The sequence below is a fragment of the Arachis stenosperma genome, chromosome 7 (genome assembly GCF_014773155.1).
Source record: "Arachis stenosperma cultivar V10309 chromosome 7, arast.V10309.gnm1.PFL2, whole genome shotgun sequence".
NCBI classification, from domain to species: Eukaryota; Viridiplantae; Streptophyta; class Magnoliopsida; order Fabales; family Fabaceae; genus Arachis; species Arachis stenosperma.
The window spans coordinates 3,173,370-3,298,957 of record NC_080383.1 but is presented as its reverse complement, the minus strand read 5'-3'; the positions used below and the strand labels follow the sequence as shown (position 1 = coordinate 3,298,957).

Here is a 125,588-nt window from a genome sequence, read left to right as displayed (position 1 = left end):
TAAGATGGTAAGTATATATAGAGTAGCTATTTGGTGAAATAAATAAAAAAGGATAGCAACTACGGATGGAAACTCACCTACAGTAGATTTACATAAAGTTATTTTTGAATGGGTAACACATATTGTCATTTGGTTTAAAAAAATTGGTTTATTTTATTCAAATAATTTAATTAAAAAACCAATTGATATAGCTATGATGTTAGATTTTTTATCGTATTTTATTTTAAAAATAAATTGACTAATTTAAACTGAGAAATTGTAGTTAATTGTTTATTATATAATTTTTTTAACCAAAATTATAATTAAAAATCATTAAAAAATAAAATTATCTAGTATATTGGACCAGCTCAATGTTAATCAGATTTTTTATTTTTATTATAAAATATATAAAAATTAATTCTAAAAAAATTATGTTATGTTTTAGGATTTAATTTTTTATTGTGTTTTCATAAAGTTTGCACAAAATTCATCTATCACATTGATTAAACTTATTTATTTACGTAAAGTTTGTTCATAGACTCAGCAAACTTGTTTACGTTTTAATAGGATTTGAATTGTATTAGTATATTTTTTTAAAAAATAACTGTTGTTAATTTTTAACTAACAAATAAATATACTTATATTTTTTTTAAATAAATATACTCTTATTATTTTAATTTTTTAATTTAAATAAACATATTTATATTATTTTAAATAAAATTTAAAATTAATATAAGTAAGTTTATTTAAAATTTAAAATTTTAATATTTTAAATAAACATACTTTATTATTTTTAAAATTTTTTAAATTTGAATAAGCGTACTCATATTATTTTAAATAAGTATATTCTTTTAATTTAAAAATAATATGAATGTATTTAAATAAAAAAATTAACAACCGTTATTTTTTTTAAATCGAATAAATATAATTAATCATACGAGTACAATAATATGAATACATACAATTTTATAAATAATTAATTTAAATTATATCTATTTAAATTTTAAATTACAAATTAATACAAATTTTATAATTTAAAATTCTAATTTTTTAAATAAAATAAATTGATTAAAAAATAAAAATATATTAATACAATTTAAATCGTATTAAAATGTAAATAAGTTTTCTGAGTCTATAAACAAATTTACATACATAAATAAGTTTAGTTAACGTGATATGTGAATTTTATGTAAACTTTATGAAAATACAATAAAAAAATTAAATTTAAAAAAATAACATAATTTTTTTTTGAGAATTAAATTTTTTATATTTTATAATAGAAAAAAATCTGATTAATATTGAATTGGTTCAATATATCAGATAATTTTATTTTTTTGATAATTTTTAATTATAATTTTGGTTAAAAAATTATATAATAAACAATTAATTATAATTTTTCAATTTAAATTAGTCAATTTGTTTTTTATAAGAAATCTAATATCATAGTTGTATCAATTAGCTTTTTAATTAAATCATTTGTATAAAATAAATTATTTTTTTAAATCAAATGATAATATGTATTATCCATTAAAAAATAACTTGATATGAAATTGAATGCAGGTGAATTTCTACCTTATTAACCATCGATAACTCATGCAATTTCTCTGTAATATCAATAATTTATATAGCTTAATAAGTAGTATTGAACCTATGAATCTATGATTGATAGTAACAAACATAATATTAATCGCTATGTATATAAGGGATCATGTAAAATTCGAAAATGCTTAGTCACTTAATTAGTTTGTCCAGTGTAGAATGTCAAGAGTCGAGTCCAGTATATAGAGTAATATTATTATATTATTTATTTATCGAGTGACTAATTTTAAGCATACAAATGTGTCTTTTTATCTTATTTTGTTTAGTATAAAAATGCCAACTGCAAGATAAATTTTAATTAAATACAGAAAGAAAAAAAAAAATTAAGAATGAATAAACAGTAACGCTCGTCTATGATTGAAAATCGCATGTTGTACTTGCAGTATTGCACCTTACAGTATAACTGTTAAATTTCTTGCTCCCAAGCAGAAGCAGAACTAAATAAATTTAATTAAGACAACAAATTAAAAAAAAGGGATAAAATTATAATCAGAATGAGTAAACACTAAACAGTAACCCAAGGCGGTTGAATATGATTCTCCGTAATAACTGCAAAATTAAGTTGGTAGGGGCAGTATCGTCACATTTGTTCTTAAAATTTCTTGCTCCCCAAGCTGAAGCACAACTATATATACTTCCCTTCGTTTCATTCCTATTTCCTACACCAATATCCATCTTTTTCTTCTCTCTTCTATCAAATCCTTTTCGCATTTCTTGCTAATAGGCATGGCCACTCTCCTGGGCCCACCTGAACTCTCAAAACCAAAACCAACCGCCGTCACCGCGGCCGCCGCCACCACCACCGCAGCCTCAGAACCCTTCATTGACCTAATGGTCTCGAAATTTAACAATTCCAAACCCCCAATGGGCTTGACAGAGAACCAGTCCGCTACATTCTTGTCAACCGGCAACCCATGCCTTGACTTCTTCTTCCACGTCGTTCCCGACACTCCCTCCGACTCCCTCCGAGAGAGGCTCGACGTGGCATGGGCCCACAACCCCCTCACCACACTCAAACTCGTCTGTAACCTCCGAGGCGTCCGCGGAACCGGCAAGTCCGATCGCGAAGGCTTCTACACTGCTGCCATGTGGCTCTTCTCTAACCACCCCAAGACACTCGCAGCCAACGTCCCTTCCTTCGCCGAATTCGGTTACTTCAAGGACCTTCCGGAAGTTCTCTACAGGATTCTAGAAGGTTCCGATGTGCGAAAGAATCAGAAGGAGCAGTGGCTCAGCGTAAAAGGCTCCAGAAAGAGGAACAGGTTCAAGAAGATGAGGGGAAGAGGAACAAACGCGTTCTACCTGGGGAGGGGAAGAGGAAGGGGAGCGTTCCAGCGGAGGAGGGGAAGGGGAACCAGAAGCAATTTGAGGAATGCCAGAAACAACGGGAGCATGAAGAAGCCCTTTGAGAATATGGCGAACGAGATGATGAAGAAGGAGAAGGAAACTGCACGTTCTCTCAGGGAACAAAAGAAGGTTTCCATGGCCAAGAAGCTCCTTGACCGTTACAACGAAGATGCAAATTTTCAGCTCCTCCACGATAGCATCTCCGATCATTTTGCCAACTGTTTGAAGAACGATCTGGAGTTGTTAAATTCCGACAAATCAACGGCTATCAGTCTGGCTGCGAAGTGGTGTCCCTCTCTTGACTCTTCCTTTGACCGATCCACGCTTCTATGTGAATCCATTGCGAGGAGGATGTTCCCTCGCACCGAGTATGAAGGAATCGAGGAGGCGCATTATGCTTACAGGATCCGTGATCGGTTACGAAAGGAGGTTCTTGTCCCTCTTCGGAAGATTCTAGAACTTCCAGAGGTTTACATGAGTGAGAAACGCTGGGATTCGATCCCATACAACAGAGTGGCCTCTGTGGCTATGAAGCTCTATAAGGAGAAGTTCTTGAAGCATGATAAAGAGAGGTTCATGCAGTACCTTGTGGACGTGAAGTCAGGGAAGACTACCATTGCCGCTGGCGCATTGCTTCCTCATGAGATCATACAGTCTTTGCAATATCGATGTCCATATCGATATGAAGTTTCAGATGAAGATGAAGATGAAGATGAATATGCAGATGAATATGAAGCTGGTGATGAGGTGGCAGAGCTTCAGTGGAGCAGAATGGTGAGTGACATGCTTAAGACGGGTAAACTGAAGAACTGTTTGGCTGTGTGTGATGTTTCTGGAAGCATGCATGGGACTCCCATGGATGTTTGTGTTGCATTGGGGTTGTTGGTGTCTGAATTGAACGAGGAACCATGGAAGGGGAAGGTTATCACATTCAGTGCAGATCCTGAGCTTCATTTGATTGAAGGCAATAGTCTTTATTCCAAGACCAGCTTTATTAGGGAGATGAAGTGGGGGATGAACACGGATTTCCAAAGAGTATTTGATCGAATTTTGGAGGTGGCTGTGGATGGAAAATTGAAAGAAGATCAGATGATTAAGAGGGTGTTTGTGTTCAGTGACATGGAGTTCGATCAAGCATCCGCCACGCCTTGGGAGACCGATTACCAAGCAATTACAAGGAAGTATAGTGAGAAAGGTTATGGCTCTGCTGTTCCTCAGATTGTGTTCTGGAATCTGAGGGACTCGAGGGCCACTCCGGTGGCGGCCACCCAGCAAGGAGTGGCCCTCGTGAGTGGATTCTCTAAGAATCTGATGAAGTTGTTCATGGACAATGACGGTGAACTCACCCCCGAAAGTTCAATGGAAGCTGCAATTTCCGGCCCCAAATATCAGAAATTAATCGTGCTAGATTAACCATTTTTTTTTATTACCTTCGAGTTTTCTTAATCTGTGTAAATAAGCAGTTATTCAGTAATAAATATTTGGATTAATTATGCCTATCAATCACTATTTTGATTTCCTCTACTCTCTTCTGTTTTTCTAAGCTGCTGAAGAAAACAATAAATATTTGTTCTTGGCATTTTAATTTTTAATTATACCTATCAAGAGGCTTTACCTATGCATACTGTTTTGATAGAACTCCTCGATGAAGATTCAACAAATCCAGCAAAGGAACTTGGCCTTTTGGTTAGTGAACTGAAACTTATAAAATTGAATTTATTAATGATTATAGTAGTTTTCTGATGAGCAAATTGTTGGTAGGAGGAAAACCCGGAGACAAGTATGTTCTTGATCCAGTTACCAGCAGCTTTGCCAGCGATTAAAGGATCAGCTTCTTCTGGAGGCCAAGATGACAGTGAGAGCTCTTCTAAAGGGATCCATGAAAAAAGTGAAGCCCTGTCAGTTGAATGAAACTACCACCTGGCTTCATGGGCAAAATGCTTGTATACAAGAGTGGTGCTATCAAGCCGAAGCTTGGCGATACTCTTTTATGATGTAAGTATTGCATTCCCTATATAAATTGCACGATATAATCTTGGTGTTAGTTTTTCAATTCTTTTTCTTAATTTTCAAGTATTGAATGGACTTTGATAAGGGGTTGGAAAAACTAATTTGTAAAGATAACAAAGTCGAAGCATGGTCGAATTCCAAAGTCATGTGATATAGATGCTCAGTGACACAATGTTACTGAATTGATTCCAAAATGGTTGCAAGTTTCCCCCGGTTCAAATTGTACATTTGCTCAAGATGTTGCTGTTATGAATACTGCTCAAAAACATTGTTGCGCAATTGGGGAGATCAGAAGGCGTGTCATTGTGACTCCAGATATAGATGACATGGTAGAAAATCTCACATTCATTCGACTATCCGAAAGTGATCTTCAATCTCTCTGACGTCTCCCCCTTTGTATTTGCGCAGATTAGTGTGACTCTTTGGGTGAAGCCTCCTATTGGTAAGCTGAATTGGTGTTTAGCTTTCTTTCTATCTTTTCTTTTCTTTTCTGTTTTTGACACAATACAGAATGTAGATGTTGTCTATTTATAGTTTTGTTAATAGTTTAAGCGAGTGGTGAAGCATTTATTAGTTGAACAGACTATGGCTTTGTTAATTGTTAATTGTTTTGCAAAATGCTTGTATACAAGAGGATGATGAAGTTGGTATTTAAGAAGTTGATTAAACTGTGATTAATTTAAGTGACAGAGGATTGTTTACAGTTGGTGTAAAAGAAAAACTCAATTGTAGAAGATAAATTTTACAAATGAAATGGTGATGAGAAAATAAAAGAAAATCCATTCCAGTATTGTTGCATTAGACAAGTTTTTGCTATATTGTATTCATATTTATTATGAACTAAATTTTGTAAATTGGTAATGTTAGGAAGTTAAAAAAATAGTCCAAACTTTCTTATTTAGTATTTATTAATTCTAGCAACAATTAATAAAGGTTAAATAAGACAAGTTTTGACTATTTTTTTTTTTTTGTTACTAAGGGTTGGTAAACACTAAGGACCTGGGTCAATTCATGAAGTCAAGTCACTCTATTTAGTTTATTACAAAGGAATAAAGGATGCTACCTCTTCAATAATTAAAGGAGCTTTTTGCTTTTGATCTTACTTTTATGAACCAAAAGAGCGTAGTGATTGATTCGTTTACTTCCAAGTTTCCAGGGTCTACCTTCCACCCAATTTGCATGGCTTTGGTTTAATCACTAAGCAAATTCATCCACACTATCTTTCACTTTCTGGTGACCAAAATTATTGAGGAATAATCACACTTTGAGCCTGCAACATCTTAATTAGCGTGAGTTTAAATTCCACATATCTCTTTCTTACTAAGCTCTATATTCTTCATGTCTAATATTTGTTATTCTTTTTGTTGAAGCAATGATTATGCTGTGAACTCTACTCTCTTAGCATTTTATTATTATTATTTTTTAATTCGACATAGTTACCATCTCAATAGTAATGGAAAAGTAAGATCTATGGTGATGAAGTTGGTAGTTAAGAATTTGATTAAGATGGAATTTGATAAATTTTAAAGATGAGGAAATCGTTGGTGGAAATAGCTTTCATAATACCATATTAACAATAAATATTTTCTTGTGAGATTTTTTCCACTTTTTGCCTTCTGGTTTTCATAACAGAATTTTCTTTGCTTTGATGCTATTGACATGTGGTTTTCTTGGCAGGTTACCTTTGTTTAAATGGCTGAAATTTTCATCTCCATAGCTGCCAAGATCTCAGAATATGCGGTGGATTTAGCGATACGGCAAGGACAGTATCTGTTTCGTGCTGGAAGATTCATTAAGAATCTTGAAAAAGAAAAGCAGAAGCTGATTTCAACTCTAGGTAGTGTGCAGAAAAGAGTTGAAGCAACTGATAAAACAGAACAAGTCAAAGATTCTGTTCTGAAGCGGATCAATGAAGCCGAAAAGCTTGTAGACGAGGTAGAGAATCTGGAAACAGAAATAGAGACCAATGGAAGTTGTTTCAAGGGACAATGTTCTATTGGGAAGAGATATAATCTGTGCAAGAAAATACAACAGAAAATAGAGTCTAATAAATCTGAACAAAAATGGTCAATTTGATACTATTTCCTTCCCTGCTCCAATTCGAGACAGTGAGTATTTATATCCTGGAAACATTGTTTACTTCAAGTCCACAAAAAAAAGCTTCGGATCAAATTTTGGAGGCGTTGCAAGATGATAGTATCAATTTGATTGGACTCTATGGAATGGGAGGTTCTGGTAAGACAATACTGGTGAAAGCAGTTGGTAACAAAGCCAAGACTATGAATCTTTTCGACCGAGTTGTGCTTGCCACTGATCAAAGAGATTCAGAAGGAAATTGCTGAATTGATGGGGGATGAAATTTTCTGAAGAAAATTAAGCATCAAGAGCAATAAGAATATCTTTGGGTCTGCAAAGTAAAGAGAGAATTCTTGTGATCTTGGATGATGTTTGGGCTATAAGCTTAAGCTTGAAGATATTGGAATTCCTTGTGAAGAGGGTAACCAAAGCAGCTGCAAGGTCCTTTTGACTACGCGTCTGCATGGAGTTTGCACCTTGATGAACTGTCAAAGAGAAATTCCTTTACATCTCTTGCCAGAAGAGGAAGCTTGGATGTTTTTCAAAGAGTATTCAGGAATAGGTGACAATTCGCCATCCGAGGTATTAAAGGTGGCCTCAAATGTTGCTATGGAATGTAAAGGGTTACCAATCGCAATCGAAGCAGTGGGATATTCCTTGAAAAAGAAGCCTATTAAGGAAAATTTTGACTTCAGGCCAGGAATGATTGCCATCAATCTTGACCTCATGAGAGGAGGCAACTTCAGGTACCAACTTCAGGTACCAGAAGACTGCTGCTTACGGACATTTCGGACGTGACGATCCTGATTTCACTTGGGAGACGGTGAAGATGCTCAAGCCCAAGGCTTGATGAGATAGCCAGATTACAGGTGGTTGTCATCGCAGCCATCTTTCAAACTTTGGGTAAACAAGAAAATAAAAGGAGCTTCAATGCGTACCTCTTATTGAAGATTACGTTTCACAGTTTGATGAGGAACGAGGGTTAGATATGCTTCTTAGGCGGATACGTTAGTAAAATAGGAGTTTGCAGCATTAGCTGCCTCTTTTTTTTTTTCGGTTTTACCACTTCAAATTTCTTAAACCGTTGCCGATTCTTTTCTCATTTCTGCTGTTGATTGTTTTGCAGCCAATCTCGTGTAGTTGGTGTAAACTTAAAATGCTATCTACGTGATATTTTTTTTTTATCAATTTATGAAGCTGTTTACCTCATAAAAGGACGGTTTATATGGTTGTAGTTTCAAATGGAAACATTGGATACTGGGTTTGCCTGAATATTCACTGAATTGTTCATGATTCACAATGTTACATCTACTGGAAAATTGCAAGCATGTCACCTAACTCTGACAATAAAAATGACATTGTATAGTGTACTCAAGAGTGCAACCAGACGCGATCACGCAGCCTCTCTTCTCCAGCACCATACATTTCATCTACCTTTTCACCATCTCGAAAAAATTGAAAAGTAGGGGTGTATCGAATGTGTTGAGTTGTTTCTGGGCATTCATCAATATCTGCATAGACGAAGGAGAGCTTTGGAAAATTATTGCTCAATCTATGGAATGCAGGGAGGATTTCACTGCACACACGGCACCTGAAAAACCAGGAAACTAGATCATTCATAATCTCCTGTTCTATATTTCAATTTCACACAACCACCTTACAAGTTACAACAATCAAGTAAGCCTAAATGGTAAAAGATGCTACCTGCTTTTGTGTTCACTTAACATCAGTTTCCATTATTATATCGATTCTTAATAACTTGTATAGTAATATAAATCAAACATATTCAGAGAAGAGATAAACATACCAAGAGGCGCCATAATTGATAACAGCCTGCAAAAAAAAAATAATCAAACATATGTCATATTAGAAATTGCAGAAAGATGAAGGGAAGAGATTGTTGGGAAATGGAAAGGGGTGGTTACGGAAGTTTTGGAGGATTTGATGTTGAAGAGGATGTGAGCGAGGTCATCGTCGGTGGAAGCAGTTTTGAAGTTGGAATGAGGGGTGAGAGGTAACCCTTCCTTGCTGCTGCTCGTGGTGATGCTACTTAAGCCCTTCTCCATTCTATGCCTACCGGTAATCAATCCCAATACAATCCTAGGGATGTATAAGTCAATTCAGTAACAGAATTCCAAGAAAGTATGAGTGATATCAAACCTAGTTGTCAGAACCAAACCAATAATCAAACCGGTTAGACTACTAGATCACTAGGTTATTAGTTCAACTAGTGGATCACAAGTTGAACCGGTCTCAAATAAAAATATAAAATCATCAAAATTAAAATTTAAAATACACGTCTTCGTTAACACTTTAACAACAATCAAGTCTCAATTTCTAAAAATAACTAATAAAATAACTAATAGAAAAATAAACATCAAATTAGTTAGTACTACAATAGGCGAATAACTAATTCGCCGCGGATTTGTGCTCCGTTTAAGGGTTTGCCGCGCCAATGAGTTCCTGCATGTACAAGACGATATTCGAATCGATACTTGCTTAAGCGAATTAGTGAGTTAACCGATAGACTAATCCAAGTTGATTTGCTTAATAGGATCTTAATTTGACACAATAAAAGTGCAAACATAACAATCCATAAATTATGTCCAAGGAGTTTGTGAGAAGCATCTTAAAACACTGTTTAAAAAAAAAAAATCAATCAATCACAGCACCTATTATCTAATAACAGTATCTCTGACAAATTCTTCCCATTCCAATCTCTTGATTCACAGAACCTATGAGCATCAATATTACCTATAAAATTACAAAGACAATTCATCTAAACCTATTACAAATTAAATCAATCAGTTGTACATACAAATCAAGGTTCTGAGAACCGGACCGGTCATCAAACCGCTCTCAGATCCTTGCTACTATCAAAAGAAACATTAACAAACAAGTTTTCAACTAATCAAAGACACAACTCATCACAAATCAGAATCATCATCAAGTGTTCCAATATCTCCATCATAAATAGGTAATCCAAAATAGATGTAATTTATTGACAATAACAATAACAATAAAAATCAATAGAAAAGCTTGCTTAACCCAACAAGAAAGGAAAAGAAAATGCTGCAGCATAAACTCTACTATGTTAATGGTTTGGATTTTGGAACCTTTAATATTATTTTCGTATTGACTTTATGCAGATGACTTTTAGAAAAGAAAGACATATTTATTTAATTAGAAAAACTTTCCTCTCACAAATATTTGTTTCTAAAAAATAGGCCTAGTCATCGATGCAAAAATATGACTTGCTTTTGGATTTTATGAAACTACAATCGATAAAGGTGCAAAATAGAACTAATCATAGGAGCATTCAATCATTAGAACAACCTAATCATGTTATAACAAGAAGATTAAGAAGATATTTTCAGTCACTTCGAACATATAGTAACAAAACATGAAATAAGAAGGTACAATTAGCAACTCAATTTCAAAACATTAATATATCAAAATTCAGCAGAATCATCAATAATACATCATATGCATGTTCAGAATAAATTTCAAATTTCAGAGTTATAGAGTCAGGGAGATAGAGTCAGGGAGAATTAGAGACTGAGACTTGAGACCTGAGAGGGTTGAAGGCTTGCAGCAGAGAAGAAGAGACTTGAGACCTGAGAGGGTTGTAGCAGAGACTAGAAACTCCACGGGAAGAGAAGCAACGCCGGCGAGACACGATGTGGGGCAGAGAAGCAGAAACGACGCCGGCGAGGGGGGGAGAAGCAGAAACGAAGAGGAGGGGAGAAGCAGAAACGACGCACGGGGAGGAGGGGAGAAGCGGCAAGGAACCCACGGCGAGGAGCAGAGAAGCGGCAACGAACCCACGGCGAGGAGCAGCGACAGAGAGAGCTCGGAGAGAGATGGCGACAGAGAGAGAGAAGGGAGAGAAGGGTTTGGCGGTGAGTTTTAGCTCTGAAGTGGAATGGTGGGAAGTGGCTATCCTTCAAGGAGAAGAGAGGATTATGGGCGGTGGCTGTAGGAGGTGTTATGCGCTGGGTTTTCTCCTTTTTTTTTTTTTTTTTTTTTTGTGATAAACGGCGTCACCTGGAGGAGTGAACCGATCTTATAATTCCTTGCTCCATATTTTATGTGGGAGTATCATTAACCCACTTCAAAATAATTATAAATTGAACCCCGTTTTTTTTTTTGAAAAAACTAAAAATTAGAAATTGACCTCTGTATTTATTAAGTTTTACACTCTTCCCTTTTTAATTTTGATCACAAATTCAACGTTGTAAACCATTTGCTCTGATAGGGTTTTGCCCTCTTTCAATAGTGATTGACATGGTCTCTTCCTCTTCCTCTGCCGTCTCTCTCATCCGCTCATCTTCGCCATGTAACCCGCTTCTGCAGCTGCCTCGCAACTTGCTTCCGCTTCTACTGCGCCGCGCAACCCACTTCCCCGCCGTCGCGCAACCCGCTTCCCCGCCGCCGCACAACCCGCTTCCCCAGCTTTCTATCAGGTAACATTTTCACCCTATCTCTTGTATATATATTTTCTTACTTCTTTCCAAACTCAGATTCTATTTAGTTTATTTTGTTTTATTGCTTTTTCTATGGTAAGTTTTTGGTAAATTTGAATGAAGTTTAATTTCAATTTGTGTTTGATATATGTTAAAGGAAACTTTGTTTCAATTGTTTATCAGTGATTCTATTTTTCTGGTTCATATGTGTTGTTTCTTCTTATTTATTGGTAACAACCTTAATTTGATTGATTCTGTATGTGCATATTAAATTTGATTTCTTACTAGCTAGCTAGCTTGCTATAGTGATATGACATTATTATTATGCACAGCTTCGTATTTAGGGCTTAAAGAGTTTTTACCACCATATTTGGATCCAAATCTCACAAATCAAGAACTCATCACAGGAGTCAACTTTGTCTCTGATGGTTCTGGTTATGACACACTTACACCAACTCCTCAGTGTATCTATAACACTACTCTCTTTCTTTATCTACATCTTATTTATCACATGCATGAAATGGTTATAATTTCTTTTTTTTTCCTCAAATATATGTTTCATGCCTAGCTTTAATTTGTCAATTTGGTTAAAAATATTTTTGTACAAAATTACTTACCTAAATCCTCTTTATGTATAGATATAGATGGATAGAAGTATTAAGTATACATAGATTGGTTAATTTTTCTGAATTTGCATTGGTCTCTCTATTAATTGCAGAATGTAATTTCAATTCGAAAACAGTTGGAACATTTAAAAGAATACAAAAATAGGTTGGAGAGGATTCTTGGTAAACAGAAGATCATATGAAGAACGCTATATTTTTCAGAAGTGCAGGGACAAATGACTTTGTTATTAATTATTTTACATTGCCAATACGAAGAAAGAAAGAGGATAAGTTATTGTTTGGAACGGTGTAGAATTGAAGGAAGTAATTGGTATCCAGAGGAAGAGAAAGAAGAGGACAGAGGGTAAGTTATTGTTTTGCAGCATGAAGCAGCAGCTACCTGGCGTTGATGCTAAATTGCAGAAGATTGCAGATTCTACGAAGTTAGTTATTGTCATCAGATGATTGATGGTTATCTGATATGCAATGTAACAGTCATACGAGGTGAATTCAAGGGGCATTGAAATATTCTGTAAGAGTTGGCTTCCTGAGGCATCCAAGCCAAAAGCAACAGTGTTTTTCTGTGATGGATATGGAGACATCTGCACTTTTTTCTTTGAAGGCATGTTCCTGGTATTAGTAACATGTATCTGCAATTAACTAGAGAAGTAATGTTGTGAATTAGCAACTCAAACGTGTCATGGGATTATTTTCAGGCATAGCTAGGAAGATAGCATTAGCTGGATACGGGGTCTTTGCTATGGATTATCCTGGATTTGGCCTTTCACAAGGCCTCCATGGCTATATCCCTAGTTTTGATGGTCTTGTTGATGATGTCATTGAACATTACTCAAAAATCAAAGGTAATTAAATTCTCACCATCTGCTCTGTCTCGAATTTCAGTCTGTGTTAATTTTGCTGTCATAATAAATCTGTTGAGATGGCATTAGTTTCTTCTCAGAAAGTAGATCAAATATGATATCATTGTCTCCTGGTTGGTGGTTTTTGTACTTTAGATAGAGTAAAGTGATTAGAATGGCATAATGCTTACTTCTGTTCTATTATTATAAATTAGTCTGTATGAAGTAATGCTTAATAGTAGAAAGTTCAAAGATGATATCAAAAGGAATGAGTGTCAACTAATGGTTCATTTCATGCAGCTGTCTTAGGCAATTGCATAACTAGAATTAAAGCATCAAACGTATGATGTGCATTAGGAAACTATGATGTGCAGCAACCCCAAGGGTAACATTAACATTGCAGAGTTGAGAAAGGCCGCAGAAACTCACAAGGACAACTTATCAGCACTTATGATAAAATTTGCTTCCTATATATTGATACTTGTATATTCCAGTTATATAAGCAAATTGACATTATTGTCAAACTTTGAGCCTTTTTTATACTAAGTTTGGTTATGATTTGATTGTAGGCAACATATCCCTCAACCTATGAATGTACCTACGGGCTTAGATTATTCCTGCGAGGCTGCGACCACTTTGAATCTTTTCTTACTTTTCATGAGATATACTTTTCTTCAAGTCTTTTCTATTATTCTTACTTTTCATGAGATATACTTCAGTTCTATGAATGTACCTACGGGCTAGATTATACTTCAGTTCTATTTTCTTTTAAAGGAAAATGGATGATTGTAGGCTCAATGTCAACAATGATGAATTCTGTCTTAAATATTACAACCAGAGTGCATATAAGCTGTTATCCAAAGACTTTGCGAATCCTTGCAGCATAGACCAATATGCTATGATATGTGCACGACAGTGATGCAATATTAGAATATTTCTAAAAAAGTCTTGCCTCTTCCTCCTCCCTGCAGTGAATAATAATTGTGTTACTTTATTTTATGATTGATGTTGTATTCTGTAGTTTTATATGATTATTTGTATGAAGTATATTGTATTATATAACTTAAGATAGATCAATTATTTGTATGATTATTTTTTATCTCTCTCATTGTGTATCACTTTTACATTATCCTATTAAAAACTTACTTATAATTCTGGACAAAACTAAAAATCATACAGTTTTATTTACCTTATTTTTTTAAATTTTTTTTATAATGAACTCATCTATTTTAAAGTAAAAAAATAAACTGTATAATATATATTTTAGGGTAAAAAACCATATTAAGCCAAATGAGTGAAAAAATAACGTAAATACGCCAAAGTGAAAATCGTTTCAACAATAAGCCAAATCATATTTTTATATAATTCGAACCATGCTGGTTCGAATTTCATTTCTACATAATTCGAACCAGCTTGGTTCGAATTATACACAAACACATGCACACACGTAATTCGAACCAGCTTGGTTCGAATTACACACAAACACACGCACACACATCATTCGAACCAGCTTGGTTCGAATTACACATTAATAATTTATTTAAAAAAATTTATTAAAAAAATTAATAATTTAAAAATTAAAAAAAATATATATTTTTATTTCATACGTTAAAAAAAGCTAACAAAATATTTAATTACGAGACTTCTTTAAAATATTAATGAGCTATCAATTCGAATTTCATACAATATTTTTCTGTCCATTTTTAATAGTTCATGAATATTTTTTAATAAATTTTTTTAAATTATAGTACAAAAAATATTTTATCCTATGCAAAAAAATTAAAAAAAAAATTGCTTAAAAAATGTTAGGAGTACTATAAAAATTTGTAATGTTATAATAACTTAGGTAAATACATGCATGTACTCAAATTTTAAATAAAATACTCTACATAGTCAGTAATAATTTAGAAATGAAAGAAAATATTTTATTCCATACAAAATAATTAAAAAATATATTTTATTCTATACAAAATAATTTTAAAAAATGGCTTAAAAGATGTTATGAGTACTATAAAAGTTTGTAATATTCTAGTGATTTAGGTAAATACATGATAAAAATATTTTTTCTTTAATTTCTAAATTATTAGTGACTATGTGGAGTATTTCTTTAATGTCCTAAGTCATTAGGACATTACAAATTTTTATAGTATTTCTAACATCTTTTAAGCCATTTTTTAAATTATTTTGCATAGAATAAAATATTTTTTTGTTGTATAATTTAAATAAATTTATTAAAAAATATTCATGAGCTATCAAGAATGGGCAGAAGAGTATTGTATAGAATTCGAATTGCTCACCATATCATTTGAATCAGAGTAATTCGAACTTCCCTATGCGTAATTCGAATAATGTAATATCTCAGCATATAATTTAAATAATTTTATTAAAAATTATCATGAATATTTTTTAATAAATTTATTTAAATTATATCATAAAAAAATATTTTATTCTATGCAAAATAATTTAAAAAATGGCTTAAAAGATGTTAGAAGTACTATAAAAATTTGTAATGTCCTAGTGACTTAAGACATTAAAGAAATACTCCACATAGTCACTAATAATTTAGAAATTAAAGAAAAAATATTTTTATCATGTATTTACCTAAATCACTAGAATATTACAAACTTTTATAGTACTCATAACATCTTTTAAGCCATTTTTTAAAATTATTTTGTATAGAATAAATATATTTTTTAATTATTTTGTATGGAATAAAATATTTTCTTTCATTTCTAAATTATTACTGACTATGTAGAGTATTTTATTTAAAATTTGAGTACATGCATGTATTTACCTAAGTTATTATAACATTACAAATTTTTATAGTACTCCTAACATTTTTTAAGCAATCTTTTTTTATTTTTTTGCATAGGATAAAATATTTTTTGTACTATAATTTAAAAAAATTTATTAAAAAATATTCATGAACTATTAAAAATGGACAGAAAAGTATTGTATGGAATTCGAATTGATAGCTCATTAATATTTTAAAGAAGTCTCGTAATTAAATATTTTGTTAGCTTTTTTTAACGTATGAAATAAAAATATATATTTTTTAATTTTTAAATTATTAATTTTTTTAATAAATTTTTTTAAATAAATTATTAATGTGTAATTCGAACCAAGCTGGTTCGAATTATGTGTGTGCGTGTGTTTGTGTGTAATTCGAACCAAGCTGGTTCGAATTACGTGTGTGCATGTGTTTGTGTATAATTCGAACCAAGCTGGTTCGAATTATGTAGAAATGAAATTCGAACCAGCATGATTCGAATTATATAAAAATATGATTTGGCTTATTGCTGAAACGATTTTCACTTTGGCGTATTTACGTTATTTTTTCACTCATTTGGCTTAATATGGTTTTTTACCCTATATTTTACAACTATAAGTACAAAATTATTTGAAATTTAGATAATAATGATCTATTCACTAATTACACTATGTCCCGTAAATGGTTAAAGACCGAAGTAAAATTTTACTCTTAAAATTTTAAATTTATCTTCTTCATTTTTAAATAAAATTTTAAATTTTAATATCTTTAAAACTAATATATTTACATTTTTGCAATCGAGAAACAATCTTTCTTGATAGGCACCGAATCAAAGAGAGAAGCAAAAATTATTGAAAACCAAAAAAGAGAGATGAGCTCGTGTTTAGCTCTTATCACGGCAGTAAAATGGCTCTTGCTATACATATTTGGATTAGAAAAAGTTAAAAGAAAAGAAGCAAAAGAAAGAATATAAAAAATGCTTCCATGTCACTTCCACGTCGGATCCTCCTCCCTCCATACAAAAATGGGATATTATAAAGGAAAAATAATTAAATGATAGACAGAAGAGTGCGATTCACGGGAGCATTATCAACCTTTATAAGAAACAAAAGTGTGATTCAAACTAACACTATAAAATAAAACCAATATTTTTTATAGTTTGCTCTTAAACAGAATTCTTGTGCGGTGTCCCTCAATAGAACCAGCACCTTCTGTCCTATGCGGTGCCCCTGCTTGGTTGGAAGACTTGACTGCACTACTATGAACATTGTACCTTTTGTATACCTTATCCCGGTTCTCTGACCATCAAGTCTCTGCTTGACGCAGTCCGAATCTTTCCTTGCTGAAAGTCAATTTAATTCACCACCACATCGATTACATATAGAATATGATGAATTAAAACAGCACTGATAATAATCAGGGAGATGCAAACACCACTCAATACTAGAAACTGATAAGCACTCCATGTCTAGGATCTGTATTATATTTATTTTAGTGTTCTAAAAGTAACAATAGTACTCACCTAAAAAATATTTTTTAGAAATTCCATACAAAAAAAAGTTAGGAAAGAGACGTTGAAAATGTGAGTGTAGATGGTTTCAGAAGGAATGCCGGTTTCCTTTTTTAATGGTAAAAAGTAAAAACCAACTCCAAATGACATGAACATGAAAGATGAATGTTAGTAAGGGCAACTGGGAGAATTAAAAATGTTGGTAAGAGTAGTTTTCTTGACCAAATACTTCATATAGGACCAAAGATATTAGCCTAGTTTAAGATAAATCCAACAAGACACACCGAAGGATATAGCATTAAAAGCAATTGCCCTAAAGATCATGGTTCAATCCATTCTGCGTTATTGCTGTTAGTAGACAGTCCTGCATTCCTTGATCTTAAAGCCATCTGAAAACTTAGAATCTGAAAACTCAGAATCCAATTTCACAACACAAACTCATCTTAGATTCATAAAAATTAACCAGAAAGAAAGATGAAAGTGAAAAGGCAGTGGCTTATACATATTTGGAATGTAGTGATATCCTGTTGTTGCAAGGCTATTGCTAATTTCAGATCAGAACTGTCACACAATTACAGGTAAGATCAAAATTAACCATATCATATTGAATAATTTTAATTGAAATTACAACAGGATTTAAAAAGGAAGGGGGAAGGGAGAAAATGTTTACAATGAATTCTATGGGAGTCAATTTTTGGAACCTAATGTATGGTCTAATGCTCAAGTTAAATCTCGCATTTCACATGGCCTTTGTAAATAAATCTACATGAAATATTCCTAACTAGCATCTTAAACCAGAAATAAAGGATTCCACAACCTTAAACCAAAATACTATACCATATTACACCACTTCATTGCTACTGTACGAAGCATTCTCATCATATACCTACAATATAAGCAATATAATATCAATAGTACTAGCTAATATGCAGCAATTAAGACTTTGTCTTAACTCATTGGTAAAAATACTTACTAGTGAGTCATCTTCAATGTTTATGTGATCATCCAAGTCATTATCAAATGACATTCATATCATATCATATGGTTATGGACTTGCAATAAAGGCAAGAAAAAAGGAATAGCAAAGTGCAAAAAGCCAAGAAGGGGGTTAAAATGGACATGAGGCCATAATTATACAAAGAAAAATTATTATTTTGTATGGAATCACATTCACACATCTGCACAAGAATTTAATTATAACTTTACTGGAAACAAATTTATATAGACATGAAATCATTATTGTTATAAAGGTAAAATTCTTTGATTCAGTCCTCTACTTTGCTAGTTGAGGTTTTGACGTTGAAAAGGGAATGGTTCAACAAGGATTTGATCCCCTTATGCTCAAAGTTCAGATTTGATTGGCCTTTACACTCAATTTTGTTTCATTTTCATGGCAATAACATTCCTCCTAACTACTGAGTAGCACAGCAATATCATCACTATTATCACCCAAAAAAGAAAAAAACATACGAAATGATGAATTGAAAAGGCATAATGATTAACTAACCTCCAAGCGTTGAGGCAGCGTCTTGCGCGGCGGCGGTGGAAGCAGGTTGCGGCGTCGTCTGAAGCGTGATGTGGCGGCGAGGATTGGCGAACAAGAGATACAGTAGAGGAAGAGGATGAGAGAATGGCGCTAAATGAAATTGAATGAAAAACCCTAGCAGAAATGCTTCTCTTCTCTTCTCTTCTCTTATCTTCTCTGTAATCTTCTGCAATTTAGCATCAACGCCAGGTAGCTGCTGCTTCATGCTGCAAAACAATAACTTATCCTATGTCCTCTTCTTTCTCTTCCTCTGGATACCAATTACTTCCTTCAATTCTACACCGTTCCAAACAATAACTTATCCTCTGTCTTTCTTCGTATTGGCAATGTAAAATAATTAATAACAAAGTCATTTGTCCCTGCACTTCTGAAAAATATAGCGTTCTTCATATGATCTTCTGTTTACCAAGAATCCTCTCCAACCTATTTTTGTATTCTTTTAAATGTTCCAACTGTTTTCAAATTGAAATTACATTCTGCAATTAATAGAGAGACCAATGCAAATTCAGAAAAATTAACCAATCTATGTATACTTAATACTTCTATCCATCTATATCTATACATAAAGAGGATTTAGGTAAGTAATTTTGTACAAAAATATTTTTAACCAAATTGACAAATTAAAGCTAGGCATGAAACATATATTTGAGGAAAAAAAAAGAAATTATAACCATTTCATGCATGTGATAAATAAGATGTAGATAAAGAAAGAGAGTAGTGTTATAGATACACTGAGGAGTTGGTGTAAGTGTGTCATAACCAGAACCATCAGAGACAAAGTTGACTCCTGTGATGAGTTCTTGATTTGTGAGATTTGGATCCAAATATGGTGGTAAAAACTCTTTAAGCCCTAAATACGAAGCTGTGCATAATAATAATGTCATATCACTATAGCAAGCTAGCTAGCTAGTAAGAAATCAAATTTAATATGCACATACAGAATCAATCAAATTAAGGTTGTTACCAATAAATAAGAAGAAACAACACATATGAACCAGAAAAATAGAATCACTGATAAACAATTGAAACAAAGTTTCCTTTAACATATATCAAACACAAATTGAAATTAAACTTCATTCAAATTTACCAAAAACTTACCATAGAAAAAGCAATAAAACAAAATAAACTAAATAGAATCTGAGTTTGGAAAGAAGTAAGAAAATATATATATACAAGAGATAGGGTGAAAATGTTACCTGATAGAAAGCTGGGGAAGCGGGTTGTGCGGCGGCGGGGAAGCGGGTTGCGCGACGGCGGGGAAGTGGGTTGCGCGGCGCAGTAGAAGCGGAAGCAAGTTGCGAGGCAGCTGCAGAAGCGGGTTACATGGCGAAGATGAGCGGATGAGAGAGACGGCAGAGGAAGAGGAAGAGACCATGTCAATCACTATTGAAAGAGGGCAAAACCCTATCAGAGCAAATGGTTTACAACGTTGAATTTGTGATCAAAATTAAAAAGGGAAGAGTGTAAAACTTAATAAATACAGAGGTCAATTTCTAATTTTTAGTTTTTTCAAAAAAAAAACGGAGTTCAATTTATAATTATTTTGAAGTGGGTTAATGATACTCCCACATAAAATATGGAGCAAGAAATCCGTTGCCATAATAATAATAATAATAATAAAACCTTATAAAAATTGATTGTTTTTTTTAGTATTTTTATATATTGACTTAAGAAGTATTTTTCACTCTTAAAACAAAAAAAATAATATGTCATAATAAATTTTATAGTATAATAAAATCTAATTTTGTTATATATATATATATATATATATATATATATATATATATATATATATATATAAGTAATTGTTTAAATAGAATTTTGTGATGAAGTATAAGAAAAAAGAGCTAATATATGTATTCTTTCTTTCCTCTTCAATCGGTCTTTGTTTATTTTTATATTCACATATGGAAAATAACTTAACGTATGTCTTGGTGAATATTTATGTCTTTATCTTTATAACTAATTCTATATCAGTTAATGTTAGCAGAAAGGTCAAAAAGAAAATTTTGGAAGATGATACAATAAGACACACTCACCTTTCAGCCTTTGTGTATTTGGAAAATGAAACGAGATGAGAGTGTCGCCTACTCGCCTTTGACTTAGTAGTGAAGTACCCTATACAACACAAGTTTTGGAAGTATCACAAGTGATTATATGGCATGGTGAATATGACACACAAGCTTATAGAAAACATGAGATAGATATATAGCTGAGATTGGGAAAAGAAGCTGATCTTAGCTGCAAAACATATTTTTTTCTTGGATGCTCAAAGGCAAGTATCACTGAGATTATGAAATAAGAAACATATTTGTTCAAGGCTTAGCCTTAAAGTATACTACAGTATGACTAGTGATTGACACATTAGTAAATAGTAAATACAAATTTACTACTTCTAGCTTTTCCTTTTGACATTACAAGAGTGTGGGTTGAGATTTAATGAGTAAAATCTAAATTTTAATACAAACAAAATGAGTTTGTGTATTATTAACTTTGATGCTTTACTTGGCTCACCATTGTTTAGTGAAAAAGAATAGCAAGCAAGTAATGCAGAAGAAAATTGTGTAGTTTTAGTTCATTTCACAAAGTATTCAAATACACAATAGAAAGATACTAGAGGATGTGTATATATTCACGTGTAATCCAATTAGATTTAGCTATATTCCAGCCATCAAGTTAGTTAGAATAAAACCAGATTTGGTAGTTTTTGTTAGACCATTCAGCTAAGACCAACTACATAAAGCTGATAACCAAGATCAAGATTATTAGTTTAAGCTTTTCATTCCTCTGTTCATTACTTGTAACACAAGAATAGAATGTGAACCCTTGCGCATCACTTTGATTGGTTTCGTCATTGAAGGTGGTTACTTGTATAAGAAGCTTCCAAATCAAGGCTGCTGAAACAGCAGCATCATCATTCTCTTCTTCCTTCTTCCTTCTTCCATTCTTGATTCACATATTCTCATCTTTTCTTCTTTTTTCTCAAGCTCGCGCAATAGAGTTTGATGATACTACCTGTGGGATACCCACTGCTCTATCATGATGTTTTTAAAGCTAACTTTTTTTATATTATGGAAAGTAGTATCATGTTAACTGCTAATAAAACAAAATTATGCAAGTGCCTCAAAGTGGCTACTTTTCTGTATATAATTATCTTCTCTTAAAATTATTGGTATCTCTTCCAGATATGCTAATCTATTACTCTGTTTCATGTCATGTTGGTTAGCATTTCTTTTTAATCACTTTTGCTAGTTTGTATCATTTCTAGCTTTTGATTAGTACAATTTGTCGGATGATGATGATCTTTATTGATTAGCCAACAATGTTAGTCTAGAAAAAATGCATGTTGATCTTTATCTTACAGTTGAAATTGAAAAGCCCTCGCTCTTTTTAAGATAGAACATGATTTTTGAATACTAATTTCCAAGGTTCAGAAAACCGGACCGGTCATCAAACAGCTTTAGTCACTGGTTCACTGGTTTATTGGTCTAACCGGTCCAACCGGTGGTTCAACCGGATAAACCGTTTTAGAATAGAAATAAATAAATTATAAGGTGCTTTATACAGGTAAGCTTATTAGAAATATGCAAAACTCTAAAAACATGAGAAAGTACCAGTTGAAAGCTTCCAATTACAATTGTTACTAAATATATATGTCCTTTATGTAAGGTTAAATTTGAATGAAAAAGCATCTTATGTGCAATACATCATAGAGATCACATTCAATAATTTTATTGACTTGAAGCTCATTAAAAAAAAAACAAATAAAAATTAAAACTCCTTGATTCTTTGGCAACCAAATGATTGAAAAGATAAGTGAACATAGACCAAATATGCAGGGGTTGAGCACTAACATTTCAGAAATTAGCAATACTCAACATCTAAAACAGAGAGAACAATTGTACAAAAATAGATATTAACAGTTTATAATTTGTAGGAATTAACTTAATATTCTATAGTTTCTTTCTTCTCCTTTTAGTTTCTTTTTTTCAATGGAAACAAGATTTAACAACAAAAATTCAATAATAAAAATTCCATCATTCATTTTAATCAATTCAAAACAAGATACAACTTAGTTAAATTTAAATAAAAAATTTTATAAATAAATTCAGTTCAATACAACAGAGAAGACTTAATCATTCAGATAAAAGCTCATGCTTTAGTATCATTTTAACAAAGTATTACATTGAACAAATAAAAGCTCACACCTCACCATAATTTTAACAAAGATTAGTAACATTTTCAGCAAACAGCAGATTGATCAAAATTTTAACATAAATTAACAAAGAATTATCAAAGTTTAAGCATAATTTTTTTCAACACAGCATAAAAAAACAAAAAAAAATCAAACAGAGTACAGCCCAGCAGTAGCAGCAGAGTTAATCATTCAACAATAGCATTAACCATGTTCTTAACCTAAAGCAGGAGCCAAACACAATGAAAATTACCAGCGTGTTCTTAACCACAACACAAGACCATATCTGCCTACAGCATTCATCCATTCAACACAACACAATTCTGCCTAGTGCCTACACAAAAACATTAATTGGCTGAAAAACACCAAAATAGCAAGACACATTAGGCGTTCTAAAGCAGCAAAACACCAAAACATCAAAGCAGCAAAACACTAAAACAAGACAACATCAACATTAGGCATTCTGGAATCAGAACCATACATTCTAACATACAAGATAAAAGTATGAAACAGAGAAGATGAAACAGAGGAGTCACTCACCTGGGTGCTGACGAAGCAAAGACCAGCGAAGACGAAGCGAGAGGCCAGCGAAGACGAAGCGGCGGTGCTGAGGACCAGGCGACGGCGGTGGCGCTGACGACCAGAGGACCACGGGGACAACGGACGGCTACTGGGCTACGAAGCTAGGGTTCAGTGGTTCACCGTTCACGTGTGGAGTGAGACTGAGATGAATGACTGTGGGAAGACTCCAGGCGACGGCAGTGACGATGACAATCTGAGGACCCCGGCGACGGCGGTGTCTACTGGGCTGAGATTTGGGAGGGCTAGGGTTCTCGAGTGAGACTGAGAAGTGAGATGAGTGAATGGGGGAAGAAAGGAAGGGTTCTCGAATGGTAAGCGGGTCGGGTATTTTTTTTTTCTTTTTAACAAGTAAAAACGGCGTTTCACTGTTTTAGAAAACCGGCCGGTCATCGGTCCGACCCAACCGACCGGTTTTTATCCGGTTTTTCCCACAGCGGTTATTAGACAAGGATCGGACCGTTTGCATTGTTGGTTCGCGGTTAAACCGGTCGAACCGGCTGGTCCGGTCCGGTTTTCAGAACCTTGCTAATTTCAGAATAAAGATGTGTAAATAATGTATAGAAACCAGAAAGCAATAACAAAAAAATATCACATTCAAACTTGATACACAATTACAGAGAAGGGAGTTGCCTTATGCAGTGGTTAATTTTCATAACTCACAAAATGATTCAACGTGGATACACCCTTACATTCTCCTTTTAGAGCATAAATAAACTAAAGTAGATAACCAATTCAGAATACTGGTAAGAAGAACTTACCATGCTGCTCCCCCTTGGGGACCGGCACCTCATGAGTTTCAAGTAATAAATTAACTGTTTGAATTTGTATAGTCATTCCATCTGAAATCTGATGGAAGTCCACAATCAGTGGCAATGAGGAACATTCAAATTGAACATGCACATCAGACAAATGATTTCTATTTGCAACAAACTATCAATCCATATCCTAAATTAGTATCTCTTCATAGATCTTTACTTTTTATGCTGCATAAGGATCTCTCAACAATCAATAGCAACAACGTTAAAGTTGAAAGGATGGAGAAAGATAAAAAAATGTGGAGTCCAGCTAAGGCATGAAGTGAATCAATTCAAATCTCCCAACTCTGTTAAATAATAGTTTTCTGTCTTCATTTCCATTTTCAATTGTGTACATCCACCGTAAAGTTTAACGACTACAAGCACACGGACACGGGACACGACACGACACTGGACACGCCGACACACAAATTTTAAAATCTTACATGACACGAGGACATGCATATATATAAAATATAAAGTATTTTTTAGATAAACGGTAATGATCAAGGTTGTCAAACTCGCGAGTCTAGATAAACTCGTGGAGCTGACCTAGACTCGACTCGTAGACTCGTACGAGTTTACCTGTTATACATTTTTTATAAAAAAAATATATATCATGTATAATATATATATATTTACTCAGATATAGACATTCAAACTTAACAATTTCAACATCAAAACACATAATAAATTAACATAATACTACAATTACAAATTTACAAGTTACAACAAGTGCTCTAGATCACACATTTAAATCCTTCACAAGTATGTATCTAGTTCAACATAAAACACACAATCACACAATCAAAACTTCATAAGAGTTAAGACACAACCAAAAAACAAAAGAAAACAACAAAATAAAGTCGAAAACTCAAATACTCCAATTTCTTCATCTTCTATGGCATCAATATCATCATCTTCACCATCTTCACCATCTTCATCAGAAACATTCTCAGACATTTTGTATTCTTATCCCTAAAAATCAACAACCCAAATAACAAATTCAGTTTCAGATTATCCACTAACTAAATTCAGATTTCAAATTCAGATTCAGTTGATAAATAACATTCAGATTTCAGCCTTCAATTGCCAAGTGATCCACTATCAAAGTTGAATTATTCATAATTAATACTAACTAAACTAACACTAACATTTCAGAGTTTCAGTCAGATATTCAGATTCATTAACAAAAAAATCACTAACTAAGTAACTAACAGTTTAACATTAACGTCTAACAACTGACAAGTCCACTAATCCAGAACCAATCAACCTAGTATTATCTATTGATATCACATATCAGTAGTTTAGAAAAAAAAATTTTAAACCAGACAACCAATAAAGTAGTAAACCACACATTTTAGTTCTTTTGATACATTACTAACTTATTAAAGCATGAAGCAACATTAGTTTAATTTTTTTTCCATCATATCAAATCTCATTAACCAATTCTGTGTATGATTTAAACTAAACTAATATCAGAAGTTCGGAACCAAAATTACAGAATTCATACCACAACTAAATTCAACAACCCAGATAACAAATTCAGATTATTAAAGCATGAAGCAGCATCAGTTTAATTTTTTTCCATCATATCAAATCTCATTAACCAATTCTGTGTATGATTTAAACTAAACTAAAAAAATTTTAAAAAGTTAATATCAGAAGTTCAGAACCAAAATTGCAAAATTCAGACCAAATTTGTTAATATTTGAATTCGTTTAAAAAAATTACCTTTGAGAACAGGGACAGAATTGAAGTAGATCGGCAGTGCAGAACAGGGGCGACGAACAGGGGAGGTCGGGAGGCAAACGCAGTGAAGCAGAAGTAAAATTGGAAGTAGATCGCAGAACAAGGGCGACGGCCGACGAACGCAGAACAGGGGCGGTGATGAACAGCGTGTTGTGAATCATCGAGTTCTCCGACGTGGGTGGTGGGCTGGTGTCGGCGATGTAGGCTGTGGCACGAAGAACCTTCACCAGTTCAGGACATTAGGACATGAACGATGGGGGTGGTGGGCTGGTGGGCGGTGTTGGCGATATACCACGACTCCACGAGGAAAACTGGTAGTGGTTAGGCGAGGCGACAGGCGAGGGATGAGGGATCCGTCCGCCCTCTGCGTGGCGGCGCAGACAACGGTGTCGGTGGATGGTGGCGGCCTCAGCAAACGTCGGAGAAGAAGAAGAGAGTGAGGGCTTGGTGGTGGTGGAGAGTGAGGGCGCCGTTTTCGAATTAGGGTTACTGGGTTAGTGGTTTGGTTAGCTATAGTTGTTTTTGTTTTTTTTTTTGGGCCCAAAACGACGCCGTTTTGGCGAAAATGGGTACCCAATTCAAACTCACTGACTCGCTAGTAAACTCGCGAGTTTGAGCGATTCTGTCCGAGTCTAGCCGAGTCTACCCGAGTCTACCCAGAAACGAGTTTGTGTCCGAGTCAACTCGATTCCACTACCTAACTCGCGAGTTTGATAACCATGGTAATGATATTTTAATAGTTTATTGATATTAAAATATAAATTAATTTTTTAAATTGTTTTTAATGTCTTATTTTAATTATATCAATTATTTAAAATATTTTTTGTTTTAATAAATAATAATATATACTATATCTAATTTTTTTATTTTTTATTGAGATACGGTTTGGACACAGCAAACACGCATGTCGGACAAGTGTCGTGTCCGAAATGTGTCCGACACGCAGATATGACAACTCAGCAAAATGTCTATACTTCATAGAGCATCACACAACTAGTAAAATATTTTTGTCTTTTGAGTTTCTGGATCTCATTTAGTGAAATAAAATAGACCCTTATTTTAAATTATATTTATTAATTGGTATATATTAAAAAATTAATCTTTTTCTTTATTTCACAATTTAGATAGTAGCGTCAAAGTTATACACTTTAAAAATTAGGAGAAGCCATGCATAAATCTCTTGCAATAAAATTAAATTTAAAAAATAGAATAATAATCACTCAAATATTTTCACACAATTATTTTTAATAATAGAATAAATCAAATAATTATATTTGTGTTAAATTAAATAAGAACAAATCAAGTATAGTAACTATAAAATCTAAAAGATTCAATTTATAATTAATAAATATGAATATTTATTGTTGTCATTATTCACATTAAATAATATAAGATGTATGTTCAATATTATTCATTCATTAAATTCATATTAAATCCTATATCTTCGTTGCGAATGTTTGATTTCTCAATTAAGTATATGTGTTTATAATTAAGATTGGGCGTACAAGAGGTTAGGGTTTAATTATTAAGTGACGTGTTGCAGATTTATTTTATATTTTTTTTTTCAAAGTAAAAGTATATATATTCCCCCTATAAATCATACGTATCTTTGACAAAGGTAAACACTAGTAAAGACTAAAGACCAAAACACACCCTTCAATCTATCTTCACATTTGGTTGTCTTTGAATTGATTATCAAATTTTAGTTTTCAACAACGAGTAGAAGGCAGCACCTAAACAATAACGTCCACACCTGCATGAAAAGTTCTTTGCTTCCTCTCCCGGTTCACCTGCATGAAAAGTTCTTTGCTTCCTCTCCCGGTTCCAGTTTGAAGCACAAACAGAAAACAGCTATATCAAAGTTTCATTCTTTTTTCATCAAACACAACATTGTTGAAAATCATCTCATTCCTACCCTTCCATACAAACCACATCACCCCAAGAAACTCCTTTTCCTACTAATAACCCTATCTACCCAAGCCTCAAAGCATTCCTTAGACGAACCCGCCCAAAGAAAAAGTACTTTCCAGTCACCCATACACAGTACACAATTTACATTCCTTTGTTCTATCTTTTTTTTCGGTTTCTAATAATTATTTAACAGAGTTGCTTTCCAGGAAGAGCATGACGACCATATATACAGCAATGACGAGGTGGATGATGAACGAGAACGACTTCAACAACCACCGAGAGTTTTTCTGATGCCACTGCCCATGGTTGTTGGTTTTCCGCCTTCTTATTGTGCTGCTCAGCCAAGGTTTGTGGAGCGACTGCCGCTTCTAGAGCCTAGTCCCAATAGTTCGGTTGTGATAAGGCAAGTATGGGCTGCCAACGCTGATTCCGAGTTCCAAATCATAGGCAGCCTGATTGACAAATATCGATTTGTCTCCATTGACACTGAATTCCCCGGAGTAGTCATCCTGCCCCTCAACAAGAACTACCGGAGTCTTGTTCCAGAGGAAACTTACCAAGTCATGAAGGCCAATGTTGACGCCCTTAAAATCATCCAGCTTGGACTCACTCTCTCCGATGAACACGGCAACCTCCCTGACCTGGGAACCAACAACAGAACTCACTACATCTGGCAGTTCAATTTCCGAGACTTCAACCTCATGCGTGACATCTACGCAAAGGACTCTGTGGCACTCCTACGCAGCCAGGGCATCGACTTTGCACGCAATGCAGCGGCTGGAGTTTCTTCGGTGCATTTTGCGAAGTTGGCAGCAGCATCTGGGCTGCTGTTCAACAAAGCACTGACATGGGTCACATTCCATGGTGCTTATGATATTGGATATTTGGTGAAGATTCTGACTTGGGGTGTTCTTCCGAAAAGCTTGGAGGAGTTCTTGGTGCTTGTAAAAGAGCTGTTTGGGGGAAATGCTTATGATGTGAAGCATGTGATGAGGTTCTGCAATGGCCTCTATGGCGGTTTAGAGAAGGTGGCTGACACACTTCTCGTAGACCGAGTTGCTGGGAAGTGCCATCAGGCCGGGTCTGATAGCTTGCTCACCTGCCACACCTTTCACAAGATTAGAGAAACTTATTTTTTGGCTAATGATGATGGGTTTAGGAAATACGTTAATGTATTTTTTGGGTTGGAAATTGCAAAAGCTTAATACTCTTAAGTTGAAAGAAATTATCATACATTAGATTTTTCATGTAACAACATTTTGTCTGTGAATTACAAAGTAGTATCAACTGGTTATTTTTTGGATATGACAATTGTTTTATAACACTTCAATTACAAAGTGGCCTTTTTTTCAGATATCAGTAACATATATTTGAATATACAGCACTGGTTTTTAGCAGTACCATGTGGGACATTCATGATTTGCTTTATTTTAATGTAGCGACTATGCTGATGCTTTTTACAAGAGATCCTTCTTCATTTGATTTGGGATTGTGTGCCATGCATTGTGAAATGGAAATACTAAATATAAGTTCTAGTTTAGAATCAGTTGAATATTTGTTTTATGGCTAATTCTATATATATAAGTGAGATCTCTGGAGCAGTTCTTGTTGACTTAGGTAAGTAGGTTTTGGGAGGAGGAAGGAAGCCAAATCTTTGCAGTAGTGTGCTATCTGTGCCACTAATTGATGTATTTGGTTGGGCCATAACTATATTAGATAGCAAACACGTGGACAAGAAATCTTTAGCACTCATGATTTTTTTATAGAATCTGAAAACTCCACTTCATTAACAACCTGTTCTTTTCTCTGCTCTTGTTGTCTGTCTTAAAGATGTTCTGCTAATACATGTAATGCATAAAACAAATCTTTTGATATCTTCTTTTGTCCAAATCTCTTTGATCTGGTTGAAGCTTAATATTTGGGTCTACAAGAGTGTCACCCACCATTCCCAATTTTATCCAAAATATATATCAAGAAACATATTTCTTCGAGAGATGACAACTTTGGTTTTTCTGCTCTATAATTTCCTGCATTTTCAGTATAATTCTATAACTGGGGAAGGTGTGATTTCACACAAATTCATTCCTACCCCAGCTCTTCTAATTCTATTGTTTACTTTCTATCTCTTTTGGCCTTTACAATCATTACATGTAATGGCAATACTATGAATCCATGTAGGCAACTAGATTGATGGATTGGCCAAAGGAAGCATGTTTTTAGAGCACCAACTCCAAGCATTAGAAAGGCACACCATTTCTAATAGGCATTTCAAGTATTTGGATTCAGAATCTCAATTCCAATTATGAGTTAAATTCTAAACACCAAATAGGGTTTGAGCCAAAATAAATTAAGACATTAGAAATCTGTTGAGTTCTGGCTCTATACTTTTGTTTATCTAGGGAGTTGTGTTTTGCTCTACAAAGTTGTTCTTAATGGTGGTCTTTTATAAGTAGTTAGAGTTATTCATTTTTTATGTAATGCAGCTTTTGATGAAGATGATATTTCAGGCTTCATTGCTGATTATGCTGTGTGAGGAACTTCTCATGAATGCTTCTGGTAATGTCCTTGATGCTGTGTGATGTCAGCAGGCTCGTCAGCATATCTATATTTTGCTTCCAAAAGCAAAGAAAAAGAAAGAATTATCTATAAAGCATAGTTTTCCAATCTTTCAACATGTCTGAAACGGAAGTCCTTGACCTATGTTTTCACTTTTACGTTTTCAAGATAATTGAGACTTGAGTCACTGATTTTGTTAATTGTAATGACCGAGTCCTTTAACTTAGTTACTTAGACCATTATATTTTTCTTATCTCAGTTGTTCATTTTCAATCTAAAGTTAATGCCTTAAATGTTATGTATAACACTTGAAAAAGTGATGGCTATATGCATAGAATCAGTTTTTGATGTTCTCTCACATTTAAGGATGAAAAATTAACACTCACTTGTGAGTTACTTGACTCTATCATAATTGATATTGATGACTTTTTCTATTTGGTTGAAAGTTCTGTACAAGGACATTTTATTTTGACAAGCCTAACAAAATTAAATTTTTTAAAATATCTATATATTTATGATAATGTAACAATTATGTAATGAACATAAAAAATAGAATTACTTTAAGCAACATAATTTATGTTTGTAATTATTTTGTTTTCTATTAAGTGATATTAATACTAATTGTGTTTAATATTATTATCAATCGATATTATGCAAGGAAAAAATTTTATCAAGGTTGCATTTACAATGCATTTCACTTTGACATTATTAGATTTAAATATTAAAGATTTTTTTAACTTATTTATTGAAATAGAGTATATGATTCCGTGCAAATGCACACTATAAATTATGAGTATTCTAAAATGATTATTGTATTTGTATCAGATATTTATCCAAAATCTTACAATTATATTACGTGTAAATAAAAAGTTAATCACTAAATTAGTTATTTCTATAAAATATATATTAAAATATAAAATATACAAAATAAATTAAATAATACATATATAAATCAAACAATACATAAAAAAAAATTTTTTATCTTATTATGTTTAGTAAAAGGGCCAACTGCAAAATCAATTTTAATTAAAGCCACAAATAAAAGAAAATTAAGAATGAGTAAACAATAACGTATCGTTCAGTATAACTGTAAACCAATTAATCTGAGACAGCATCGTCACATTAATATCTTAAACTTGCTTGCTCCTCAAGTTAAAGCAGAACTAATTAGTTTGCTAAAACTATGACATGGTTTATTACAACAAATTAGAAATAAAAAGCAATATTCAGTTAAGTGGTTTAACATATTGTCATTTTATTCAAAAGGCAATCATCATCAGATGTTCTTGGACAAAATGTTGGATTAAACTTATTATTTTATATAATTAAGAATTTGTCTATTAATTTTTTTTTCAAAGATAAGGGGTTCGAATCCGCGATCTCTAAATAAGTACGAAGAAATTATGTTATTTAAGTTATAACTTATTGATAATTTGTCTATTATTGTTGGACAGAATAGTTTTATCACTGATATAAATTAAATTCATTTTTTTGCAGCAAATAACAATTTATCAAAGAAATATAAATTTGTATTCATGTCACTTTTGTTGCTTTGCCCGACATTGCATTTCGAATTATGCCGAGACAGTGTTACGGGATAATTATACAGAATTAGAATTAAGAACACGTGTTAATATCATAAATTAAAAAATTTATTAAAAAAATAAAAAAAAATAATTTTTTAATACATTTGTTATATATTTATTTGTTTTGCTCTCCAAGCTGAAGCAGAACAAAATTTACGGTAGCTGAAGTGAACGATTGAATATCGCAGATTCTACGTAATAAGTGCAAAATAAATTTGATAGGGGCAGTATCGTCACATTGGTCTCTTAAAATTGCTTGCACCCCAAACTGAAGCAAAGGTATATATGCTCCCCTACAATTCATTCTCACACCAATCCATCTTTTTTATCGCATTTTTTTGCTTATGGGCATGGCCACTCTCCTGGGCCCACCTGAACTCTCGAACTACAACCGCAAATCCAAAGCCCAACCACATCCAACACCCGCCACCGCCACCGCCACCGCCACCAAACCCCGAATGGGCTTGACAGAGAACAACTCAGCAACATTCTTGTCAAGCGGCAATCCATGCCTTGACTTCTTCTTCCACGTCGTTCCCGACACTCCCTACGACTCCCTCCGAAAGAGGCTCTACGTGGCATGGGCCCACAACCCCCTCACCACACTCAAACTCATCTGTAACCTCCGAGGCGTTCGCGGAACCGGCAAGACCGATCGCGAGGGCTTCTACACTGCTGCCACGTGGCTCTTCTCTAACCATCCGAAGACACTCGCAGCTAACGTCCCTTCCTTCGCCGAATTCGGTTACTTCAAAGACCTTCCAGAAATTCTCTACAGAGTTCTAAAAGGTTCTGGTGTGCGAAAGAATCAGAAGGAGCAGTGGCGAAATGTAAAAGGCTCCACAAACAGGAACAGGCTAAAGGAGATGATGGAAACAGACACGTTCCACCTGAGGAGGAGAACCAGGAATTTGAGGATTGCCAGTAACAAGGAGAGCAGGAAGAAGAAGTCGTTTCATCATTTCTTAGTTGAATTAAAGCTCGTCGACTTTGAGAATTTGACGAACGATGTGATGAAGAAGGAGAAGAAATCTGCGGTTTCTCTCAGGAAACGAAAGAAAGTTTCCATGGCTAAGCAGCTTCTTCGCCGTTACAACAACGACGCAAATTTTCGGCTTCTCCACGATAGCGTCTCCGATCACTTCGCCAATTGTTTGAAGAACGATCTGGAGTTGTTAAATTCAGGCAAATCAAAGGATATCAGTCTTGCTGCGAAGTGGTGTCCCTCTCTTGACTCTTCCTTTGACCGGTCCACGCTTCTCTGTGAAACCATTGCTAGGAGGATGTTCCCTCGCACCGAGTATGAAGGAATCGAGGAGGCGCATTATGCTTACAGGATCCGTGATCGGTTGAGAAAGGAGGTTCTTGTCCCTCTTCGGAAGATTCTAGAACTTCCAGAGGTTTACATGAGTGAGAAACGCTGGGATTCGATCCCATACAACAGAGTGGCCTCTGTGGCTATGAAGCTCTCTATAAGCAGAAGTTCTTGAAGCATGATAGAGAGAGGTTCAAGAAGTACCTTGTGGACGTGAAGTCAGGGAAGACTACAATCGCCGCCGGCGCATTGCTTCCTCATGAGATCATACAGTCTTTGGGATATCGATATCGATATGGAGATGAAGATGAAGATGAAGATGGTGATGAGGTGGCAGAGCTTCAGTGGAACAGAATGGTGAGTGACATGCTTAAGAATGGTAAGATGAAGAACTGTTTGGCTGTGTGTGATGTTTCTGGAAGCATGATTGGGGTTCCCATGGATGTTTGTGTTGCATTGGGGTTGTTGGTGTCTGAATTGAATGAGGAACCATGGAAGGGAAAGGTTATCACATTCAGTGCAAATCCTAAGCTTCATTTGATTGAAGGCAATAGTCTCTCTTCCAAGATCAACTTTATTAGGGAGATGGAGTGGGGGATGAACACGAATTTCCAAAGAGTGTTTGATCGAATTTTGGAGGTGGCTGTGGATGGAAAATTGAAAGAAGATCAGATGATTAAGCGGGTGTTTGTGTTCAGTGACATGGAGTTCGATCAAGCATCGGCGACGCCTTGGGAGACCGATTACCAAGCAATTACAAGGAAGTATAGTGAGAAAGGTTATGGCTCTGCTGTTCCTCAGATTGTGTTCTGGAATCTGAGGGACTCGAGGGCCACTCCGGTGGCGGCCACCCAGCAAGGAGTGGCCCTCGTGAGTGGATTCTCTAAGAATCTGATGACCTTGTTCATGGACAATGACGGTGAAATCTCTCCCGAAAGTTCAATGGAAGCTGCGATTTCCGGCCCGGAATATCAGAAATTAGTCGTGCTAGATTAACCATTTTTTTTATAACCTTCGAGTTTTCTTAATCTGTGTAAATAAGCACTTATTCAATAATAAATATTTGGATTAATTATGCCTATCAATCACTATTTTGATTTCCTCTACACTCTTCTGTTTTTCTAAGCTGCTGAAGAAAATAATAAATATTTGTTCTTGGCATTTTAATTTTTAATTATGCCTATCAAGAGACTTTACCTATGCATATTGTTTTGATAGAACTCCTTGATGAAGAGGAATTTGGGGAGGCTGCAGAATCCAGGACCTTCGATGAAGATTCAACAAATCCAGCAAAGGAACTTGGCCTTTTGGTTAGTGAACTGAAACTTATAAAATTGAATTTATTAATGATTATAGTAGATTTCTGATGAGCAAATTGTTGGTAGGAGGAAAACCCGGAGACAAGTATGTTCTTGATCCATTTACCAGCAGCTTTGCCAGCGATTAAAGGATCAGCTTCTTCTGGAGGCCAAGCTGACAGTGAGAGCTCTTCTAAACCTCAAGGATCCATGAAAAAAGTGAATCCCTGTAAGTTCAATGAACTACCACCTGGCTTCATGGGCAAAATGCTTGTATACAAGAGTGGTGCTATCAAGCTGAAGCTTGGCGATACTCTTTATGATGTAAGTATTGCATTCCCTATATAAATTGCACGATATATAATCTTGGTGTTAGTTTTTCAATTCTTTTTCTTAATTTTCAAGTATTGAATGTACTTTGATAAGGCGTCGGAAAAACTAATTTGTAAAGAAAACAAAGTCGAAGCATGGTCGAATTCCAAAGTCATGTGATATAGATGCTCAGTGACACAATGTTGCTGAATTGATTCCAAAATGGTTGCAGGTTTCCCCCGGTTCAAATTGTACATTTGCTCAAGATGTTGCTGTTATGAATACTGCTGAAAAACATTGTTGCGCAATTGGGGAGATCAGCAGGCGTGTCATTGTAACTCCAGATATAGATGACATGGTAGAAAATCTCACATTCATTAGACTATCCGAAAGTGATCTTCAATCTCTGATGTCTCCCCCTTTGTATTTGCGCAGATTATGTGGCTCTTTGGGTGAAGCCTCCTATTGGTAAGGTGAAGCTGAATTGTAATACAAATCTATCCCTGGGTGCCTTGATTATATAAACACCACCAAGCATGATCCGGTTGATACTCCAATAACCTCACACCTTCTAACAGCTGTTGCAATTGATGTGATGAATCATCGCTTTATTCATATGCTAAACCTTAAGACACTTTATGATGGCCATTACCAATTCCTAAGCTTCAGACTTTTCTCCATGCTTAACACTCCAACAATAGGTATTTTGATCTCACAAAAAATGTATGTTTTGATTCTTGAGAAGGAAAACCCTTCAATTTTAAGAGCAATGTTAGTATGATTTTACAAGATTATCTATCTCTTTCAATAGTTAATTATCTTGTTTATGTATGTTTCAATACTTATCTTGGATTTGAAAGATCTTAGCTGGAGGCTGACTTGGGTTTTGTCCATTGCATGACACACAGCTTAATTTGATGAAGTATGCAGATTTATTTTGCCAGCATTTGCTTTGACAAAAAGAAATCGCTTGTTTCAATAATTAGAAGTTGGAAATGGGATTACTCCTGTTTGAATTAGATATAATAATTGAGGACTTTTTGTTTCAGATCTTATTTGTTCTTGTGAAAATGTTTGATTTTAAGGTTTTTGACAAAGGTCAAAATGGTTTTATATAAGCCTATGAGGTGTATATTAATTTTTCTATCATAACATATCATGTATTAATATTTAAGACTTCCACTTTCTGACAAATTTGACAAATTCAGAGTTTTTATCGAACATAAACAAAGCAAGTAGCGCCAATATGTTGCAAAACATGACTACAATATGCTGCATGTTACAAGATCATAGCATGTCAGAATATACTGCTATATTTTAACTTATTAAACCAAAAATGAAAATAAAAATAAATAAAAATGAAAAAACAAAAAGAAGGAAATTTGTTAATTTCAAGCTTCTTATTCTGTTTTCATTGATACGCTTGTCATACTATGCTTTATATATTATATTACATATGGCAATCTCTTAATTTTTCAAGTTATACATATTTAGAGTCCATTAAGTGATCCTCATTTCACTCAGATATTACATGAATTTGACAGTCCAGTTCTTCTATCCATGAATTTTATAATATCCCAAGTTAAATCCACATAGAAATTTCTGTTTAAATTTTATTTCTTTCAAGAAGCCTTTAATCTTTCTCTTAATGAGCCATCGAATGAAACAAGAAAATCTGCTAACCATATTGTTTACATATTGTGTCATTTTCAACGTTGTTTAGTGCTCGAAAATCTGCTTTGGCTTGCTCTTGAATATTGGAAAGTCACATTTTGATTTAAGCTATGATTTCTAGAATGTTAACTCAGCTTTCTTATAATTGTGATCAATAGGTTCCAGATGTGTCCTACTTATCGATGGAAAGAAAGTACTTTTAACATTTTCAATTAAAAGATAAAAGAACTTTTCAATTTAGGGGGGATTCTTGTTGTGTGACAGAGATTCTCCTAGAGTTTAGGAGTGAATTTCGCAAATGGATAATTTGAATAATTTGTGAATTGTAATCTTGCAACTGTTTGGGATTCTGATCGCTTATTTGTTTGTGTATCTCTATTTGTAATTGCATGTTCACATAATTGTGTATTTGATATTAAAGCGATCCTCCTTTTCATTGTGTTTAACCCCCTTTTATCACATGAACATTGCAGATATTACCTGTTGATCATGGGCTTCAATTCAATATATAGGAGTTTGCAAGATATATTCTCACATGTATAGCTCTTTAGATTTATGGAAAAAATGAAAGTGTAATTGAATTATAATAATCACTACCCTGTGATCTGGTGTTATTTTATGACGTAATCTAGCTACGAATTTGAATTGTGGGATTGAATCGACACTTAAATATGTAATTAATTAAAAAAATATTATTAAGTATTGGAGATTCTAGCTGCTTACTAAACATATAATAGCTGCATGTTTTTGGATGAATGATTTGCTTTATATGTTGTGATTCTCAGTTGAAAATTCTTACTGCACAATTTTTTTGTTCTTATTTGTTTAACACTGTGATTGGTAAATAAGTACTTTTCCTTACAAATTTTCAGAAACCAACACTGGTAGTTTCCATTTATTTGAGAATAAGCTGGAAAGCATTTTTTGTGTGCATTATTCTATGCATGCGATCAACATGTAAGCATCAGTCTTTCTTGATGTTTTGCTCTTCTTGGACTATGTTTTGTTAGCATTATTGTGATTATTTCAGTTGAAGCTTGATATGTTTTGTTGTTATGTTCTTGGTGGGTTAAGCAGGAGATTATAAAGAAAGACATTATATTGGAGTTGAAGTAGCTAAAGATGACCCAAAATCACAGAAATTTTTTTCTATGAACCTAATAGATGACCTTCATCAGATAAAAATCAATAGCTAAAGATGTTATTATGCTAAGAAAAAAAAATTCGTAGATGAATAGAGGCTTTGGAAAAATACTATCAACAAACATTACAACTTTCTATTAAACCTATACCACTTATAATATGATATAATTATACCACTTTTTTTAAACAAAAATTACTTCTTCCTTTTGAATATTTGCCATCGTATTTTTCTTTGCCATGGGCTAGATGCAAATTATACCCCTTTTATTGCTCTCTTTATACATATCTAAAAAATAGGTGATCATTTTTAGTTGCATTGCTATATAGAAATTTAATCAGCCAATAATGCTATAAGTTTAAAGAAGGCAATCTTAACTTCGCATTGGAGTAAAATATGTTTGTAGAATATGTGTTTGATTTTAGAAAAAACAGGTTGAAGGCAATTTTTTTTATTGGGGTTATCTCTATGGTTCCTTTGAAAGAAAAGATTAGCTTACTAATTTTATCCATTAATAATAATTTAGTGCAATATAAGATAAGGTTATAAAAGATTTGAGTTATTCTCAAAGGTCATCATTTTCAATTTTACCTCAATTTCTTAGATTTGATTTCACTTACAAAACAAAAATGTTTTAGCTATGACGATATGGAAACAAGCCAAGATTTATTTGTTGATCAAATTATCTCATCATAATTTAAATATTTGATGCATTGCGTGAACGTGGATTAAAGGTATGAAAATTGAATACTAATCCATCATTTTTGTAAACATAAAAATTAAAAACCAAATTATTTTTATTTAAATTCCAATGATAAATCTTATTTAATTATATATGTAAATTATGACCATTCTTCCATGCTATATATGGCTATGAGTTATGAGTTATAACCATTTTTATTTAATTATATATGTAAATTATGACTATTCTTTCGTATATGAATTTGAAAGACAAATATATAGACTATCAAATAAGATTGCAGTTTGATTTGATACATTCAAAATTTTAAATTTGAAGATTATTATATAAAAGGATCTTGCATCTTATTTCTTCAAAAAAGAAATTAATTTATTTACCTGTTTTCTTTTCTTAATGAGTCATCCTTAATTTAATTTTAATTGACCTCTTAGATATATCGAATTGTAAGGTTCTTTTTTTTTCCAATTATGCGTTTAAACTTTTATTATCAACTATATATACTAAAAAAAAGCGTAATTTAGAATGATTAGAAAACTATTTTTCCTAATCCTTTTACTTTTATTTGCCACCATAATAGATGAATAATGTTTGATTTTTTTTTATTAAAGAATACATGTGGATTTTGAGTCAAAGTGTGAAAAAATTGTGATCGCAATATAAGAGGAACTAAAAGGACAAAGATAAATGATAAACATGTCATGACATATAGGAATACGTTTTATATAATTCAGTTTGTGATAGCATTATGACAGTCTTCTACAACTGTATTTCTTTTATAATCTCAATACTATAATTTATGACTTCAGGTTGTGGTTGTTTTAAATGTGGTTCAGCAAATTATATTATCAAGAAGAATAGTAGTAGGGATTTAATAAAATAATTTACTAAAATTTCTCTCGAAAGATAATAATAATATATATAACAAAATGCAAATAACACTAAATCTGTATATATGATTTATATTCCTATCTAATATTTTGGTTCTGTAATTATGTTTATGCAAATAAGTGACAAATTTCAATGTGTAGATTATGTGATGGTTTTTGATGAAAAAATAAATTCTCAATATTAAATCTTTTTAATTGTTATTATTTTTGCTCCTAAAGCTATATTTTATTAGAGTAGTTATTTTAAACTTTGTTGAATGCATTTTTTATTAGGGCCAATGAAAATGATTCACGAACAAATTTTTGTTAAAAAAACACTTAAAAGATGATTGATATATATAGATTAAAAAATTATTTAGAGATTAAATACACAATTCATGCTTAGTCATAGGCTTGGGTTAAATATACATATAATTTTGTAAACAAATTATAATAAATATAATAAAGTAGATTAAATATATGATTTGTGCTTAACTATATATTAGTGATCTAATAATTATAACTAAATATCATTTAGTTAATATTCGTTCTTTGTGTAACAATATTTAAATATACATACATAATAACTTTTATATTTAAGTAGAATCTATTTATATAGACAAGATTATTTGGCTTTTAAAAAGTAGATAATATAACTGTTCATACCCTGACCCAATAATAAAAGGCCCAAGATCAAGCAAAGGACCTAATCCAAAGGGTTGGGCCTCACCAGTACCAATCTTCATCCTATGAAGTCGGTACTCACCACGATCCGTTCTAAAGAAGTCGGGCACGAGATTAGCTGGCGGATAAACACTCATTTAAATGAGTAACTACCCCTAAAATCTCTCTAACCACTTCATCGAGCCATATCTTAACCTCCCTAAGATAATGGGACGGTTAACACCCTAAAAACATGGCACTACTCCAACGGTGGTTATTGGTTCACCACTATAAATGCACTGACACCCCTCAGGTATCTCTAAGTTCCAATACTCTCTAGACCTGCTTACACTCTTGCTAACTTAGGCATCGGAGTGTCTTTGCAGGTACCACCCCCATCTCCTCACAGAAACAAGTCGGACGGAGGCCCCCGAGTTGCATATCCATTCGGAATCCTCCTCCTTCACGCATTTGGGCCAACCAACGTCATTTAGCCCATCAATCTCCGGTTACCCACCGTAACAATAACAATCTTATATATTGTACAATAAATTTTTATACACAAATAAAATTTTTTAAATTAAAAATAATAACTATTAATATTAATAAATAAATATTAATAAATATTTTGAATGGATTAATATTTACTTCGGATGAAACCTGGGTTTTACACTAACTAGATATAATAATTGATGACTTTTTGTTTCAGAACTTATTTGTTCTTGTGAAAATGTTTGGTTTCGATGCCTATGCTAGATTTTATTTGAAGTTACTTGAAGCTGTTCTCAGAATTGGAAACCAAATGAATGTGGCAATTGGCATCAATCTATAGCGGTAATGGATGATTTTGGATTTTAAGTGATATTTTTTTTTCTCTTTGTTGAAAATTACATGTGATGATTATTAATAACTAAAAAATTAATAATACTACGTTCTAAAATATATCATGTGATACAGTTACATGTAGCATAATATTTAAATATTAAAGGCCTTATCATATTTGACCTATTGGATATACTAAACAAGCACAAATAATTATGAGTATTATCAAATGATTATTTTATTTGTATTTGTATCAGGTACTAATCCAAAGACTTAGAATTCTTATCATGACCAAGCACACTTTTTAAAATTCACATCATATATAAACTTGCAAATTGCATTGCATATTGTCCCGTAATTATATATTTTTATCTTTGTATATAATGCCTCGTAACGCTTCCATCTTCATTCTTCAGTATCGCTCTCTGCCTCTACAATTTTATTTTTCATCGTAATTAGAATAATCAAATTCAAATACGATATAATTATGAGAATTTTATAACAGCAAAAAATGAAAGCAATAATTATTTTAAAATAGATACAGTAATTCGATAAACGTAAAGAAAACATTTATAAATTTTAGTCATTTAAACATAAAACAAATTTAGTCATTCTTGAGAGAATTAAGTAATTTAAACAGAACATATACAGTTGTCATTAAATAAAAAAAATAAAGGGACAGAATATTTTCTATTGTGTTTAATTGATCCAGGCTGTGAATAATTTCAAAACTATTTTTAAACCGGGGTAGAAATCTTTTATCTAATAGTATTTTTAAACTAAAAAAAAACTAAAAAAACATGTTAAAATCATAAAGAACTGCATAGTATAATTGAAACTGAAATATTAATGTGTCTCACGTTAGTAGCTAACAAGTTGAGCATAGTGATTCATTTTATTAGTTGGTAGAGGATAGAGTGTTCATGGTCCGGCTCGGCTTGAAAATTCGGTCCGGTTCTGAACTTTTTAGAAACTAATTTGGTGTGATTTTATCGGGTCTAAGGTCGGATAAGGGTTTTAAAAATAGACCCGGTCATTATTCTGGGTCGGGTCGGACCAAAGTTTGGGTCACCCGAATTCGATCCAGTGGTTCGGTTATCATACACAATTAATATTTTGTGTTATTAATTATGGATGATGGTTATTCTTATGTGAAATTTAAGAATTGTAAATCTTAATATTTTGTGTTATTAGTTATTATAAGACTATAAGTTAATGTTTTATATTAAAAATGCATAAGACTTTAAACTAATGCATAATATTGTGTTATTTGTATTTATTTAAATATTTGGTGTTATTAGACAATATTAGTATTGATTATGGTTATGCTTTAATTTTAGGAAATGGTTGGTTCTAGTTATATTTTTCTAAGTGAATTTTACCATGTCAAATAATGGTTGGAGTTTTAGATATTTAGATATTTTTACATGCTAACTTACAAAAAGGTAATGTTAACGGCCCAGTTTTCATTCAGTTTTTACCCGATATAATCGTGGCCCGAAAGTGTGTAGGTTTTATCGGGTCTAAAGTCATGTTCGAGTCTAATAAATAGGTCCGGTATATATTTCGAACCGGATTTGGATCACATCAAATTCGATTTTACCCGGCCCATAAACACCCCTAGTAGAGGAGGCCGCCGTGGAGCAGTGGCATTATTTTTATTCTTCTTGAGCCGTGGTTAAAGAGCCGGCCAATTCGAAGAATGACCGGGCCAAAATATTAAGTAACAAGTGTGAAGAGTGTAATAAATTAGTCCCACATAGATAAAAATAAAAAAAACGTGAAAACTTTATAAGATAAAAAAATTATTATGTTAACAATTTAAAATTTTGAATTAAATGTAGTTAATCTCATCTTGTGTCCTCTGTATGTTTCTTTGGTGCATAGTCCAACAAAAGAATAAATTGAAAATATATAAGTTTTAAATTAAGTTAATTATTTTATAGGTATAATTTTATCAAATTAGTAATTAAATCTCTATGTCTAGTTTAAATTAAAAAATTCTAATTAAGTTATTACATAAAATAAAAATTTTCAATAATAAAAATTTTCAATCAAACTGTATCATCTCACCTGATATAAAACCATCATTATTGTAATGAAATCCAAGTGAGTGAGTATACTAATCCATTTTAGTTGGTGGTGGAGAAGAGGCGGCGTTGTGTTTATTCTTCTTTAGCCGTGGATGAAGCGGCGGCGAGCTAAAAGAACGATCAGGCCAAGGATTAGAACGTTGCGACCAAGGAGGAGAAGGAGGAACTCGACCCGTACGTGGTCGTAGCACCTTATATCTCCGGACAGAAGGATCATACCAATCAATATTCATCATCATAGGGTTTTCTGAAATCATCATCTCTAACAATACGCACAAAAATTGCATAAAATCAAGTTGGATATATTGTGTTCAAATGAAAATATACAACCTAATGTAAATGCATTTTGTTACATGATTATCCAATACATAATTATCTATATAAAACTTTTAATTTATAATAAGATTAAAAAATAAAGTTCACTCTAAGAGAAGAAGGCCTAAAACGACAAATTTTTCCTATTAGATAATCAATAATAGTGGGTAAGTTAATAAAAGATCAATTTTAAGATAATGAGTTATATAATTTACGGGATATGAGATAACAAAAATATTATTTATATATTAAAATTAGTTACTAAAATTAGTCATTATGTATTTTATTATTTTTATATAAATATAATTTAATTTATTTTTAATGTGTATTTTTATATTTTAATACATATTTTATATTAATAACTGATTTTAGTAACCAATTTTAATATATATATATACCTAACATGGTTGATGAAATAATTAGCTTATAGCATATAATATTTGCTAATTAAAATTATCATGGCTTACAAATAATCAAATTTTACTTATAATTATTAGTATTTTAAATGTTGCTCCTATATGAACTATAATTTGCGGGGAGGGGGAGGTGACAATAATAAAAAAAGATAAAAATATATAAGATGGAAACCATACATAATAAAAAATATGGAAACATAAATCTCACCTTTAAATAGTTCATGAGTCAAAACGTGTGAAGATAAGAGAAAAATAGAAGAAAGAAGAAAAGAAATATAGGCCATGGGATTAGCCATATTAAAAACCAATTAGGATAACAAATACAATCACAAATTAAAGTGCAAACTAAGCTAAGGGTTTAATACTGAAATAAAATTTCATTTCATTTTTAATTCGAAAATAGATTGTCACTTGGCCGTTATAGAGAGCCAATACTCAAGAGTCGATTAATCTTACACACAAATAAAATTTTATTTTATTTCATGAGAAGTGAACCAAACGGTACTTAATTTCAAATCGAGATTACGTAAAAATAAACACAAGAGTTCATTAATATTATTAAATTATTGTCACTAACACATGAATTTTACAACAATTAAAAGCTCATTTCACCCAAAAGCCAAAAGAGACTATAGATTTTTTTTCTTTTTTTTTAATCATAGAAAGGGTGACCAATAAATTATAGTTTAAATGACATAATTTTTTTATATTTACTTAAAAATTTTACTTGTAATTAAAAAAAAAAACAAAAAAGGGAGTTGCAAAATTATAGAATTAATAATTAAAATAGTCTTCGAAAAATTAAATTTGTATTTATTTTTTTCCAATAAGTTAAATAGTGATACTTGACATCTATGATGCACGACACGGACACATGATATGACATGACACGGAACATGTCGATACACGAATTTTAAAATCTTATAAGACACGAGAACACGTATACGTATAAAATATAAAGTATTTTTTAGATAAATCGTAATGATATTTTGATATTTTATTTATATTAAAATATAAATTATTTCTTTCAATTATTTTTAATATTTTATTTTAATTATATCAAATATTTAAAATAATTTTTTATTTTAATAAATAATAATATATACTATATCTAAATTTATTTTAAGAATATATATTAAGAATAAGATTGGACACGCTAACACGTGATGGTGTTTAGGTGTGTCCAAGTATGTCCGAAATTTTTTTTTTTTATTAAAACACGGTTGAATACGGTGTACACATATCAAATAAGTATCAATAAATATCGTGTATAAAATATATCTAACACGTAAATACAACAATTTAGCAAAGTGTTTGTACTTCATAGCTTGACATAATTATTTTTCAATATGCACGTCAAGAATTGGATATCGAAGGTTGTAGTTATACGTTACGCCGGTATTATAATCAATTAGCTATCTTTAATAAAAATAAATTTTAATTAAAATATTTATAAGATTTAGTGGTTTGAAATTCATAACTTAGCAGTATTAAAAATTACATATGATAACTAAAAATTAAAAATACTATGATCTAAAATACAATATATTATACAATTATATTGGACATAATATTTAAATTTTACCAGGCCTTATTATATATTTTTGTTTGACCTATCGGATATACCAAAAGACCATAAATTATGAATATTTTAAAATGATTATTATATATATTTCTTTCGGGCATTTATCCAAAATTTTATAATTATTTCACATGTAAATAAAAAATTAGTCATTAAATTAATTATTTATATAAAATATATATAAAAATAAATTAAACAACACATATATAAATATACAATAATTAATTTTTAATGTATTCAAAACATTTTTTAAAGTCTTATATATATTACTCAGAATTCTGATTATGAGCAAGCACAGTACTTTTCAAAATTCAAATCATATAAATTTGCAAATTGCATATTGTCTCCATAAGTTATTCTATCTTCATGTCCATTTGGTTCGAAAATTAAGCATGAAAATTAAGAGAACATCTATAATTAATTTTTTAATTTTGAAGGCTTCATCATTTTGCGATGCCTCGTAACACTTGCATCTTCAATATAGCTTTCTGTCTCTATAATTTTATTTATCATCGTAATTAGAATAATCAAATTCAAATGCCTAAATATGAGAATTTTATAACCGAAAAAAAATGAAATCAACAATTATTTTAAAATAGATACAGTAGTTTAATAAACGTAAAAAATAACTATGAATTTTAATCGTTTAAATTTCTACTTGTCTATCACTTAAAAGTTAAAAGAAAACGTAAGACAAATTTGGCCACTCTTAAGAATCAAGTAATTTAAACAAAACATAAACAGTTGTCATTAAATAAAAGAAAATGACAGGGGTAGAATATTTTCTATTGTATTTAATTTATGCATGCTACGAATATTTTTAAAAGGGTAAATTATATTTTTTATTTTAATATTTATAATTTTTTTTTAAATATTCTTATCATTTTATTTCATTCAATTTTGTTTTTAATATCTTTAATTTGTGTCAAAACTATCGCCGAAAATTTTTAATTTTGTCCCTAATATTTTACATAAAGTTATCATCCAGATCAGAGATATAATTTTAGCATAAATAAAAAATATTATAGATAAAATTAAATACAACTAAATATTAAAAATAATTAAAAAAAACTACAAACATTAGAAATAAAAAAGTATATTTTACTATTAAAAAAATTTATATTCTTTTATAATAGCAACAATTAAACTGGGGTAAAAATCTTTTATTTAGTACTTATTTTTAAATAAAACATGATAAAATCATAAAGAACTACATAGTAATTAAAACTTTGAAATATTAATGTCTCACATTTGTAGCTAACAAGTTGGGTATAGTGATTTATTGTAGTAGACTAACAAAAAAAAAGTTAAAATTTATTTTATTTAATATTCATCTATTCATTAATTGTTATAATAATTAATGAATATTAAATAAAATAAATTTTAACTATCTTTTACTAATATTTTTTATTATCAAATATTTTCGTTCATTTTATTAATTAGTTGATGGAGGAGGCCGCGGAGGAGCAGCGGCTTTGTTTTTATTCTTCTTGAATCGCGGCTGAAGAGCTGGCTTTTTTGAAGCATGACCGGGCCAAGGATTGGATTGCTCTGCCCAAGGACGACGACGACGAAACGGATCCGTACCCTTTCGACCCACGTGACCTGTCCTACCCGTGGAAGGATTATACCAATTTATATTTATCATAGTATTTTCTGAAAGGAAAAGTATAGGTAGACAATGAAAATATTAAATAATGTGAACACTGGATATATCGAATGTTTAATTCACTAGGTGTGCGGATGGTTATTCTAATATTAAGATTTAGGTGAGTAATTTGGAGTGTAGTGTGTTTTACTTGAATTGGACCAATTTTAAAACTCGTTGTTCATGTTATTCAAGAGAGCCTTTGATTACCTAATATAACTCTTTTGAAATCATATCTTCTAATGAATTTACATACAAAAATTGCATAAAAATAGTTAATTTAGGACCATGAAAATACATTCTAAAATTTGTTAAGTGAGTATGAAAAAACTATGATATTTAAGCTATAGTTTAACATCAAATAACTAATTTATATCTAATATACATAGTATTTGATATATTTATCTTAATTTGTTAATTAAAACTATCATGAGTTATAAATTTTTAAACTTTACTACTCATAATTAGTATTTCAAATTTTGCTCCTATACATATGCAATGAACCATAATTTAGAAGAATATACAAAGATATAAAGATGGAAATTGTATATAGTTTGGGTGACATTGAAGAAGGAAAGAGAAATCTCACCTTTAAATAGTTCATGCGTTAAAACGTGGGAAAATAAGAGAAGGATAGAAAAACGAAAAAGAAAAACAAAAGAAATATAGGCCATGGAGTTAGCCATGTTATTAGAATAACTTAGTATATATAGTATATCTAAAGATGAATGAGTATAGTGATTATTTGTAAAATAACTTTAATGAAAAATAAATTTTAATTAAAATATTTACAAGATTTAGTAGTTTGAAATTCAAAACTTAGCAGTATTAAAAATTACATATGATAACTAAAAATTAAAAATACTATGATCTAAAATACAATATATTATACATTTATATTGGACATAATATTTAAATTTTACTAGGCCTTATTATGTTTGTTTGACCTATCGGATACACCAAACGACCATAAATTATGAATATTTTAAAATGATTATTATTGTATTTGTTTCGATCATTTATCCAAAATCTTATAATCATTTCGCATGTAAATAAAAAGTAGCCATTAAATTAATTATTTATATAAAATATATACAAAAATAAATTAAACAACAGGTATAAATATATAATAATTAATTTTTAATGTATTCAAAACATTTTTTAAAGTCTTATATATATTACTCAGAATTCTTATTATGAGCAAGCACAGTACTTTTCAAAATTCAAATCATATAAATTTGCAAATTGCATATTGTCTCCATAAGTTATTCTATCTTCATGTCCATTTGGCTCGAAAATTAAAGCATGAAAATTAAGAGAACACCTATAATTAATTTTTAATTTTGAAGGCTTCATCATTTTGCGATGCCTCGTAACACTTGCATCTTCAATATAACTTTCTGCCTCTACAATTTTATTTATCATTGTAATTAGAATAATCAAATTCAAATGCCTAAATATGAGAATTTTATAACCGAAAAAAAAAATAAAAACAACAATTATTTGAAAATAGATACAGTAGTTCAATAAACGTAAAAAAATAACTAAATTTTAATCGTTTAAATTTCTACTTGTCTATCACTTAAATGTTAAAAGTTAAAAGAAAACGTAAGATAAATTTGGCCACTCTTGAGAATCAAGTATTTTAAACAAAACATATTCGGTTGTCATTAAATAAAAGAAAATGAAAGGGGTAGAATATTTTCTATTGTAATTTAAATGATGCAAGTTACGAATATTTTTAAAAGGGTAAATTATATTTTTTATTTTAATATTTGTAATTTTTTTTAAAAGTATCCTTAACATTTTATTTCATTTAATTTTGTTTATAATGTTTTTAATTTATGTCAAAACTATCGCCAAAAATTTTTAATTTCGTCCCTAATATTTTACATAAAATTATCATCCAGAAATAATTTTAGCATAAATAAAAAATATTATAGATAAGATTAAATACAACTAAATATTAAGAATAATTAAAAAAATTACAAGCATTAGAAATAAAATGTATACTACTTTACCATTCAAAAAAAAGTTATATTCTTTTATAATAGCAACAATTAAACTGGGGTAAAAAAATTTTATTTAATACTTATTTTTAAACTATGAAAACCTAATAAAACATGATAAAATCATAAAGAAATACATAGCAATTAAAACTTTGAAATATTAATGTCTCACATTGGTAGCCAACAAATTGGGCATAGTGATTCATTGTACTAGCCTAACAAAAAAAAAATAGTTAGAATTTATTTTATTTAGTATTCATTAATTGTTATAATAATTAATGAATATTAAATAATATAGGATAAATTTTAACTATTTTTTACTTATATTTTTTTATTACTAAATATTTTCGTTCATTTTATTAAGGTAGAAATTCATGTGCAGTTGACTTCACGTAAAGTTGATAACTAAGAGTCGTTAGATAATATGACAGATTTGACTAAACTTTCATCTAACGGCTCTCATCTATCGACTTGCACTTGAACTTTCACCTTTTATTAATTAGTTGGAGAAGGAGGCCTCTGTGGAGCAGCGGCATTGATTTTATCTTTCTTGAGTCGCGGCTGAAGAGACGGCTTTTTCGAAGCATGACCGGGCCAAGGCTCGGAATGCTCCGCCCAAGGACGACGAAGCTGAAACGGATCCTTACGCTTTCGAGACACGTGACTTCTCTTACCCGCCGAAGGATTATACCAATCTACATTTATCATAGTGTTTTCTGAAATCATATATTCCAATGAATTTACATACAAAAATTGCATAAAAATAGTTAATTTAGGTCCATAAAATTACATTATAAAATTTTTTAAGTGAATATAAAAAGATTATGTTAGTTGAGATTTAGTTCGTTAACATCAAATAACTAAATTATGTCTAACATACATAGTATTTGATATATTTATCTTAATTTGCTAATTAAAACTATCATGAGTTATAAATTATTAAATTTTACTAATTATTAGTATTTCAAATTTTGCTCCTATACATACGCAATGAACCATAATTTAGAAGAATATACAAAGATATAAAGATGGAAATTGTATATAGTTTGGGTGACATTAAAGAAAGAAAGAGAAATCTCACCTTTAAATAGTTCATGCGTTAGAACGTGGGAAAAATAAGAGAAGAATAGAAAAACGGAAAAGAAAAAGAAAAGAAATATAGGCCATGGAGTTAGCCATTTTATTAGAATAACTTAGTATATATAAAGATGAATGAGTATAGTGATTATTTGTAAAATAACTTAGTATATATAGTATATCTAAATCCACTAAGCTTTGATGGTATATAGGCCCGTTTGGATAGGTTGAAAAGTAGCTTTTTTATTTTTAATTTATAAAAAATTATAGTATTAATATTTGGTATAAATTTTAAAATTAAATTGTAGCTTTTTTTAAATTATTTAAGTAGTTATGAAGAAGTTTAAAAAATAATTTTTTTATAATAAAATATTTATTTTTTTTAATAAATATTTTTTAAACTAAAAAATTAAATACAAAATAATTTATTTATAAATTATTTTTAATATATAAGTATTTATTGTTTAAGTTTTTTTTTTTTTAAAATTAATTAAATTATTTACTCAAATTAGACCATAATAGTGTACGCTTAGATTGGTGTGGTAAAACATGTAATTACAAGAGGTTAATATATAGTACCACCATAGTTGTGTTTTCTTGTAATAATCTGATCTCTTTAGTCTTTATGTTTCTTTGTTGCACAATTAAAAAAAAAAAGAGTAAATTGAAAATATAGAATTTAAGTTTTAAATTAGGTTAATTATTATTCTATAGGTGTAATTTTACTTAATTATTAATTAGATCTCTGTATCTAGCTAGTTTAAATTAAAAAAATTTAGTTAAATTCTTATATAAAATAAAAATTTTCAATTGCGATGGAATGCAAATGAATGAGAATAGTGATCCATTTTAATTGGTGGAGGATGTGGTGGAGAAGAGGCGGAGTTGTGTTTATTTTTCTTCGGTTGTCCATGAAACGGCGGTAAACCAAAAGAACGATCAGACCAACGATTAACTCGCTCCGACCACAAACGAGAATAATGAGAAGAAGGAGGAGGAAGCGGACCCGGACGTGGTGGTAGCCTCTTAAATCTCATCCCAGAAGGATCATACCAATCAACGTTTATCATAGAATTTTCTGAAATCATTTCCTCTAATGGATTTACAAATAAAAATTGCAAAAAATTAAAATGTATATATTGTATGTGTTCAAATGAAAATATATTACTCAATGTAAATGCATTTTGTTATATGATTATCCAATATATAATTATATGATCTATATAAAACTTTTAATTTATAATAAGATAAAAAAAAAAAGAATTCACTCTAAGATAAGAAGGCCTAAAATGACAATTTTTTTTTCACATGATAATCAGCAACAGTGGGAAATTAAAAAAAATCAATTTTAAGATAAAGAATTATAATTTACGGGATATGAAATAAATGGCTTATAGCATATAGCGTTTGATAGTTATCTTAATTTGCTGATTAAAACTATCATGATTCATGACCTACAAGTTTACAAATAATTAAATTTTACTTATAATTAGTATTATAATTTTGCTCCTATATGAATTATAATTTAACAATAATAATGAAGATAAAAAGATGTAAGATGAAAATAAACTATACATAGTTTGGGTAAAATTAAAGATATGGAAACATAAATCTCACCTTTAAATGGTTCATGTGTCAAAACGTGTGAAGATAAGAGAAAAACAGAAAAAAGAAGAAAAGAAATATAATAAACCATAGAATTAGCCATAATACAAACCAATTAGAATAACAAATACAATCACAATGTACAAGCTAAGATAAGAGTTTAATACTGAAACAAAATTTCATTTCATTTTTAATTCGAAATTGTCACTTGGCCGGTATATAGAGACAATACTCAAGGGTCAATTAATCTTACACACAAATAAAATTTTATTTTATATCATGAGAACTGAGAAGCGAACCAAACCGTACAGGAAATCACTTCGATAAAGATACTAAAAATATTTTTTTAAAATATTTACATGTGTTATAATATTATTGAACATCTTTAATAAAATAGTTAATAATTTATTTTTTAATAAATTAGAATAAAATCGGTTTATATTAAAGCAACAATAATAAACCCAATTATCTGTATTATAATTATTAGACCCGATTTGATCCGATCGATTTACGCAATCTAAACTGAATCATGTTTAAATTTTTGATAAAAAGACAAATATATCCCTGATTTTTGTTTAAAAAAAAACTATAATCCAGTGGGTTATGTAAATTGGTCGGTTCAATCGAATCTGATAACAATTGAGTTTATTGTTATAGTTATAAAAAAACCAGTTTTACTCTAATTTGTTAAGAAATTTAAAAATAACTGATTGATTAATACATCCAATAATAATGCGACATATACGTGTCTTTATAAAATGACGTTTTACGCGCCTTCATAGAAGCATCCACGTATTAGAAATCGAGATTACCTAAAATACACAATAGAAAAGTCTATGGGGCAACAACTTTATTAAATTCTGGTCAGCATGTAACCAGCATAAAAAAGTGAGTCATTAGATAAAATCTCACACCAATCTCATACCATTAGATCATCATTGATAATTATGTGATGACTATAAATCACAAAAGTTACTGGCCTCCTAGCATTCCTCGTATACAATTACAAGAGTTAATATTAAATTATTGTCACCAACATACACGTATCTCATTAGTAGAAGGATTAATCTAGTTCACTATATCTATTATAGATAGAATTGACGAAATATATTAAATCAGGGTGATTATTAATTAATTAAGCACTAATGTTTATTTTACTTAAAAATGTTAAACTCTTCAATCAAATAAAACTTCAAGGAGGTACTTTTTTATTTTCTTTAAACAAACTAAAAAATGCAATATAGAAGGTTTGATGTAGTCATTTTATCCAAAAGCAGACAATCAATCAAATTTCTTTGGACAAAATGTTTAATTAAATTTATTATCTTATAGATAAATATATATTTTACTTTTAGTCATTAACTAATTAGAACCCCTATCCAAGCCGCCAAAATTTTGCGGCGGATAATGTTGGATATCGAATTTATAGATTTCTTATTCTATAACCTTTTTAATTTATTTTTTATTTTTTTAATATGAGACTAATCTCATATATTTTTCGTGCTTATAACATTAACATTACATGTCTCAAAAAAATTACGGTTAAGTGCTCTTTCTATTGTGATATACGAAGCTTTATTATTAGAACGTAGTTAAATACTTATTAGATATTTATATATTATTGAATATATTATTGAATTCTTGAGTTTATAGTGGTTAATCACAATTTTATTGAATTGCTAGTTTGCTACTCATCAACTATTTTGAGACAAAAATTGTAGAAATAATTTATTTCAATAAATATCACAAGATCGGCATAAATTAAGGATAAACAAAATGACTTAAATAACTCATTATTTAGTCAAGTAAACTCAAATAATTTATTTTGATTTTACATATAGAAGAGAATTATATATTTCATAAATAGAGATAAATAAAATATCATTAAGATATCTCTCATTAAAAAAAATAAACGTACATTTGATTTGTATTTGTATTTTTTATTTCTATTTTCATTGTCTTTTATTTGTTAAATTTTATAAAAAAAAGTGAAAACAAAAGATAAAAATAAATAAAAAAAATTTACTATTTTCACTTTTTTATTATAAAATCTAAAAATAAAAAATAATAAAAATAAAAATAAAAAATAAAAACGCAAATCAAACCCATTTAAACATTTTTTTCATTATTACTTTTTCAAACTACGAACTAATAAGTGGAATAACAGTAAATGATCAAGAATATAAAAACTATATATGTTGAGGTTGTGGATGAACAGGAGACTGAGGACGAGGATGAGGATGAAGATGCCGGAAACTATGGCAAGATGACTTCTTGGTTGGTCGAGGAGGAGGAGGAAGATGACGAAAATTGGCCCACGGATCATATATATAAGTCGGCGGCGGATCGTTATAATTAGCGGCGGGATAATAACCTATTGAACGAGTATCATAAAAAAAGCCTCTTTCAATTTCATGTAACATAGAATATTAGAATATAATGATGAGTTATCCATTCTAAATTTTAGAGATATTAATAAACTGAATCATTTGTTAAATCTTTCAACCCATCATCATCCTAAGCCTTCAACATGAAATGGATTTAGGGAAAAAAATATTTATACAAATGGAATGCAAATTCAATTTGTTGGATGATTGCAGCTGTTTTTAAAAATTTTTAATTAAAGATTAAAAATGTATATTTTATCACTTTAAAATGGCAATTTTTTGCACTAATATATAATTAACAATTAATGGGTATGGAAATCAATTTTATGCTTAATAATAATAATAATAATAATAATAATAATAATAATAATAATAATGTAGAAAGATAATAATATGGAAAGTGGAAAGCATATACTTTGGGTTATTGGTGATGAAATAAGGAAAGGGAAGACTCACCCTTGATCAATTCATGTGTGAAGACATGTGAAGGTAAGAGAAGAACAAAAAGAACAACAAAGAAAACAAAAACCTTTGAGCTATCCATGTGATCACACTCAGATATATGCATATATATATATATATATATATATATGGCCATTATTGAAGGCCAAGAGTAAAGAATACTATTAACTTTTGTTATAATTGGAATCAATATTTCTTTTTAAAAAATTAAAGAATAATATTATTTTTTTAATTTTTCTTTTTTTATTTTTTTTATTTTTTTATTTATTCTATCTCTCTAATATATTATTATCAATGATTAATTATAAACTTAACAATTAAAATGTGCAATATGATATTATCTAATTGTAATTAAAATTAAATTAAAATTAAAATTAAAATATAATTATATTATATTATATTACTAATTTAACAATCAAAATGTGTCACATCACACTCTCTCATTATAATTAAGAAAAAATATTTTTTTCAAAAATTAATAAATTTTCTTCCTACATCCTCTTATCTTCCTCTCTTCCCTTATCTTTTTCTCTTTTTTCTCTTTCAATTTCTATTTCTCTCAATCTTTTTGTTCTAAAAAAAAATAAAAAATAAAATAATCTAATTTAAATAAATTCATAAAATTATAAAGAATGTATTCAATTTATGATTAATTATTTTGTAATATTATTCACATAAAAAATATTATTATTATATGTATATTTTTTAGTTTTTTTATTGAGTTTTAAGTTTTCACCATTTATTTTTCTAATCTATATTTTTAGTTCTTTTTCTTTAAATATTTAATTCATATAATTTGGAGAGAATATTAACGTCGTGATTAATAATTAAAATCAATATAAATTTTTTTATACTAATATATAATTATATTTTTATATAGACAAAGAGAAAAAATATTATTTTTAAATAAAAAAATATGAAAATTAATTATTTTTATTTGTGTAATAAATTTAACACCTAATCAAATATAAAAATATACACATTAAACTCTTTTAAGTTTTAATTAATGAATGTTAAAATTAATTATTAATAAAAAATTAAACTCTTTCACATAAAAATAAAAACTAAAAACTTTATTATTTATTTTTTTTTATCTTAAAAATTTTGATCTTATTAGTAAACAGAAATTTTTGTCCCTTATGACCTTTTTATAAAAATAGTTTAACTCTATAAAATATTTTTGTATCATAACTTATAATGTCAGAACAAAGTCGATGTGTTATTATAGATAAAATACTAATTTATTATTAATTTTACATCAACAATCAATTATATATTATTATATTAACAAAAGTAACTCATCTTTAAATTTACTATTCAAAAACTCATATAAATACATAAATTTAATTGCATGACTATTAAAGTTAAGCTCTATTATTAGAGGGACAAAGCTAGAATAATTTAATAAAATTAGAAGGAACTAATATAAAAATTAAAAGATTATATACATAAAAAATTTTTGATAGGGGTCGTCATTGCCCCTTAAAATATATGAGAGTCCGTTCTCTGACACTGACGATGACGATAACGATGACGATAATAAAGACGATGATGATAATTGTCGTCCTTGGTCGAATGAAAAATTAAAAGTTTTATTTAGGTCGTTAAATATATCCAAAAGCTGCTCGTTCAAAACTAAATAATTATTTTAAAAACAAGTTTGAATTACATCATAAGATCAAAGCACTCCATTCTAGACTATACAGTATATGAAGTTGTAGAACAAGTTTTCAACTCAACATTTAACAAGTTTGCGTTTACATATGACATAGTAGTAGCCGCAGAAGTTAAATGCCAGTGCTTATTATTCGAGTCAAGAGATATATTGTGCCGTCACGCTCGCTCTAATCATGTTAAGCTTTGAACGAGTAAACAAAGTGTCACCGAGATACATATTGGAATGATGGAGCAAGAACGTAATAAAGAGGAGACATACACATCAAGAGCAGTCACGACGAGTCTCTGTTGGAGGCAAGAAGCAAGAAATTAATTTGACGAATTGGTGTTTCGTTCGTAGAATATATATGTGAATTTGCATCATAATCCAAGAAACAAACTTACTCGTAAATTTCTTGCTAATCAATCGCTTTTCTCAAGTTCGGATATTTTGTAATCGCTCATTAATTTTGTCGTTAGTGCGTCACTAATAATTTTTCATAAGTTAATGACAAAAAATATTTTTTGTATAAATTCGTTGCTAATTTATCAACAATTATACCAGGATAAAAATCTTCTATTTAATACTATTTTTAAACTATAAAAATCTAATAAAACAAAATAAAATCATAAAGAACTCCATAGTAATTAAAACTTTGAAATATTAGTGTCTTACATTGGTAGCCAACAAGTTGGGCATAGTGATTCATTTTACGGTAATGTTATGTTAACAAAAAAAAAAATAGTCAAAATTTATCTTATTTAATATTCATTAATTGTTATAATAATTAATGAATATTGAATAAGACAAATTTTAATTATTTTTTACTAATACTTTTTTTTTACTAAATAATTCCATTTATTTTATTAATTAGTTGGCGGAGGAGGCCGCCGCTTATTCTTCTTGGGTCCTGGTTGAAGAGCCAGCTTTTTCGAAGCATGACTAGGCCAAGGATTGGAATGGTCCGCCCAAGGACGAGGATGATGAAACCGACCCGTACGATTTCGAATCACGTGACTTTTCTTACCTACGGAAAGATTATACCAATCTACATTATTTATCATTGTGTTTTCTGAAATCATATATATCTTCTAGTGAATTTACATACAAAAATTGCATAAAATTAATTAATTTAGGACCATGAATTACATTGTAAGATTTTTTCTGACTTTTTTCTTACGAAAAAATAGTTATAATAGTATGGGATACCAAATAACTAACTTATATTTTTAGCATATATAGTGTTTGATATATTTATCTTAATTTGCTAATTAAAACTATATATCATGAGTTATAAATTATTAAATTTTACTAATAATTAGTATTTCAAATTTTGCTCCTATACATATGCAATGAACCATAATTTAGAAAGGGTAATCTCTTTATAGTATCACCAGTCCACCATATAGTAATTACAAGAGGTTAATATATAGTATCACTATAGGTGTGTTTTTTTCTAATCTCTTTATGTTTCTTTCTTGCACAATAAAAATAAATAAATTAAAAATATAGAATTTAAATTTTAAATTAGGTTAATTATTAATTAAATCTCTATGTCTAGTCTAAATTAAAAAATTTTAGTCAAGTTGTTATATAAAATAAAAATTTTCAAAATTGTATTGTCTTACCTGATATAAAACCGTCATTGTAATGGAATGCAAGTGAGTGAGTATAGTGATCCATGTTAGTTGGTGGAGGGTATGGTGGAGAAGAGGCGGAGTTGTGCTTATTTTTTGGCGAGCCAAAAAAACGATCAGGCCAAATATTAACTCGTTCCGACCACGAACGAAAATAATGAGAATTAGGAGGAAGAGACCTACGCAGACCAAGTGTTGGTCGCATCTTAAATCTAGTCCCGGAAAGATCATACCAATCAACATTTATCATAGGATTTTCTGAAATAATTTCCTCCAATGGATTTAGAAACAAAAATTACATAAAATCAAAATGCATATATTGTATGTGTTCAGATGAAAATATATTACCCAAAACTATCTTAATTAGTGTTTGATATTTATCTTAATTTGCTGATTAAAACTATCAAGACTTACAAGTTCACAAATAATTAAATTTTACATATAATTAGTATTATAAATTTTGCTCCTATATGACAATAAAAAAGAAGATAAAAAGATGTAAGATGAAAACTATACATAGTTTGGGTAAAATTAAAGATATGGAAATATAAATCTCACCTTTAAATTGTTCATGTGTCAAAACGTGTGAAGATAAGAGAAAAACAGAAGAAAGAAGAAAAGAAATATAAACCATAGAATTAGCCATAATAAAACCCAATTAGAATAACAAATACAATCACAATGTACAAGCTAAGCTAAGAGTTTAATACTGAAACAAAATTTCATTTCATTTTTAATTCCAAAATGGATTGTCACTTGGCCGGTATACAGAAACAATACTCAAGGGTCAAATAATTTAAACAAAACATATACAGTTGTCATTAAATAAAAGAAATTGAAAGGGGTAGAATATTTTCTATTGTATTTAATTGATGCATGCTACGAATATTTTCAAAAGGGTAAATTATATTTTTTATTTTAATATTTGTAATTTTTTTAAAAAATATTCTTAACATATTTCATTCAATTTTGTTTCTAATATTTTTAATTTGTGTGAAAATTATTGCCGAAAGTTTTTAATTTCGTCCCTAATATTTTACATAAAGTTATCATCCAGATCAGAGATATAATTTTAGCATAAATAAAAAATATTATAGATAAAATTAAATACAACTAAATATTAAGAATAATTAAAAAAAACTACAAACATTAGAAATAAAAAAGTATATTTTACTGTTCAAAAAAAAGTTATATTCTTTTATAATAGCAACAATTAAACTGGGGTAAAAATCTTTTATTTAATACTTATTTTTAAATAAAACATGATAAAAGAACTACATAGTAATTAAACTTTGAAATATTAATATCTCATTGTACTAGGTTCGCCAAAAAAAAATAGTTAAAATTTATTTTATTTAGTATTTAACTATTCATTAATTGTTATAATAATTAATGAATATTAAATAAAATCAACTATTTTTTACTAATATTTTTTTATTACTAAATATTTTCGTTCATTCTATTAATTAGTTGGTGGAGGAGGTCGCGGAGGAACAGCGGCTTTGTTTTTATTCTCCTTGAATTGCGGCTGAAGAGCCGGCTTTTTCGAAGCATGACGACCGGGCCAAGGATTGGAATGCTCTGCCCAAGGACGACGACGACGAAACGGATCCGTACCCTTTCGACCCACGTGACCTGTCTTACCGTGGAAGGATTATACCAATTTACATTCATCATAGTATTTTCTGAAAGGATCGGAAAAGTATAGGTAGATAATGAAAATATTAAATAATGTGAACACTGGATATATCGAATGTTTAATTCACTAAGTGTGCGGAGGGTTATTCTAATATTAAGATTTAGGTGAGTAATTTGGAGTGTAGTGTGTTTTACTTGGGGCCAATTTTAAGGCTCGTTGTTCATGTTATTCAAGAGAGCTATTAGTTACCTAACATAACTCTTTTGAAATCATATCTTCTAATGAATTTACATACAAAAATTGCATAAAAATAGTTAATTTAGGTCCATGAAATTACATTCTAAAATTTTTTAAGTGAATATGGAAAGACTATGTTATTTGAGCTATAGTTTAATATCAAATAACTAACTTATATCTAATATACATAGTGTTTGATATATTTATCTTAATTTGCTAATTAAAACTATCATGAGTTATAAATTATTAAATTTTACTCATAATAAATATTTCAAATTTTGCTCCTATACATATGCAATGAACCATAATTTAGAAGAATATACAAAATATAAAGATGGAAATTGTATATAATTTGGGTGACATTGAAGAAGGAAAGAGAAATCTCACCTTTAAATAGTTCATGCGTTAAAACATGGGAAAATAAGAGAAGAATAGAAAAACGAAAAAGAAAAAAAAAAGAAATATAGGCCATGGAGTTAGCCATGTTATTAGAATAACTTAGTATATATAAAGATGAATGAGTATAGTGATTATTTGTAAAATAACTTAGTATATATAGTATATATAAATCCACTAAGCTTTGATGGTATATAGGCCCGTTTGGATAGGTGAAAAGCAGCCTTTTTTATTTTTAATTTATAAAAAATTATAGTATTAATATTTGGTGTAAATTTTAAAATTAAATTGTAACTTTTTTTAAGTTATTTAAGTAGTTATGAAGAAGTTAAAAAAATAATTTTTTTATAATAAAATATTTTTTATTATTCTTTTTTTAAAATAAATATTTTTTAAATTAAAAAATTAAATACAAAATCTTATTTATAAGTTATTTTTAATATATAAATATTTATTATTTAATTTTTTTTAAAAATTAATTAAGTTATTTACTCAAACTGGATAATAATAGGGTATGTTTAGATTGGTGTGGTAAAACATGTAATTACAAGAGGTTGATATATAATACTACCATAGTTGTGTTTTCTTGTAATTTGATCTCTTTAGTCTTTTATGTTTTTTTATTGCACAATTAAACAAAAAGAGAGTAAATTGAAAATATGGAATTTATGTTTTAAATTAGGTTAATTATTATTTTATAGATGTAATTTTATTAAATTATTAATTAGATCTCTATGTCTAGTTTAAATTAAAAAAATTTAGTTAAGCTCTTATATAAAATAAAAATGTTCAATAAATTATATTGTCTTACGTGATATAAAACCATTATTGTAGTGAAATGCAAATGAATGAGTATAGTGATCCATTTTAGTTGGTGGAGGGTGTGGTGAAGAAGAAACAGAGTTGTGTTTATTTTTCTTCGATTGTTCACGAAACGGAGACAAACCAAAAGAACGATTAGATCAAGAATTAACTCGCTCTGACCACGAACGAAAATAATGGGAAGGAGAAAGAGAAAGTCGACCCAGACGTGATGGTAGCCTCTTAAATTTTTTCCCGAAAGGATCATACCAATCAACGTTTATTATAGAATTTTCTGAAATCATTTCCTCAAATTTACAAACAAAAATTGCATAAAATTAAAATATATATATTGTATGTGTTCAAATAAAAATATATTACCCAATGTAAATGCATTTTGTTATATGATTATCCAATATATAATTATATGATCTATATAAAACTTTTAATTTGTAATAAGATAAAAAAAGAATTCACTCTAAAATAAAAAGGCCTAAAATTAGCTTATAGCATATAATATTTGCTAATTAAAATTATCATGGCTTACAAATAATCAAATTTTACTTATAATTATTAGTATTTTAAATGTTGCTCCTATATGAACTATAATTTGCGGGGAGGGGGGAGGAGACAATAATAAAGAAGATAAAAATATGTAAGATGGAAACCATACATTATAAAAGATATGGAAACATAAATCTCACCTTTAAACAGTTCTTGAGTCAAAACGTGTGAAGATAAGAGAAAAATAGAAGAAAGAAGAAAAGAAATATAGGCCATGGAATTAGCCATATTAAAAACCAATTAGGATAACAAATACAATCACAAATTAAAGTGCAAGCTAAGCTAAGGGTTTAATACTGAAATAAAATTTCATTTCATTTTTAATTCGAAAATAGATTGTCACTTGGCCGGTATAGAGAGCCAATACTCAAGAGTCAATTAATCTTACACACAAATAAAATTTTATTTTATTACGTAAAAATAAAAAATGAAGGTTGTGGTAGGCTTAAAGATGTGGGGTTAAATCTATGCTTTTCTTTTAAGTTGTTTTAACGCTTTTAGATCTACACTTTCAATTCTAATTCTATTTTTACTCAGCAATGAAAATTTATGAGACAATTTATTTTTGTCTCATGAATATCAGAAAACAGAACTTAGCAGAGAAGAGAAAAGCTAACACCAGCATATATCCTGGTTCGGTTGTCTTGTGCTATGCAACCTACGTCCAGTCTCCTCCACAACAATGGAGGAATTTCCACTATAGTTAAAAGTATTACATACACAAATTTCACATTCAAGTTCTAACCTAACTTGACATTGCTATGCTAACTCCTAACTATTCACTCTTAGTGCTAACCCAATTAAGTAAGGGATACCAAACAGGTACAAGATACAAGACACTTAACCAACCTAAAGAAATCAGAAAATAACTCTAGGATTTTCTCTTAAGTGTATCACTCAGCTTTTTTTCACTCATGGCTTTTACTTGAGCTTTCTCACAAGAAATTACAGAAAGATAAACTTAGAAAAGTACATTACAATCAGTAAAACATGAAGAAGATTGACTTCATCAGCAGCCTCTTTGCTATGTGCAAAACCAGATTTGCAAACCTCAGGTACAGTTTTTCAGTGTTGGCTGAATGTTTCTTTGAAAGAGAGCATTATCCAGGTAGAGGAACTTCACAGAACTCAACTTACCAAACTCTAGTTTTCTCTCATTGCTTTCTAAATGAACAGCAAGCTTCTTTTATCTCCTTGCATGTTCCTTGGTCCTTCTTCCAAGGTCAACACCTTGAGCCTTGAGCTTCACTAACCCACATATTCACTTTTTCTCCTTAATCTCCAAATTAGAAATTTTGCTTTTGACTTCTTCATCTTGACCGAAAGCCATAAAGCAGTAACCACATGAGTCTTTCAATAGTCAACTTGATCTGAGCCCTTGAAAACTAACTTGGTCCCCAAGTCATGTTTAAGACCGTGGATACACAGCAGAGAAGAACAGAAACTAGCTTTCCTTTGTATCCCATTTCGGATAGAGCAGGAGTTGGAAAGAAGAAAAGAAAATGAGTTGCATGTATGAGGAAATGATTTACCTTTGATCTTTTCTTAAGTTAGATTTGCCTTGAACTTGTTGATTTGACATTCTGTTTTTCAAGCTTAAACCTTCTCTCACTTACTTCTTTGGTTACTAGCTTAGGGGAGAAGTTCTTTCTCTCTTTCTTATTTTTCTGAAGCTCTGATTTGACTATGACAAAAGAGATGGGAACATTGCTTTGGTTGGAGCAAGATGGAGGGAATTGCTTTTCTGAAATCAGATCGGGCTTAGATCGGATAGTGATATGCTTGGCCCGTTTTGATTTCTTTGGCTTCTTTCTTTGTTTTTTCTTGGGCTCTTAATTTTGCTTTTAGCTCAACATCCTTGCTGATTGCTTTTTATTTCATTTGGGCTATTGAATTTTGGCCTGCAACAATAAACAATTAGTAATAAGTAATTATGATTAATCAACACTAATTATTTATTTTGCCCAAAAATAATGTTTGTCATCACTTAATTAATTTAGTTAATTTCTTAACTCAACAATCTCTCCCTTGATGACAAACATAATTTAAGCAATAATCAAAAGGAAATAAATTTAAGTAAGGTTTAGAAACTCCATTTGATTGTTGTCATTTGCTTTTATGTTGCTCCCCCTTTTCTTTTCAGAATTAGCTCCCCCTGGATTTATGCTTTTCTCTTTGTTCCTCTTTACATATGCTTATATGGGACCAAACAGATACTATATACTAACCAAAAATACAGTAAACAGTGATAGTTTTAATGGCTAAAATAGAGCTTCAACACATCAGGGTCAGGGTCAAGATAGCAACATATCATAAAATAAGTTTCCAACCTCATTCATAACAGTTCACAATATTTGCAAACATTTGCAAATCAAGATTATTAAAATCTGCAGCAGTCAAACAAAATCCACAAAAAAAAAACAGTAAATAAAAGCAACTTCGGTCAATTTAGCATTCAGCAACAGCACATTCAGCATTTCAGCTATTGCACATATTACTCCCCCTTTTGTCATCAAGGGTAAAAAATAAGTATTAGCAACAAAAAACAATGCCTTGTATCCTGCAGAAAAGAGTTAGATCACAGTTCAAAAACTAACCAAACTACCAAAAGTGCAACAGTATTTAGAGTTATTACAGTTATCCAAAATGAAACTGTTAAACAATAGTAAAAGAAACATAAGTCATGAGATAAAATAGAAAGCAGCAGTGACAGTTTTTATGAGGCAATTCCTAGGCATCAGAACCATTCCCTTCTGAATCAGCTCCCTCTTCAACATCGGTGGCAAGGTCTTCATCCTTTTGAAGATTATCAATGAAGGTCATGAACACAACCACTCTATCCCTTAATTTCTTTAGAAAATTCTCATGCTTGCTAGCTAATTTCCTTTGCTCTTTGCTCATTGCAATCATGTGATTTGATTGGGAAACGAACTCCTGAACAACATCTTTTACCACATTCAATAAAACAAATTTCTTCCCAGTAGAGATAGATGTACCCTCAGTGGAGAGGGACGGAGAATCCTTAGGAACAAAGTCATCATCTTCATCATCTAAGACCACCCTTTCAGATCGAGTAGGTCCTTTGTTCTGTTTCACTGAACCACCCCCTTTTAGGTATGAATGTCTATTTTTATATTCCTCATTGGTCAAGTCAATATCAAAATACTCAAATATGCAAGTTAGAAACATGCCATAAGGAAGTGCTTTGTCCTTTTCACTCCTAACAGAGTCAAACATATATCTAACCATCAAGTATGCAAATAAAATTTCAGTTTTGGTGAGAAGGGCATATAAAACGAGAGTATCAGTGTAGGAAACCCTTTGATATGAGCCGCTTTGAGGCAGAATAATGTGGTTGACCATTCGGTGCAACTGAGCACGCTCATATCCTACGACTTTGTAAGTGGGTGTAATACCATTAATTAAGGAAACATGTTCACAAATGTGAGCCAATGCATCATGATAAAATATTCTAACTCCATCATCCCACTTAACAGAAGTGTAAGCACAAGGCCCAACATCAGTATACTTCAAAGTATCACTGATGGTTTCATTATTTAAAACTATGTCTCGACCCTTTACATATGAATGAGCAGTGCCTTCATGATAAGTCATGTTTGCATAAAATTCTTTGACCAATAAGGGATAAACAGGCTTTTTGATGTCAAAAAGAGGATTCCAATCCATAAAAATCAAGTTATTAACAAATGGAAAATATTTTCTTTTCAAAGATGGACATAGGGTGTGATACTTGATAACCCCATCATAAAAGTCATTATTCATGGCAGATTTGAATCTATAGGGGTTATAGTTCGAGTGAGAGGTCAAAAAGTGAGCTTTATGATCAAAAGGTCCAATGTCTGGTTCTTTAACATTTTTGAGAGGGACTCGAGTGTTACCTCGTTGAGAGCGCACAGGAACCGACCTGGATTTAGGTTGTGTTGGTTCGAGAACAGTTTCCTCAACCGCCGGACGTTTTTCCTTGGAGGAGCTAGGCTTCACAGAACCAGGTTTTGAGGAGCCTGGCTTGGAAGTTGCAGCCTTCGGTGGCGGTGTCGACTTGGCAGGGGCAGGGTACCTTGGTGTGGTTTTGGTTCTAGCCATGGGAGTAGTGCGAGGAGGAGAGGTAGGAGGAGAAGGTGAAGGAGTGAAAGTGGGGTCTTGAGAGTGAGTTGATGGTCTAGGAAGCTTATGAATCTTTTCACGCGGTGCTCTTTTAGCAATAACTTTCTTCCCCATTTGGTTAGATTTAGGCTTTTGATGGAAGAGAAGCAGTGGAGTGAGAGGGAAGAAACCGAAGGGTTTGAGGAGAAGTTATGGAGGGAAGAGAGGGAGTGTTGGTAACCGTACCCAAAAGTGGATTTCCAAAACTATGCAACTGCATCACCTTTTGAAATGACATGAAAAGACCTGACCTCATAAAAGAAAGATTTTATTTGATTTAAAAATTAAAATACAAAATTAATTTTAAATTTTGAAAAACTTTTAAAAATTTAAATCAAACTAAAAATCTTTTTGGATCAAGAATATTAAATGAAAATCCTTTTCAACATAAATTAGGCACACAGCCCACCAAACACAACAAGCAAACAAAAATGTAACATTCATATATGGGCCCAGAGATGGTTGGATTTAAGGAAACACATTGAACCACTCTAGATCTGATTTTGAGGTTGGCCCAGATTAACTTTCACTTAAAACAAGCCCAGAACACGCTGATTTGAAGGAAACGTTCATCACCTGCCCAGAATTGTCTCATACCTGTTTATGAGACAAAAAGCTCCAGCAAATACATCAGCATTTTTCAAATAAGGAATCATAACTCAAAATTCCTAGACAAGTCCTAAGCATGCAGAATCTATCCTCAGCTAATGGTTTTGTGAAAATATCTGCTAATTGCTCCTCATATTTAATAAATTGAATACTAATATCTCCCTTTTGGACATGTTCTCTTATTGAGTGAAATTTCACTTTAATATGCTTAGTCCTAGCGTGTAAAACTGGATTTTTAGAAATATTGATGGCACTCATATTATCACACATCAAGGGAATATTTTCAACATTTAATTTGTAATTAGCAAGCTGTGTTTTTAACCATAAAAGCTGAGAACAACAAGAAGAAGAAGCTATATACTTAGCCTCTGCAGTGGATAAGGCCACTGTCAGTTGCTTCTTACTTGACCAAACATTTAAGGACTTTTCAAGAAAATAACATAGTCCTGAAGTGCTCCTTTTATCAACTCTATCACCAGCAAAATCTGTATCATAATAACCAACTGCAGAAAAATCAGCAATCTTAGGATACCAAAGACCAAAATTGGATGTGCCATGAACATATCTAATGATCCTTTTAACTGCTGAAAGATGTGACTCTTTAGGTTTGGATTGGAACCTTGAACACAATCCAACACTTTGCACAATGTCGGGTCTAGAGGATGTTAAGTACATAAGAGAACCAATCATTCCTCTATACCTAGTCTCATCTACATCTTTCTCAGTTTCTCCCTTATCTAATTTAGAATTAGGGTGCATGGGAGTTCCCATGGGTTTGGCATTTTTCATACCAAATTTCTTAACTAATTCCTTGGCATACTTCTCTTGATGAATGAAAATACCATTTTCAGTTTGTTTAATTTGCAGCCCAAGGAAAAAATTAAGTTCACCCATCATACTCATGTCAAATTCACTTGTCATGAGTTTTCCAAATTCAGAACAAAGGGATTAATTTGTTGATCCAAAAATAATGTCATCAACATATATTTGGACTAGAATAAAGGAATCATTAGAATTCTTGATAAATAGAGTTGTGTCTGTGGTGCCTCTTTGAAAATCATTTTTCAAAAGAAAAGAACTAAGTCTCTCATACCAAGCTCTAGGAGCTTGTCTTAAACCATAGAGAGCTTTAGATAATTTGAAAACATGATCATAATGCTTTTTGTTTTCAAAACCAGGAGGCTGCTCCACATCACTTCTCTATCTATCACACCATTCAAAAATGCACATTTCACATCCATTTGATATAATTTAAAACCACAAAATGCAGCATAGGCTAAGAGAAGTCTTATGGCTTCCATTCGGACAATAGGGACAAATGATTCATCAAAGTCTATTCTTTCTTCTTGGTCATATCCTTGTGCCACAAGCCTTTCCTTGTTTCTTGCAATGCTGCCATCTTCTCCTAACTTGTTCCGAAATATCCACTTGGTGCCAGTCAATTTCTTTCCACTTGGCCTTGGAACCAAAGTCCACACTTGGTTCTTCTCAAACTCAAGAAGCTCTTCCTCCATTGCTTTAACCCAAGAAGAGTCACTAAGGGCTTCCTTGACATTTTGAGGCTCTATTTATGAGAGGAGGGCAATGTTTGATTCTTCATCTGCCTTTCTAGTGGATGACCGAGTTCTAACCCCTTGAGAGACATCCCCAATGACAAATTCCTCTGGATAATTCTTCAAGAATCTCCATTCACGAGGTCTGGTAAACTTTGAGGCAGATTCAGTTACCAATGGATTTTGGGTGTTGCTGGCTTCAGGATCTCCCTCAGATTCATGAGACAAAATAGAATTGTCTCTTGAATTTTTAGCAACTGCAGTTTTTGGGTCAGGTTGAGCAGAATTTCCATTTTCTTGATTTTGTCCAGTTTCAACGTCCTTTTGAGCTTGATTTTCTGCATCACAATCTTCCAAAATGCTTTGCACCAAATTAGTATCACAAAAAGTAACATGTATGGACTCCTCAATAATCCTAGCATCTTGATGATAAACCCTATATGCTTTACTAGTTGTGAAATATCCTACAAACAAACACTCATAAGCCTTTGGATCAAATTTATCCAAATTATCCTTGTTATTTAAAACAAAATATTTGCATCCAAAGATGTGTAAGTAGCCTAAGTTTGGTGGGTAGCCTTTCCAAAGTTCATAAGGGGTTTTCTTCAAAAATTTCCTTATGATTGTTCTATTCAAAATGTGGCAAGTCGTGTTAACCGCTTCAGCCCAAAGGAATTTTGGAATATTGCTCTCACAAAGCATAGCTCTTGTCATCTCTTGTATGCTTCTATTTCTCCTTTCCACCACACCATTTTGTTGTGGTGTCCTTGGACAAGAGAATTTGTGAGATATTCCAAATTCCTCACAAAAGGATTCAAATAAATTATTTTTAAATTCAGTTCCATGATCACTTCTTATAGAAGAGATTTTCAAATCCTTTTCATTTTGAATTTTCTTGCAAAAAGGTTCAAAGGCCGAAAAGGCTTCATTTTTGTGTGCAAGAAATAAAACCCAACCAAACCTAGTATAGTCATCCACAATTACTAAACCATAATATTTTCTACCTAGGTTTTGAGTTCATGTTGGACCAAATAAATCAATGTGTAGCAACTCAAGTGGTCTTTTAGTAGAGATGTCTTCCTTTGGTTTAAATGAACTTTTTGTTTGTTTTTCCATTTGGCAAGCATCACAAGTGATGTCTTTGTCAAACTTTATCAACGGAAGACCTCTTACTAATTCTTTCTTTACAAATTTGTTTATTTGAAACATACTTACATGGCCCAATCTCTTGTGCCATAACCACTTTTCAGATTCTTTAGAGTGAAGACAAGCTACATTTTGATCCTTTAGTTCATCAAGAGTAAGTCCATACATATTATTAAAACACTTGGCAACAAACATCACTTCATTTATCTTTTCATTCACAACACAACATTCAGATCTTTTGAAAGTCACTAAATATCCTAAATCACACAGCTGACTTATACTCAAAAGATTGTGCTTCAAACCATATACTAAAAGTACCTCATCAATGAAAGTTGATTGCTCATTACCTACTTTTCCAACAGCAATAATTTTACCTTTACCATCATCTCCAAAGGTCACAAAACCTCCATCATACTTGTTTAGTTTGATGAAGTAGGTTGACCTTCCAGTCATGTACCTTGAACATCCACTATCTATGTACCACATGTCCTTTTTGTTCTTGGATGCTAGGCAAATCTGCATGAAGAATTTCAAGTAGCCTTAGGTATTCAAATTAATTTGGATCCTTTGAAGTTAATCCATCTTGGTTGCCCAAGTGCATAGAAATCACAAACAACATTGTAAACTTTGTTTCCTACAATTCTCTTTTCAATGAAGCATTGTGCATATGAGTGACCGAATTTCTTGCAATTATCACAATGATTTTTTGATATGTGTTGCTGAAATTGAGGTGAGTTATATTGCTTGAAGTGATTAAATGGTTGAAATTTTCTGATTTTTGGAGGAGATGGATTTCTTTTGATAAACTGATTTTTGTTATAATTATTCCTCTTTGCAAAAATATTTTCACCAGAATTTTTTAATCTCTTTGGATTTTTCGAAAATGAGGTTTTGTTGTAGAAAATTGGTTTTTTGAAAGCATCCTCATTTTTCAAAATGTAACCCAAACCTGACCGGTTTGAGCTCGGATCAGTTCTTGGTGAAGGCTCAGTTTCACTTGTGTATACTTCATTACAGTTTTTTTCAAGAGTTGAAACATATCCAATACGTGATTTGTTTGGTATGGATTTGGAATTTGATGAAGAAGCCACAAACTTTATAGAGGAAGTATTTAAAACTGCATCTTCCTTGGCTATGTAGCCTAAACCAGATTTTTCAAACAATGGTCTTTGACTAGCAAGTAATTTGTCCAAGTTACTAGAACCTTGAGCAAATTTTGCTAAGTCACCATTCAGCCTTTAATCATATCATTTAATCTTTCATTTTCAGCAATCAACTCATGAGAAGGATCCACAATGTGCGTTCCTTTTAATTTTTTAAGTTCAGATTTTAGAAATCTATTTTCTTCAATGATGTCCAAAGCACATTCAGTTTCCTTCACTTTTTCTTTTAAAAAATCATTTTCATCTCTTAACACATCTCTTTCAGATTTGCACTCATTGTATTTATCTAGCAGTTTTGATGTATTTAAGGTGAGATCATCAATAATAGCATGTAAATCATCTATGGTTAAATCATAGTAATTTACCTCATCAAGATTGTTGTTTCCAGCCATGAAACAATCTTTATCTTCACCTTCAGATTCTTCTTCTTCATTTAAGTCATTCTCAAGATCCTCCCAAGCTGCCATGAGTACTCTCTTCCTTTCCTTCTTTCCTTTGCCCTCCTTTTTGAGCTTTGGACAGTTTAGCTTGAAGTGTCCAGCCTCCTTGCAGTGATGGCACGTCACCTTGCTCAGGTCGAACTTGTGGTCCTTTGAACTTGAACCCTTGTATTTGTCCTTATTCTTCATCATCCTTCTAAATCTCCTAGCAAAAAACAAAAGCTCATCATCTGAAATACCATCACTAGACTCACTCTCTTTCAGTTCTATCTGAGACTTAAGGGCTATTTCCTTTTTCTTTGAGTTTGTGTTTTTGTGTGTGGCTTTATAGGCAAGGAGTTTTCCTCTCAGCTCATCATAGGTTATAGGACTTATGTTGTTACTCTCGATTAGGACAGTGACAGTGTTTTTCCATTCTTTTTGTGAGGCTTTTAAGGAGTTTTTTCACCAAGGTTTGTTCTATATAGTTTGTACCCATAGCATCAAGGTTGTTGATTATGATTGAGAATCTCTCAAATGCTTCATCAATGCTTTCTCCATCCTTCATGCTGAACATCTCGTACTCTTTTCGCAACATATCAATCCTCGTTTCTTTGACTTGTTTAGTGCCTTCGTGTGTAACCTGGAGTTTTTCTCAGATTTCTTTGGCTGTCTTGCATCTAAACACCTTCCGGTACTCTTCAAAACTGATAGCACAGTGAAGAAGGTTGATTGCTTTAGCATTCAGCTCTATCTTCTTCTTGTCATCTTTGTTCCACTCAGCTTCTTCTTTTGGAGTCACCACTCCATCAGCACTTATTTTTGTTGGGATCTTGGGACCGCTCACAACAATCTTCCATATGTTGTAGTCAATGGATTGGATGAAGATCCTTATCCTTTCTTTCCAGTAGGAGTAGTTCTTCCCATTGAAAAAAGGTGGCCGGTTGTTTGATTGGCCTTTAGTGAGGGTGTAGGCAACAATGGTTGTGCCCAAGTTGTTCGCCATTGGATCTTTACTCCAAGCGGTTAAGCTTGATTCTTGAGACTTTAGCTCTGATACCAATTGAAGGTTGTGGTAGGCTTAGAGAAGGGGGGTTGAATCTATGCCTTCCTTTTAAGTTGCTGTTTTAACCCTTTTAGATCTACACTTTCAATTCTGATTATGTTTTTACTCAGCAGCAAAAATTTATGAGACAATTATTTTTGTCTCATGAATATCAGAAAACAGAACTTAGCAGAGAAGAGAAAAGTTAACACCAGCATATATCCTGGTTCGGTTGCCTTGTGCTATGCAACCTACATCCAGTCTCCTCCACAATAATGGAGGAATTTCCACTATAGTTAAAAGTATTACATATACCAATTTCACATTCAAGTTCTAACCTAACTTGATATTGGCTATGCTAACTCCTAACTATTTACTCTTAGTGCTAACCCAACTAAGTAAGGGATACCAAACAGGTACAAGATACAAGACACTTAACCAACCTAAAGAAATCAGAAAATAACTCTAGGCTTTTCTCTTAAGTGTATCACTTAGCCTTTTTTTCACTCATGGCTTTTACTTGAGCTTTCTCATAATGCCTTTTCTCACAAGAAATTACAGAAAGATAAACTTAGAAAAGTACATTACAATCAGTAAAACATGAAGGATATTGACTTCATCAGCAGCCTCTTTGATATGTGCAAAACCAGATTTGCAAACCTCAGGTACAGTTCTTCAGTGTTGGCCGAATGCTTCTTTGAAAGAGAGCATTATCCAAGTAGAGGAACTTCACAGAACTCAACTTACCAAATTCTGGTTTTATCTCCTTACTTTCTGAATGAACAGCAAGCTTCTTTTATCTCCTTGCATGTTCCTTGGTCCTTCTTCCAAGGTCAACACCTTGAGCCTTGAGTTTCACTAAACCACAGATTCACTTTTTCTCCTTAATCTCCAGATTAGAAATTTTGCTTCTGACTTCTTCATCTTGACCGAAAGCCATAAAGCAGTAACCACATGAGTCTTCTAATAGTCAACTTGATCTGAGCCCTTGAAAATCAACTTGGTCCCCAAGTCATGTTTAAGACCGTGGATACACAGCAGAGAAGAACAAAAACTAGCTTTCCTTTGTATCCCATTTCGGATAGAGCAGGAAGTTGGAAAGAAGAAAAGAAACTGAGTTGCATGTACGAGGAAATGATTTACCTTTAATCTTTTCTTAAGCTAGATTTGGCTTGAACTTGTTGATTTGACATTCTGTCTTTCAAGCTTAAACCTTCTCTCACTTACTTCTTTGGTTACTAGCTTAGGGGAGAAGCTCTTTCTCTCTTTCTTACTTTTCTAAAGCTCTGATTTGACTATGACAAAAGAGAGGGGAACGTTGCTTTGGTTGGAGCAAGATGAAGGGAATTGCTTTTCTGAAATCAGATCGGCCTTGGATCGGGTAGTGATATGCTTGGCCGTTTTGATTTCTTTGGCTTCTTTCTTTACTTTTCCTTGGGCTCTTAATTTTTCTTTCAGCCCAACATCCTTGCTGATTGCTTTTCATTTCATTTGGGTTATTGAATTTTGGCTTGCAACAATAAACAATTAGTAATAAGTAATTATGATTAATCAACACTAATTATTTATTTTACCCAAAAATAATATTTGTCATCACTTAATTAATTTAGTTAATTTCTTAACTCAACAATAAACATTTACAAGAGTTAATATTAAATTATTGTCACCAACACATGAATTTTACAACAATTGAAAGCTTATTTCACCCAAAAGCCAACAAAAAACTATAGATTTTCTTTTCCTTTTTTTTTAATCAAAGAGAGGGGGTGACTAACAAATTATAGCTCAAATGACATAATTTCTAAATATTCATTTAAAAATTTTATATTCGAGTTTCACTTCTAATTTTAGGAAAAAAAAACAGAGAGAGGGTGTTGCGAAATTATAGGATTAATATTTAAAATAGTCTTAAAAAATTTAAATTTGTGTTAATTTTTTTCAATAAGTTAAATAGTGATATTTGACATAATTATTTTTTGATCGGGTTATGCTAAGTAATCAATGATTTTTTTGAATAGCGTGAATAATGAGTTCTAAAATTGACCAAATTCAAATAAAGCACACTACACTTCAAATTACTCACCTAAATTTTAATATTAGAATAAATATTCGCACACTTAATAAATTAAACATTCGATATATCCATTATTCACATTATTTAATATTTTCATTGTCTACCTATACTTTTTTTTTTTTTCGATATGCACCTCAAGAATTAGAAATCGGAGGTTGTAGTTATACGTTACGGTATTATAATCAATTAGCTATCTTTAGTTAAAATATTTAAAAGATTTAGTGGTTTGAAATTCATATCTTAGCAGTATTAAAAATTACATATGATAACTAAAAATAAAAAATACTATGGTCTAAAATACAATATATTATACAATTATATTGGACATAATATTTAAATTTTACTAGGCCTTATTATGTTTGTTTGACCTATCGGATATACCAAACAACCATAAATTATGAATATTTTAAAATGATTATTGTATTTGTTTCAGGCATTTATCGAAAATCTTATAATTATTTCACATGTAAATAAAAAATCAGTCATTAAATTAATTATTTATATAAAATATATATAAAAATAAATTAAACAACACATATATAAATATATAATAATTAATTTCTAATGTATTCAAAAAAAATTTAAAGTCTTATATATATTACTCATTAGAATTCTTATAAGGACAAGAACATTACTTTTCAAAATTCAAATCATATAAATTTGCAAATTGCATATTGTCTCCATAAGTTATTCTATGTTCATGTCCATGAATGTATCATTATTGACGTTTTGGCTGGAAAAGCATGAAAATTAAGAGAACATCTATAATTAATTTTTTAATTTTGAAGGCTTCATCATTTTGCGATGCTTCGTAACACTTGCATCTTCAATATAGCTTTCTGCCTCTACAATTTTATTTATCATCGTAATTAGAATAATCAAATTCAAATGCCTAAATATGAGAATTTTATAACCGAAAAAAAAAATGAAAACAACAATTAATTTAAAATAGATACAGTAGTTCAATAAACGTAAAGTGGCAGAATATTTTCTATTGTATTTAATTGATGCATGCTAGGAATATTTTTGAAAGGGTAAATTATATTTTTTTATTTTAACATTTATAATTTTTTTAAATATCTTTAACATTTTATTTCATTTAATTTTGTTTCTAATGTTTTTAATTTATGTCAAAACTATCGCCGAAAATTTTTAATTTCATTCGTAATATTTTACATAAAATTATCATCCAGAGATATAATTTTAGCATAAAAAATATTATAAATAAAATTAAATACAACTAAATATTAAGAATAATTAAAAAAAACTACAAACATTAGAAGTAAAAAGTATACTTTACTATTAAAAAAAAGTTATATTCTTTTATAATAGCAACAATTAAACTTGGGTAAAAATCGTTTATTTAATACTTATTTTCAAACTATATGAAAACCTAATAAACCATGATAAAATCATAAAGAACTACATAGCAATTAAAACTTTGAAATATTAATGTCTCACATTGGTAGCCAACAAGTTGGGCATAGTGATTCATTATATTAGGCTAACAAAAAAATATAATTAAAATTTATTTTATTTAGTATTCATTAATTGTTATAATAATTAATGAATATTAAATAAGACAAATTTTAACTATTTTTTACTAATATTTTTTTATTGTCAAATATTTTTATTCATTTTATTAAGGTGGAAACTCAGGTGCAGTTCACTTAACGTGAAATTGATAACTAAAAGTTGTTAGATGATTTAACTGATTTGACTAAATTTTCATCTAACGGTTCTCAACTATCAACTTCACATGAAGTCGATTGTACCTAAATTTTCACCTTTTATTAATTAGTTGGTGGAGGAGGCCGCTGTGGAGGAGCGGCATTGATTTTATTCTTCTTGAGTCGCGGCTGAAGAGCCGGCTTTTTCGAAGCATGACCGCCGGGCCAAGGCTCCGAATGCTCCACCCAAGGACGACGAAGCTGAAACGGATCCTTACGCTTTCGAAACACGTGACTTTTCTTACCCGCAGAAGGATTATACCAATCTACATTCATCGTAGAGTTTTCTGAAATCATATATTCCAATGAATTTACATACAAAAATTGCATAAAAATAGTTAATTTAGGACCATGAAATTACATTACAAAATTTTTTAAGTGAATATGAAAAGATTATGTTATTTGAGATTTAGTTCGTTAACATTAAATAACTAAATTATATTTAACATACATAGTGTTTGATATATTTATCTTAATTTGCTAATTAAAACTATCATGAGTTATAAATTATTAAATTTTACTAATTATTAGTATTTCAAATTTTGCTCCTATACATACGCAATGAACCATAATTTAGAAGAATATACAAAGATATAAAGATGGAAATTGTATATAGTTTGGGTGACATTGAAGAAAGAAAGAGAAATTTCACCTTTAAATAGTTCATGCATTAGAACGTGGGAAAATAAGAGAAGAATAGAAAAACGAAAAAGAAAAAGAAAAGAAATATAGACCATGGAGTTAGCCATGTTATTAGAATAACTTAGTATATATAAAGATGAATGAGTATAGTGATTATTTGTAAAATAACTTAGTATATATAGTATATCTAAATCCACTAAGCTTTGATGGTATATAGGCCCGTTTGGATAGGTTGAAAAGTAACTTTTTTTTATTTTTAATTTATAAAAAATTATAGTATTAATATTTGGTATAAATTTTAAAATTAAATTATAGTTTTTTTTAAGTTATTCAAATAGTTATGAAGAAGTTTAAAAATTATTTTTTTATAATAAAATATTTATTATTATTTTTTTAATAAATATTTTTTAAACTAAAAAATCAAATACAAAATAATTTATTTATAAATTATTTTTAATATATAAGTATTTATTATTTAAGTTCTTTTTAAAAAAAATTAATTAAATTATTTATAACAATTAGAATAATAAATACAATCACAATTAATGTACAAGCTAAGATAAGAGTTTTATACTGAAACAAAATTTCATTTCATTTTTAATTCGAAATTGTCACTTGGCCGGTATATAGAGACAATACTCAAGGGTCAATTAATCTTACACACAAATAAAATTTTATTTTATATCATGAGAACTGAGAAGCGAACCAAACCGTATAGGAGATCACTTCGATAAAGATACTAAAAATATTTTTTTAAGACATTTATATGTGTTATAATATTATTGGACATCTTTAATAAAATGGTTAATAATTTATTTTTTAATAAATCAGAATAAAATCGGTTTATATTAAAGCAACAATAATAAACTCAATTATCTGTATTATAATTATTAAACCCGATTTGATCCGATCGATTTACGCAATCTAAACCGAATCATGTTTAAATTTTTGATAAAAAGACAAATATATCCCTGATTTTTGTTTAAAAAAAAACATGATCCAGTGGGTTATGTAAATTGGTCGGTTCAATCGAATCTGATAACAATTGAGTTTATTGTTATAGTTATAAAAAAATCAGTTTTACTCTAGTTTGTTAAGAAATTTAAAAATAACCGATTGATTAATACATCCAATAATAATGCGACATACACGTGTCTTTATAAAATGACGTTTTACGCGCCTTCATAGAAGTATCCCCATATTAGAAATCGAGATTACCTAAAATACACAATAGAAAAGTCTATGGGCCAGCAACTTTATTAAGTTCTGGTTAGCATGTAATCAGTAAAAAAAAGTGAGCCATTGGATGAAATCTCACACCAATCTCATACCATTAGATCATCATTGATGATTATATAATGGCTACAAATCACAAAAGTTATTGGCCTCCTAGTATTTCTCATATACAATTACAGGAGTTAATATTAAATTATTGTCACCAACATACACGTATCTCATTAGTAGAAGGATTAATATAGTTCACTATTATAGATAGAATTGACGAAATATATTAAATCAGGGTGATTATTAATTAATTAAGCACTAATGCTTATTTTACTTAAAAATGTTAAACTCTTCAATCAAATAAAACTTCAAGGAGGTACTTTTTTATTTTCTTTAAACAAACTAAAAAATGCAATATAGAAGGTTTGATGTAGTCATTTTATCCAAAAGCAGACAATCAATCAAATTTCTTTGGACAAAATGTTTAATTAAATTTATTATCTTATAGGTAAATATATATTTTACTTTTAGTCATTAACTTATTAGAACCCATATCCAAGCAGCTAAAATTTTGCGGCGGATAATGTTGGGTATCGAATTTATAGATTTTTTATTTTATAACTTTTTTAATTTATTTTTTATTTTTTTAATATGAGACTAATTTTATATATTTTCGGCACTTACAACATTAACATTATATGTCTCTAAAAAATTACGGTTGCTCTTTGAAATTTTATTATTAGAACGTAGTTAAATACTTATTAGATATTTATATATTATTGAATTCTTGAGTTTATAGTGGTTAATCACAATTTTATTGAATTGCTAGTTTGCTACTCAACTATTTTGAGATAAAAATTGTAGAAATAATTTATTTCAATAAATTTCACAAGATCGGCATAAATTAAGAATAAACAAAATGACTTAAATAACTCATTATTTAGTCAAGTAAACTCAAATAATTTATTTTAATTTTACATATAAAAGAAGATTATATATTTCATAAATAGAGATAAATAAAATATCATTGAAATATATCTCATAAAAGAAAAATAAATGTGCATTTGATTTGCATTTTTATTTTTATTTTTATTTTTATTATTTTCTATTTTTTGCATTTTTTTAAAAAAAGTGAAAACAAGAAATAAAAATAAAAAACAAAATTTTACTATTTTCACTTTTTTTACTACAAAATTTAAAAAATAAAAAATAATAAAAATTAAAAATAAAATACAAATCAAACGCATCTTAACACTTTTTTCACTATTACTTTTTCAAATGATATGATCACTAATAAGTGGATTAACCATAAACGATTAAAAACATAAGAACTATATATGTTGTGGTTGTGGATAAACAGGAGACCGAGGACGAGGACGAAGATGAGAATGAAAATGCTGAGAACCATGGCAAGGTGACTTCTTAGTTGGTTGAGGAGAGGAGGAAGATGACGAAAATTGGCCTATGGATCATATATATAAGCCGACGGCGAATAGTTATAATTAGCAGCGGGATAATAACCTATTGAATGAGTATGGAAATCAATTTTATGCTTAATAATAATAATAATAATAATAATAATAATAATAATAATAATAATATGGAAAGTGGAAACCATATACTTTGGTTATTGGTGATGAAATAAGGAAAGAGAAGACTCACCCTTTTTCAATTCATGTGTGAAGACATGTGAAGGTAAGAGAAGAACAAAAAGAACAACAAAGAAAACAAAAACCTTTGAGCTATCCATGTGATCACACTCAGATATATGCAATGCAAGTCCAGTTATATATATATATATATATATATATATGGCCATTATTGAAGGCCAAGAGTAAAGAATAATACATTAATACTATTAACTTTTAATATAATTGGAATCAACTTTTTTTTTTTAAATTAAAGAGTAATCTTCTTTTTTTTTTAATTTTTCTTTTTCTGTCTCTTTTATTTAATTTTTTTTATTTATTCTATCTCTCTAATATATTATTATCAATAATTAATTATAAATTTAACAATTAAAATGTGCAACATGATATTATCTAATTATAATTAAAATTAAATTAAAATTAAAATATAATTATATTATACTATATTACTAATTTAATAATCAAAATATGTCATATGACACTCTCTTATTATAATTAAGAAAAAATATTTTTCTCAAAAATTAATAAATTTCCTTCCTACATCCTCTTATCTACTTCTCTTCCCTTATATTTTTCTCTTTTTTCTATTTCAATCTCTATTTCTCTCAACCTTTTTGTTCTAAAAAAAATAAAATAAAATAATCTAATTTAAATAAATTCATAAAATTATAAAGAATGTATTCAATTTATAATTAATTATTTCGTAATATTATTCGCATAAAAAATATTATTATTATATGTATATTTTTTTAATTTTTTATTGAGTTTTAAGTTTTCGCCGTTTATTTTTCTAATCTATATTTTTAGTTTTCATTCTTTAAATATTTAATTAATATACTTTGGAGAGAATATTAATATTATGATCAATGATTAAAATTAATATTCAATTATTTTAAAAAATTGATTTTGAATTAATTTTATAATTATCAATATAAATTTTTTTATACTAATGTCTAATTATATTTTTATATAAATAAAGAGAAAAAATATTATTTTTAAATAACAAACATGAAAAATAATTATTTTTATTTGTACAATCGATTTAACACCTAATCAAATATAAAAGTATACACATTAAATTCTTTTAAATTTTAATTAATGAATGTTAAAATTAATTATTAATAAAAAATTAAACTCTTTCACATGAAAATAAAAACTAAAAACTTTATTATTTAATTTTTTTTATCTATAAAAATTATGATCTTTTTATTAGTCAACGAAAATTTTTGTCCCTTACAACCTTTTTATAAAAGTAGTTTGATTTTATAAAATATTTTTGTATCATAATCTATAATGTTAGAACAAAATAACGTGTTATTATGGATAAAATACTAATTTATTATTAATTTTACATCAACAATCAATCATATATATTATTATATTAGCAAAAGTAACTCATCTTTAAATTTACTATTCAAAAACTCATATAAACACATATCAATTTAATTGCATGACTATTAAAGTTAAGCTCTATGATTACGAGGGACAAAGCTTAGAATAATTTTTTTAAAAAGGTCGATATAAAAAAATAACTTTAAAAGGAGAAAAAATAAAATTTGAAGGAACTAATATAAAAATTAAAAGATTATATATACATAAAAAAATTTTGAACGGGGTCATTGCCCCTTAAAATATACGAGATTCCGTTCCTTAACGATGACGATGACGATGATTGCTGTCCTTGGTAGTAGGGGTGAGCATGGGTAGCGAATACCTGATTACCCATTCGAACTTGAACCGAATTAATTAAATTGGTTCTAAAATTAATGGGTAATCGGGTCCAATTCGAACCAAACCGATGGTCTTTGTTAGTAATTGGTTCGAATATCGGTTCTGAGGGTGCAGAACCCGAACCAACCCGTAAACCCGAGCATATATTAATTAAATTATATATATATATATATATATATGACTTTTTCATTAGACAAAGATTATTCACTATTAATATGTTTGGATGTTAATAAGTTTGTTTTTAATGTATTTGGTATTTAACATGTTTGGATTATTTCTATTGATATTACATGTTTATTGTACTTGTTGAATTTTTAAAATAAAAATTTGGTTTTTTTGTATGAATTTCAAAGTTATCGGGTACCCAATTACCCAAACCGAAGTAATCCGTTTTTAATCGATTTGGTTTGGTTTGGGTACATGTACAAAAAAAAAATAAATCCAAACCAAATCGAACTAATTATATTTTGATCGGTTTGATTTTAATTTTACTATAAACCCGAACCAAACCGATCCGTGCTCACCCCTACTTGGTCGAATGAAAAATTAGAAGTTTTGTTTAGGTTGTTAAATATATCCAAAAGCTGCTCGTTCAAAACTAAATAATTATTTTAAAAACAAGTTTGAATTGCATCATAAGATCAAAGCATTTCGTTCTAGGCTATACGGTATATGAAGTTGTAAAACAAGTTTTTAACTCAACATTTAACAAGTTTGCGTTTACATACGATATAGTATAGTAGCCGCCGAAATTAAATGTCAATACTTATTAATCGAGTCAAGAGGGATATTGTGCCATCACGCTCGTTCTAAACATGTTAAGCTTTGTACGAGTAAACAAAGTGTTACCGAGATACATATTGGAACGATGGAGAAAAAACGTAATGAAGAGAAGACACACACATTAAGAGCAGCCACGACGAGCTTCTGTTGGAGTCAAGAAATAAGAAATTTGACGAATTGATGTTTCGTTCGTAGAATATATATGTGAATTTGCATCATAATTCAAGAAACAAACTTACTCGTAAATTTTTCGCTAATCAATCGCTTTTCTTAAGTTTGGATATTTTGTAACTGCTTCTTAATTTTGTCGTTAGTGTGTCGCTAATTTCTCATAAATTAATGACGAATTAGTAACAAAAAATATTTTTCACAAAAATTTATTGTTAATTTATCAACAATTATACCGAGATAAAAATAATACTATTTTCAAACTATAAAAACTTAATAAAACATAATAAAATCTTAAACAACTACATAGTAATTAAAACTTTGAAATATTAATGTCTTACATTGGTAGCCAACAAATTGGGCATAGTGATTCATTTTACCGTAATGTTATGTTAACAAAAAAATAGTCAAAATTTATTTTATTTAATATTCATTAATTATTATAATAATTAATAAATATTAAATAAGATAAATTTTAATTATTTTTTATTAATACTTTTTTATTATTAAATAATTCCGTTCATTTTATTAATTAGTTGGCGGAGGAGGCCGTCGCTTATTTTTCTTGGGTCGCGGTTGAAGAGCCGGTTTTTTCGAAGCATGACCAGGCCAAGAATCGAAATGGTCCGCCCAAGAATGAGGATGATGAAACCGACCCGTCCGATTTCGAATCACGTGACTTCTCTTACCTGTGGAAGGATTATTATACCAATCTACATTATTCATCATAGTGTTTTCTGAAATCATATATCTAGTGAATTTCATACAAAAATTGCATAAAAATAGTTAATTTAGGACCATGAAATTACATTATAAGATTTTTTAAGTGAGTATGAAAAGACTATATCATTTGAGTTATACCTTGTAAATATTAAATAACTAACTTATATCTAACATACATAGTGTTTGATATATTTATCTTAATTTGCTAATTAAAACTATCATGAGTTATAAATTATTAAATTTTACTAATAATTAGTATTTCAAATTTTGCTCCTATACATATGCAATGAACCATAATTTAGAAAGGGTAATCTCTTTATAGTGCCACCAGTCCACCATAGTAATTACAAGAGGTTGATAGATCACTATAGTTGTATTTTTTTGTAATCTCTTAATGTTTCTTTTTTGCACAATAAAAAAAATAAATTAAAAATATAGAATTTAAATTTTAAATTAGGTTAACTATTATTCTATAGATATAATTTTACTAAATTATTAATTAAATTTTTATGTCTAGTCTAAATTAAAAAAATTTAGTCAAATTGTTATATAAAATAAAAATTTTCAAAATTATATTGTCTTACCTGATATAAAACCGTCATTGTAATGAAATGCAAGTGAGTGAGTATGGTGATCCATTTTAGTTGGTGGAGGGTGTGGTGGAGAAGAGGCGGGGTTGTGCTTATTTTTTGGCGAGCCAAAAAAACGATCAGGCCAAACATTAACTCGTTCCGACCACGAACGAAAATAATGAGAATCAGGAGGAAGAATCCTACCCGGACCAAGTGTTGGTCGCATCTTAAATCAAGTTCCGGAAGGATCATACCAATCAACATTTATCATAGAATTTTCTGAAATAATTTTCTCTAATGGATTACAAACAAAAATTACATAAAATCAAAATGCATATATTGTATGTGTTCAGATGAAAATATATTACCCAATGTAAATGCATTTTGTTATATGATTATCCAATATATAATTATATGATCTAAATAAAACTTTTAATTTATAATAAGATAAAAAAAAATAAAGTTCACTCTAAAATAAGAAGGCCTAAAATGACAATTTTTTTCACATGATAATCAGCAACAGTGGGTAATTAAAAAAAAATCAATTTTAAGATAATGAATTATAATTTTAAGGGATATGAAATAATTAGCATATAGCATATAGTGTTTAATATTTATCTTAATTTGCTGATTAAAACTATCAAGACTTAAAAGTTTACAAATAATTAAATTTTACATACAATTATAAATTTTGCTCCTATACGACAATAAAAAAGAAGATAAAAAGATGTAAGATGAGAACTATACATAGTTTGGGTAAAATTAAAGATATGGAAATATAAATCTCACCTTTAAATTGTTCATGTGTCAAAACGTGTGAAGATAAGAGAAAAACAGAAGAAAGAAGAAAAGAAATATAAACCATAGAATTTGCCATAATAAAAACCAATTAGAATAACAAATACAATCACAATGTACAAGCTAAGCTAAGAGTTTAATACTGAAACAAAATTTCATTTCATTTTTAATTCCAATTAAAATGGTTTGTCACTTGGCTGGTATATAGAAACAATACTCAAGGGTCAATTAATCTTACACACAAATAAAATTTTATCGTTATTTTATATCATGAGAACCGAGAAGTGAACCAAACGGTATTTAATTACAAATCGAGATTACGTATGCGATTTTGTTAGATAGGTAGTAATTTTTGTGAATAATGTGAACAATAAATTTTAGAATTAATCTAATAAAATAAAAAATTTCATCTCAAATTACTCTAAATCCTAATATTAGGATAATCATCTATACGTCTAGTAAATTGAATATTCAGCTATTATTAACTGTACATGACAAAATCGAATAAAAAAGAATAACTATTTAATTAAGAATCAACATAACTATTTATATATCTATTGAATTAAACATCTGACATATGTTACTAGTAGCTACTTAACTAGCCGCATAAATATTAAACTAATCATTTACATATCTAGTGAATTAAATATCTAACTTTTATCTATTATTAGTGATTACGTGTGAATGAGAGAAATTATCATTGGTGAATGACAATGGAGCATAACAAAACAATTAATCTAAGTGGGAGGTTAGTGTAGTATTGAGAGTATTTGATTTAATTGTAAATTCTTATTTTTTAAAATTTAAAATTTAAAATTAAATAATTAATTAATAATCTAATTTATAATCTTAATTTTTTTATTACATTATTCACGTTGTTTAATTTTTTTATTGTCTTTATACTTATTCTTATGTATAATATATAATTACAAGAGTTAATATTAAATTATTGTCACCAACACGTATCTTATTAGTAGAAGGATTAATCTAGTTCTCACTATTATAGATAGAATTGAAATATATTAAATCAGGGTGATTATTAATTAAGCACTGCTGTTTATTTTACTTAAAAATGTTAAACTCTTCAATCAAATAAAACTTCAAGGAGGTACTTTTTTATTTCCTTTAAACAAACAAAAAAAATACAATATAGAAGGTTTGATGTAGTCATTTTATCCAAAGAAAAATATTAAAATATCAGTAATTTTTGTGATTTATAATTATCAATTAATTATTATTAATATTTTTAATGGTATAAAATTATATCTAATAATATAAAATTACTCACTTTTCTTTTATTAGTCCAAATTTTAATAAAAATACTAAATTCCTAAACTTTTTCTTATCAAAAAACAGACACTTAACTAAATTTCTTTGGACAAAATGTTTAATTAAATTATATATATATATATATATATATTAATTACTTTTAGTCATTAACTAATTAGAACCCGTATCCAAGCCGCTAAAATTTTGCGGCAGATAATATAGGATTTTTTATTTTAATAAATAAAATAAATTTAATATTTATTGAAATAATTTTTTTAAATTATTATCGAAATTTATCATCCTTGTTTATCTTATTTATACTGTAAATAAAATAATTTTGTACGTATATGTAAACGAAATATATTGTATCGAGACAAATTTTTAGTATTTATAAAAGGATATATAATCCTAATCTTGGTATTCTCTATAAACATTTCATTTCTTTTTCTGTCCTGTTTTTCTCACAAAAGAAGGTAATAATGGCCAATAAACGAGCTGATCTCTACTCTCTACCATAAGACCCTGGCCTCATGCTGATCTCTGCTCTACTGCTGCAGTTCAACCAACCTAATACCAACCAAAAGAACAAAAGCAGTTCATCATTCAACATCTCATAAGAAGTTACAAATTGATAACTAAATACAGAAATAAACAGTTGTTACCTCGCCGCCATAAGATACATATAGATCCTTTTATCTGGTGGACACCACTGAAAAAATCTTTGGTATATTCAGGACATCAACAACGGAGCACACCCGGTGATGTCCGTGACCCCTCGGTGTGCCGTCGAGCACAGTGATTAATACGTCCAGGCCAGCACGGCTAGACAACGACCGGCACCGCCCAAAGCCCTCTAGAAGTGGGAGCCAACGCAGGTGGACCAAGTTGTTTGACTTGTCCGTTATCAGATAACCTCCGATCATTAACATAATGTAGCACCTCGCGTACTGTTGAAGAGTCTCTAGGTCGTCTGTAGGAGGCATTTGGCGGACACGGTTCCGTAGCCAAACGAGCTTCAGCGTGAAGGACTCCTTTCTCTGCCCCGCCTGCTGTGCAGCCACCGGAGGCTGGGCTCCCAGCAACCGCTCCACCAACTGCCACTTCTCCATGTGGTACCACCCAACGAAGTCACGGAGGCACCCCTAACTGGGTCCTCGTGTGCACGTAATCCTAGGTGATATGCCACGTCCTTCAAGGTGATAATGGCTTTACTCCACGGGAGATGAAACGTGTGGGTCTCTGGATGCCACCGCTTCACAAAGCCATTATCAGGGAATTGTCGAAAGTGAAATCCCTGAGGGGAACTGTGTCACCGAATCCAGCATCAGCCAGATACGAAACGATGACGTCGGGTGGAGGAAGGGTATTACTCACTCATCGCAGCAGTAGAAGGCGAGGCCTCTGAAAAAAAAATATTCAAAACTAACAACAAATAATTTTTAAATCTTTTATTGGTTCTTTAATGCTTAACGAGCAACCTTGCTTTATCGCTGAATTTTTTAAATAGGCTTTTATAGTTTTTTTTAATTAAATTTTTACACTATTTTTTAGTTTTGTAATAAGATATTTTTAGTATAATAAATATTAAAGTTAGATCAATATTTCTTTCTAAAGTAAAGATATTTCTAATAATATCAAACATATTTACATCTTTAATTACATATTTTTGAGACAAATATTATTCTATTAATTTTCATACATTTGATATAAAAAAAACCTAATCATAAGATTATTGTAAACCCTGGTTAAATTAGTAGATAATTAGTCAATAAATTAATTTTTAATAAAGAAGATTAGAAATGTGAAAATTATATTAAATTAGGATAGAGCTCGTCGAAACGAGAATTTTGACACCAATTTCGAAGAAAACGGTCCAAAATTGAACCGAACGAGTCGAACCGGTTGAACCGAACCCGAACTGGGCCATCGGTTCAACCGGACCAACTCATTAAAAGAAGCCGAACTCCTTTCTCTCCCTCATTTGGATGCAGCAGCGTGAAACACTCCAGGGAGGGGAGAAAGCTTCCGTAACCTTACGATAAACTTCCGATCCCCGTAACTTCTCCGTCCGAGTTCCAATCGCCGCACCGTTTGCGGCCACGCATTCACCGCGTCGAGCTCTACATTTCTACCGGAACAATTTCATAGGTAACTCATTATTTTATACTCAGCCTTCATTTCCCCCAATTTTTGAATTTTAAGTGAGAATATTGAATTTCTTTGATTTCTGATGTTTTAGGATCCAATTAGCTTGAGAAAAACGTTCACTCTTGCTTATGTGAAGCTTGGGTAAGGTGAGGATACGATAATTTTATTTTAATTTCATTGAATTTGAGCTTTGAGTATTAAATTGGATATATATGTGTTATAAATGTGTATTAGGTTGTGAATAAATAATTGGAGCTTGAAATTGTGAATATTGGAACTTGGAGGAAGCTGATTAGTTGAATTTTGAAGGGGCTGCCTTGGTTTTAAATAATTTGCTTTGGTCGTTACGTGGAAATCGGCCAAGGTATGGTTTAGGTTTCTTGCATTTAATATATAATGTTCTGTGAAAACTTAGGCTAGATGACATAGGATAAGTTGGATTGCATGTGTATATTTAATATTTAGTATCCTGTTGATGAATATGGTTGGTTTGGTGCTTGAGGATTAATCGGTGATTTAGTGAATTATTGATTTTGAGGTATAATTATTGTGGAGGTTGTTGTGACAATGAGGTATTTTGTGTTATGAGCCTAGGATTTGTGAACTATGATTCTTAGTTGAATTTTGGTTGTTGGATTTGAATTTTGTATGAGTATAATTGTTGATCTGAGGTAGATTTATTGTAGTGATTGTTATGATGATAAGGAAGGGTATGTTGGATTAAACAGAACGCAGGTTTGGACCCGAAAAGAGTGGCAAAGTCCGAGTTTTAGAGGAGATGCTGCAGAAATTTTATAAAAAATTAGAGATTTTGTTTATATGATTATTTAAAAAGATTTAGATTCAAAAGTTATATGGTTTGATTTAGAGTTACTACGAAAATGAGCATGTTTTAAGTTTGATTCATTTAGAAAAGAATGAACTATGTTTTGAATAGGAACTATTGATGGACGGAATGGGAGGTGTGACAATGAAGGATTAGTATTGAACATAATTGACGTATAATGATGAATGAGATGCGATTGAGAATGATCTGGATGTTGATAAATTATAATTGAATTATTTATATGGCTTATGAATTTTAATAATCTGAGATACGAGATTCCCTGGATCAAGTGCCGTGGCTTGCCACCATGTGTACCAGGTTGAATACTCGATACTCTGTTGACCCTACGACGTAAGTGTGACCGGCCACTATATAAATTCCCGGGTATGTTACCCCCATTGAGCAATATTGATTATTTGAGATAAAGCTATGCATAAACTCTTGGGGATGCACGTCGGGGGGACAGTCTAAGTGCAATTCAGACTTGTCAGGTTGGCTGGATAACCGACAGATGAGCCTCATCAGCCATAGGACAGGCATGCATCATATGCATATTACTTGAATTACTTGCTTGTGCTTTAATTAGGTGTGTCTACATGTACTTGCCATGTTAAATGTGTATTTGTTACCTGCAGTATTTGTAACCTTCTTGTGCTTGTCTTTATCTGTTTATTTGTCTGTGAAAATGCATGATGGAGTTGGAGGTATGGAGGAATAACAATATGAGATTTAGAATTAAGATTAAGTTAAGTTAGGTATAGATGCTCATAGAAAACCACCTTTTATGGCTTCTGTTTAATACTTTAAGCTTTATAATCTGAGTGTCGGCGTTCTAGGATTGCCTTCGGCATTCCCAGGACCTTATATATTATGTGTGTGGCACCTTTACCATACTGAGAACCATTCCATACTATGTTGTTGTTTTTCAGATGCAGGTCGAGAGGCATCTCATTAGGCGTCTGGACCCTTGAAGCGGAGTGGTTACAGGGTTATTTTGTTATGCTATGATGTGTATATGTGTACTTGGTTTTCTCTCCGCATAACTTGTTCTTTTGATCCTCCTAGAGGTTTATGGAGAGGCAGGATTGTGTATATGTACTTTTGGGTTTTGAATATGTATGTATATATATATGTAAATATTCTCCGGCTAGTATTGACTTCGCAGGCTGAGTTAGGAGCTTGTTATTTTGTATCTTTGGCACTCTATTCCTACTTCTATTATCATATGTTTAACAGTTACGGTTTCCTTAGCACGCAAGTTAACCCGTTCTTTGAGCGTTGCGCTTTTATTTTGCGATTTTGTTTCCTCTTTTCTTTAAGGCTCCTAGCATATTATAATTCTTCTGCTATTATATGTACTCATTTTATTTTAGAGGTCGTAACACCACACCACCTCTGTTTTACGGCTTAAGCGTAAAGCTTAGTGTGGTAGGGTGTTACAATTATAAGAAGTATAATAACGACATTAAAAATGATAAATCTCTAGTTATAGATTTGACGAAACTATAATAAATAAAATAGAGTTCTAAAACTAGTAATTATTCAGTAACAACCTAATACAAGTGAAATAAAATAGAGTTTTAAATTTTTATCAGTGACCTATTCCTAACGTTACAAACTATAGTCTAGTTCTTCACGACAACCCTAACCATGGATACATACAAAAAAATATCTATATGAAATTGCACAAAATACAACACAACAGAATTAACATTAAAGTCGGCTGCCCCCGACGTAATGTGAAGTCTCATTCAACCTGTTGATGTCTCCATCGTTTGCCGCTGCGGGCGCCATCGCAGTTTTTGTCGATAATATAGTTAGAAAGGGATAAAACAGACGAGAAAGTGGTTGAAATGTTCAAATTAGAGTCCGGTCTAAGACTTTAAACGACATCTATTTAAAGACGCTTTTTAGCCTTATCTCGTTTACAGTATAAACGAGATAAGCAAAGGTGATGGATTTTGATAATAAATTTTAAAAATACTTATTTCATTAATTATTGAATTTATTTTATTTATTAAAATAAAAACCTCGGATAATATTAGATATCAAATTTATAGATATCTTATTTTATAAATTTTTTAATTTTTTATATTTTTATATAAAGTTAATTTTATGTACTTCTTACGCTTACAATATTTATACTATATGTCTCTAAAAAATTACGGTTAGATACTCTTTTTATTGTGGTATACGAAGCTTTATTATTAGTACGTAGTTAAATACTTATTAGTATTTATATATTATTGAATATATTAGTGAATTCTTGAGTTTATAATGGTTAATCACAATTTTATTGAATTTATAGTTTGCTACTCAACTATTTTGAATTAACATGAAAGTCGGTTGTCTCGACGTAATGTGAAGTTTCGTTTAATCTGTTGATGTTTTTATTGTTTTCCGTTGCGCGCGCCATAGCAGTTTTTGTCGATAATATAGTTAGAAAGGAATAAAATAGACGAGAAAGTGGTTGAAAAGTTCAAATTAGAGTCCGATCTAAGGCTTTAAACAACATCTATTTAAAGACGCTTTCTAACCTTATTTCGTTTACAGTATAAATGAAATAAGCAAAGTGGTGGATTTTGATAATAATTTTTAAAAATACTTATTTCATTGATTATTGAATTTATTTTATTTATTAAAATAAAAACCCCGGATAATATTAGATATCAAATTTATAGATATCTTATTTTATAAATTTTTTAATTTTTAATTTTTTATATAAAATTAATTTTATGTACTTCTTACACTTACAATATTTATACTACATGTCTCTAAAAAATTACGGTTAAATGCTCTTTTTATTGTGGTATACGAAGCTTTATTATTAGTACGTAGTTAAATACTTATTAGATATTTATATATTATTGAATATATTAGTGAATTCTTGAGTTTATAGCGGTTAATCACAATTTTATTGAATTTCTAGTTTGCTACTCAACTATTTTGAGACAAAAATTGTAGAAATAATTCATTTCAATAAATATCACAAGATCGGTATAAATTAAAGATAAACAAAATGACTCAAATAACTCATTTTAGTCAAGTGTAAACTCAAATAATTTATTTTTATTTTACATAAAAGAAAATTATATATTTCATAAATAGAAATCAATAAAATATCATTTAGATATCTCTCATAAAAAAATAAAAATACGTTTAGTTTGTGTTTTTATTTTCTGTTTTTTTTATTATTTTTTATTTTTTAAATTTTGTAAAAGAAAAAATGAAAACAAGCTAAGAGAAAAACACATGAAATAAAATTTTATTGTTTTTATTTTTTTTCACAAATAAAAATAAAAAATATTAAAAATAAAAACAAAAGATGAAAATACAAATTAAATGCACTCTAACATTTTTTTTACTTTTTCAAACTAATAAGTAAATTGTAAATGATCAAGAACTTAAGAAAAATATATATTGTGGTTGTGAATGAACAAAAGATCAAAGACGACGATGATGAGGATGAGGATGAAGATACTGAGAACTATGGCGAGGTGGCTTCTTGGTTGGTCGAAGAAGAGGAAGAGAAAGAAGATGACGAAAACTAGCCCATGGATCATATAAATAAGCCGGCAGCGGATTGTTATAATTAGCGGCGGAATAATAACCTATTGAACCAACGACAGATTGTTATAATTAGCAGCAGAATAAAAACCTATTGAACCGGTATTATAAAAAAGTCTCTTTCAATTTCATATAACATAAAAGATCATAATATAATGATGAGTTGTTTATTCTAAATTATAGAGATATTGATCAACTGAATCACTTGTTAAATCTTCCAACTCATCATCATCCTGAGCCTTCAACATATGATGGGTATAGGAAAATTTTTTTTTTATACAAATGGAATGCAAATTCAGTTTGTTTGATGATTGCATTTGTCTTTAAAATTTTTTAATTAAAGATTAAAAATATATATTTTATCACTTTAAAATGGTAATTTTTTGCACTAATAATTACAATTAATGGGTATGGAAATCAATTTTATGCTTCATAATAATAATAATAATAATAATAATAATAATAATAATAATAATAATAGATAAGAAAAAAGAATGTAGAAAGATAATAATAATATGGAAAGTGGAAAGCATATACTTTGGGTGATGAAATAAGGAAAGAGAAGACTCACCCTTGATCAATTCATGTGTGAAGACATGTGAAGGTAAGACAAGAAGAAAAAAACAACAAAGGAAACAAAAACCTTCCAGGTATCCATATGTTATCACACTCAGATAAATTTATAAGTAATTATTCTGTAATATTATTCACATAAAAAATATTATTATTATTATATATATATTTATTTAGTTTTTTATTGAATTTTAAGTTTTTATCGTTTATTTTTTTAATCTATATTTTTACTTCTCTTTCTTTAAATATTTAATTCATATAATTTGGAGAGAATATAAATGTTGTGAATTGTGGTCAATAATTAAAATCAATATTCAATTATTTAAAACAATTGATTTTGAATTAATTTTATAACTATCAATATAAATTTTTTTATACTAATATTTAATTATATTTTTATATAAATAAAAAAAAATATTATTTTTAAATAACAAATATAAAAATTAATTATTTTTATTTGTGCAACAAATACCTAATCAAATATAAAGTATACATATAGTTTGGGTAAAATTAAAGATATGGAAACATAAATCTCACCTTTAAATTGTTCATGTGTCAAAACGTGTGAAGATAACTAGATAAGAGAAAAACAGAAGAAAGAATAAATAAAGAAATATAAACCATAGAATTAGCCATAATAAAAACCAATTAGAATAAAAAATAGGTTTAATTACTTTGTAGGTCCTATAATTTTACCGAATTTTTAATTAGGTCTTTATACTTTTTTTTTTCAATGGAGTCCCTATACATTAATTTTTTTTTTCAATTTAATCCCTGCCGTGACAAAATCGTTTAAGATAACGGAATATTTTATTAAAAAATTGAATATTCTCATAGTTAAATTAGAATAATTAATTAACCACACCTCTTTTTTTCTAAAATACCAAAACTAACCCTGGATATTTTGTCCAAAGTGAGAGAACCTACCCAACCCTAACTTGTTCTCTGAAGTTCTTGTTTGGTGGCGTTTCTCCTCCGTTTGTTGGTGTCGTCGTCCATCTGCATCGTCGTTCGTGGCGGCGTGAGCATTCGTTGGTTGGTGGTCCTCTGTCGCTTCTGGTCTGCTCTACGGTGTCCATCTGTCTGTTCCACGTAGTTTGTCTGTGGGTTCTGTCATGTTCCCTCACCGTGCCTCGCCGTTTCCTCTTCGTATCCTTCACTCTCCAACTGTATTTGCCTTTCTTTTTTCTTTTTATTTTAAAATGGTATTTGTTTCCTCAGCTACTATGGACAGAGAGTCATTCGGGGTGGATATTGCTGACACAGAGAATGAGAGGTCAAATTGTAGCGATGAAGATGATTTGGAAGATCATTTTATTGATGATAATCTTAATCCAGAGGTTTTTCTGCCATTTCCTATTTCCAATGAAGGCACGTTCAATGTTCATCCCTCTCCTATCTTGCTTGGGTGTGTTCCGATTTCATTTAACTTTTTCCCACTTGATCTTGTATAGTTTTTCTTGGAAAAGATATTAATTATTGCAATTGTAGAGTACTTTTAATGGAATTTGAAACATGTTTTGATGCACTCTTAAATCGAAAGACTTTAAATATAAACAAAGTCAAAATAATACTTTTTTGTCTTTCATTACCTTTACAATTTTTTCAATATCTTTTGATATTCACAAATGATAGATAGGTACATTGTTTATGCTTCTGATGATATCAAACCAGAAGGTAAGAAGGGCAAATATGTATGGCTTAAGAAGAAGTATCATTCGGTAGATTTAGATGATGATGGTGATGGTGATAGTATTATTCAAATAGCTTTAGAAATTAACAATGTCCTTCAAGATAGCTAGACACATAGGTGATATCACTAATTCTAAATTATAGTTTGTATGCATGCTTGTTTTCTCTGTTTTAATGTTTTTTAAGTTTTTTAATTTATTCATGATTTTGTTTCAATGAAATAGGAAAGCAGCTTTGTCAGACAAAAAGAAAGATGTTGGAGATGTTAAAAATTTGAAAAAGAAAAAGAAGGAAAAAGAAATCAAATGTTCCCCTAATGGGCGTTCTATAAAATTAGATCAAACTGAGTAAGATAAGCCAAAAATTGATATGACCCTGGATATTTTTGCAGAAATTTTGTTAATTGATGAATTAATGTATGAAATGATTTTGTTGATTATGAATTTTGTTTATTATTGATTGTTGTTGCTGTGATGATGTTGATTATGAAATTGGATTTTCTTTTTCTCTCTTTTATCGTCCTTAATTTGTCGGGATTGTTTGTAAGAGTTCCTTCTTCTGGAAACTAAATTATAAATGAATAGGTGACTATTGATACTTTTTGACATGGTTTAATTCATGAATGTGTAGAAAAAATTTTGGACTGTTGTCTTATATATCTTGTCTTTTGTTGATACCTGAGAAAATATGTATTGTTTGTTTTAGCCTAAATATAAAAAAATTACTCTATCAATGGTTTTTGTTACCATATGTCATGTGGAAGTTCTTTCATTATGTTGATATGATCATATATGGTTGCATATATTTGCTTTTATATGTAATAAATTACTCTTGCAATTGTGTGATGATTAATCTTTTTGTTTTCAATTCAGACATTAGTTCGGTACTAATTACCTGTGGTAGTAATTGTTTTCAATAATGGAGGTTATACGGTGGTAACTGGAGAACCTCTAAAGAAAGTGGGAGGCTGCAATACAAGAACTGATTTTGGTGGAAAAGGATATCTTGTTGGGACACCTAATGAACTCAAGGCTGCTATTTCAGAATCCTTCTCAGCTCGAAAACTGGCAGTTATCAATGTTATTGTTGATCAGAGAGTAGGAGGCTGCAACATGATTTTTAGCTTATTTGTATTACATTGAAACTACGTTTTATGTGGTTTTCATTTTTGGATTTCAAATTTCATAAACAAATTACATAGTCTTGTGATGGTCTATGGTGTACCATAATATGATAAAGATACAAATTATATTCTATGAATTCACACAAATGTAAAATATTACATGATTATAATGAATACTTGAATAATAGAAACTGAATTTTATATATACTTATTACTATTATTTTTGTTTCATTTTAGACATTCCTTTTTTTTTTTGTATGTTCTTAAAACAAGGTATTTTGGAAGTTAAAAAAGAAAATAGAAGGTATCTAGTACAATTTGTATATAAATAAGCAAAAGGATGATGGTGACAAAATAAAAGGGATTATAGAAATATCTTTTATGTCGTAAAGTCATTGGATAGAAATTATAGAAATATCTTTTATTGAATATTTATAGTTTCATCAAATTTTTAATTAGGTCCTTATACCTTTTTTTTAATTAGGTCCCTAAGGGTATATACAAATTAAATAATTTTACTATTCATTAACATTTTTTTGACGTTTAACGTTAACAGAGACTAAATTGAAAAAAAATGTATAAAAACCCAATTGAAAGGAAAAAAGTTATAAGAACTTAACTGAAAATTTGGTGAAACTATAAGAATCTGTAGAGTAATTAAACCTAAAAAATACAATCACAATGTACTAGCTAAGCTAAGAGTTTAATACTGAAACAAAATTTCATTTTATTTTTAATTCGAAAATAGATTGTCACTTGGCCAGTATATAGAAACAATACTCAAGGGTCAATTAATCTTAGAAATAAAATTTTATTTTATATCACGAGAAATGAGAAGTGAACCAAACGGTATTTAATTACAAATCGAGATTACGTAAAATATATAATTACAAGAGTTAATATTAAATTATTGTCACCAAAACGTATCTTATTAGTAGAAGGATTAATCTAGTTCACTATTATAGATAGAATTGACGAAATATATTAAATCAGGGTGATTATTAATTAATTAAGCACTAATGTTTATTTTACTTAAAAATGTTAAACTCTTCAATCAAATAAAACTTCAAGGAGGTACTTTTTTATTTTCTTTAAACAAACTAAAAAATGCAACATAGAATTAGAAGGTTTGATGTAGTCATTTTATCCAAAAGCAGACAATCAATCAAATTTCTTTGGACAAAATGTTTAATTAAATTTACTAATTATATATATATTTATTACTTTGTCATTAACTAATTAATTAGAACCCGTTTCCAAGCCGCCAAAATTTTGCGGCGGATAATGTTGGGTCACTGAAAATCTCTTGACCATTGATAAAACTTTAGAAGAGAACATAAGATGAAGTTTAATTCAAAATCTTAAGATACTAAATTTATATATATATATATATATATATATATATATATAAAATTAATTTTATATATTTCTCACACTTATAACATTAATATTACATGCTATTAAAAAATTACGGTTGGATGCTCTTTTTATTGTGGTATATGAATCTTTATTATTAGTACGTAATTAAACACTTATTAGATATTTATATATTATTGAATATATATTGAATTCTTGAGTTTATAGTGGTTAGTCACAATTTTATTAAATTGCTATACTCAACTATTTTGAGACAAAAATTGTAGAAATATTTTTTTCGATAAATATCACAAGATCAGCATACATTAAAAATAAAACAAAATGACTTAAATAACTTATTTTAGTCAAGTAGACTCAAATAATTTATTTTGATTTTACATATAAAAAAAGATTATATATTTCATAAATAAAGATAAATAAAATATCATTCAGATATCTCTCATATAAAAAAAAATAAAAATATATTTAGTTTATGTTTTTTTTATTTTTATTTTTAGTATTTTTTATTTTTTGAATTTTATAAAAAAAAAATAAAAACAAAAAATAAAAATAAAAAATATAATTTTATTATTTTTATTTTTTTTATAAAATTTAAATAAAAAACTAAAAATAAAAACAAAAAATGAAAATATATTCCAAACGCAACTAACATTTTTTTTTTCACTTTTTCAAACTAATAAGTGAAAAGTCACCAAAAAGAAAAAAAACACTAATAAGTGAAATAACAATAAATAATCAAGAACGTAAGAATTATATACGTTGTGATTATGGATGAATAGGAAACTGAAGATGAGGATGAGGATGAAGATGGCAAGAACCATGGCGAGGTGGCTTTTTGGTTGGTCGAAGAAGAGGAGGAGGACAAAGAAGACGAAAATTGGCCCATGGATCATATATATAAATCGGCGGCGAATCGTTATAATTAACGGCGAGATAATAACCTATTGAACGAGTATCATAAAAACAATTTCTTTCAACTTCATATAACATATATAGAAGAATATAATGATGAATTGTCCATTCTATATTATAGAGATATTAATCAACTGAATCACTTGTTAAATCTTCCAATAACCCATCATCATCATGTCCTAAAATTCTCTCCTCTGATGGATATAGGAAAAAAATATTTATACAAATAGAATGGAAATAAATTTGTTGGATGATTGCAGCTGTCTTTAAAATTTTTTAATTAGAGATTAAAAATATATATTTTATCACTTTAAAATGGCAATTTTTGCACTAATAATTAACAATTAATGGGTATGGAAATCAATTTTATGCTTAATAATAATAATAATAATAATAATAATAATAATAATAATAATAATAATAAATCAGAAAAAAGAATATACAAAGATAATAATATGGAAAGTGGAAAGCATATACTTTGGGTTATTGGTGATGAAATAAGGAAAGAGAAGACTCACCCTTTATCAATTCCTGCGTAAAGACATGTGAAGGTAAGAGAAGAACAAAAAGAACAACAAAGGAAACCAAAACCTTGGAGCTATCCATGTGTGATCACACTCAGATATATGCAATGCAAGTCCAATTTTATATATATATATATATATATATATATATATATATATATATATATATATATATATATATATATATATATATTTGGCCATTATTGAAGGCCAAGAGTAAATAATACTATTAAATAATATAATTATAATTGAAATTAATTTTTTTTACAATTAAAAAATTATCTCTTTTTTTTTTATCTTTTGTATTTTTTCATTCACTTTGTCTCTCTTATATATCATTATCAATGATTAATTATAAAATTAATAATTAAAATATGTAACATGACATTATCTAATTGTAATTAAAATTAAATTAAAATATAACTATATTATATTACTAATTTAACAATTAAAATATATCACATAATGACACTTTTTCATTACAACTAGAAACAAATATCTTTTCTCTAAAATTAATAAATTTTCTTCCTACATCCTCTTATTTAATTACTTCTTTTCCCTTATCTTTCTCTCTCTTTTTTTTTTTTCAATCTCTATTTCTCTCCATCTTTTTGTTCTAAACAAATTAATAAAATAATATAATTTAAATAAATTCATAAAATTATAAAGAATGCATTAAATTTATAATTAATTTTCATTAAAAAAATATTTCATAAAATTATTCTCATAAAAAATATTATTATTATATATATATTTTTTTAGTTTTTTTATTAAATTTTAAATTTTCACCGTTTATCTTTTTAATCTATATTTTTACTTCTCTTCTTTCAAATATTTATTTCATATCATTTGAAAAGAATATTAATGTTGTGATCAATAATTAAAATCAATATTCAATTGTTTAAAAAAAATTTGATTTTGAATTAATTTTATAACTATTAATATAAATTTTTTTTATACTAATATCTAATTATATTTTTATATAGATAAAGAGTAAAAATATTATTTTTAAATAACAAATATGAAAATTAATTATTTTTATTTGTACAACAAATTTAACACTTAATTAAATATAAAAGTATACATATTAAAGTTTTTTAAGTTTTAGATAATGAATATTAAAATTATTTATTAATAAAATTAAACTCTTTTACACGAAAATAAAAACTAAAAAAATTTATTATTTAATTTTTTTTTCACGAAAATTCTGATCTTCATAGTCGGTGAAAATTTTTGTCCCTTATGATCTTTTTGTAAAAATAGTTTGATTTTATAAATTATTTTTGTATTATAATCTATAATGTTAGAATAAAATCAACGTAATTTTTAAAAATTTATATTCCTACGATGTAATACGGTTAAAAAAACTAATTTATTATTAATTTTACATCGACAATCAATCCTATATTGTGATATTAGCAAAAGTAACTCATCTTCAAATTCACTATTCAAAAGATTATATAAATACATAAATTTAATTGTATGACTATTAAAATCAAACTCTATTATTAGCAGGACAAAAATAGAATAATTTTTTAAAAGGGCCAATATAAAAAAAAATATAACTTTAAAAGAAGAAAAAAATAAAATTAGAAGAAACTAATATAAAAATTAAAGGATTATATACATAACAAGTTTGATAATGTGCTATGCACGGAATAAAAATAAAATTATTAATTATTAATTTGTTAAATTGAAATCAATAATGAGGTAATTATATACATTATTATAAATTTTTAAATTAAAAAATATAGAATTCATACATATATAATTATTCGAGTCAATATAAAAACCAACAACAAATTAACATATATTTATGCTTTTATTTCAACACTGCTGGACAATTATATGGCCACAAAAGATCAATAATATTATTTAAATAGGGCATGCATACATAATCATATCATATTATATTATTATGCATTTGCCATAGACAACATAGCATGTAAATGTTTAATTTATTGATAGCATTAATTAATTAGTTCATTGTCTCCTTTAGCAGTGTCTCCATGACCCATTTTACCATCATCTATATATGCATGCATGGTGCTTGAAGTTTTGAGTGGAAAAGCATGAAAATATCTCCACTTAATTTCTGAAGGCCTCGTCAGTTTCCGATGCCTCATAACACTTCTACCCTTATAGCTTTCTTCTGGCTCTACAAATTTATTTATTATTTACCATAATAATAGTTAGAACAATAATATTCAAATATTTTATAAGATTATAGGAGCATTATAACTAATTAAGTTTTTATATTGTTTATTATATGATACTTTAGTAAGTGTAAATTAAAGAAAATAATTAGTGTAATAAAGATAATACTAAGGAGCAGTGGTGGAGCTTAGTTCAGACAAGGGGGGGCCATGGCCCCCCCAAACTTTTTATAAAAAAATTAGTAATACTTTACTATGACTTAAAGTAATCAATAAGTTCAATAAGCAACACTTTCTCTACCTTTAAGTTTAAATATAAAAAATTAGATATTTTTATTTATTTAATTTAATATTATTTTATATTTTACTATTTATTTAATTTAATTTTTTATATGATAAAAAATAATAGAATATTCAATAAGTATTAATATTATTGTATTTGTATAAATTGATAAAAAATTCAATAAATATTATAAATTTTAATATTTGTCCTTCTAACTTCTTCTTTACATATTTTATAGGATATATATTCCAATTTTTATATAAAATAATAATAAAAATTCAAAGAATTGATGATTTTTTAAGAGGAAGGCTAATATTTAAAAAGGAGAACATATAACTTTTACAATATCAACACATGTAGATAGTTCTTCTACTTTAATGAATCACGAAGAAAGTAAGATACAACCTTCAAAAGTTTAAAAGTTACATCTGATGAGTTTGACCTTAATTTTTTGGAACGAGACATTGAAAAACGGCTTTAAATTTGGCAATATTATCCAAATCAGAGAGATGAAATTAGACGAGTTTATCTTAAATGGGGTTTATATCAAAAGCTTTTTAACAATTATTTTCTATCATGGCCCCCCAAAATTTTGTTTCAAGTTCCGCTACTGCTAAGGAGATAAAAAAAGTCAGAACTTGCTTTATTTAATATTTATTAATTGTCACAATAATTAATGAATACTAAATAAAATAAATTATTATTATTTTTTGGCTAATTTTTTTTGTTATCAAATATTTCTAGTATAATATATATAACAAAAACATGAGATGTGTTGTTTAATTACTTCTCGATAGACAAGTAAATCAAATTAACAACTTTTTTAATTAACCAATCACCCTTTTTTTTTCATTTTCATTTTCGAAAATTAAAAGAGAGAATATATAATTATGGACAATTTTTTTTGTTATGTATGTTAACTACAAAACTAATTACTTTCCGTTAGTCTAGTGATTAGTTTATTAATTCGCTTAAGTAAGTGTTAATTAAAAATTTAAATCTCGTTTTATGCATGCAACAATCCATTAATCGACGATAACTTTTAAATAAAGTTCAAATCCACGATAATTAATTCTTGGCCTCGGATAGAAAAATACCAATCCTTGACCTCAAATAACGAAATACTATGAAAAAAAATAAGGTAATGCAACAATTAATGAATATTAAATAAGATAAATTATGACTATTTTTTGTTGATTTTCTTTGGTTATCAAATATTTCCGTTATAGAAGTTAGTCATTAAAATACGTATGTCTTACCTATATCTTTTATGTTTAAGGGTTGGTAACCAAATGAATCACCAGAGAAAGACATCAATGGAGTGTGCATAGGAAGCAATGGAGTGTGAAAAGGAAGGAGGAAGCCCATCATGCGAGGATAGTAATTTGAAGGAGGAGGAAGAGGAGGAGGGCCACCGCGACGAGGTGGTGGCTTTTTCGGACTATACCTCGAACCAGGAGGGGGATGAGGAATACTACCCCATTGATTTGGATAATAGTAATAACCAAAACCATTGTGAATTGAGTCACTTGTTGAACCTTCTAACCCATGAACCTTCATAGCACGTAGTGTTGAAATTCTTTCCTCTAATTAATATAGAAAAAAAGTCATTCAATCAAAATGTGTTATTTGTGTTCAATGTAAATTCATTTAGAAAATAGAATATGCAAAAATGAGTTGGAAATTAAAAGTTTGTGTAAGAGAAATAGAGATAAAAAAACTCACCCTTGGATAATTCATGTGCCAAGGCATGTGAAGATAAGAGGAAAACACAAAGAAGAACAAACGAAATATAGTCCTTAGAATTAGCCATTGATAGTATATCACAATTTATGTAATAACAATCCTTTATATAGCTTAAGACCCTATATGATAATAAGTTAATGACATACACAATTGCTATGTTTAAGGGATCATATAATTTGAAAATGCATGGTCAACTTGGCCTTTATAGAAACCTAACGAACTGTCAAGTAGTATACACTACTAGACCTATAAAGTTACGTTTCTTTATGAGAACATGATAGAACAAGACAATGAAAACAATAGAGATAGAGTTAGATGAAATATTAGAGGAGGCCAAAAATATTTACACAATAAAATAAGACTAAAATAAAATTTTAAAAGAAGTTAAACTGAAATTTACATGTAAAAAATTAAAATTAGGGGAAGCTATTGCTCCCTGTCAGAATAGACGCAAAATACATTAATTCAGTGTTTTTGTACACATTGTCTTTGTTCATATCTCTTTTGTCAAATACGATTTTGTGTCTCTGTCTCTGTAATGCAGCCTAATATACAGTACCATTATAAAAATTCTTATGTAAAAGTCCAAATTATAAAAAAAAACATATGTAAATAATTATATTTAAATATATTATTTACATAAAAAAATTTATTGAGATTAGTAAATAATTTTATGTAAATATTTTATTTTAATTTTTTTTATTTATCTTATACGTATCGATATTTTTTCTTTTGAGAATTAACAGTGATTAAACTCTAAATATTTTCGTCATAAAAATTGTATATGTTATGAAATGATTTATTTTAAAAACTTAGGTTAAGTAATAAAAAACATAAAAATTATATTTTAAATAAATATTATTATTTAAATATTATCTATGTTATCTCGAGTCTTATTTTATTTTATCCCTTTTAAGATAAATAAAAAGAAAAAAATAAATTATATGATATTTTTATTGTGATGCGTAAATTATCTAATTTATCTTTTAAAATAAAAAATAAATTATTTAAAATTTATTAAATATTGACATTTTTTTGTATATGAAAGTAAAAGTAGTGATATACCTTAGTATTGTAATTTTTGATGTTTTACAAAAGTGTGAAAGATACACAAATCGTAGGGTTTGATTTCTATACTTCAAATTTTTTAATTTTTTAACAGAAATTTCTCGATCCGATTTCTGTACTCTCACAAATTCTTCGGTCCGATTTCACAAATCTCTCAATCCGATTTCTGTATCTTCACAAATCAGACGGTCCGATTTCTGTACTTCTCAAAATCGAATGGTTCAATTTTTGTTTATCTAATTAAACGGTTTCACATTTAAAAATAATACTTCATCAACCCACATTTTAAAAAAATACCGTCGCTACTCCAATATCAAAAACAAAATCTGTTAAATATTATCTATTTATTTTTCTTTTAATTTAGACACAATATTAAAAACATTATAGTACTCCTCGAAAGAAAAAGTGAGAATGACACAAAAGGTGGCGAATGCAATAACTAATGCAATATTACTCCTGTACATGAATAGTAAAAGACATAGTAATAACTGCTAACATGCAAGAGACAATTATTTGAATATGCATAGTCACTTGGCTAGTATAGAAAGCCAATAATCAACTACATTATTGGAAGAGAAATTTTATTATTTATTTCAATATATATATATATATATGCCGATTTGCCTATACATATGGCACCATATATGAGGCTGATTTTTTTTTATATTGGAACAAATTGTGTGATGTGCCCAAATATTTTAATGTATGTGAGTTTTACTCTTATATGGAATAATTTTTTACGTTTTAGAAAATACAAAACGTCACTAACGTTTTATATGTAAAAATAATTTTTAAATTTGTTATATACAAAACGGCAATGCCGTTTTTATTTAAAAAATTAAAAAAATATATAATTTTTACAAAACGGCGGAACCGTTTTGCATGGGGGTAAATTTTTTTAAATGGGAAATAGGAAAACGTCATTGACGTTTTGATCTTTTTTATTTTTTTTAATTAAAAAAATTAAAAACGGCGGTGACGTTTTGTATATTTCTACAATGACGTTAAATACAATTTTTTAGACATTTTGATGGATTACACCAACTCAAATCCAATATTAAAAAAAAAAGTTCCAAGACCAATGGAGTTAATGACTTAAATGTAATTGAAAATTTAGAAAATTTATGTAGATAAATTAAATAAAAAAAATTATATCGATATTTTAAATTAAATTTCGTTATATACATATCTCATTTTACTTTTGATGTAAATTAATTTATATTTTTTTAATGTAAATAAATAAAGTTAATTCGTATATATATATATATATATATATATATATATATTATATTAATTTCGATTTATTACTAATACAACATATATATGTATATCCAATCAACTTGATTCTATTTATTATTTATATTGATTAATAATATTTTTACTTTTAAGTTAATTTATTTTATATTTATATAATATATAATTTATGACATAATTAAAATATTATGTTAATTAAATTATTATTGTATAAATAGTAAAAAAATAAAGCTAAAATAAAATATATGAAATTAGGGTTTGTTGACTTCTTAATCCTTATTTCCGTCTGATGCGCCGCCACGGCTTTCTGGGTTCTGCTCCATCCGTCAGCCTCACCTCTCTTCCGTCCGTCAGCGCGAATCGTTGGCGTCACCTCCTTCCCCAGCTTCCCAGCCTTGCCTCCTCCTCTGCTCTACGCCTCTGATCCACTCGTGAGCTTGTTTTACTTTAATTTCTCAATTTTCAATTTTTTGATAGCTTGATTCTTGTTTTTTAACTATCTGAATCTTCCCTTGTTCAAACCTCTAAATGATGCATGTCTCTCTGTCTAAAATCCAGCTCTCGATTGAACTACTTTGGTTGTGTGTTTTACTTTAGATTTTTTTGATAGATTAATCTTCATTTATATTAATTTTTACATAATTGAATTGTTAGTTAATATGTCACTCGATTTTTAGGTTTCAAACTTGACTATCAAATGATTAATGATGATGGAGAGTTGGAAAGTGACCAAAGGGTGATGAATTCAAATCTTATTAATATGATTTAATTATGATTTGTTGCAATATTGCAACTTCTTGAGTCTTGTGTTAATTTGTTTAGTGACTACTGACTTGACATTAGGTTTGTTTTTGTGAGTATGTGGTTTGAATCTTAGTTTTTTTAATCATTGTTATATAAATTTTGAAGAGTAGATGATCAAATTAGTCCTGAAAGATTAATCATTCTTCAAATTGGTCTCCGAAAGATTTTTTTTAATCAAATTCGTCCTTTAATCATTGTTATATAACATGAAATTTAATTTTGTATGTTGGATTTTAGAGGTTAAAGGGGCGGGGCAGGTAATTGCAGGGCGGGTTAGGGTGCAAGGTTTTACTACTCGCGGGTAGTGTTGGGGCGGGTTTTTTTTTGTCTAATTAGGACGTGGCGGGGTAAGTAGCGCGAAAACCCGTTCCATTGTCATCCCTTCATGATAGGTTGGACCTTCATGTTCTTCTTGGCTGTTGGCCTGTAATTAGATGCAATATTATCTGTAAGGACACAAGAAATTAAGAAAAAAATAAATACTTCTTTAAAAGATTTTGAAAGTTTTTGTTGTAATTTCTTGCAAATGTTATGTTTTCTGGTGTGGTAGCTTTCAATCTTTTGGATTCAGAGTGTGATTTAGTGTTCTTTGTTTAACTTTTCTTTGGCTTTCATTAGATGGATTGGCAAGGACAAAAGCTAGCAGAGCAGCTGATGCAGATATTGCTGCTTTCCTTTGCTGTGGTTGCATTCACAACTGGATATTTTATGGCTTCTTTCCAAATGATGATCCTCACATATTTTGGTGGTGTTGTTCTAACTACATTGGTGACCGTCCCTAATTGGCCGTTCTACAGTCGCCATCCTCTCCAGTGGTTGGAACCAAGCGAGGTAGAGAAGCATCCGAAGCCGCAACCGTCTGCAAACTCAACTTCAAAGAAGAAACCTGTTAAGAAGTAAGACTCACGGCTTGTTTGGGTAAGCTTTTAAGAAAAGATTTTTTTTCGAATTATCTTTTTTTAAAAGATCTTATAGAGAAATAAAAGTAATTTTATATTTGGATATCTCATGTAAAAAGATCTTTTTATCTATCAATTATGTTTGGGTATAACAATATAAAAGTACTTTTTTGTTTATTTATTACATGAAAAACATCTTTTTTTAAGAAAAAAAGATCTTTTAAAAAAAGATGTAAATTACAGCTTCTCAAAAAAAAAATTTTTTATTTTACTAGTGCTTTTACTTTTACTACTAGAAATTTGCCAAACACGTTAAAAAATTAAAAAAGATAATGAAAAAAGATCTTTTTTTAACAAAATAATGGCGCCCAAATATGCACTTAGAATAGCAAAAGAAAATATCACTTATTGTGGTTCTAGAAATACATGATTTTAAGGTTTAATTGTTTATACTTTTGACAGTAACTTGCATCCTATTTTAGTTTAATCTCTTTTAGATATTGATAAAATAATGGGGTTAGAGGAACATTGTCCTCTCGGGGATGGTAACTTAGTATACAATTTTAATCTTTCTCATGAACTAAATATGTTGCTTCGAACTCTTATGATTAAAACGACCAAATAGATACATATTCAAAGTTGATGCGTATATTTCTAAAGACGAAGTTCAAACTAGTAATGCTCCTCCACTTCCCTGGGATCATTTCTACGTTTTAGTTTGTTCTAAATGATGTGTAACATAGAGCTATGAAAAATGATTAAAATTATACTTTTTGTTTATTTTTGGTCTAAGGATTTATAGCTGAAATAAACTTAATTTCACATGTCAAATGACATCTTTTTTTAATCCCTTCAAATCTATTCTATTATATAAAAATCGGATGTCTGCACTTAATGATGAAGCTGATGTGGCATGCTCCGGATAGTGTTTACCGATTTAATTATTTTAACTCATTCAATACAATTTATTACCATGACTTAATTATATCAGCTAATTGATTTGATTAGATATTTAAATATTAATATACTTTATTATAATATATATTACTTAATTAATTTTACTACATTAATTGTAATTTGTTATATTAGTTAATTAATTTATTCATTTATAAAGTCTGAAATAAAATAAATAATTTGTTGTTTATTCTAATTGAATTCATTAAATTTAATTATACATTATATACGAATTAATAATAATTTATAAATCACTCTAATTTATAATATTCAATAAAATAATTTGTAAATCACTTTATATTATATATGTATTAACAAAATATTATATATGTCTTAATGTGTTAATTAAATATTATATACGCACAGAAAAATAAATATAAAGATGATTTATATAATATTGATAATATTATATTAGCACCTTGATTTTTTTTTTGTTTTGATATCATATAGTATTGATAATGATAATATTATTATATAGTATTGTATAAACTTTTTAATATACACACAAACTTTTTCTCTACTGCTCTCTCTTACTCTTTCTAATAATAATAAGTACAGTTTAATTTAGTTAGAAGTTCATTATTTTATAGTCTTCTATAAAATAATCTTTTTATCACTTTGGATATTATTTTAACTCTTTTTTTTTTTTCTCTTTACATGTAATTTTGTTGTGCATTAATTTTGTTTATTTAATGATGAAATATACTCATGTTAACTCTATCATATAATAGTTTGTTTTCTTCCTATATATTTTGATTTGTATAGTTACTATTGATCTTACTGTTTTCGATCTTGCTGTTTTGGTTTTTTTGAATTGTTTTTTATTTTTTTATGACCTGATAATTCAAAAAAAAAAAGCAAAGAACAGAAAAAAAGATGGCCAAAGACAAAAGTTAGAAGCCTAAACCAGCATCATCATTCTTCAGCATTATTATTAATAATATAAATTTTATTATTTCTTTTCTAAGATTCTTTAATACAAGCTTCATTTCTTTTTCTTAATTATTATTAATACTTTTATTCTTTTCTTCTCTAATTATAAATCTCCTTATAATAATTTTTTGATTGGATATTTTTTGGTCTAATAAATTTTTTTCTATATTTTTTGTCAAAAATAATTTATATTAGAAAAAAAAGATAAAAGTAAATTTTAAGATTCAAATTTAAATAAGATGTGCAAAGGATAACTATTGAATTCATTTGGTCGATTTAAACACTTTGTATTATCGTCATTGAAAATTTCAAATACTATTATAAAATTCTAGATATTTTTATTTTATTGTTCTTAAATTATATATTATACCATGTATTGAAGAGTTTCATCTTTTTAAAAATAAGTGTGACATTATATATATTTTTTAGATACAATAAATGAATAATAAAGTTAAAGTGAGTAACAAAATTGATTATATAATAAGATACAAATTTTTAGAATTTCTAGCACAATTAACAAATTTTTAGTTTCAAAATAAATGTTTACTCTATTTTTTATCTTTTATTTGATTTTTTTTTATAATTTTTTCTTAATTTTTTTAATTAATTATGATTGTAATAATTTTGGGTGAGGATGACTGAGTTTATCTTGTATGACTATAGAGTATAGACTGAATGATGAAGTTATGAATCATCTGTGATGTGAGGCAAATCCTAATTCCTAAAGAGTGTTTATATGTATATATTCGGGCGGGTACACCCTAAACCCGACCATACCTTATCTTGAGCAAAATCTGCCCCGACTCGAGTTAAGTTATTACCCTTTCCATCCGGGTATGGACGGGTTTGGTACCTGCGTATTTGGAAATTCCTGCCAAATTTAACCACGTATTGATATTCCATTTATTAAGGGTTTATCGCTAGCCAATGAATTGCTATATACACAAGGTAAGATTCAAACTCCTAATAGTTGTTTAAGCAGACGAGTGAGATAATCACTTAACAAACTTAAATTGATTAAGACAAATACTAATTATTTTTAATATTTTAATATTAAATTTTTTGAAAATTTGATTTTAATTATAAATTTGTAAAATATTTATAATAATAATTACTATATATTATTTAACTTTTTAATAAAATTTTTAATATAATTTTATGTATTATCCCGTACAAGGTACGGGACATATACTAGTTCGTATTAAAAAACACGAATAGTACTTTTATTACAGAAGGCCAAGAATCAACTACATTATTGGAAGAGTACTTTTATTGATTTATTTGAAGGTGCCTACTACTGTAAAGATGCATCTTTACAGATTTTTGTCTTTTATGGCAAAAAAGCGTGTCACTAAAAAGTGTTGCTTAAAAGAAAAGTGTTACTTTTGAATCGTTACTTTGGCTCTGATACCAATTTTTATCAATGCAGGTTTTTGAAATATTTTTCTTGGGTTGGATTTGCATTATTAAAATTTTCTATTTCTTTTAACAAATTTTCTATTTCTCTTGATATGCTTTCTATACAATTTTTACAGAATTGTTCCACTTCTTCTCTATTTCTTGTGTAAATGTTACTATTCTGTAATCTTACTTCATAATATCTTTTTTGACTTTTCTGAAAATCTAAATCATTTTTTAATTCTTGTATCGTTTGATTTGCTAAACCAGGCATTTTATACTTGTAATTCTTGTTCAGATTCAATTTGTACTTGTTCTAGGGGTTCAACCTGTAGAGGTTGTATTACTTGAATATTTTGAACATGTATTCTTGATTCAAAAGCTTGTAATGCAATCATATTTTGTATGTGAAGATAATGCAATCTTCGAGCACGATAAATTTGTTTATTCTTAATATTTTCTTTTAAATTTTTGACTGATTTTTTAGTTTTAAACGTTGTATTAATTTTCTTGTTCTAAATATCTTTTTGTTTACCTTTTTGATTTCTGTTTCTAAATCTGAAGATTCAGTTGTCAAATTTCTTATTTTTATAGATATAGCCATTATTCTTGTTTTCATATTCCTTTTAATTGTTTTTAAAGAAATAAGACTTTTTTGAAAATCTTTCATATTAGAATTTCTGCATCTTCTGCCATAGCTTCATTGTTATTTTCTAAAGATTCTATTATTTTTTCTAATTCTTCGACTTCTTTTTTCAGATTGTTATAAGATAATACTAAAGTTTTGAAAGCTCTTTGGTTTATTTCAGAAAACTTTAATATTTCAAATGATTTTCTCTTTCAAGAGTTCTTGTTTCTTATCTTGATAAGACACGTATATTTCTTCTTTATTTATCGTCATAATTTATTATTTAAAGTTTCATTCAACTTTTCAATTCTTTTTGTTAATTCCTTTATTTTAGAATCTTTTTCTTCAATTTTTAAATGAGATAGACTTAGAGGGCTGTTAATTTTAGATTCTCTTATTCTAAAACTAGATGATGAAAATGAATTCTTGACGGTTGTTTTAATAACAAACTGGGCTTTCAATAGCCTTATTTCTTGGAATTTCTGTTTTTACAAACTTTTGAAATAGTTCATCAACATAAATTCTTTCTTATCTTTGAAGTCTATACTATGATGACTATTTGTCAGCGCATAATTAATTGCATATGTGATAGAAAATGGTTCATCATTTGTTCCATTAAATCTATTTTATGGAATTTATAAGCCAGACTTAAGGATCTGCCGAGATTTTCGGTTGATAGAGGAATAGCGTATCCAATATGAGCATTGAATTTAACATTTACATTTGCCAAGTTACCATGGATTATTCCAATTATTTGATCTCTAGATTAGTGATTCTTTTATCACAGATTGCCAGACTTATTGGAGAATTAATTCCTTTCATGTATGTGGATTTAACTAAAACTTGAATGGTACTAATATAATCCATCCAATTTTAGATCTTTTTTGTTGATCTTTAATTTTTCCAATTTGTTTATTTACATCTTGTTCATTTATCAGAGCTATTTCAAGTTCTCCATTTGCGGATTGTATTTTTATTGGAGTTTCAATCTGAATTTTTCCATAATATTATATTTTTTTCTATTAAAGATTTCTTTTAGAGGATTTTGTTTTTAAAATTATCGTTAGGTTTAAGATCTAATTCCGTTTTTAAAATAGCTTGTTTTTCATTATCAAGTAAAGCAGTTAGCTTATAGTAATCAGATTCTTCAGTTATTTCTATATCTTCTAAATAATTCATAACTTAAAAAGATTGGGATAAAGATGTACCTTTCTGGAGAATAAACTTCTTTATTTATTGCTATTTTACAATATGTGTTTTGTTCTCCAGAGGGGAGATTTTACAAATTAACTCCAGAGGGGAGTTTAGAATTATTTTTCTAATGACTTTGGTGATCAGACTTCAGAATCGCCTTGGCTTCTTCCTCTTTGCCCTCCTGGCTTGTGAGTACTTCTAGCCTCCTGCTTTCGGATTTCTGATGATCTTTCAAATGACTTAGCACTCTATTTATAATGGTTGGGTCTGATGGACAAATCTCATCCTTACCCTTCTTGTGACGTCATTGCATGCGTCACTGAGCACTAAGTTCGCACCAACTACATTATTGGTGCCTTGTGACGTAAGCTCTTACATCATTCAACAATAATGTTGATGGATGACTCAGATGTCTCATCCACTTCTTTTTCCACGTGGGTGGGGTCTTCAGCATTGTTGCTTTCTTCAGACATTTCTGAGGCGCACAGCTGGCACCTATGGTCTTCTTTGTCTTTTAGTAAATGGCATAGATTCCTTCTTATCCCGTCAGGAAGCTTTTCCAGTAATCCAGAAAAGTTGTAAAATGCTGATTCGAAATCTACTAGGAGTCTCATTTCTCTTGATTCAATTTGGTTTTTCTTACTAGAAACAATTAGAGTGTTTCTGCTTTTATAGTTTATTCTTGTTCTGGACTCTTTGTTTATTTTTTGGGCTCTCTCGAAGACTCTTGCCAATGTACTGGCCAATCTTCCTTCGTCACTATAATTGATAGATCTTGAACTTGTTCTATTGGTTGAAAGTCCCGGGGACTGACATGAAAACTACTTGAAATGCTGGGATTAGACATTCTCCTTCTTCATTGAAGATTGGTTGACTACTTGTGAATTTTAGGGATATATCCCTTGGTTCTCTTGCATCAATCATACTTTTAAACTTTTTCACTGCATCTATGAACCTGCAGGAAATTCTTTAATGATATTTAAATTGTCAAAAATTAGGATTGTATCAATTAATCCGTATTGAAAAAACTGATATTATCAGAGGGTGAAGCCTCTGGGAAGATTACCAGCTTTGTTAGCTGTTCTTTGTTAATGGATAATATCCCAATATTGCTCTTTTGTCTAGAGTCCAATTTAGAACCAGATTTAAGGTTTCTTTACAGTTTGATCTGCAGACCCTTTTCTTGTCATTTATTCGGCCCTTGTGGGAATATTTTTCATTAGTCCAGTCCTTTGGGCTTGGGCTGTTCTTTGGATTTGTACTGGAGCTTTTTCTGCTCTTTTTAGAATTTGCTCTGGATGGAGCACTTCATATTCTCTGAGGGATTCTTTTGCGTCTTCTATTGTCAAGAAACCTCCTTTATGAATAGTTTTGGGCTGATGGTGTGAATGGTGCTGCCTTAGCCCAATCGTCGTAGACTCCTTTCATTGGGCCATTATAGATGACATAATTTTTTTTCCTGAGTTGATTTTTTAATTATTTCTGCCAAAGTTTTATTTTCAGAAATTTTTTCAATTTTTGGTTGGTCCACCACGCTTAGCTGGCTGAACTCTGATGGTGTTGCCAATATTGGTATTGAAGCAGGTAATGTTGCCTGCTGGGTTACTCTCATGGCTTCCATGGCCTTCTTGATGGATTGAATTTGAGCTCTTAGCTGATGACAGTGATTGCACCTTTCAAACTCTTGTTCAAGCTTCTGGATTTCTTGATTCATTGTGTTGACAATGAACTCCATTCTCTTGTCAATGTATCTGCAATAATATTTTTATTTCCTTTAATGTACTCGATTTTTATCGGATATTGTAATAGAAACATTTGCCATCTTACCAGACCCCTGATTATAGTCAGATTGTAAATTATATCTAATAAAACCTGTTAAATAACTTGAGTCTGTTCGTAATGTAAATTCCCTTGGAAGTAGATCATCTTCCATTTCTTAATAGTTTTTTGCTGCTAGAGTTTCTTTTTCATGGGTAGTATACCTCTGTTCTGTTGGTGTAAATGTTCCAGAAATATATCTGCATAGTAATTCCTTTGAGGAATGTTTAGAATCTAGTGATTCTTTTTCTTTGTTCAAGCTTTTTTCAGCTTTTTTAAGCTTTTAGACAGCCCTTTTTTAGCTTTTAGACAGCCCGACCAGGTCTTGTCTGAAGCATCTGTTCTACTATTAAATAGTCATCTTCTTCCGGAATATAAAGTTCTGGAAGATTTTTACAAAGTTCTTTAATTTTTTGAATCTGCAGGCTATCCTTTTCTTTTTCCAACTCTTTTTTATACTTATTTTTGAAAATAAGTTTTTAGTATAATCTGTTATATTCTTTAAAAATCCTTGATCAGAAATATAATTTATGCATCCTAAAAATCTTTGTAATTGTTTTCTATCTTCCATTTTATCAGGAAAATCTACTTTTTCTAATACATTTGGTTGAAGTTTTAACTTCCCTTCAGTAGATAGAATTAATCCAAGAATTCTATTCTTGTTTTGCTATCTTAGCTTTCTTTTACTGAGGACTAAACCTTTTTCCTTACATCTTTCTAAGACAATTAGTAATTTTTGAAGATGATCTTCTTTATCTTGTTTTGTAAAGATTAGTATATCATCAATGTAAACTAGAACAAAATCATTTAAATCTTTTAAATTTTCTTCCATAATCTCTGATAAATACCTGGAGCTTGTTTTAGTCCAAATGGTAGGACATTCCATTCGTAGAGTAAAACTCCTGTTGATTCTTTTGTTGGACAAGTAAAGGCAGTTAATTTCTTTGTTTCTTCGTCTAAACGAAGTTGCCAATCCTGATTTTGCATCGAGCGATGAAAACCAAGTTGCTCCTTTGATTTTTTCTAGAATGGAATCCTTTCTTGGGAGCTTAGAGCATCTCCTATGGTTGCTTCATTCATTTTTTATAATTAATACCATTCTTCGTTCCTCTTTTAATTTCGTTATTGTTTTCAACATAGAAGGCTGGGGCCGCATGAGGGCTTTTACTTAGTCTTATAATTCCTTTATCCAAAGATCCTTACATTCGGATGAAATTCTTCCTTATCTCGAGCTGAATAGGGGATTCTATTTGGAACATTTATTCCCTTGTAGGAACTTTTAGCTTAATACTTATTATTCTTTGTTTGTATTTTAATATCTAAAGGATTTTCAGCACAAACTTCATTTAAAAGTCTTCTATTTTAATTTCGAGGTCATTTTTTGGAGTTTTTTTTATCTGAAAATATAGGTTCAAATAACATTCTTCTAGAATAGAAAATATTTTGAATTTTAGAATTTCGTTTATAGTAGTAGTTGGGATTTTTATTAATTTTGCCCTTTGATTTAGAGAGGAATCATGGGGCTTTTAGAACTATATGTTAATTCTTGGATAAAAGGGTGATAAAGTTTAAGGAAATTATTTCCTATAATTAAATCTATTCCAGATTCTAATTATATATAGCTGAATGATGAATCTGTAATTTTGAATGAAGACTTCAATCATTTCTGCTTTAAAATTAATTTTGTGTATAGATTTATCGGCTATTCTAATTCTTAGTGGATTTTTTAATTTTTTCCTTAAGTTTTATATTTGAACTTGCAAAACATTTTGTTGCCCCTGTGTCTATGAAGGCATTAATAAATTTTCTGTAATTTTTACAGTAATAAATGTAGCGCTATACTCAGTTCCTGAGTTTGTCTCTGAGTCTGTTTCTGAGACATATTCAAAAATATATTTTATCATCAGATTCTTCTAAAGGTTCCATAAACAAGTTTTGCGACTTCTAGTGTTAGTTAGGTCTTTTTTATCCTTCTTTTTGGACATTCATTTGCATAATGTCCCTTCTTCTTGACAATACCAACATTTACAGTTTTCTTTTTATTTGGGCAATAGTTCTTTTGTTTTTTATTGATACTTCTTTCCCTAAAATATCTCTTTTTCTCCAATTTGGATAATATTTTCTTTTTTTAAAATGATATTTTCTTTTTCTTTGGATTTTATAAGGATGGTATTTCCGAATATTTTATTAGAACCATATTTTTGAGGAATTTCTTCGTTATCTTGACAACAAATTCTAATTATATTATTAAATCTTTTCTGAGTAGCTTCCTGCATACGCCTAAAATATCTCTTTTTCTCCAATTTGGATAATATTTTCTTTTTCTAAAATGATATTTTCTTTTTCTTTGGATATTTTATAAGGATGGTATTTCCGAATATTTTTATTAGAACCATATTTTTGAGGAATTTCTTCGTTATCTTGACAACAAATTCTAATTATATTATTAAATCTTTCTGAGTAGCTTCCTGCATACAGCGTTCTTTTATTTCCTCTCTTATTGCAGATGTTGCTCCACCGAAATTATTTTCAATTGTTTTATTATTTATTTCTTTTATAAATCTTCCCATAATAATTTCATTAGCAGGATATGGAAGTTTTGTGATATACATGTTAAGATAATGATTTTTATCTTCTTCTTTTAATTTATAATAATATATTCTATATTCACAAATATAGGATTCTATATAGCATAGATCGAATATTTGAATATTGGCCAAATGGTTTTTTGCTTCTAAATACTCTTTTTCAGAAATTTCATTTCTATGATCTATGACATTTTTTCCAAAGAATTCTTTATATAAAATTCTCATTATGTGTGCTATTTTATCATAAGCTGTTGTCTTTTCATCTAATTCTTCTATTATTTTATTATCTACTGATAACATATAATTTCTTATAGTTCCTTTTGTGTGGAAACCTATGAAATTCCATCCAACATCTAATTCAATAATTTAATTTTGGGTTTGTATAAGCTTCTAATAAAAAGGAGTTCATCCAATCTTCGAAAATTTCTTTTTCATTCCTTTTGCAGTCTAGATCAAGCATTCTTTCCCCTTCTAGTTCTTGAATTTTTGGAATATATTTAGATGGTATTTTAGTATATTTTGAATTTTTGCTTATAAACCCTTTTTTGAAAGCATAATTTTCAAAACCTGTTTCCCATTTAAATTGGGTTTGATTACTATTCCCAGATGTTCCAGCTTCATCCTTTACTTGTACTGGATGTACTGGTTCTTCATCACTTGAATAGTCTAAAACATATTCTTCTCTTTCAGAAATTTCTGGTTCTTCTTTAATCTGAAAACCTTGTTCCAAAAAGTTGTCTTCTTGAGCCATTTTTAATTGTTTAAAAAGCATTGTAACTTCTTCTAATTTTTCATCAATATTCATAATTTTAGAGGCGGTCTAATCTTTAGATTTGTTGTATCGATTTTATTTTGGATTTCTTCTTTCTTAAGAATTTCTTTTTGGAAATGTTTATCAAGAATTTGTTCAATTTTATTTATTATATTAGGCTCTTCTTTTTCTTTATTTTTCTGAAACTTTAGAGAGACTAATATTTCTTCAAGCATATCTATTATCGAATTTAGTTGTGGATTAAAAGTATGATGAAGATGGGGATAATTATCTCCATGATAACATTTTTTAGAAACTCCGTGTGAAATATAAGTTTTTTCTGGTTTTTGAATACCTTCAATAAAACTTAAAGTAAAATTAAGATTTTGGGAAAACTCGTTTTGTATTGATTTTAAAAATTCAGTGTCATTACTATTGACATTAGTTAAGATCATTAGTTTTTGATCTATTAATTTTGATAGATTAATTATTTCTTCTCTTAAATCTTCTAATTTACTAGTTTTTTCCATTAGGTGACGCTTTTCTTTGTAAAGGGCTACGGTTTTAAGTTAAAAGTGTGGTTTTAGAATGTGTGGTTCAGATTTTGCCACATAGCACATCTTTAAAACAACATCTTTACCATATATTTCACCTTATTTGAAAGGTTTTATTTCATTCTTTTTTTTAGAAGAAAAAGTTTTAATGGATTGTTGTTGGGATTTAAAATCTACATTTACTTGAACAAACAAGTAAGCAAATCAATTGAGTATTGACTGAGCCAAGTTAATCACAATAAAAAATAAGTATAATCATAAATAAATTTCAAAAATAAGATTGTTTAACACACAAATTATTTATACGAATTTATACGAATTTACAAATTATATGTCCCCAAAACTAAGGATAGATGATGAGCACACAAACCATGAAACCATTAACCAAAATCCTACAACAAAAAACGATGCCTTTTCAAGGAACCCGGATCCAACCCAAAACCCGCTTCACCTTCCTCTTCAACCCTCCTCCTCCTTGTTCTTCTTCTTCTTCTTTGCACTCACGTAAGCTCTTTCATCGAACCCTTATCATGTCTTCGACTATGACGCAGTCCAACAAATCAAAAAGACCAATTTGCCCCTCTTGCTCCAAACCCGCTCGAACCTGCCTTTGCTCTCGGATCCGGGTCTCTGGAATCGAGAATTCCGTGAAAGTAACCATCTTGCACCACGCATTGGAGAGCAAGCACCCTCTTAATTCCACTAGAATCGCCAAGCTGGGACTCAAGAACCTCACTGTTGCAACTGTTTCAGACGTTAATTTCGGTGCCCGGTTTGTGATTCGGTTAATTGACCCGAATTATTGCAAATCGGGTTTTTCGGTTCGCAATGTGAGAAGAAATGGGTTGCTTTGTCGTCAGTTTGAAGAAGCTGGAGGGACCCGGAAGCTGTTTTGTGAGAAAGATTGTAACTTGGTTGATTCTAGTGGTGGAAAGTGTGGTTTGGAAAATGGTGTTTGTGATGATGATGATGATGATGATTGTGCAAGGGTGAATGGTGAAGTTGGGGAAATTTTGGTTCATTCGGATTCTGATCCAAATTGTGGTGTTTATGGAGAAACCCAGAAGTTGTTTGCTGAGAAAGATTTTAACTTGGTTGATAGTGCTAGAAAATTTGGGCTGCAAAATTATGGTGCATTGGTGAATGGTGAAGTTGAGAAAAGTTCCAATATTCCAAGTTTTGATACTAATTGTGCTGGAAGGCCTGCTATTACTTTTAATATTGGCAAATATGGTAAAGTTAGTTCTCTATCTCATATTTGGATGTCAGATTCTCAATCCAGCTGGTTGTCAAGTTTTGACTATGTTTTGGATCATGATGAAGCTTGTGAAGCACTCTCAAAAGGGTTTTTGGTGAAGAAGTTTCAAAGCAGGAAATTGGATAATAGGGGCATTGATTTGGAAGAATTTGAGGAATTTGAGATTGAGGTTCCACCAGGATCAGCATTACTATTTCCTTCTGATAAGGCTGTTACTATTGGTGAGCTTGATGCTATTGGTTTTGAGGTGAAGAACTTGATTGTTTTGGATGGAACATGGTCTAAGGCAAAGAGAGTGTATAGTGAAAACCCTTGGTTGAATATCTTGCCTCATTTGAAGCTAGAAGTGAATGAGATGAGCTTGTATAGTGATGTAAGGCACCAACCTAAAGCTGGTTATTTGTCCACCATTGAGAGCATTGTGCATGCATTGAAGGCATTTGGGGAGGAGAATCATGAGGATTTGGATAGACTCTTGGACACTTTTGAGGCTATGGTTGGAGACCAAAGGCGTTGTAAAGACGAGAGATTGAGCAAAACTCTTCCCTAGTTGATGAGGCCTTTTCTTCATTTGACAGAACAAGAAACTGTTTAACCCAAAATAGAAACTATCTTCAATGAATTAAGAATCATTAAACCTATGAGTTTTTAGCTCTTGTATCCCAAGTAGTGATAGAACTATTCATTTTTGTGTGACTTCTACTTTTTGTGACTCAAATTACTAACAGAGTTACACAAACATTTCACCTGTATTTTTTAGCTGCAAGAAACATGGAAATTCTACTAGATTATAATATGCATGGATAAAATTATGCTCCATTTGCTATACAATGATAGACCAATCATGCCATGCTTTAGACACAAATCAGTACAAAAACTCACATTTGCATTGGTTATATAGGCAGTTCTTAAACTTCTTATGTACACAAATCAAGCTAACAAGTTCTCACAATACAAGTAACACCATCCAAGAGAACATCATCATTACACTAAAAGTTGATGACTTAATTATATTTCTCTGTCTTTTGAGCACTCAAATATACAACTATACAATCAAAACCAGTTTCAATATGCTAAATGCTTCAGTATCATCAATCTATATTCTATATAGTCCTTTCAAGCTGCTAGTCATATATACTATTGCTAATCCACCAAGTTAAGGGATGGCACCGGCGGATCTGAGGCTTTTATGGTGTCATAAGCATACTCCGGAGTTCATGGCTCTTGTCATCAACACATCTCGAGCTAACCAAAGAGGTTATCCAGAAATCATCAGCTTTTACTGACTCATCATCATCATTCCTGTGCCAACTCCAGTAAGCATGAGTTGAGTTAACCATTGTCAGCTCGCCATGTCCGAAACTAGCTTCGCGAAATTCCGACCATTTTGGTTGTGGATTTATATACCTGTCAAAGTACAATTATATAAGGATACATCCAACAACAATAATGAAAAAAAAAAAAGGTTTCTAAAGAAGTTTCTGGCATACTAACCTATGAGCTAAGCCTTCTCTATTTCCTCCATCACCAACAGTTATATGCACAGCACCACAAGGATCCGGTCTTCCGTCGTACACGCGCTTCTGTCAGTCAGACAAAACAATACTTAAGACCGCGACGCCATAGATAATGATTAAAAAGAAAATAAAAGACTAAAGCATGCAAGCATACCGAGCGTTCATAAGCATGAACATGCCCAGCAATAACTAAATCAACACTAGCAGCATAAAGCAATGACTCCATAGCTGCCTTCATATCATCTCCTTCACCTTGATGAGCCTTGTTACTATTATACCATGGTACATGAAACAACACAACCAGCCAAGGTGTCCGTTTCCTATCCACCTTTGATAGATCTGCCTGTAAGCGAAGATAAGATCGAAAACGATAAGGGGGTTAAATGAGTTTTTAGTCTTTGCTAAATCGAGTCAAATTTCACTAATTTTACAGATACCAAACTCTTATTTAAGTGAGTGATAACTATCAATGTATCCAATCAATGGTGGAATAAGATTTCTCTTCCATAATTATAATCTAAGATGGCATTTACTACTTATAAAAGTATATCCTTGATCAATTGGGAAACAAACAAACCTTTAACCATCTGTATTGTTCTGACCACTCATCATAATCTGCATAGGAGCCAAGCATAACAATATGAACACCTGCAACTTCAAAAGAATAGTAGAGATTTGATGTTGATCCACTCTCTTCAAATGGCATCTTCCATCTGGAATTATAGGACACAAAACCATCCTTCAACAATGGTATATTCTCCTCTTCATGGTTCCCCTCAGTTACCATCCATGGCCTTGAACTAGCAAGTGGCTCCACTAGCTTCCCAAAGGAGTCCCATAGATGCTGCATATAATCGGCATAGGAAAGGTCTCCCGGAAGCAGGTACACGTGGTGTTTACACTGATCTACATGATCTAATGTTGATTCGGTCCAGCCAGTCTGCCCCAAATCCCCGGCAACGGCAAATGTAATTGGGAATTGAGCTGGAGGAGTCTTAAGCTTGAACTCTGGACCTTGTCCGCCACATCGATAATAGTACACAGTGTTGTACTCCAAAGGACCAATCACAGTATGGTGTATCTTTCCTGAGCTATATAGCATATAACTATAAGAAGTGAAATCTCCTTGGGCTACTAAATCATATTTGCCAGGTGATTTTCCATATTCTACATAAGAAGGTGAGTTTTTATCATCAGTTATCCATGAAACTCTCATGTGCTTCTCTCCTGCTAAAGAAATGTGCACCTGGAATAGAAATTTCAACATCTTAGAATCTGAAAAACTTAATAAGCAGCATAAGTGAGCATGCATGAAGAGATTGATGTGAGTGCTTCTACAAAGAAGGAAGTCATTGTTCATGAAAACATGATCATAAAGAGACAAAAAAAAAATATGTTGAAAAATACAATGGTCATAAAGCAGGAAGCACAATCTGGAAGATTAAGAATCATTCTATTTTGTAGAATTCCTTCCTTTTTTATAAAAAAAAAAATTGTATATAACATGAAGGACTATCAAGTCTCAACTTTACCCTCTTTCAGCTATTTATTTATTTATTTATTTTGAATATATATTATATTATCAATCCAGAATCAGAAAATGATAAAATTTTTAATCCATGGTCAGAAACTATAGGAAGTTATCAGTATTACAGACAATTGTTCGATATTACCAATAAGTCAAGTGTGATGTTTACTCAACCAAGATTCAAAACTTATTCAGAAACAGAGAAACAAATCAAATACTATAGGAGTGATAATAAAACCAAATATTAATAAAAGAGATTAATAATAAAATATGAAGAGGATGAAAAAAAATGATTTTGACCTGTTGGGGTTGAGAATTGGTTTTTGAATCCCATGGCCATCTGAAGCCTCCTCCTAAGTCCAAGTTTTTCCGAGGAAGAGGCCTAACATATGCTTCTGGTGTGGCAGTTGAAGAGAGTAACACAGCAACCACCAACCTTAGGAGTTTGAGGAGTTCCATGTTTTGATATGTGAATGAATCTATGGTGGAAAAAGGAAAAGGAAGGACAAGAATCTACAGTGTTGTACTTTGTGTTCAACCGTTGACAAAAATCTTGTATGCATCATAAGATATAAGAATCCATTTCACCGAATGATATCACCTAATTTGTCCTTTCTCTTTCAATGTAATGTGTCTTATCTTAAATGAGAAGTTTGTATTTCTTGTTTCTGAAAACTAAATTCAGTGTATTCAGATTTTTCAGTGTAACTGTGACTATTAATTTATCTTTTTATAGATTAAATATATAATAATAAATATAAAATTAGTTAAGATAATAAATATTTAATATTTTAATAAAAAGGATTTTATTCTTCAAAATAACAAGAAAATATATATTAATAAAAGACATTTAAAAAAATTGTGCACTAAATTCTTCCAATATTCCTAGATAGATTTTTGTATTTATGTTTAATTAAAAAATAAAATAACTTGTTTCTAGACATGGTTTGGTTTAAGTTAGGGGTATTCATGGATCGGTGAAATCGGATTTGTTCTTATACAGACTCAACCCTAAATATATATCGGATCTACTTTTTAGATTCTAATCCAATTCCAGACTCAATGGAATCTAAATATTTTCGGGCCACAATTATATTGTGTCCAAACCGAATTTTTAAAGTTTTAACAATAATTTATAACGATAAACGTATAATTAATATAAAATATTTAAATTAATTTAAAACATATATATATATTTTTTTTAATTTTCTTTGGGTGTACATGGGTCGGATAAAGTCGGGTTCGCCTTGACCCGAATCTGACGCGGAATAATGACTGGACCTATTTTTGAGACTCTTATCGACCTTAAACCTGATGAAATCACACCAAATTAGTCACAAAAATATTTGGAGTCGGACTGGATTTTCAGATCGGATCGGGTCATGTGCACCTCTTGTTTAAGCAATGGATTTAGTTGGTTTCGAATAAGAAGTTTGCTTATTAAAATGGGTATTAATTTTTTATGTTAATAAAACAATCAATAAACTAAAATTAATTCTCTATATATTATAAAATCAAAATTAATTCTAATATACTTTTTCATCTTTCACAATTTTATAATTACCGAACAAACAAGCTTTATTTATATTATATAAGCTTTAAAAGAAAAAGAAATTCTAATTCCATATATATATATATATATATATATATTAGTATAAATTATTATAAATTTATTTATCATTTTACTAAAAATTATTAATTAAATAAATTTTCAAATAATGAATATAAAACGTCAAACATTTTTACTTATGTGCAAATGTGCAATATATTATTAGTAATTAACTAATTTTAGAAAACATTTTATATAGGATTTGGATTTTCTAAAGTTTGAATTTTATTTTAAAGAGTAAAGTGTGATCTTTTATTATTTATTTTATAAGTGAGACAAAAAATAAATATGAGAAAAAAACCAAGATCACACTTTACCGTCTAAAGTACAAATTTAAAATTCAGAAGATCCAAATTCTTTTATATATATGCAACAAATTGCATGTGAAAACGACGACGTTTTACATAACAATTTGGCGGTAACAAACCTAATGTCCAAAACTAGCTTCAGCTCCATCAAGTAGCTGCTACACTCAAAATCAAAAACCCTAAACCCTCTCTGTGTGTGCGGCTAAGTGTGCATCGCACTTCATCTCCCTTCTCTTTTTTTACCTTCCTCTGGAGAGAGGCGCACACAATCAAAAATCGAAGTAATAAGAACCCTACATCTTCTGTACACCCTAAAAAGTTAGTTACTGCAAAAAAATGGCTACTTCCATAGCATCTCAGCTCGAAGCTATCAAGTCCTTCGCCCGACCCGACATCGACCCCCTCAAGCGGCCATTCACTCGCCCTTCCATCCTGTTCGATCCCAAAGAAGCCGCTGACATCGACATCGACACCATCTTCAACATCGCCCTTCAAGGTTCCCCAAAAATTTAAACTCACCCGAAATGCAATTTCGAATAAAGTTTATTTATTTATTTTTTGTTTGCATTCAATTTGAACATTGAAATTTTGGGCATTTGTGATTGTCACTGTTTCAGGTTTAGAGGTACTTATAGGCAATGATGAAAAGTTTGGGCACTATAAGAACGATTTGTTTAGCTACCGGAGTAAAGAGTTGGATAGGGAGTTGATGAGCGTAGAACAGAACAATCAGCTTAATGTTACCATTGCTTCGTACTTAAGGCTTCTCTCTGGATATTTTCTCATTCCCTCTGCTCTTAAAACGCTCGAGTATTTGGTTCGGAGACACAAGTAAGTGACTTGTTTTTACTTTTTATCAAACTCTTGCTCTAACTCGTAGACTCTTTACAAGTTTGTAAAATCAACTTGACAATTTTACGAGTGGAGCTTTATCATTCTGGTTTACCTTAGCTCCATGAGCTTGGTGAACTCTCTAGTTTGATTGCATTGGTGTGGGGAATGTGATGGGTTGTCTATTTTATTATGTTGCTTATCGAGTGTTTTACAGGGTTCATGTGTACAATGTTGAGGAGTTGGTTCTATGTGCTTTGCCCTATCATGACACGCATGCATTTGTTCGAATAGTACAGATACTTGATACAAGGTTAGTGTGATATGATTGTTTGTTGTTTTGTTTGGTTATGATGTAAATTGCTTATTGGAATGGTTTCTGATGTTTGTCTTTAATTTTTTGGTAAAGGAATACTAAATGGGGGTTTCTTGAGGGGGTGAGAGTCTCTGGTGCACCGCCACCTAGAACGGTCTTGGTGCAGCAGTGCATCCGTGATAAAGGTGTATTGGAAGTTCTATGCAACTATGTGAGTGCTCAATTCATTTTTGTTTTTGTATTTGATTGTTGTCTAATGGAATTGAATAGTTAGATAAGAGTTTCAATTGCAGGCAGCTCCAACAAAGAAGTTTCAACCTTCAAGACATGTAGTAGGCTTATGTACTGCTGTTTGCATTGAAGTTCTGGGTAGTCTTGTGACGGTTAATGATGATATTGTCAAGAGAATACTTCCTTTTGTAGTTTCCGGTCTTAGTCCTGGTGTTAAGGGAGTTTCAGATCACAAGGTTAGACTCATTGAAATTTGTTTTAGCACATGAAAACTTATTGGGATGAGCACATGGTAATATTTTTGTGATTACCTTTTGGTTTATATGCAATGTATTGCCCTTAAAATGTTTGACTGTCTGAAACGAACTTGAAGTTGCCCTACAATGTCCAGTAATGAAATATATTAATTAGTGATAGTATTTCTCTCCCATTCGGATAGAACATGAGTGATGGTAAACTAATGTTGTCTTGTAGTACAAGTTATGTTCCTTGTTGCGTTATTATACATTGTTTCATGCAAATTGTGCTTATATGCAGGCTGGTTCTCTGATGATCATTGGTTTGCTTGGAAATAAAGCTGTGTTAGCTCCCAAACTTACTAATAGTTTGATACGTTCAATTGCTGAGGTTGCTCATGAGGAGGCAAAAGAGTTGACTGATCTTCATTGGTTTCGATTATCTCTTATTGCCTTAATCAATCTTGTTCAGGTACCACGCATTTTCCCCTGTGCATAAGTTGCATTCCAATCCCTTTGAATACCAGATATGTTTATTATGTCTTACCAGTTACTTATACCTTTTGTATCTTTTTGAGGATCACTTGTCCTCTTTTGTATCTTCTCTTCCATTCTGTTTTTTTTTTTTTTTTTTTTTTTTTTTTTTTTTTTACTTTATTTAAAAATAAGTGTTAAGTTACATGAATTGGTTTATTGATGCAATTTTCTTTTTGCTCTTCTGTATGTATTTTTGAATTTGGTTTGAAACATAGAAGAATTTTGTCATTATGATTTCTTAGTATACATTCTATTCTGATATGTTCTATTGGATTTTTTTTAGTCACAACATGTTGAAATTTTCCCTGTGAAGGCCTTGGATATATTGAAAGAAATAAGGTAGTTTTCCAAAAGCTACTCTGCTTATCCGTAATTTCTGTGCTTTGGCTGTTGATTTGTAATATTTATGATTTATAATTCTTTTTATATATAGGGACTTGGCAGGGATCTTATTCGAATTGTCTAGGGAATTCAATATTGAAAAGTTTCTTTTTGTGCTTTTGGGCTCCCTGATAGACTCCAGGT

The 125,588-nt window shown here is 29.9% G+C and overlaps 10 protein-coding genes, 4 long non-coding RNA genes and 1 pseudogene across 37 annotated transcripts in view; 8 read left to right on the top strand and 7 right to left on the bottom strand.

Annotated features, from left to right (window-relative positions):
* The first annotated feature begins 2,254 nt into the window (after positions 1-2,254).
* On the top strand, positions 2,255-4,428 carry LOC130940148 (uncharacterized). Its single transcript, XM_057868197.1, has one exon. The coding sequence runs from the start codon at positions 2,305-2,307 to the stop codon at positions 4,336-4,338; it is 2,034 nt and encodes a 677-aa protein (XP_057724180.1). The 5' UTR covers positions 2,255-2,304; the 3' UTR covers positions 4,339-4,428.
* Positions 4,429-7,352: 2,924 nt separating this feature from the next.
* On the bottom strand, positions 7,353-11,096 carry LOC130941222 (uncharacterized). The gene is made up of 5 exons (XM_057869639.1): positions 11,059-11,096; positions 10,584-10,955; positions 8,937-9,111; positions 8,819-8,844; positions 7,353-8,602 (listed from the first exon to the last, which is right to left on the bottom strand). The coding sequence occupies exons 1-5, from the start codon at positions 11,094-11,096 to the stop codon at positions 8,383-8,385; spliced, it is 831 nt and encodes a 276-aa protein (XP_057725622.1). The 3' UTR covers positions 7,353-8,382.
* Positions 11,097-11,232: 136 nt separating this feature from the next.
* On the top strand, positions 11,233-13,752 carry LOC130942139 (uncharacterized). 2 transcript variants are annotated; one of them, XR_009070821.1, is made up of 5 exons: positions 11,233-11,477; positions 12,196-12,715; positions 12,799-12,945; positions 13,243-13,425; positions 13,512-13,752. It is a non-coding gene; the product is annotated as an uncharacterized LOC130942139 (long non-coding RNA). The 2 variants fall into 2 exon arrangements; XR_009070820.1 differs by having other exon boundaries at positions 13,243-13,752.
* A 2,770-nt stretch (positions 13,753-16,522) lies between these two features.
* On the bottom strand, positions 16,523-24,074 carry LOC130940893 (uncharacterized). 21 transcript variants are annotated; one of them, XR_009070457.1, is made up of 8 exons: positions 21,567-21,993; positions 20,808-20,886; positions 19,965-20,172; positions 18,730-19,220; positions 18,040-18,108; positions 17,725-17,783; positions 17,507-17,626; positions 16,525-17,054 (listed from the first exon to the last, which is right to left on the bottom strand). XR_009070457.1 is itself a non-coding variant. In XM_057869171.1 (4 exons), the coding sequence occupies exons 1-4, from the start codon at positions 21,621-21,623 to the stop codon at positions 19,612-19,614; spliced, it is 363 nt and encodes a 120-aa protein (XP_057725154.1). In that variant the 5' UTR covers positions 21,624-21,989; the 3' UTR covers positions 19,418-19,611. The 21 variants fall into 21 exon arrangements, 3 of the variants coding, with proteins under 3 accessions (XP_057725153.1, XP_057725152.1, XP_057725154.1); XR_009070456.1 differs by having other exon boundaries at positions 16,526-17,054; positions 18,060-18,108; positions 21,567-21,992; XR_009070455.1 differs by having other exon boundaries at positions 16,526-17,054; positions 17,507-17,783; positions 18,060-18,108; positions 21,567-21,990.
* Positions 24,075-28,304: 4,230 nt separating this feature from the next.
* On the top strand, positions 28,305-29,207 carry LOC130941221 (probable CCR4-associated factor 1 homolog 11). Its single transcript, XM_057869638.1, has one exon. It carries the CDS (start codon positions 28,305-28,307, stop codon positions 29,205-29,207), a length of 903 nt encoding a protein of 300 aa, XP_057725621.1.
* A 3,272-nt stretch (positions 29,208-32,479) lies between these two features.
* Positions 32,480-34,645, top strand: LOC130941794 (uncharacterized; annotated as a pseudogene).
* On the top strand, positions 33,672-37,256 carry LOC130941795 (DNA-directed RNA polymerase III subunit rpc4-like). The gene is made up of 6 exons (XM_057870386.1): positions 33,672-33,816; positions 34,678-34,769; positions 34,845-35,081; positions 35,302-35,427; positions 35,505-35,770; positions 37,217-37,256. The coding sequence occupies exons 3-5, from the start codon at positions 34,866-34,868 to the stop codon at positions 35,523-35,525; spliced, it is 363 nt and encodes a 120-aa protein (XP_057726369.1). The 5' UTR covers positions 33,672-33,816; positions 34,678-34,769; positions 34,845-34,865; the 3' UTR covers positions 35,526-35,770; positions 37,217-37,256.
* Positions 37,257-41,152: 3,896 nt separating this feature from the next.
* Positions 41,153-44,079, bottom strand: LOC130941989 (uncharacterized). The gene is made up of 3 exons (XR_009070749.1): positions 43,968-44,079; positions 43,009-43,290; positions 41,153-41,366 (listed from the first exon to the last, which is right to left on the bottom strand). It is a non-coding gene; the product is annotated as an uncharacterized LOC130941989 (long non-coding RNA).
* A 12,933-nt stretch (positions 44,080-57,012) lies between these two features.
* LOC130941996 (uncharacterized) lies at positions 57,013-61,698 on the bottom strand. 2 transcript variants are annotated; one of them, XM_057870658.1, is made up of 3 exons: positions 61,601-61,698; positions 57,815-58,081; positions 57,013-57,213 (listed from the first exon to the last, which is right to left on the bottom strand). In XM_057870658.1, the coding sequence occupies exons 1-3, from the start codon at positions 61,686-61,688 to the stop codon at positions 57,053-57,055; spliced, it is 516 nt and encodes a 171-aa protein (XP_057726641.1). In that variant the 5' UTR covers positions 61,689-61,698; the 3' UTR covers positions 57,013-57,052. The 2 variants fall into 2 exon arrangements, with proteins under 2 accessions (XP_057726641.1, XP_057726642.1); XM_057870659.1 differs by lacking the exon at positions 61,601-61,698 and adding an exon at positions 58,382-58,517.
* A 20,247-nt stretch (positions 61,699-81,945) lies between these two features.
* On the bottom strand, positions 81,946-83,729 carry LOC130939883 (uncharacterized). Its single transcript, XR_009070217.1, has 3 exons — positions 83,645-83,729; positions 82,868-83,134; positions 81,946-82,249 (listed from the first exon to the last, which is right to left on the bottom strand). It is a non-coding gene; the product is annotated as an uncharacterized LOC130939883 (long non-coding RNA).
* Positions 83,730-86,911: 3,182 nt separating this feature from the next.
* On the top strand, positions 86,912-89,090 carry LOC130940260 (uncharacterized). Its single transcript, XR_009070257.1, has 4 exons — positions 86,912-87,070; positions 87,162-87,216; positions 87,305-87,434; positions 88,826-89,090. It is a non-coding gene; the product is annotated as an uncharacterized LOC130940260 (long non-coding RNA).
* A 10,399-nt stretch (positions 89,091-99,489) lies between these two features.
* Positions 99,490-101,992, bottom strand: LOC130942261 (uncharacterized). Its single transcript, XM_057870986.1, has 3 exons — positions 101,829-101,992; positions 101,363-101,689; positions 99,490-99,822 (listed from the first exon to the last, which is right to left on the bottom strand). The coding sequence occupies exons 1-3, from the start codon at positions 101,914-101,916 to the stop codon at positions 99,635-99,637; spliced, it is 603 nt and encodes a 200-aa protein (XP_057726969.1). The 5' UTR covers positions 101,917-101,992; the 3' UTR covers positions 99,490-99,634.
* A 15,054-nt stretch (positions 101,993-117,046) lies between these two features.
* On the top strand, positions 117,047-118,743 carry LOC130941062 (uncharacterized). Of its 2 annotated transcripts, XM_057869434.1 has the most exons (2): positions 117,047-117,925; positions 118,016-118,743. In XM_057869434.1, exons 1-2 carry the CDS (start codon positions 117,049-117,051, stop codon positions 118,498-118,500), a joined length of 1,362 nt encoding a protein of 453 aa, XP_057725417.1. In that variant the 5' UTR covers positions 117,047-117,048; the 3' UTR covers positions 118,501-118,743. The 2 variants fall into 2 exon arrangements, with proteins under 2 accessions (XP_057725417.1, XP_057725416.1); XM_057869433.1 differs by having other exon boundaries at positions 117,047-118,743.
* Positions 118,744-118,784: 41 nt separating this feature from the next.
* On the bottom strand, positions 118,785-121,553 carry LOC130941063 (purple acid phosphatase 18-like). Its single transcript, XM_057869435.1, has 5 exons — positions 121,296-121,553; positions 120,045-120,713; positions 119,622-119,810; positions 119,445-119,533; positions 118,785-119,357 (listed from the first exon to the last, which is right to left on the bottom strand). Exons 1-5 carry the CDS (start codon positions 121,452-121,454, stop codon positions 119,138-119,140), a joined length of 1,326 nt encoding a protein of 441 aa, XP_057725418.1. The 5' UTR covers positions 121,455-121,553; the 3' UTR covers positions 118,785-119,137.
* Positions 121,554-123,024: 1,471 nt separating this feature from the next.
* The window catches only part of LOC130941401 (uncharacterized protein At3g06530), a 14,384-nt gene continuing 11,820 nt past the window's right edge, over positions 123,025-125,588 (top strand). Inside the window, exons 1-8 of the mRNA XM_057869885.1 lie at positions 123,025-123,408; positions 123,530-123,743; positions 123,961-124,056; positions 124,153-124,270; positions 124,353-124,526; positions 124,828-124,998; positions 125,347-125,402; positions 125,497-125,586. Coding sequence (XP_057725868.1) covers positions 123,249-123,408; positions 123,530-123,743; positions 123,961-124,056; positions 124,153-124,270; positions 124,353-124,526; positions 124,828-124,998; positions 125,347-125,402; positions 125,497-125,586 — 1,079 coding nt within the window. The 5' untranslated portion in view covers positions 123,025-123,248. The remainder of the gene's footprint in view (positions 123,409-123,529; positions 123,744-123,960; positions 124,057-124,152; positions 124,271-124,352; positions 124,527-124,827; positions 124,999-125,346; positions 125,403-125,496; positions 125,587-125,588) is intronic.

Coding starts and splice junctions, on each gene's coding strand:
- LOC130940148 (XM_057868197.1), top strand. CDS start 2,305: ATGGCCACTCTCCTGGGCCCACCTGAACTCTCAAAACCAAAACCAACC.
- LOC130941222 (XM_057869639.1), bottom strand. CDS start 11,096: ATGGAGCAAGGAATTATAAGATCGGTTCACTCCTCCAG. Junction 10,956..11,058: donor AGATCGGTTCACTCCTCCAG/GTGACGCCGTTT, acceptor TTCTCCTTGAAG/GATAGCCACTTCCCACCATT. Junction 8,845..8,936: donor TCAAATCCTCCAAAACTTCC/GTAACCACCCCT, acceptor TTTTTTTTGCAG/GCTGTTATCAATTATGGCGC.
- LOC130940893 (XM_057869170.1), bottom strand. CDS start 18,973: ATGAAGCAGCAGCTACCTGGCGTTGATGCTAAATTGCAGAAGATTACA. Junction 17,055..18,729: donor CGCTGCCTCAACGCTTGGAG/GTTAGTTAATCA, acceptor ATTGACTTTCAG/CAAGGAAAGATTCGGACTGC.
- LOC130941221 (XM_057869638.1), top strand. CDS start 28,305: ATGGTTGTTGGTTTTCCGCCTTCTTATTGTGCTGCTCAGCCAAGGTTT.
- LOC130941795 (XM_057870386.1), top strand. CDS start 34,866: ATGTTCTTGATCCATTTACCAGCAGCTTTGCCAGCGATTAAAGGATCA. Junction 35,082..35,301: donor TTGGCGATACTCTTTATGAT/GTAAGTATTGCA, acceptor AAATGGTTGCAG/GTTTCCCCCGGTTCAAATTG. Junction 35,428..35,504: donor CTCCAGATATAGATGACATG/GTAGAAAATCTC, acceptor GTATTTGCGCAG/ATTATGTGGCTCTTTGGGTG.
- LOC130941996 (XM_057870658.1), bottom strand. CDS start 61,688: ATGGCTAATTCCATGGCCTATATTTCTTTTCTTCTTTCTTCTATTTTT. Junction 58,082..61,600: donor GACTCAAGAACTGTTTAAAG/GTGAGATTTATG, acceptor AAATTATTTCAG/AAAATCCTATGATAAATGTT. Junction 57,214..57,814: donor CAATGACGGTTTTATATCAG/GTAAGACAATAC, acceptor ATCTTTCCGTAG/GTAAGAAAAGTCACGTGATT.
- LOC130942261 (XM_057870986.1), bottom strand. CDS start 101,916: ATGGCTAATTCTAAGGACTATATTTCGTTTGTTCTTCTTTGTGTTTTC. Junction 101,690..101,828: donor GGCACATGAATTATCCAAGG/GTGAGTTTTTTT, acceptor TATATTAATTAG/AGGAAAGAATTTCAACACTA. Junction 99,823..101,362: donor CTTAAACATAAAAGATATAG/GTAAGACATACG, acceptor ATAAATTTGTAG/AGCCAGAAGAAAGCTATAAG.
- LOC130941062 (XM_057869433.1), top strand. CDS start 117,049: ATGAGCACACAAACCATGAAACCATTAACCAAAATCCTACAACAAAAA.
- LOC130941063 (XM_057869435.1), bottom strand. CDS start 121,454: ATGGAACTCCTCAAACTCCTAAGGTTGGTGGTTGCTGTGTTACTCTCT. Junction 119,811..120,044: donor AACAATACAGATGGTTAAAG/GTTTGTTTGTTT, acceptor CTTCGCTTACAG/GCAGATCTATCAAAGGTGGA. Junction 119,534..119,621: donor TTCATGCTTATGAACGCTCG/GTATGCTTGCAT, acceptor TCTGACTGACAG/AAGCGCGTGTACGACGGAAG.